At 43.3% G+C, this 144,179-nt stretch overlaps 5 protein-coding genes across 7 annotated transcripts in view; 3 read left to right on the top strand and 2 right to left on the bottom strand.

Annotated features, from left to right (window-relative positions):
* Nucleotides 1–1,976, bottom strand: part of nek12 (NIMA-related kinase 12) — a 13,407-nt gene extending 11,431 nt beyond the window's left edge. Inside the window, exon 1 of the mRNA XM_060926729.1 lies at nucleotides 1,929–1,976. Coding sequence (XP_060782712.1) covers nucleotides 1,929–1,976 — 48 coding nt within the window. The remainder of the gene's footprint in view (nucleotides 1–1,928) is intronic.
* Nucleotides 1,977–22,976: 21,000 nt separating this feature from the next.
* On the top strand, nucleotides 22,977–47,910 carry pin4 (protein (peptidylprolyl cis/trans isomerase) NIMA-interacting, 4 (parvulin)). Its single transcript, XM_060926981.1, has 4 exons — nucleotides 22,977–23,084; nucleotides 31,690–31,757; nucleotides 41,678–41,797; nucleotides 47,643–47,910. Exons 1-4 carry the CDS (start codon nucleotides 23,048–23,050, stop codon nucleotides 47,799–47,801), a joined length of 384 nt encoding a protein of 127 aa, XP_060782964.1. The 5' UTR covers nucleotides 22,977–23,047; the 3' UTR covers nucleotides 47,802–47,910.
* Nucleotides 47,911–55,166: 7,256 nt separating this feature from the next.
* On the top strand, nucleotides 55,167–74,722 carry acsl4a (acyl-CoA synthetase long chain family member 4a). Of its 3 annotated transcripts, XM_060927962.1 has the most exons (16): nucleotides 55,167–55,490; nucleotides 55,924–56,377; nucleotides 57,494–57,973; nucleotides 59,390–59,567; nucleotides 59,757–59,866; nucleotides 60,044–60,182; nucleotides 67,387–67,537; nucleotides 67,625–67,748; nucleotides 67,864–67,935; nucleotides 68,016–68,155; nucleotides 68,252–68,421; nucleotides 70,463–70,537; nucleotides 70,670–70,861; nucleotides 71,077–71,191; nucleotides 71,298–71,455; nucleotides 73,174–74,722. In XM_060927962.1, exons 3-16 carry the CDS (start codon nucleotides 57,629–57,631, stop codon nucleotides 73,329–73,331), a joined length of 2,127 nt encoding a protein of 708 aa, XP_060783945.1. In that variant the 5' UTR covers nucleotides 55,167–55,490; nucleotides 55,924–56,377; nucleotides 57,494–57,628; the 3' UTR covers nucleotides 73,332–74,722. The 3 variants fall into 3 exon arrangements, with proteins under 3 accessions (XP_060783945.1, XP_060783944.1, XP_060783946.1); XM_060927961.1 differs by lacking the exon at nucleotides 55,924–56,377; XM_060927963.1 differs by lacking the exon at nucleotides 55,167–55,490 and having other exon boundaries at nucleotides 55,520–56,377; nucleotides 57,518–57,973.
* Nucleotides 74,723–74,833: 111 nt separating this feature from the next.
* On the bottom strand, nucleotides 74,834–92,913 carry nxt2 (nuclear transport factor 2-like export factor 2). Its single transcript, XM_060927964.1, has 4 exons — nucleotides 92,689–92,913; nucleotides 92,512–92,598; nucleotides 78,800–78,944; nucleotides 74,834–75,090 (listed from the first exon to the last, which is right to left on the bottom strand). The coding sequence occupies exons 1-4, from the start codon at nucleotides 92,701–92,703 to the stop codon at nucleotides 74,906–74,908; spliced, it is 432 nt and encodes a 143-aa protein (XP_060783947.1). The 5' UTR covers nucleotides 92,704–92,913; the 3' UTR covers nucleotides 74,834–74,905.
* A 218-nt stretch (nucleotides 92,914–93,131) lies between these two features.
* psmd10 (proteasome 26S subunit, non-ATPase 10) lies at nucleotides 93,132–120,261 on the top strand. Its single transcript, XM_060926980.1, has 5 exons — nucleotides 93,132–93,286; nucleotides 93,405–93,503; nucleotides 93,606–93,752; nucleotides 119,213–119,379; nucleotides 119,487–120,261. Exons 1-5 carry the CDS (start codon nucleotides 93,173–93,175, stop codon nucleotides 119,638–119,640), a joined length of 681 nt encoding a protein of 226 aa, XP_060782963.1. The 5' UTR covers nucleotides 93,132–93,172; the 3' UTR covers nucleotides 119,641–120,261.
* Nucleotides 120,262–144,179: the final 23,918 nt, after the last annotated feature.

The following is a 144,179-nucleotide window of genomic DNA, read 5'->3' as shown; positions in this document are numbered from 1 at the left end:
TCGACTCGGGGGCGGACAGGAACCTGATCTGCTCCACCACTGCCAAGCGTCTGGGAATCCTGCTACTTGCTCTCGACATCCCTCTCACTGTCCTGACACTCAATGGCACTGGCTTGACCAGCATTATCCACTTTACCGCCCCGCTCACCCTAAGGATTTCCAGTAACCACTCAGAAACCATCCAGCTTCACGTCATGAACAACCCCCATGTACCCATCGTCCTAGGATTGCCATGGTTAACGCAGCACAACCCCCACCTTAACTGGGCTGACAATACCATCCTAGGCTGGAGCCAGTCCTGCCTAGCTTCCTGTCTGAACTTCACTCTGCCTCCCGCCAAACCACCGCAGCCTTCAGCCATCGAGTTCCCCGACCTCTCTCATGTGCCTTTGGAATATCTGGATGTCAAACTCATTTTCAGCAAGACCCGAGCAGTGTCCCTCCCTCCTCACAGACCCTATGACTGTGGAGCTGACCACCTACCTGGAACAGCACCACCCAAAGGACGACTCTACTCTCTCTCTCCCATCGAAAGGCAAGCCATGGAGAAGTACAGCTCCGAATCTTTGGTAGCTGGGATCATTCGCCCTTCCTCCTCCACAGCAGGGGTGGGATTCTTCTTTGTGGAAAAAAAGGACAAGCCGCTCCGCCCCTCCATTGACTATTGGGGTCTCAATGCCGTCACGGTCAAGTACCGCTACCCACTACCACTCATGACCACGGCCTTTGGATTACTCCAGGGAGCCAAGGTATTCACCAAGCTAGATCTACGCAATGCATACCATCTCGTCAGGACCAGGGAGGGGGACGAGTGGAAGACGGCCTTTAACACCACCACTGGTTACTATGAGTACCTCGTGGTCCCTTTCGGCCTGACCAACGTGCCTGCAGTCTTCCAGGCACTCATTAATGACGTCTTAAGGGACTTCCTAAACATCTTCATTTTTGTGTACCTGGATGACATCCTGATCTTCTTCCGCTCCCTGGAGGAACATCGGGGTCATGTCTGGCAGGTCCTCCAGTGCCTGCTAGAGAACAAGTTGTTTGTCAAGGCGGAAAAGAGCAAGTTCCACCAAGGCTCTGTCTTGTTCCTGGGGTTCATCATCTCTCCAGCAAAGATCCAAATGGACCCCCTCAAGCTGGAGGCAGTCGCTGACTGGCCAACCCCGTTTTCGAGACGAGAGCTCCAGCGCTTCCTGGGGTTCGCCAACTTCTACAGGCGCTTCATGCGCGACTTCAGCACAGTGGCTGGACCTCTCTCAGCCCTGACCTCGACCAAGACCAAGTTCAAGTGGGGGGAGGAAGCAGATAAAGCCTTTTCCAGTCTCAAGCGCAGGTTTACCACAGCACCCATTCTCACCATAACCGATTCCACCAAGCAGTTTATCGTTGAGGTCGACGCCTCCGAGTCAGGGGTCAGAGCCATCCTATCCCAGAGGGCCAACAACAACAAGGTCCACCCATGCTCCTTCTTCTCCCACCGGCTATCCCCAGCCGAACAGAACTACAACATCGGTGACCGAGAACTACTGGCCGTGAAACTAGCCTTGGAGGAGTGGAGGCACTGGCTCGAGGGGTCTGATCTCCCTTTCCTAGTCTGGACTGACCATAAAAACCTGGAGTACCTCAAGTCCACCAAACGTCTCAATTCCCGTCAAGCCCATTGGTCTCTCTTTTTCTCCCGGTTCAACTTCAAGCTCTCCTACCGCCCAAGCTCCAAGAACGACAAACTGCACGCCCTGTCCAGGATGTTCTCTCCCCACCAAGAGGAGTCCAAGCCACCTGAGACCATCCTTCCTCCACACTGCCCGGTGAGAACCGCTATTCTAGAGGTTGAGACGCTCATGCAGAAGGCCCTGGAGCAGGACCCTGGTGAAGGTAACTCCAACAACAGTCCTCATAACCATCTGTTTGTTCCCTGTCCTGTGCGAACTCAGGTGCTGCAGTGGGGTCATGGCTCCAAGCTGGCCTGCCATCCGGGAGCCGCCCGAACCCTGGCTCTCATCCAGCAGTGCTTTTGGTGGCCATCCATTAAGGAGGACGTCCAGGAGTTTGTGGCAGCCTGCGACACATGCTCCCGGAACAAGACAGCCAATCGACCCCCTGCCGGCTTACTAAGACCCCTTCCAACTCCGCATTGACCTTGGTCTCACATCGCCCTGGACTTCATCACAGGACTCCCCAACTCAGGTGGCAACACATGCATCCTCACTGTTATTGACCGTTTTTCTAAGACCGTCTATTTAATTCCTCTTCCCAAGCTCCCCTCAGCCAAAGAGACCGCAGAACTACTCGGCCACCACGTTTTCCGCCTACATGGTCTGCCTACTGACATTGTTTCTGACCAGGGTCCTCAGTTCACTGCACAGTTCTGGAGAGCCTTCTGCAAACTTATCGGAGCCACCTGTAGTCTCTCCTCAGGCTTCCACCCACAGACCAACGGCCAAGCAGAATGGGCGAACCAGGCTTTGGAGGTTGCGCTCAGGTGCATGGCGTCCAGGGGTGCCAGTTCTTGGAGCAAGTACCTACTCTGGATCTAATATACACATAACACTCTCCCTTCCTCTGCCACAGGTCTCTCTCCATTCCAGTGCTCACTAGGTTACCAACCACCACTTCCCCAACCAAGAGGAGGAGGTCGCCGTACCCTCAGCCCAGCTCTTTATACACCACTGCAGGAGGACATGGGCATTGGCCCGGAGAAGACTCATTCGCTCCGCACTCGCATCCAAGAGGCAGGCCGACAAACATCACTCCAAGGCACCCACCTACCGAGTAGTTCAACGAGTTATGCTCTCCACGTGCCACCTGCCACTTAGGACCGTCTCTCGCAAGCTAGCACCCAGGTTCCTTGGACCCTTCCTCATCAAGAAGGTAATCAGCCCATGTTCTGTTAGACTGGTATTACCACTCACTATGCGACGTGTTCACCCTACCTTTCATGTATTCCAGCTTAAACCTCTGGTCTCTAGTTCTTTGTGTGTGTGTGTGTGTATATATATATATGTATGTATATTCACAGAATTGCTTGAAAGTTTGTGAACCCTTTAGAATTTTCTATATTTCTGCAGAAATATGACCTAAAACATCATCAGATTTTCACACAAGTCCTAAAAGTAGATAAAGATAACCCAGTTAAACAAATGAGAAAAAAATGTGATGAGTCATGGAATCCACGGACACATGTTGGCCGAAACAAATCTGAGAAAATCGCAAAAGAAGCATTTTTTTCGAAAAAAAAAAGCTTCTTTTGCGATTTTCTCGGATTCGTTTCGGCCGACATGTGTCCGTGGATTCCAAGACTCATCACAAATATTATACTTGGTCATTTATTTATTGAGGAAAATGATCCAATATTACAGATCTGTGAGTGGCAAAAATATGTGAACCTCTAGGATTAGCAGTTAATTTGAAGGTGAAATTAGAGTCAGGTGTTTACAATCCATGGGATGACAATCAGGTGTGAGTGGGCACCCTGTTTTATTTAAAGAACAGGGATCTATCAAAGTCTGATCTTCACAACACATGTTTGTGGAAGTGTATCATGGCACGAACAAAGGAGATTTCTAAGGACCTCAGAAAGTGTTGTTGATGCTCATCAGGCTGGAAAAGGTTACAAAACCATCTCTAAAGAGTTTGGACTCTACCAATCCACAGTCAGACAGACTGTGTACAAATGGAGGAAATTCACAAAGGAGATTTCTGAGGACCTCAGAAAGTGTTGTTGATGCTCATCAGGCTGGAAAAGGTTACAAAACCATCTCTAAAGAGTTTGGACTCTACCAATCCACAGTCAGACAGACTGTGTACAAATGGAGGAAATTCAAGACCATTGTTACCCTCCCCAGGAGTGGTCGACCAACAAAGATCACTCCAAGAGCAAGGCGTGTAATAGTCAGCGAGGTCAGAAAGGATCCCAGGGTAATTTCTAAGCAAGTGAAGGCCTCCCTCACATTGGCTAAGGTTAATGTTCATGAGTCCACCATTAGGAGAACACTGAACAACAATGGTGTGCATGGCAGGATTGCAAAGAGAGAGCCACTGCTCTCCAAAAAGAATGTCGCTGCTCATCTCCAGTTTGCTAAAGATCGCATGGACAAGCCAGAAGGCTATTGGAAAAATATTTTGTGGACGGATGAGACCAAAATAAAACTTTTTGGTTTAAATGAGAAGTGATATGTTTGGAGAAAGGAAAACACTGCATTCCAGCATAAGAACCTTATCCCATCTGTGAAACATGGTGGTGGTAGTATCATAGTTCGGGCCTGTTTTGCTGCATCTGGGCCAGGACGGCTTGCCATCATTGATGGAACAATGAATTCTGAATTACACCAGTGAATTCTAAAGGAAAATGTCAGGACATCTGTCCATGAACTGAATCTCAAGAGAAAGTGGGTCATGCAGCAAGACAATGACCTTAAGCACACAAGTCGTTCTACCAAAGAATGGTTAAAGAAGAATAAAGTTAATGTTTTGGAATGGCCAAGTCAAAGTCCTGACCTTAATCCAATCGAAATGTTGTGGAAGGACCTGAAGCGAGCAGTTCATGTGTGGAAACCCATCAACATCCCAGAGTTGAAGCTGTTCTGTACGGAGGAATGGGCTAAAATTCCTCCAAGCCGGCGTGCAGGACTGATCAACAGTTACCGGAAACGTTTAGCTGCAGTTATTGCTGCACAAGGGGGTCACACCAGATACTGAAAGCAAAGGTTCACATACTTTTGCCACTCATGGATATGTAATATTGGATCATTTTCCTCAATAAATAAATGACCAAGTATAATATTTTGTCTCATTTGTTTAACTGGGTTCTCTTTATCTACTTTTAGAACTTGTGTGAAAATCTGATGATGTTATAGGTCATTGTAAAGTTCCCTACGTGTGGGTGGAGTACAGAGGATGGCAGGACAGAGATCAGGGTAAATAGCGGCTTTATTGCCAAACTTTTCAGTCTAACAATCTATATACTTTTCATACACACAGAGACACACACGCACTAGCGTCTCGTTCAGCGATCAGCTCTAACTCTGCTCTCAGCTCTCCCTCTTAAATCAGGTGCGGTCACTGGAAAGACACACAAACACAGGTTAATTGCTCTCAGGTGTAGTGATTCTGCCACTTACCTTCCCTGACTCCGCCCTCCTGTCACAGACCGGCGCTTGACCACGCCCCCACTGCCACATACCCCCACCGCCCGACTCAGGCCGGGCGGCTGTCCGGCCTGCGGCCGACTCCCCCCCCCCTTGATGGGAGAGGAAGTCCGCCACGACCATCTGCACCCCCGGCCTGTGGACCACCTTGAAATTAAAGGGTTGGAGCGCCAGATACCAACGGGTGATCCGCGCGTTGGCATCTTTCATGCGGTGGAGCCACTGGAGGGGCGCGTGGTCCGAACAGAGGGTGAAAGGGCGCCCCAGCAGGTAGTACCGGAGGGCGAGGACCACCCACTTGATGGCCAGACACTCTTTCTCTATGGTGCTGTAGCGCCCCTCACGCACTGACAGCTTCCTGCTGATATACAGGACAGGGCGGTCCTTCCCCTCCACCTCCTGGGACAAAACCGCCCCCAGCCCTCTGTCCGACACATCGGTCTGCAATATAAAGGGGAGAGAAAAGTCAGGGGAGTGTAAAAGTGGCCCCCCACACAGTGCAGCCTTTACCTCAGAAAAAGCCCACTGGCATTGCTCCGTCCACTGGACTGGATCTGGTGCCCCCTTTTTAGTGAGATCAGTCAGCGGGCTGGTGACGTCCGAATAATTAGGTATAAACCTACGATAATAGCCAGCCAGCCCCAGGAACTGTCTCACCCCCTTTTTGGTCTTGGGCCTCGGGCAGGCCGCAATTGCTGCGGTCTTGTTAATTTGGGGACGCACCTGCCCATTGCCCAAGTGGAAGCCCAGATACCGTACTTCCACCCGCCAAATCGCACACTTCTTTGGGTTGGCTGTGAGCCCCGCTCGCCTCAGCGACCTAAGGATGGCCCTTAGGTGTTCAAGGTGCCTTGGCCAGTCATTACTATATATGATTATGTTGTTGAGATAGGCGGCCGCATAGGTGGCGTGGGGGCAGAGGACCCTGTCCATCAGCCGCTGAAACGTAGCGGGTGCCCCAAACAGCCCAAACGGAAGTGTGACGAATTGGTGTAATCCAAACGGTGTGGAAAAGGCCATTTTTTCTCGGGATAGTGGAGTCAAGGGGATCTGCCAATATCCCTTCGTCAAATCCAGTGTCGAATAAAAGCGAGCCGTGCCTAGTCGATCGAGCAACTCATCAATACGAGGCACTGGGTACACGTCGAATTTAGACACCGCGTTGACTTTTCTATAGTCCACACAGAACCGGACCGACCCGACGGCCTTGGGTACCAAGACCACCGGGCTGCTCCAGTCACTGTGGGACTCCTCGACGATGCCCATTTCGAGCATGGTCTGAAGTTCTTCCCGAACCACCTTTTTTTTGTGTTCAGGTAGCCTGTAACTACCATCCCCGGGGGCATCTCTATGTGGTGCTCTATGAGGTTAGTGCGACCAGGCAGGGGCGAGAACACATCCGAAAACTCGGTCTGCAACTGGGCGACCTCCGTGAGTTGGGTCGAGGAGAGGTGGTCTCCACAGGGGACCGGAGAGGTATGTGATGCCAATGTCCCTTTTTGAACCTCTGGCCATGGGTGCAGATAGAGGGGGGGACGGGGGGGATTCGTCCCACCCAGATTTAAATTCGCCTCGTTTGGTCCCCCCCACTTATAGGGAGGAAAAAACGTCTATGCTGTCTTTCTTTGCATAAGGCAAACCTCACGGAAAAATCAAAAGACTAATTACTAGGGCTGCACAATTAATTGAATTTAATCGAAAATCGCGATTTTGGCTGCCACGATTAAATTAAATGAAAATCGCGATTTATTTCCATTTAAAATGCGAGCTCTGCTGCATATCTGATCAAGCACTTTTTGACCAGTACTCCGCCAAACCATTAGGGGGCGAACCGACGCATGTAAGATTTCATTACTCTGCCTAAATAAGCAAGCAAGCCAAGTGCGCAGAGCTTCAGTGCAGTGGTATCTTCAAGGGGTGATAGCGTGAGAGTAGGTAACAGATTGAGGTGAGAGAGAAAAGCTAACTATGTCGGAACAACAGACTATTTAGCACTGGAGGCAATGTTGTGACCTGCCTTCGCTCATGTTTAAAGCCAGAGCATGTTGATAGGCTGGTCTTTCTAGCTAAAAACTTGTAGGCCTCAGTATAATGCTATGTAATTGTTGCAATTGAGTTTTCAGTTCCTTCATCCTTTGGTAATTTCTTGGATAAATTTCATTTATTTGTCATTTGGAAATCAGAATTTTTCTTTTAAATTTCATTCTGCACTGAAAGCTGTTCATATTGTTTGTTTGAATATCTCATCTCATTATCTCTAGCTGCTTTATCCTTCTACAGGGTCGCAGGAGCTGTCTACAGGGTCGTAGTCAGCTGGAGCCTATCCCAGCTGACTACGGGCGAAAGGCGGGGTACACCCTGGACAAGTCGCCAGGTCATCACAGGGCTGACACATAGACACAGACAACCATTCACACTCACACCTACGCTCAATTTAGAGTCACCAGTTAACCTAACCTGCATGTCTTTGGACTGTGGGGGAAACCGGAGCACCCGGAGGAAACCCACGCGGACATGGGGAGAACATGCAGACTCCGCACAGAAAGGCCCTCGCCGGCCCCGGGGCTCGAACCCAGGACCTTCTTGCTGTGAGGCGACAGTGCTAACCACTACACCACCGTGCCGCCCCTTGTTTGAATATAGTGAAATAAAATTTAAGTGATTTCCCTAACATCAAGAATAATTGTGATTAATAATCGTGATTACAATTTTGATCAAGATAATCGTGATTATCATTTTTCCATAATCGTGCAGCCCTACTAATTACCATTCGGTTTATTGAGGTGCACAGCAGTACATACATAGTTGCAACAACTCACATAAAACAAAACAAAGACTGATATTTGGTTGGTTGAGCTGCACAGACTGCACAGGTTGCGAGCTCGATTGCTATGGTTACCCACAACAAGTTTGACAGGCATATCGGGGACAGCTCCTAGTTCAGGACCCCAACACGGCATGATGAAAGGTGCCAAACCGAAAAGGCAGAAAACGATTGCATCGTTTTTTCAAAAAACAACGACTGTAAGTAAACTGTGCCTTACTTTATCATATCACCTTGCAATTTTTTGATAGTCTGTTCAAAGTAATGTCATAGTGAAAGTAAAATCGTATGGAGTAGAGATGCCTTTCTGGTAGCCTCCTTCTTTCGGTGGTAGCCTGTAGATACAGTGCTCAGAAGGCAGTTTTAAGGGCATCAGAGTATATTCCTCGCACAACACATGTTGGGGGTGGGGTTGGGGTTGGTTTGCTGGCAGCTTTGTCCCCCCCAGTTCAAAAAACGTATCTGCGCCCCTGCCTCCGGCCCCAGCTCTGCCTTCTCCGTAACCACCGACACCAACGCCACGGGGACCTCCTCATTCCAGAGTTTGAGCAGGTTGAGGTGGTAAATCTGTAGCGCCCCACCCCTGTCCGTTCGCCTCACCTCATAGTCGACGTCCCCGACTCGCCGTGTGACCTCAAAGGGTCCTTGCCACTTGGCGATCAATTTAGAGCTCGACGTGGGCAACAGTACGAGTACCTTATCTCCCGGTGTGAACTCCCTAAGGCACGTACCCTTGTTGTACAGGCGGGCTTGCCGTTCTTGGGCCTGCCGCAAATTCTCCTGGGTTAAGTGGGTGAGCGTGTGGAGTTTTGTGCGCAGGTCCATAACGTATTGAATTTCGTTCTTACTTTGTGAAGGTCCCTCCTCCCAATTTTCCCGCAGCACGTCTAGAATGCCATGCGGCTTACGCCCATACAATAATTCAAACGGGGAGAATCCCGTGGAGGCTTGGGGGACCTCTTGCACTGAGAACAACAAGGGCTCGAGCCACTTATCCCAATTATGTGCGTCCTCACTTACGAATTTTTTAATGATATTTTTGAGGGTGTGATTGAACCATTCTACTAAACCGTCCGTTTGTGGGTGATACACGCTGGTGCGGATCGGCTTAATTCCCAATAACCCATACAGTTCGCGCAGTATCCGTGACATAAATGTAGTGCCTTGATCAGTCAGAATCTCTTTCGGGATTCCAACTCGGGAGATGACGCGGAAGAGTGCCTCCGCAATACTGCGTGCTGAGATATTGCGCAGAGGCACTGCTTCCGGGTATCGCGTTGCATAGTCCACCAGGACTAATATAAAGCGGTACCCTCGTGCTGACCGATCTAATGGCCCGACGAGATCCATCCCAATTCTTTCGAATGGGGTCTCGATTAAAGGTAGAGGGCGCAAAGGCACTTTTGGAATGGCCGCTGGATTTACTAATTGGCATTCGCGGCACGCCGTACACCACCTACGGACATCGCCGCGAATCCCCGGCCAATAGAATCGGGCCATTATTCGGGCTAGTGTCTTATCCTGCCCTAAGTGTCCAGCCATGGGATTAAAGTGAGCCGCCTGGAATACCAATTCCCGGCGGATCTTTGGAATTAAAATCTGCGTGACTCGCTCTTTCGTCTGAGTGTCCTGCGTCACTCGGTATAATCTATCCTTCATAACAGAGAAATAGGGGAAGGACGGGGTGGCGTTCGGCAGGAGCGTTTGACCATCGATTACTCTCACTTGGTCAAACGCATGTCGCAGAGTCTCGTCTCGCGATTGTTCTAATGGGAAATCCGCGAGGGATTCCCCAATAGAGAGAGGAGGAGCCGGCGGCTCCTCACTCTGACGCAGAGATGACGTAGACGGCTCGGCGACAGCTGTTCCCGCCAAAGCGACCCCGGGACCTCCCCCTGTCAAATGGCAGGACCCACTCTTTACTAAGCGTGTCATTAACCCCCGAAATCCCGGCCAATCAGTCCCCAAAATCAAAGAGTGGGTAAGGCGGGGATTAACCGCCGCCTTCACTATAAATTTTTCCCCTCTGAAGAAAATGTGGACTGACGCCAAAGGGTAGCTGTGAACATCCCCGTGCACACACAACACCTTCACTCCCTGTGCTTCCCCCAATGCCTCGTTTTGCACCAGGCTTTGGCGAATTGAGGTCTGATTGCAACCCAAATCCACCAACGCCTGATATGTAGCCCCTTGGATACTCACCGGTATGCGATATGCTCCGGCCCGATCGAGGGCGGCCTCTGGCGCGTCGGGGATCCGAACCACCACGCCCACTTCCATTGCTGTGCACTGTTGTTGAAGGTGGCCCGGCTCCCCGCAACGCCAGCAAACCGGCCCGGGCTTTCCCTCTGCACTGGTGTTCTGGGGCTCACTCACCTGAGGGGGGGGAGAGACAGACACAGAAGGGAGAAACGGGAGGGCACCGCGGATGCGGCGGGCCGGCTGGGGTGGAGCCGGCCCCTGTCTCCGTGGTGGGGGAATGGGGCAAGGACGGGACACAGAAGGGGGGGAGAGAGAGAGAGAAGAGGAGAGAAAGGTCGACGTTGTCTGCTGTCCTGCCGCCGGAACAGCCGCCAAATGATCCTCCGCCAGCTTGACTGCCTGATCCAGCGACGCCGGGCGGTTGCACTGGACCCACTCCGCGGTTCCTGCTGGTAAGCGGGCGATGAATTGTTCCAGCACCACCTGGTCGATGATCCCCTCGGCGTCGCGGTCGTTGGCCCTCAGCCACCGCCAGCAGGCGTCCCGGAGCTGCTGGCCGAACGCGAACAGCCAGCCGACTTCCTCCAATCGCAGAGCGCGGAAGCGCTGGTGCTGTTGCTCCGGCGTGCGCCCCACGCACTGGAGGATGGCCCGGCGGAGGTCCGTGTAGGCCAGCCGGCGTTCGGCGGGGAGCTGTAGCGCGGCCAGCTGTGCCTCTCCCGTTAGGAGGGGGAGGAGGCACGCCGCGCGCTGCTCCATCGGCCACCCCGAGGCTTCTGCGACCTGTTCAAACAGCGTGATGAACGCCTCGGGGTCGTCCTGCAGGCCCATCTTGGTGACGGTGAGGGGAGACAGGCCCGCGGCCGGAGCGCTGGTGGACCCCGCCGATGCGAGGAGGTGCCGGAACATCTCGCGGTCTTCCTGCTGGGCCAGCACCAGGGCTTCGAAGCGCCGCTCTTGTTCCTTCCGGAGTGTGATGAGCACCTGGTGATGGCTTTGTTGGGCTGTGGCGAGGGCGTGGACCAGTTCGGCGAACGGGGAGGATTCCATGGGGCTGCTTGGTTGGTGCTCCACTCTGGATCCCGGGTTTCGGCACCACTGTAAAGTTCCCTACGTGTGGGTGGAGCACAGAGGACGGCAGGACAGAGATCGGAGTAAATAGCGGCTTTATTGCCAAACTTTTCAGTCTAACAATCTGTATACTTTTCATACACACAGAGACACACACGCACTAGCGTCTCGTTCAGCGATCAGCTCTCCTCTGCTCTCAGCTCTCCCTCTTAAATCGGGCGCGGTCACTGGGAAGACACACAAACACAGGTTAATTGCTCTCAGGTGTAGTGATTCTGCCACTTACCTTCCCTGACTCCGCCCTCCTGTCACAGACCGGCGCTTGACCACGCCCCCGCTGCCACAGTCATATTTAAGGGTTCACAAACTTTCAAGCACCACTGTGTGTGTGTGTGTATTTCACATTCATGAGTGTGTTAGCTACCGTATGTGAATGTTGGATGATGATTTCAGAAGATGACTTGTCTGTGTGTGACAGAGTAATGTAAATGAGTGATGAAGCATTCAATCACTGGTTTAGACTACACTACTTTATGAAAGAAGAGAGACGTTATGTCCTGTACCATTACATCACCTGTCAGGATCATAATCATGTGAAAGAAGAAGCGGAGAACAAAATGTGCGTGTGAAGAAGATAAATCTCAAGGATTTAACTCACAAAAACAAGTAGCAATCAGAAGAGCCTGTTCCAGTTTCAAGCATGTTGAACATATATTTCTCTCAGAGACAAAAGTCACAAATACAAATCAGGCAATCAATATAAAAATAGCTACATGCCTTAAAATGCTCATTCAGTTTTATGGCAAAAACTAGTTATCATGTTACCTGCCTGAAAGAAGTGTATTTTGTCCCCCCACAGTGAGGAAGATGGTTTAAAAAGTAATAAATAAATAAATACATATTCACTCCAAGGATTTCAGTTCTACTGTGCCACCCTAACATCCTAATTTTTTTTCTTGTCTCCTTATTACTAATCTAAATCAAATGTTAAAGATTGATCGACTTGCCACATTGAATTAATTAATTAATTAATTAATCATTTTCTATCCCACTTATCCACTGCAGGTCATGGGTGAGCTGTTAGCTTTTTCAGCAGGACATTCTCGGAACATTTGTTGAACATTGAAACATTCTGAGAACAGGTCATACAGTGGTGCTTGAAAGTTTGTGAACCCTTTAGAATTTTCTATATTTCTGCATAAATATGACCTAAAACATCATCAGAGTTTCACACAAGTCCTAAAAGTAGATAAAGAGAACCCAGTTAAACAAATGAGACAAGAATATTATACTTGCTCATTTATTTATTGAGGAAAATGATCCAATATTACATATCTGTGAGTGGCAAAAGTATGTGAACCTCTAAGATGAGCAGTTAATTTGAAGGTGAAATTAGAGTCAGGTGTTTTCAATCAGTGGAATGACAATCAGGTGTGAGTGGGCACCCTGTTTTATTTAAAGAACAGGGATCTATCAAAGTCTGATCTTCACAACACATGTTTGTGGAAGTGTGTCATGGCATGAACAAAGGAGATTTCTGAGGACCTCAGAAAAAGCGTTGTTGATGCTCATCAGGCTGGAAAAGGTTACAAAACCATCTCTAAAGAGTTTGGACTCCACCAATCCACAGTCAGACAGACTGGGTACGAATGGAGGAAATTCAAGACCATTGTTACCCTCCCCAGGAGTGGTCGACCAACAAAGATCACTCCAAGAGCAAGGCGTATAATAGTCAGTGATGTCACAAAGGACCCCAGGGTAACTTCTAAGCAACTGAAGGCTTCTCTCACATTGGCTAATGTTAATGTTCATGAGTCCACCATTAGGAGAACACTGAACAACAATGGTGTGCATGGCAGGGTTGCAAGAAGAAAACCACTGCTCTCCAAAAAGAACATTGCTGCTCATCTGCAGTTTGCTAAAGATCACGTGGACAAGCCAGAAGGCTATTGGAAAAATGTTTTGTGGACAGATGAGACCAAAATAGAACTTTTTGGTTTAAATGAGAAGCATTATGTTTGGAGAAAAGAAAACACTGCATTCCAGCATAAGAACCTTATCCCATCTGTGAAACATGGTGGTGGTAGTATCATGGTTTGGGCCTGTTTTGCTGCATCTGGGCCAGGACGGCTTGCCATCATTGATGGAACAATGAATTCTGAATTATACCAGCGAATTCAAAAGGAAAATGTCAGGACATCTGTCCATGAACTGAATCTCAAGAGAAGGTGGGTCATGCAGCAAGACAACGACCCTAAGCACACAAGTTGTTCTACCAAAGAATGGTTAAAGAAGAATAAAGTTAATGTTTTGGAATGGCCAAGTCAACGTCCTGACCTTAATCCAATCGAAATGTTGTGGAAGGACCTGAAGCAAGCAGTTCATGTGAAGAAACCCACCAACATCCCCGAGTTGAAGCTGTTCTGTATGGAGGAATGGGCTAAAATTCCTCCAAGCCAGTGTGCAGGACTGATCAACAGTTACCGCAAATGTTTAGTTGCAGTTATTGCTGCACAAGGGGGTCACACCAGATACTGAAAGCAAAGGTTCACATACTTTTGCCACTCACAGATATGTAATACTGGATCATTTTCCTCAAGAAATAAATGACCAAGTATAATATTTTTGTCTCATTTGTTTAACTGGGTTCTCTTTATCTACTTTTAGGACTTGTGTGAAAATCTGATTGTTTTAGGTCCTATTTATGCAGAAATATAGAAAATTCTAAAAGGTTCACAAACTTTCAAGCACCACTGTATATGGTTCCCATATTATTTTCCAGGAAAGTTTTGCTTGACAAAAATTTTGTCATGCATTTTGGTTCAGAGAGTGTTATCTGTAACCTTTCTATAACTTACAATGATCTTGTGGTAATCCATGATGGTTCTGAGAAAGTTTGCAGAATGTTCTGCTAACCGTTAATAAGTAGAACCTCTTGTGAACACTGAGGTTATGTTCAGAGAATGCTCTCATAATGTTAGCATGATTGTGTATTCTGCAGTTCCAACAATTAACAATCATGTCCATAATACAGTATATTTATTCTTTTGCATTCCCTTTTCATGTGCAAAATATTTCAAACTGCTACAAATCTACTGTGATTTCCATGTAAATATTAATATAAATTTGCCATCTGAACCAAGAAGTTTGTACATAAAAATAGTGTAAGGGCACCCTTTGAGAACTTGAAATGCCGGGCTCAGACTACACAAATTCAGTACAATTTTGACAAGACTTTAAATCGAACTAATATGAACATCATGAGCAAAAAACAGGCCTTGTAAAGAAAGAAAGCACAACTTTATTCATCACACACTTGTGAAATTTCCTCTCTGCATTTAACCCATCTGAAGCAGTGAACACACACACATCCAGAGCAGTGGGCAGCCATGCTAACAGTACCCAGGGAGCAGTTGGGAGTTAGGTGCTTTGCTCAAGGGCACCTCAGCCCAAGGCCGTCCCATATTAACCTAACCACATGTTTTTGAACTGTGGGGGAACCCAGAGCAAACCCACGCAGACACAGGGAGAACATGCAAACTCAACACAGAAAGGCCCTCGCCAGCCGCTGGGTTCAAACCCAGAACCTACTTGCTGTGAGGCGACCGTGCTAACTACTACACCACCATGTCTCCCAAGTGTAGTGTGACATAATCAATGAACAGCAATGTGACGTTTGGGAAACCCCATGACACCCCAGCGAAAAGTCTAGCATGTCAGAATTTTTTACATTTTCTCACAAAGTTTGACATCTATGATGTGTTGCTTGATAGCCATGATTGACAATTTCCCGACCCTTCTCCCCAGCAAAATGTAAGAACATGAATGATGTCTGGTCAAGGTCAAACTTCTAGTGTTGCCAGTCTCCCAACCAAGATATGGCAAAAATTTGTGACCTAATCTGACATAGTGACCATTGTGAAAGACAAACATATTGTGTAGTCTGATACCGGAATAAGAGAACATTATTGGAACATTAGGGCAGCACGGTGGTGTAGTGGTTAGCACTGTTGCCTCACAGCAAGAAGATTCTGGGTTTGAACCCAGTGGCTGAAGAGGGCCTTTCAGTGTGGAGTTTGCATGTTCTCTGTGTGGGTTTCTTCTGGGTGCTCCAGTTTCCCCCAAAGGCATGCAGGTTAAGTTTATTTGTATGGCACTTTTAACAATAAACATTGCTGCAAAGCAGCTTTACAGAATTTGAATGACTCAAAACATGAGCTAATTTTATACCTAATCTATCCCCAATGAGCAAGCCTGTGGCGACGGTGGCAAGGAAGAACTCCCTCAGACGACATGAGGAAGAAACCTCGAGAGGAACCAGACTCAAAAGGGAACCCATCCTCATTTGTGCAACAACAGACATGACTATAACATTAGCAGTTTTAACATGAAGTCAGTTTTGTTGATGTTATAACTCTTCATTGATGGAAACTTGAGTGCAAAACTGTTCATGACAGCTGCAGTCCTAAAGTTAGCAAGTCAACTGTAGTCCTCGTCTATAAAAGCATTACTGTAAGTGTCCAGAGCATCTTCCAAGTGTGACTTTCAACTGTCCATATGGGGCCGTTCTCCACAGGAGTGATGTGATGAGACTCCAACCAGACATAGGGCATCAGGATGGATCAGGCAGGTCCGAGGAGCAGAAGAGGTCAGCATCTCGATCTCAGGATTGACATGTAACTCAGAGGGACAGATTTGGGGGGGGGAGAGAGAGAGAGAGAGAAAACACAGGTTGTTAGGTTGTTAAGAAAAGGCTCTGCCCTCTGATGTAGCCTTCACTATACGAGGTACTAGCAGATAGCCTGCACCTTTTGATCCAAGTAGGCGTGGCAAATCATAAAGGACCAGAAGTTCGCTCAGGTACTGTGGTGCGAGACCATTCAGTGCTTTAAAGGTCAAAAGTAGTTTTTATAATCAATACGAAATTTGATTGGGAGCCAATGCAGTGTGGATAAGACAGGGGTGATGTGGTCATATTTTCTAGTTCTAATAAGGACTCTTGCTGCTGCATTTTGAACTAACTGGAGCTTGTTTATGCACTTATTGGAACATCCAGACAGTAAGGCATTACAGTAATCTAATCTGGAGGTAACAAAAGCATGAACTAGTTTTTCTGCGTCGTGTAGTGACATTAAATTTCTTATCTTAGCAATATTTCTGAGATGAAAGAAAGGTATCTGGGTAATGTTATCAATGTGAGTTTCGAATGAAAGACTGGGGCTAATAATCACCCCGAGGTCTTTTACTGCTGCATGTGAAGAAACAGAAAGGCCATCCAGAATTACTATGTAATCAGAAAACTTACTTCTAGCTGCATGTGGTCCTAGTACAAGTACTTCAGTCTTGTCAGAGTTAAGCAGAAGGAAGTTAATAAGCATCCAGTGTCTAATGTCCTTCACATATTCCTCAATTCTATTAAGCTGGTGTCTCTCATCAGGTTTTGCAGAAACATACAACTGTATGTCATCAGCATAACAGTGGAAACTAATACAATGTTTACGAATAATATCACCCAGAGGTAACATATATAAAGAAAAAAGCAGTGAACCCAAGACAGAACCTTGTGGAACACCAAACTTTACCTCAGTATGTCTAGAAAAATCACCATTTACATCAACATACTGATCGCGATCAGTTAAATAAGACCTGAGCCAGGAGAGGGCCATTCCCTTAACTCCCACAACATTTTCTAGTCTATCCAGAAGAATGGAATGATCAATGGTATCAAATGCTGCACTAAGGTCAAGCAACACAAGCAGCGAGACACAGCCCTGATCAGACGCCAACAGTAGGTCGTTTACTACTTTAACCAGAGCTGTCTCTGTGCTATGATGAGGTCTAAATCCTGACTGATACATTTCATGGATGTTATTCCTATGTAAATATGAGCATAACTGCTGTGCCACAGCTTTTTCAAGGATCTTGGAGATAAAGGGGAGGTTTGATATTGGCCTATAATTGGACAGCTGACAGGGATCAAGGTCAGATTTTTTAATCAGGGGTTTGATAACTGCTAGTTTAAAGAATTTGGGTACATAGCCAATCGTAAGAGAAGAATTTATTATTTTTAGAAGCGGTTAAATTACTTCAGGTATTATCTGTTTGAATAGACGTCTAGGTAAGGGATCTAGTACACAAGTTGAGGCTTTTGATGCGGAGATTAATGAAAGTAGTTAAATTTCTCTAAGGGGAGTAAAACATTCTAATTGCTGATCTGATACAGTTATATTGTTAACTACAGGGTCACTTACATTCTCTGACCTTAAATTAGTAGTTTGAATTTTTTGTCGGATATTCTCAATTTTGTCATTAAAAAAATTCATGAAGTCGTTGCTACTACATACCGTACTGCAGGTGTGCGTGTGTCTATAGTGGACTTATTTCTGGTTAATTTTGCTGCAGTATTAAATAGGAATCTAGGATTATTTTTGTTATCTTCTATTAAGGGAGGAGAGATATGTTGATCTAGCAGCACTAAGAGCTTTTCTATACATCAGGAAGCTCTCCTTCCACGCTAATTTGAATGCTACCAATTTTGTTTGATGCCATTTACATTCCAATTTTCTAGTGGTCTGTTTTAAAGTGCGAGTGTCATCATTATACCAAGGTGCTAATTTTTTCTCTCTAATCATTTTCCTTTTAAGAGGAGCTACATTATCTAAAGTATAGCGGAATGTTGACTCTAAGCATTCAGTTGCCTGATCAAGTTCTGCAGGGGCTGACAGTGACCCAATCAAAGTTGATAACTCTGGGAGATCATTTATAAAGCTCTGTGCAGTAGTTGACATGAATGTACGTTTAATACAGTAGCGTGGTGAGGTGCATATATTATTACTCAGACATATTTTGAATGAGATGAGATAATGATCTGAGATAACTTCAGATTGTGGAAGTATGACTATATTTTCTACGTTTAACCCGAATGTTAGTATTAGATCGAGGGTGTGACCACCATTATGGGTCGGTCCTATGACATTCTGATTAACCCCTACTGAATCTAAAATGGACACAAACGCTGTTTTCAAAGGGTCTTCTGGGTTATCAAAGTGAATATTAAAATCTCCGACAACTAAAGCTTTGTCTAAGGAAATAACCAGGTCTGAGATAAAATCTGCAAATTCAGAAAGAAACTCAGAATATGGCCCCAGGGGCCTGTAAACAACAAGCAATGGAATTAACTGGGTAGACCTATTTTTCGAGGCTACATACATTATATGAGTATGAAGAACTTCAAATGTATTAAATTTATAACCAGGTTTGTGTGTTACACCTAGACAATCATTATAAATAACCGCGACACCTCCTCCTCTGCCAGTTAGACAAGGCTGGTGTATGTAGCTGTATCCAGGAAGACGAGCTTCATTTAATGCTATATATTCATTTAGCTTAATCCATGTTTCTGTTAAACACAGTACATTAAACTCCTGATCAGTAATAAGTTCATTAACCATTAGCGCTTTAGATGTAAGAGATCTAATATTTAATAGCCCCACCTTTAGATCAAAGGTGCTGGCAGCAGCTGTACAGTCAGTATGATCTAATTTTATATTGATTAGGTTACTGGAACAAACTCTCTGAGTATTTCTACTTTTTTGTTGAGCTCGGGGAACAGACACAGTCTCGATGTAGTGGACCCTGAGTGACGACTCTGTGCAGCTAGCAGACAGTTGGTTTAGCCTGTTCATCTACTCCCTGGCCTTGGCTCTGGATTGTTAGAAATTAACTAGGCCTGTTCTGTGACTATGACCTATGCTGCAAGAAATGAGAGCAGCACCTTCCTGAGTGGGATGGATACCGTCCTGCCCTAACAGGCCAGCAGTGCCCTCAAAATTAGCCCAATTATGTATAAAGCCCACACTGTTTTCAGAGCATCACCTGGACAACCAGCAGTTCAGCAACCATAACCTGCTGTAAGCTACATCGCCACGCTGCATTGGGATGGGGCCAGAGCATACTACAGCATCGGACATCGCCGTCGCTAATTTAAACACCTCTACAAAGTTACTCTTAGTAACCTCAGACTGATGAAGGCATATATCATTAGCTCCTACATGGATAACTATCTTTGAGAACCTGTCCAGGCACCCTGGCTCCTGGTATACACCTGACTAAAGCTGCTGGTGCCCCTAAAGGCTGAGCTAATTTCACATGCCATATGATAGAGTCCCCTATAACCAGAGCTCTTTCAGGTTTCTCAGTGGGTGCATCACTAAGGAGAGCAAACCTGTTCGACACATGAAGTGGAGAGGATTGGTGCTCCTGTGGGCGAGCCTCAGCGGTAGCTTTGGCTCTATGCTTATGCCGCCAAGTCGTCACCCATTCACCCCGCTATAAGGGCTCTAATGCCGGAGTTGGGGGATTACTAACTCCACCTAGGGCGTCTAGACTAGGGATGTTAACCGATGACCGTTTGACCAATGGTTGACCGAATCAACGTCAACCGGTTAATTTTTTTTTGGTTGTCGGTTAAAAAAAAAAATCAATCGTTTTGAAGCTGCCGATTTTGGAGCAGAGAACCTGGAATTCTGTGTTGTAAACGCTTGGGGCATGCCATGCGGTGTAAGGACGACAGCTGACAAATCAGAAACACCCATTCAGTCATGTCCCGCCCTCCCGCCCCAGTTGAAGACAGCTGCCACTCGGTGAAAGAAAAGTCTCAGTGTTGGATTACATTTTACTACGATGTTAACCAGGTACGTAACATCAAGGAAATTCTTGACTATCAAAGAAACAAAAACATGGCGCATGAATGAAGTCGATGGTTGATTGCTCTGGTGAATATTAATGTCAACGTAATAATAATACACAAGATCTGAACTAAAACCTGGTTACTCACTGATGTTACTTAGCATCAGACAGTTGCTACAGTATATTAGCTTAGCGGCTAATCAGCTCAGCTCCAGCTATCCCATTCCCAATGGCTGTGCACAATTAGCAGCCATGTAACCGTAATATCAGTAGCTGGAAAACAATTGCAGTATGAGGTCTCTGTGGCTCACTTCGAAGAAAAGTGCCTAGTCCGTAGCAGTATGCAATATCAACACACAGCCTACTGCAGTTAACTGTAAACACCAGGGGCTGTATTGCTAAAACGTCCTATCTTCAATGAAAAGTTAAGATGGGACAAGTGTATGATAGGATTGTTTTCAATAGGCTACTCAATGCAAGCACCGGTAGTGACTGAGCTAAAGCTTGCCACTTAGAAAATGACGGCAATTTATTGAGAACATGTTCACACTGATATTTTTAATGCCAAGTTGCAACTTAACAAAAGCGCGTGCCCCTTGCTGACACGGCCATTTGTCCTCTGCTCCAATACAAACCCCTCGACATCAGTGCCGCGTTTGACTAAATGTTTCACGCTGTAGAAAAGGTAATGTGAGTGGAGGGCAGTGACTAGGACTGAATTTGCGGATGCTCGCGGTTAGATTTTAGGGATCAAAGTCGGCACGCCTTTTGGCGGATGCCGCCTTTTTCACGGCTGAATTGTGCAGATCCGTTTTTTTTTTTAGGGGGGGCATTGAAGTGTCTGAATAATTTCATCAAAGTAAATTCTGTATTAATATTACTTTTAATACAGTATGAGAAGAAAACAGTAAATCAGTAAGCTGCACAGTATGAGAAGAAAACAGTAAATCAGAAAGCTGCGCACATTTGTGCGGAAGCTGCGCAAATGTGCGCAGCTTTCTGATTTACTGTTTTCTTCTCATACTTATACTTCCTATGTTTCATGGACTGTAACGGCATTTGCTCATTTAGTAATTTTAATACAGAATTTACTTTGATGAAATTATTCAGACACTCCAACGCCCCCCCCCCCAAAAAAAATGGATCTGCACGATTCAGCCGTGAAAAAGGCGCCATCCGCCAAAAGGCACGTCATTTGCATCCCTGAGAATAGATTCTAATAATTCCAATTCTAGAATTTTAAACTCATAGGTTAACTGACTTTAACCGGCTAATGAGGCTCGGTGGTCGGTCAAGATTTTTTTTAGTTTTCGCCATCCCTAGTCCAGACTTTCCCCTACAGAAACTACACTGTTCTCATTCCCACTGGCCTTCTCTAAAGCCTGGATACGCACTTCTAAAACTATAATCTTCTCCGTCAGGGAGCAAACCAATCTGCACTTATCACAAATAAAGCTATCGCTAGCGACAGAGGAAGAATGACTAAACATCCTGCACTCAGCACACTGAACAGGCTGAAGGTGTGCCATGATGAAAGTATTCACGTACCTTAATCGAAGATCTGTTGATATTAAAGCATAATAATAATAATAATAATAATAAAGGTTAGGCTAACTGGTGGCTCTAATTGACCGTAGGTGTGAATGCGAGTGTGAATGGTTGTCTGTGTCTATGTGTCAGCCCTGCGATGACCTGGTGACTTGTCAAGTCAAGTCAAGTCAAGTTTATTTGTATAGTGCTTTTACCAATAAACATTGTTGCAAAGCAGCTTTACAGAATTTGAACGACTTAAAATATGAGCTAATTTTATCTCTAATCTATCCCCAATGAGCAAGCCTGTGGCGACGGTGGCAAGGAAAAACTCCCTCAGACGACATGAGGAAGGAACCTTGAGAGGAACCAGACTCAAAAGGGAACCCATCCCCATCCGGGCAACAACAGACAACATGACTATAACATTAACAGTCCTAACAAAGTCAGCTTCGTTGATGCTATAAACCCCCCACCGACGGAAACCTGAGCGCAAAACTGTTCACGACAACTGCAGTCCCCAGCCACAAAAGCACCACTGCAAGAGTCCAGAGCGTCCTCCAGGCGTGACTCCCAGGGTGAAGCCCACCTCTCACCCATAGTCATCTGGGATAGGCTCCAGCTTGCCTACAACCCACCGACTAGTGGCCTAGTGGTAGCGTGTCCGCCTCTCGATCGGGAGATCGTGAGTTCTATTCACGGTCGGGTCATACCAAAGACCATCATAAAAATGGTACCTACTACCATCTGGCAAGGCATGCTGCAATACAGATGTGCATGGGGAGTTAAACTCTCGTGGTTACCAGAGGAATAGTCCCCCACTGTAACCCTAGCTATGTAATAGGCGAGAGGCCAAGGGCTACGGAGATCGGCGCCGCCCGATGCACCATTATATAGAGTTGGGCCTGGTTAGTACTTGAGTGGGAGACTGCCTAGGAATACCAGGTACTGTAAAGCGTGGGAAGGACTTTAACTTTGCCTACAACCCTGTGCAGGATAAGCAGTTACAGATGATGGATGGATATTGGAACATTAATGAAATGTTCTTTTGTAATTACAAAAATAGTACCAATTTGGTTTGGTATGAAACCATGAAAGAACGTTACAGGAACATTCTGAGAATGTTATTTATGGTTACATAACATCGTAGGCCTACCCAAAAGCAACCTTTAGCTAAGGTTCATTGTTGGTTGTCATAATACCATCTTAATTTCCCCAGAAAGTTCTGGGTAAAACACTTGTTAACCAAAATAGAAAGTTCCCAGAATGTCATGAAATGGTTCCCAAAAAATAACTGAAAGCGAACTAAATGCTAACCTTAAGGAAAGTTTGCTGGAGAGTTAGTATCTAAAACTCTATTTTATGTAATCCTGCTTTTTTATTTTAATTACTGATGCTGCTAATAGTCTTTTAAGCGATGTCTCCTGAAAGATGTTTAAGAAAAATAAAAATTAAAGTAGCAAAAACTGGTTGTATAGCAGGAACGATTCAGCTGCATTTGGCAACCCGGTTAAGGCTGGTGCTGAGGCGTGATCCGTGTGGTGGTGCAGGGAGAAGTGTTAGCTAACTGCTAATAATAAATATGCCACCTAAAGGAAAGGGTGGTAAGGGGGCAAAAGGTAGGATAAGTCTTATGATCACAGCGTGTCTTTAAAAGTTATTAGCAACGAATTATCACTTTACAAACTCTCAGAAGCTAAATGCCTTCAGAAACTGTTGATAAATAGCTAGCAGGCTATTTCACTAGCTAGCTAAATCCATTCAGAAACTGTTGATAAGTAGCTAGCAGGCTATTTCACTAGCTAGCTAAATCCATTCAGAAACTGTTGATAAGTAGCTAGCAGGCTATTTCACTAGCTCGCTAAATCCATTCAGAAACTGTTGATAAGTAGCTAGCAGGCTAGTTCACTAGCTAGCTAAATCCATTCAGAAACTGTTGATAAATAGCTAGCAGGCTAGTTCACTAGCTAGCTAAATCCATTTAGAAACTGTTGATAAATAGCTAGCAGGCTATTTCACTAGCTAGCTAAATCCATTCAGAAACTGTTGATAAGTAGCTAGCAGGCTAGTGAACTAGCGAGCTAAATCCATTCAGAAACTGTTGATAAGTAGCTAGCAGGTTAGTTCACTAGCTCGCTAAATCCATTCAGAAACTGTTGATAAATACCTAGCAGGCTATTTCACTAGCTAGCTAAATCCATTCAGAAACTGTTGATAAGTAGCTAGCAGGCTAGTGAACTAGCGAGCTAAATCCATTCAGAAACTGTTGATAAGTAGCTAGCAGGCTAGTTCACTAGCTAGCTAAATCCATTCAGAAACTGTTGATAAATATCTAGCAGGCTAGTGAACTAGCTAGCTAAATCCATTCATAAACTGTTGATAAATAGCTAGCAGGCTAGTTCACTAGCTAGCTAAATCCATTCAGAAACTGTTGATAAATAGCTAGCAGGCTAGTTCGCTAGCAGGCTAGTTCGCTAGCTAGCTAAATCCATTCAGAAACTGTTGATAAATAGCTAGCAGGCTAGTTTACTACCTAGCTAAATCCATTCATAAACTGTTGATAAATAGCTAGCAGGCTAGTTCACTAGCTAGCTAAATCCATTCAGAAACTGTTGATAAATAGCTAGCAGGCTAGTTCGCTAGCTAGCTAAATCCATTCAGAAACTGTTGATAAGTAGCTAGCAGGCTAGTTCACTAGCTAGCTAAATCCATTCAGAAACTGTTGATAAATATCTAGCAGGCTAGTGAACTAGCTAGCTAAATCCATTCATAAACTGTTGATAAATAGCTAGCAGGCTAGTTCACTAGCTAGCTAAATCCATTCAGAAACTGTTGATAAATAGCTAGCAGGCTAGTTCGCTAGCAGGCTAGTTCGCTAGCTAGCTAAATCCATTCAGAAACTGTTGATAAATAGCTAGCAGGCTAGTTTACTACCTAGCTAAATCCATTCATAAACTGTTGATAAATAGCTAGCAGGCTAGTTCACTAGCTAGCTAAATCCATTCAGAAACTGTTGATAAATAGCTAGCAGGCTAGTTCGCTAGCTAGCTAAATCCATTCAGAAACTGTTGATAAATAGCTAGCAGGCTAGTTCGCTAGCAGGCTAGTTCACTAGCTAGCTAAATCCATTCAGAAACTGTTGATAAATAGCTAGCAGGTTAGTTCACTAGGTCGCTAAATCCATTCATAAACTGTTGATAAAATAGCTAGCAGGCTAGTGAACTAGCTAGCTAAATCCATTCATAAACTGTTGATAAATAGCTAGCAGGCTAGTTCACTAGCTAGCTAAATCCATTCAGAAACTGTTGATAAATAGCTAGCAGGCTAGTTCACTAGCTAGCTAAATCCATTCATAAACTGTTGATAAATAGCTAGCAGGCTAGTTCACTAGCTAGCTAAATCCATTCAGAAACTGTTGATAAGTAGCTAGCAGGCTAGTGAACTAGCTAGCTAAATCCATTCAGAAACTGTTGATAAGTAGCTAGCAGGCTAGTTCACTAGCTAGCTAAATCCATTCAGAAACTGTTGATAAATATTTAGCAGGCTAGTGAACTAGCTAGCTAAATCCATTCAGAAACTGTTGATAAATATCTAGCAGGCTAGTTCACTAGCTAGCTAAATCCATTCATAAACTGTTGATAAATAGCTAGCAGGCTAGTTCACTAGCTAGCTAAATCCATTCAGAAACTGTTGATAAATAGCTAGCAGGCTATTTCACTAGCTCGCTAAATCCATTCAGAAACTGTTGATAAGTAGCTAGCAGGCTAGTTCACTAGCTAGCTAAATCCATTCAGAAACTGTTGATAAGTAGCTAGCAGGCTATTTCACTAGCTCGCTAAATCCATTCAGAAACTGTTGATAAGTAGCTAGCAGGCTAGTTCACTAGCTAGCTAAATCCATTCAGAAACTGTTGATAAATAGCTAGCAGGCTAGTTCACTAGCTAGCTAAATCCATTTAGAAACTGTTGATAAATAGCTAGCAGGCTATTTCACTAGCTAGCTAAATCCATTCAGAAACTGTTGATAAGTAGCTAGCAGGCTAGTGAACTAGCGAGCTAAATCCATTCAGAAACTGTTGATAAGTAGCTAGCAGGTTAGTTCACTAGCTCGCTAAATCCATTCAGAAACTGTTGATAAATACCTAGCAGGCTATTTCACTAGCTAGCTAAATCCATTCAGAAACTGTTGATAAGTAGCTAGCAGGCTAGTGAACTAGCGAGCTAAATCCATTCAGAAACTGTTGATAAGTAGCTAGCAGGCTAGTTCACTAGCTAGCTAAATCCATTCAGAAACTGTTGATAAATATCTAGCAGGCTAGTGAACTAGCTAGCTAAATCCATTCATAAACTGTTGATAAATAGCTAGCAGGCTAGTTCACTAGCTAGCTAAATCCATTCAGAAACTGTTGATAAATAGCTAGCAGGCTAGTTCGCTAGCAGGCTAGTTCGCTAGCTAGCTAAATCCATTCAGAAACTGTTGATAAATAGCTAGCAGGCTAGTTTACTACCTAGCTAAATCCATTCATAAACTGTTGATAAATAGCTAGCAGGCTAGTTCACTAGCTAGCTAAATCCATTCAGAAACTGTTGATAAATAGCTAGCAGGCTAGTTCGCTAGCTAGCTAAATCCATTCAGAAACTGTTGATAAATAGCTAGCAGGCTAGTTCGCTAGCAGGCTAGTTCACTAGCTAGCTAAATCCATTCAGAAACTGTTGATAAATAGCTAGCAGGTTAGTTCACTAGGTCGCTAAATCCATTCATAAACTGTTGATAAAATAGCTAGCAGGCTAGTGAACTAGCTAGCTAAATCCATTCATAAACTGTTGATAAATAGCTAGCAGGCTAGTTCACTAGCTAGCTAAATCCATTCAGAAACTGTTGATAAATAGCTAGCAGGCTAGTTCACTAGCTAGCTAAATCCATTCATAAACTGTTGATAAATAGCTAGCAGGCTAGTTCACTAGCTAGCTAAATCCATTCAGAAACTGTTGATAAGTAGCTAGCAGGCTAGTGAACTAGCTAGCTAAATCCATTCAGAAACTGTTGATAAGTAGCTAGCAGGCTAGTTCACTAGCTAGCTAAATCCATTCAGAAACTGTTGATAAATATTTAGCAGGCTAGTGAACTAGCTAGCTAAATCCATTCAGAAACTGTTGATAAATATCTAGCAGGCTAGTTCACTAGCTAGCTAAATCCATTCATAAACTGTTGATAAATAGCTAGCAGGCTAGTTCACTAGCTAGCTAAATCCATTCAGAAACTGTTGATAAATAGCTAGCAGGCTAGTTCGCTAGCAGGCTAGTTTGCTAGCTAGCTAAATCCATTCAGAAACTGTTGATAAATAGCTAGCAGGCTAGTGAACTAGCAGGCTAGTTCACTAGCTCGCTAAATCCATTCAGAAACTGTTGATAAAATAGCTAGCAGGCTAGTGAACTAGCTAGCTAAATCCATTCATAAACTGTTGATAAATAGCTAGCAGGCTAGTTCACTAGCTAGCTAAATCCATTCAGAAACTGTTGATAAGTAGCTAGCAGGCTATTTCACTAGCTAGCTAAATCCATTCAGAAACTGTTGATAAGTAGCTAGCAGGCTAGTTCACTAGCTAGCTAAATCCATTCAGAAACTGTTGATAAATAGCTAGCAGGCTAGTTCACTAGCTCGCTAAATCCATTCAGAAACTGTTGATAAATACCTAGCAGGCTATTTCACTAGCTAGCTAAATCCATTCAGAAACTGTTGATAAGTAGCTAGCAGGCTAGTGAACTAGCGAGCTAAATCCATTCAGAAACTGTTGATAAGTAGCTAGCAGGCTAGTTCACTAGCTAGCTAAATCCATTCAGAAACTGTTGATAAATATCTAGCAGGCTAGTGAACTAGCTAGCTAAATCCATTCATAAACTGTTGATAAATAGCTAGCAGGCTAGTTCACTAGCTAGCTAAATCCATTCAGAAACTGTTGATAAATAGCTAGCAGGCTAGTTCGCTAGCAGGCTAGTTCGCTAGCTAGCTAAATCCATTCAGAAACTGTTGATAAATAGCTAGCAGGCTAGTTTACTACCTAGCTAAATCCATTCATAAACTGTTGATAAATAGCTAGCAGGCTAGTTCACTAGCTAGCTAAATCCATTCAGAAACTGTTGATAAATAGCTAGCAGGCTAGTTCGCTAGCAGGCTAGTTCGCTAGCTAGCTAAATCCATTCAGAAACTGTTGATAAATAGCTAGCAGGCTAGTTTACTACCTAGCTAAATCCATTCATAAACTGTTGATAAATAGCTAGCAGGCTAGTTCACTAGCTAGCTAAATCCATTCAGAAACTGTTGATAAATAGCTAGCAGGCTAGTTCACTAGCTAGCTAAATCCATTCATAAACTGTTGATAAGTAGCTAGCAGGTTAGTGAACTAGCTAGCTAAATCCATTCAGAAACTGTTGATAAGTAGCTAGCAGGCTAGTGAACTAGCTAGCTAAATCCATTCAGAAACTGTTGATAAATAGCTAGCAGGCTAATTTACTAGCTAGCTAAATCCATTCAGAAACTGTTGATAAGTAGCTAGCAGGCTAGTTCACTAGCTAGCTAAATCCATTCAGAAACTGTTGATAAATAGCTAGCAGGTTAGTTCACTAGCGAGCTAAATCCATTCAGAAACTGTTCATAAATAGCTAGCAGGCTAGTTCACTAACTCGCTAAATCCATTCAGAAACTGTTGATAAGTAGCTAGCAGGCTCGTGAACTAGCTAGCTAAATCCATTCAGAAACTGTTGATAAGTAGCTAGCAGGCTTGTGAACTAGCTAGCTAAAGCCATTCAGAAACTGTTGATAAGTAGCTAGCAGGCTAGTTCACTAGCTAGCTAAATCCATTCAGAAACTGTTGATAAGTAGCTAGCAGGCTAGTTCACTAGCTAGCTAAATCCATTCAGAAACTGTTGATAAATAGCTAGCAGGTTAGTTCACTAGCTCGCTAAATCCATTCAGAAACTGTTGATAAATAGCTAGCAGGTTAGTTCACTAGTGAGCTAAATCCATTCAGAAACTGTTCATAAATAGCTAGCAGGCTAGTTCACTAACTCGCTAAATCCATTCAGAAACTGTTGATAAGTAGCTAGCAGGCTCGTGAACTAGCTAGCTAAATCCATTCAGAAACTGTTGATAAGTAGCTAGCAGGCTTGTGAACTAGCTAGCTAAAGCCATTCAGAAACTGTTGATAAGTAGCTAGCAGGCTAGTTCACTAGCTAGCTAAATCCATTCAGAAACTGTTGATAAATAGCGAGCAGGCTAGTTTACTACCTAGCTAAATCCATTCAGAAACTGTTGATAAGTAGCTAGCAGGCTAGTTCACTAGCTAGCTAAATCCATTCAGAAACTGTTGATAAATAGCTAGCAGGTTAGTTCACTAGGTCGCTAAATCCATTCATAAACTGTTGATAAATAGCTAGCAGGCTAGTTCACTAGCTAGCTAAATCCATTCAAAAACTGTTGATAAATATCTAGCAGGCTAGTTCACTAGCTAGCTAAATCCATTCAGAAACTGTTGATAAATAGCTAGCAGGCTAGTTTACTAGCTAGCTAAATCCATTCAGAAACTGTTGATAAGTAGCTAGCAGGCTAATTCACTAGCTAGCTAAATCCATTCAGAAACTGTTGATAAATAGCTAGCAGGCTAGTTCACTAGCTAGCTAAATCCATTCAGAAACTGTTGATAAATAGCTAGCAGGCTAGTTCACTAGCGAGCTAAATCCATTCAGAAACTGTTAAGTAGCTAGCAGGCTAGTTCACTAGCGAGCTAAATCCATTCAGAAACTGTTGATAAATAGCTAGCAGGCTATTTCACTAGCTAGCTAAATCCATTCAGAAACTGTTGATAAGTAGCTAGCAGGCTAGTTCGCGCACTAAATCCATTCAGAAACTGTTGATAAATAGCTAGCAGGCTAGTTCACTAGCTAGCTAAATCCATTCAGGAACTGTTGATAAGTAGCTAGCAGGCTAGTTCACTAGCTAGCTAAATCCATTCAGAAACTGTTGATAAATAGCTAGCAGGCTAGTTCACTAGCGAGCTAAATCCATTCAGAAACTGTTGATAAGTAGCTAGCAGGCTCGTGAACTAGCTAGCTAAATCCATTCAGAAACTGTTGATAAGTAGCTAGCAGGCTTGTGAACTAGCTAGCTAAAGCCATTCAGAAACTGTTGATAAATAGCTAGCAGGCTATTTCACTAGCTAGCTAAATCCATTCAGGAACTGTTGATAAGTAGCTAGCAGGCTAGTTCACTAGCTAGCTAAATCCATTCAGGAACTGTTGATAAATAGCTAGCAGGTTAGTTCACTAGGTCGCTAAATCCATTCATAAACTGTTGATAAATAGCTAGCAGGCTAGTTCACTAGCTAGCTAAATCCATTCAAAAACTGTTGATAAATATCTAGCAGGCTAGTTCACTAGCTAGCTAAATCCATTCAGAAACTGTTGATAAATAGCTAGCAGGCTAGTTTACTAGCTAGCTAAATCCATTCAGAAACTGTTGATAAGTAGCTAGCAGGCTAATTCACTAGCTAGCTAAATCCATTCAGAAACTGTTGATAAATAGCTAGCAGGCTAGTTCACTAGCTAGCTAAATCCATTCAGAAACTGTTGATAAATAGCTAGCAGGCTAGTTCACTAGCGAGCTAAATCCATTCAGAAACTGTTAAGTAGCTAGCAGGCTAGTTCACTAGCGAGCTAAATCCATTCAGAAACTGTTGATAAATAGCTAGCAGGCTATTTCACTAGCTAGCTAAATCCATTCAGAAACTGTTGATAAGTAGCTAGCAGGCTAGTTCGCGCACTAAATCCATTCAGAAACTGTTGATAAATAGCTAGCAGGCTAGTTCACTAGCTAGCTAAATCCATTCAGGAACTGTTGATAAGTAGCTAGCAGGCTAGTTCACTAGCTAGCTAAATCCATTCAGAAACTGTTGATAAATAGCTAGCAGGCTAGTTCACTAGCGAGCTAAATCCATTCAGAAACTGTTGATAAGTAGCTAGCAGGCTCGTGAACTAGCTAGCTAAATCCATTCAGAAACTGTTGATAAGTAGCTAGCAGGCTTGTGAACTAGCTAGCTAAAGCCATTCAGAAACTGTTGATAAATAGCTAGCAGGCTATTTCACTAGCTAGCTAAATCCATTCAGGAACTGTTGATAAGTAGCGAGCAGGCTAGTTCACTAGCTAGCTAAATCCATTCAGAAACTGTTGATAAATAGCGAGCAGGCTAGTTCACTAGCTAGCTAAATCCATTCAGAAACTGTTGATAAGTAGCTAGCAGGCTAGTTCACTAGCGAGCTAAATCCATTCAGAAACTGTTGATAAATAGCTAGCAGGCTAGTTCACTAGCTAGCTAAATCCATTCAGAAACTGTTGATAAATATCTAGCAGGCTAGTGAACTAGCTAGCTAAATCCATTCATAAACTGTTGATAAATAGCTAGCAGGCTAGTTCACTAGCGAGCTAAATCCATTCAGAAACTGTTGATAAATAGCAAGCAGGCTAGTTCGCGCACTAAATCCATTCAGAAACTCTTGATAAATAGCAAGCAGGCTAGTTCGCGCACTAAATCCATTCAGAAACTCTTGATAAATAGCGAGCAGGCTAGTTCGTGCGCTAAATCCATTCAGAAACTCTTGATAAATAGCAAGCACGCTAGTTCAGTAGCCAAATGCAGCTGAATCGTTCCTGCTATACAACCAGTTTTTGCTACTCTAATTTTTTTTTTCTTAAACATCTTTCAGGAGACATCGCTTAAAAGACTATTAGCAGCATCAGTAATTAAAATAAAAAAGCAGGATTACATAGAGTTTTAGATACTAACTCTCCAGCAAACTTTCCTTAATGTTAATGTTTTCTCCTTCAATTATTTTTGGTAACCATTTCATGACCTTCTAGGAACTTTCTATTTTGGTTAACAAGTGTTTTACCCAGAACAACAGTTTCTGAATGGATTTAGCTTCTGAGAGTTTGTAGCTCTGTCATCAGATTAGCTGGCTAGCTAAGAGTAGCACTGAGTGTTTTGTATTTGCTATATGGGAACTAGTTAGCTAATTAAAGTTATATAGCTGTGACTTGTGGGTGGTTGATGCAACATTATAAACCACCCCCTTACAGAGAGCGAGCTATTTGAGTTGAGCAGGCAGCCAGCAAGCAAACCATTTTAAGATGATTAAACCTAATTTGTGTGTAAAGTGTGTGCTGTGTGAACAGGTGGTGCCTCGGACAGTGGAAGTGGTGACAAGAAGGAGAAAGCTCAGAAAGGAGGCACTGCAGTAAAGGTGACTGAAACTACACTCACTGGCCAATTTATCTACCACAGTACATGTGCACTGGGGGAAGTGTAGGTCTCCTGTCCCTGACTGTGTCCTGTCCATCAATAAAAACAGAGCGCCACTACCAAGGTAGTAAGGTAGTGTTTGCAGACATCCCAACCTGACAAAATTCAGTTCAGGGAGGTCCCCAATATTTTTTTTTTTTGGGCGGGGGAACAAATACATTGCATGGGGGTACTCCCACAGAAAATTTTGGATTTGGTTGATGTGATTTCCTCCATTCTGGTGGATTTTGGGGTGACCTTTTGGAGATGAACAATACCTGAATTCACGCAGTTCACTCAGAGTCATAGCTGACACCCTGACTTGGGGACTTAGCTGCTCCCAACCCCTAAACTATGATAACTACAATGTGCCATATTGTATAAGCTCCTTACTGATTGAATCTGGACACCCCGCCCCCATAAATTAGAGGGAGAAACGCTAGGAAGATGGCGACCGGTTCATCTCTTCTCCTCTCCACTGCTTTGGCCAAACAGTGCCCGCAGAGGCGGGAGAAAACATGCCTCACATGCTGTCGCCGTCACCTTGCAAGTGCTTGCACACACATATGAACTGCCAGAGGGCACGCACGTACACTTGTTTTTTTTTTTTTTTCTTAAACTGGAAATGCACGTTGTGAAATTGGCCGCATCCCAAATTGCACTCTACCCTACTCAGTAGTGTGCCACACTGCCACCACACCACAGGCTGCGTGGGCCTGCTATTGTGACGTACACAAGTTTGTATCTGGTCGATAGATTCAGGATGAAGCTTGCTTGCTTGCTGTAGATTCCGTGAGATTGTATGTAATTTGCGGGCATCAAAGAGCTGCTATCAATATGCAGGAGACTCCCAGGAACTTCCGGGAGACTTGGGATGTCTGTGTTTGGTGCCAGTCTGAGTGGTGTGTAAAGAAGAAAATTGTCCAGCAAACAGCAGCTCTGTAGTCAGATTCTCATTTGTACTTGGACCTGATCGCTTCAGACCTTGGGGTGGGTTCCCCAAAAGCATCATAGCACAAATCTCATCGTTAAATGGTAGCGCGAGCATCACAATGAACACTGTTTCTCCTAGTTAAAGAGGAACTGAAGGCAAATTTTATTATTATCAAAATTCTATTTCTCATTTTATAAAATGTAGGAATGCATTCCTGACAGCTATTTTGTCACTGCTGTAGTAAGTTATGAGTGTTTTGAAATATGCTATGTTAGATTAGATTAGATAAAACTTTATTGATCCCTTTGGGAGGGTTCCCTCAGGGAAATTAAGATTCCAGCAGCATCATTACAGATAAACAGAGAAAAGAAATAGAGAGAAATTTCTAGATAAATTAAGTATTTACATATACAAATATATAAAAAGAATAAGATATAGGGAAGAGAGGAAGGGGGGAGAAGTGGGGTTAGGGTAAGTGTGTGTGTGTGTGTGTGTGTGTGGGGGGGGGGGAGCAGGAAAGATATTGCACATTATATTGCACATTGTCCGGTATTGCTTATTGTTAGGCTAGGCTACTGCTCCTTCCCGTCCTCTGTCCTCCTGTTACCCCTCCTCCCCCCCAGAGAGGAGTTGTACAGTCTGATGGCGTGAGGGGCAAAGGAGTTTTTGAGTCTGTTCGTCCTGCACTTGGGAAGGAGCATTCTGTCACTGAACAGGCTCCTCTGGTTGCTGATGACGGTGTGCAGAGGGTGACTGGCATCGTCCATGATGTTCAATAGTTTGTCCATAGACCTCTTCTCTGCCACCGTCACCAGAGTCTCCAGCTTCATGCTGACCACAGAGCCGGCCCGCCTGATCATGTACAACCCCGATTCCAAAAAAGTTGGGACAAAGTACAAATTGTAAATAAAAACGGAATGCAATAATTTACAAATCTCAAAAACTGATATTGTATTCACAATAGAACATAGACAACATATCAAATGTTGAAAGTGAGACATTTTGAAATTTCATGCCAAATATTGGCTCATTTGAAATTTCATGACAGCAACACATCTCAAAAAAGTTGGGACAGGGGCAATAAGAGGCTGGAAAAGTTAAAGGTACAAAAAAGGAACAGCTGGAGGACCAAATTGCAACTCATTAGGTCAATTGGCAATAGGCCATTAACATGACTGGTTATAAAAAGAGCATCTTGGAGTGGCAGCGGCTCTCAGAAGTAAAGATGGGAAGAGGATCACCAATCCCCCTAATTCTGCACCGACAAATAGTGGAGCAATATCAGAAAGGAGTTCGACAGTGTAAAATTGCAAAGAGTTTGAACATATCATCATCTACAGTGCATAATATCATCAAAAGATTCAGAGAATCTGGAAGAATCTCTGTGCGTAAGGGTCAAGGCCGGAAAACCATACTGGGTGCCCGTGATCTTCGGGCCCTTAGACGCCACTGCATCACATACAGGCATGCTTCTGTATTGGAAATCACAAAATGGGCTCAGGAATATTTCCAGAGAACATTATCTGTGAACACAATTCACCGTGCCATCCGCCGTTGCCAGCTAAAACTCTATAGTTCAAAGAAGAAGCCGTATCTAAACACGATCCAGAAGTGCAGACGTCTTCTCTGGGCCAAGGCTCATTTAAAATGGACTGTGGCAAAGTGGAAAACTGTTCTGTGGTCAGACGAATCAAAATTTGAAGGTCTTTATGGAAATCAGGGACGCCGTGTCATTCGGACTAAAGAGGAGAAGGACGACCCAAGTTGTTATCAGCGCTCAGTTCAGAAGCCTGCATCTCTGATGGTATGGGGTTGCATTAGTGCATGTGGCATGGGCAGCTTACACATCTGGAAAGACACCATCAATGCTGAAAGGTATATCCAGGTTCTAGAGCAACATATGCTCCCATCCAGACGACGTCTCTTTCAGGGAAGACCTTGCATTTTCCAACATGACAATGCCAAAACACATACTGCATCAATTACAGCATCATGGCTGCGTAGAAGAAGGGTCCGGGTACTGAACTGGCCAGCCTGCAGTCCAGATCTTTCACCCATAGAAAACATTTGGCGCATCATAAAATGGAAGATATGACAAAAAAGACCTAAGACAGTTGAGCAACTAGAATCCTACATTAGACAAGAATGGGTTAGCATTCCTATCCCTAAACTTGAGCAACTTGTCTCCTCAGTCCCCAGACGTTTACAGACTGTTGCCAAGAGAAAAGGGGATGTCTCACAGTGGTAAACATGGCCTTGTCCCAACTTTTTTGAGATGTGTTGTTGTCATGAAATTTAAAATCACCTAATTTTTCTCTTTAAATGATACATTTTCTCAGTTTAAACATTTCATATGCCATCTATGTTCTATTCTGAATAAAATATGGAATTTGAAACTTCCACATCATTGCATTCTGCTTTTATTTACAATTTGTACTTTGTCCCAACTTTTTTGGAATCGGGGTTGTATCAGTCCATATGTCAAAGCAATGGCCGTAAACGAGATTCGCTGAGACCTGTGCGAGACTTCATAGGACGGAAGTAAAACGTACAGCGGAAATCAAAGTGACCAACATCTGCCAATGTTGTCAAAAGACGCACACGCCCTCCTTCGAATGCTGACGTAATCAAGCTGGAGGGAAGTTTTCCCTGTGTCCGAAATCGCTCCCTACTCACTATAAAGAGCACTATATAGTGAGGATTATATGGGAAATGCGCTCAGTATGATCTGTATTTATCACAAAAATACATGCATGTATTTTATTTTGAAAACCCACCAGCTGCCTGACCTGGCACGTTTTAATTGTGCGACAGTAATGACGTAAATACCAGCACGACGGACTAGTCCTTATCTTGTCGTCTTTCCAACCCTTCTCAATTGGTTTGAAGTCGTATGGAATAATCTCCATGTCACGTACGCGAGGGAGGCGGATGTATGTGCAGAAGTATACAGTTTAATAAAGTGCAGAATATATATACACAGGCAAGCAATTCAAAACGGCAGGTTAGATCAAAAACAAGAATACAGGCAAAAGGGTCGGTCGAGGCACAAACAGTACATCAAATACATTCATGTTTGAAGTCTTGCACAAGTCTCGTGAAGATCGCGCAGATAAGCGACGCCTGCCGTGGACCATACGAATTACATTCAACATGGCTAAAAACCAAAAAGGCCGATAAGTGTAATATAATATGCCAATACGAGTCACGATATAAGGTTAATAAAACCGAAAACGTAATTGAATAACACGTTAATTAAGAAATAAAGCAAGTTTAAAAATGACTTCAGTTCCCCTTTAAGAGGCTTTTGGGAAACCCATCTCTGATCACTTCAGACCTGATCACCCAGGATGCATGTTAATGCCAGGTGTGAACAGGGCCTCTAATACAAATGCACAAAAGTGTAAGAATTTTACAGTGGCCACTGGAAATACACAGTGCTTAAAATTCCCATGAAATCAAAATTCACTGGGTTACTGGGTGCTGCAGATGCCCCCCAAAAAATTATATATATGAGGCAGTGTGTGTGTGTTTTATAAAGGAGTGAGTGAGTTTATTGCGAGCAAATGAAGCAAACGAGTGAGATATTTTCAACACAAGAAGATAAACTTCATATCTTTGTGCTACCGTGTAATGTTCTTTATATTATATGGACACATCCACAAAAAATATGCAAGTTAATCAAAAGAATTTTAATTTTGAACCAGTTCACTGTTTTCACAACGCGTGTCTGGTCAGCGGGAAAACACTGGGAATGACGTCATCGGAGTGAAATATCGGGAATTATTATACATACAGGCAACTTTTTCAATGGAATAAAAATATGTTCTATTCCCTTCTAGCAGGTTTCATTCATTTGGTGTGATGGCATGCAATATTGTTAGCATATCACTTATCCTACATGTCACTCAAGCCAATGGAGAATGAGCATTGAATATGCTTTACTATATTGCATGGTTGTCAAAACATGACGTCACATGTCGAAGCTGATGCAAATATTCACTGAGAGAGTTTTCTGCTGCACTGCTTCTGTGCATTTTTTTTTCTAGGAAAAGGGAAAGAGAAAGATGCATTGAACACCTGAAAGGCTACCAAAACTTTATTAGATAGTATTCTTCACACATATTTACAAGCAGTGGTGAACCGTTACTATTAAAGCAGGGACTTCAGCTCAGTCAAAACTTAGCCAGACACACCAAAAAAGTAACAGGGCAAGGGATTAGCAGTAGGGTGCCAGGTAGCTCCGTTGTGTGGAGTTGTCAATGTTGATTTTAAAAGAAATGAAGTAAATTACACAGGGAAATGAACACTTAAGTCTGAGTGAAAACTACTGTGGCGAGTGTGCGTGGAAGAAGGATCTGTAGACAGAAATCTTATGGCCCTTTTCCACTACCCTTTTTCAGCTCACTTCAGCTCGCTTCAGCTCACTTCAGCCCGACACGGCTCGCGTTTCGACTACCAAAAACCAGCACGACTCAGCTTGCTTCAGCCCTGCTTAGCCCCTAAAACTCGCACCGTTTTGGAGTGGGGCTGAAGCAAGCCAAACCGAGCCGAGCAGGGCTAAGGGCGTGAGCAGACACTCCCCTGTGCACTGATTGGTGAGGAGGAGTGTCCTCACATGCCCACACACGCCCCGCGAGCACGCTGGGATCTGTAAACACCGCAAACCCGGAAGAAGAAGAATTACGAATTACGAGAATTTCTGAAGCCTTATGCGCCTCGCCTCATCTATACGCTCTTGCCAGTATCTGTTGGCGTTGTCGGTGACAACAAGCCACAGCACCAAGACCAGCAACACTAACGACTCCATGTCCTCCATGTTTATTGTTTACTCTCTGGGTCGTGAGACTACCGCTTAAAAGGTCACTGATGTCACTGTTTGCGCTGCTTAACGACATCACCTGACGTCCACCCACTTTCGCTAACTCCACCCAATGTGTCCACCCACTTCCAGCCAGCACGGTTCAGCGCGGTTGTAGTCGAAATGCAACTCCAACAGCCCCGCTCAGCCCGACTCAGCACGGCACGGCTCAGCCCGACTCAGCCGCATTTGTAGTGGAAAAGCGGCATTAGTTTCTCGGTTGCTAGCCTGTGCTGCTTGCTCTCGATAACACGGGCTTGACTGCTTTATTAGCATTCACTGACACTACTGATGAACGCTATACCGGCTGGAAGGTTACTTCACTGCCACGCTGACGGCACTGACTTGCGGTTAAGCTCGCGCTGGCCTTCGAGTAGGCCTAGGGCGATACATTTTTGATCCGTCCCACTATAACTCAAAATCTGATTGGTTAATTCATCTGTCACTTCCTACATAAACATACACTGCCATGGCCTTCTGTCCCGGCAATGAAGTCCTAACCAATGAGTGAGCCAGCTCTAAACTCTTCTCAGCTTTGAGACAAAAAAAAAACTCATTGGATAACTCTATTTTAATGTTTTCAGGACAGTAACCCTTTCATTTCTGAAGCAAATTTGATAGAAAATGAGGCCAAATTAGGAGAGAATAATTATAATGAAATTATGAAAGCACTGAAAAAAATTCAATATAACATATGAAATGCTGATATGTTTGGGCCTTCTTTGAAGACCTAGAAAGCCCTGATGGTTTCCCTCTGTTTACAAGAGAAAAACATACCAACAGACATCGAAAACTGGAAAAGAGAGTGTATAATAATAATGATGATGATAATGATCATAAAATTGGCTGGCTTTTTTCATGGTATATCAGATATATTCCATTCAGCTAGCATTATATTGAACTCGTCTTGGACTCATTCAGTATCATGCGAGCTGAATGGAATATATCTGATATAGCACTCAACACCAGCCAATATTATTTAAATATGTCACTCAGATCTGTGATGTATTTCAAATGAAAAGTGAGTTTTTCACCACGAGAAGATAATCTTCAAGCCAACATGTGATTTTCTTTGCATTATATAGACACATTCACAAACAAAAGTATGCAAGTAAGTCAAAACAATTCATCAGTATACTCACGAGCGAAAATATGTTACTCAATGTCCCGGATGTAGTTCGTATGAAAAATATGAGTGGTGTATCTCCTGGCAAAACACTTGTCTATATAATAATTTTTTTTTACACGGTGCGGTTTCCCTCAAATCCCGCACTCTGATTGGCTGGCGAGCGGGTCCGTATCCTACGATACGGACCCCGGTTACGGACCTCTGGCGACTCGCTCGTTCACAACAACAACAAACATAGCAGCATTTTTTGTCAACATTTATCTTTTTTTTTTAATAAGATTTATTTATAAGATTATCAAAAATCTTATAAAATTTTGCCAGTATTTCTCAGGAGAATAGCATTAATTTTACAGCACGGATAGCGATAACGACAGTCTTCACAGCGAAAGTGAGTTTTACTACCCTGAGGAAGAAGAAATAAAATAAAACATTTCAGGAGAAAGCTAAAACCCTCTAACTGTTGCTAACGCCGAGCAAAAACATGGCTGAATCCTCAATGACTCAATTTTATATAAATAGGGGACTACATAGGTGGCAAAATGTAGTTTTTTTTTTTTTTTTTCCTGCCATGGAAGTGCACTTGTATACCGAGGAGGAAGCCATTTGCGTTACAGCCGTGAATGAGGATTCAAAATGGCGGCTCGGCTCGGTTTTCCCTTTCGGGCGCTCTCGGTTTCTGTTAGAATTTGGTAAAGAAAAAAATAAATATATTATTTACCAGCTTAAGGTCGGTCCGTATGGTGAAATACCGTGACCTCGGCCTTGAATACTGACCTCGGCCCAGAGGGCCTCGGTCAGTACTTTCAAGACCTCGGTCACGGTATTTCACGATACGGACCTCCCAGCTAGTAAATAACATTTATTTTTTTCGCGGTCCAAACCCTGCGCTCTGATTGGCTGGCGAGCGGGTCCGTATCCCACGTTACGGACCTCTGGCGACTCGCTCGTTCACAACAAGATGAAACATAGTAGCATTTTTTTATCAACATTTATCTTGTTTGAGATTTATTTATAAGATTATCAAAAATCTTATAAATTTTTGCCAGCATTTCTCAGGAGAATAGCATTAATTTTACAGCATGGATAGTGATAACGACAGTGTTCACAGCGAAAGCGAGTTTTACTCCCCTGAGGAAGAAGAAATAAAACATTTCAGGAGAAAGCTAAAACCCTGTAATTTGCTAACACCGAGCAAAAACATGGCTGAATCCTGAATGACTCCTATTTGTATAAATAGGGGACTACATAGGCGGCAAAATGTAGTTTTTTTTCCTGCCATGGAAGTGCACTTGTATACCGAGGAGAAAGCCATTTGCATTACAGCCGTGAATGAGGATTCAAAATAGCATTAATTTTACAGCATGGACAGCGATAATGACAGTGTTCACAGCGAAAGCCAGTTTTACTACCCTGAGGAAGACAAAATAATAAAATAAAACATTTCAGGAGAAAGCTAAAAACCTGTAACTTGCTAACGCCAAGCAAAAACATGGCTGAATCCTGAATGACTCCTATTTGTATAAATAGGGGACTACATCGGCGGCAAAATGTAGTTTTGTTTTGTTTTTTTTTCCTGCCATGGAAGTGCACTTGTATACCGAGTAGAAGGCAATTTGCATTACAGCCGTGAAGGTCGGTGTAATTTGTATTACAGTTTAAGGTCGGTCTGTTTGGTGAAATACCGTGACCTCGGCCTTGAATACTGACCTCAGCCCAGAGGGCCTCGGTCAGTACTTTCAAGACCTCGGTCACGGTATTTCACGATACGGACCTCCCAGCTGGTAAATAATATATATTTCGGGGAAAACGGTGATTTATGATGCTTTCAAGTCTTCTCAGAAGTGCAGACATGTTCGAGGTGCTGATTACAATGTGGTGTGTGTTCAAGTGGTTTTTGTCGGACAAAAATGGACTTCTTGGAACTAATTTTTGTATTATGAGTGACGAAGTTTATTTTGCCTTGCTGAAAGAAAAAGACCTGAACAGTTAACATGTAAAATTACCACTTTAATCTGACCATCTGCTGTAGATGTTACATTCATATTGGAGGTCAGCATGATTTAATTATTTGTTTATTTTTAAAAAACTGATCTGCCTCCAACTCAAAGTTGTGTCTCATGGAAAAATGAGTTTGAGTTGTAATTATGGCATTGTGATTGTGTTCATGTCCATTGGCCTTGTGATTTGCAGCATTTCCAAGACTTGAAGGCAGCATCATACTGTACAGATCTAATCAGCATCCAGTCAAATTCTCTCTCAAACACATTCATCCTGCCTTGTAAACAAATTGTGACCATTACTCAACAATAGCACTTTGTTCGCATCAGATGCTGATTGTTTATGTGCTGCTTCCCGCATGATGATTATCTTCCAAACCATGCCTTGTGTGATGAAAGGATAGTTGGTGTGTTTTCTGTGCTCATTCCTCATCATCACGTACTGTAATGATGTAAGACAGACTGTTAAATATACAGCTTTAATGTACATTTTTGATAATCCGCTGTTGAGTCTGGTTAGGTTCAGCAGGAGGTGTCGGATATCTTGAATGTTATTTGTTGCTGTGGAAATCAGCCAAGCCTGAGAAACACTTTCTCTGACTTCCTGTTTTAAAAGGAAATACATCTCCTATCTCTCATGCCATCTTGCGGGCACTTTTGCAACTCTACAGTGCCTGATACACTTGTGCAATTACGACACACACTTGTTTGTGTTACCGCTGAGCTGAGAATGCTTCACATTTGATCAGTGGTGCTCATATGGTGGTGCCTTTCCAAGAATAGATGGAGGCAACAGGAGACTTGCTAATTGCGCATATAAACAGTATCTGTATACCTAACTAAAAAGTGCACCTGTATGTTCGGTGATTTAATGCTTTAATTCATCTGGTATCTGGAAGTATGCTGATCAGTAAAATGGAAGATGAAATTTGATGTGGCTTTTTCATTTTGAACCTTCCAGGTGCGTCATATTCTGTGTGAGAAACATGGAAAATGCATGGAGGCGATGGAGAAGCTGAAGTCTGGAGTGCGCTTTAGTGAAGTGGCATCACAGTACAGTGAAGACAAAGCTAGACAAGGGGTAAGGCTCACAAATTGCGTCCTAGCCCTGATCGTGACATCACTGCTCTAGGTAGATATGTACCAGGTATCCATAGCAAATGTATTGCAACACAGTTAAGTGCTTTTCCACTTGGATTTATGTGTAATGATCACAAGTCAGTCCTTCCTCTGATAAGTCCTTGATTATACATGCAGTCCATGACCTGGAAATCCATCAAAATCATTTTAACAGTGCGTTCTTAATGCATTTCAGACCATCAAACAATAAATAATAAAAAAAAAAGAGTAAATTGCGCGATTGGACAACTGTAGTAATAAATATTATTTCAAGAACTGCTCAACTATGCCAAGAGAAATGAGTCCATCGTTACTTTACTTTAAGATATGAAGTGTATTTCAATGAATAAAAATAAAGAAAAACCATTAAGTTGGGTGTGCCCAGACGTTTGACTGGTACTGTAAATTATTTGTAATTAAATTTGGCCTTGATTCAGAATCAGAATTTATCGTCATTGTATGGAGTATAACGAAATTAAAAGCCTAGCCTTAAAGTGCAAGGACCACAGAAAATAAAACATAGACCAGAACAACATACATTTAAAAAGTTACATAAGTGGATATTGGGCGGCACGGTGGTGTAGTGGGTAGCGCTGTCGTCTCACAGCAAGAAGGTCCGGGTTCGAGCCCCGTGGCCGGCGAGGGCCTTTCTGTGCGGAGTTTGCATGTTCTCCCCGTGTCCGCGTGGGTTTCCTCCGGGTGCTCCGGTTTCCCCCACAGTCCAAAGACATGCAGGTTAGGTTAACTGGTGACTCTAAATTGACCGTAGGTGTGAATGTGAGTGTGAATGGTTGTCTGTGTCTATTGCCGCTTTTCCACTACAAACGCGGCTGAGCCGTGCCGTGCCGAGTCGAGCTGAGTCGAGCTGAGCGGGGCTGTTGGAGTTGCATTTCGACTACAACCGCACTGAACCGTGCTGGCTGGAAGTGGGTGGACACATTGGGTGGAGTTAGCGAAAGTGGGTGGACGTCAGGTGATGTCGTTAAGCAGCGCAAACAGTGACATCAGTGACAGTGGCGGAACAAGTCAGAGCCGGGCCGGGGGCGGGGCAAATGACCGGGCCCTTTATTAAAGCTTATCATAACATCATTTTAGGCTACAAAATGTCCGCAACTGCGGTGTTTACCAATTTCAACACTACCGGGTGCAACTATGTTATTTAGTACATCTAGTCCTTCAAACGAACATGTAACTCAGAAACAAAAAACATTAGGATACTGTACATGGCTCATAATAAAACATCAATAGCCTATACTGCGCACATTATTTGAAGGGCATACGAATGAGCGCTCAGAGGTTGCAACGGTGACAGGAAGAGTCAGAAATAAAAGGAGGGCGGTGCAAACCTCACTGAATGCACTGTGTTTACCAATTTCAACACTACGGGGTGCAACTATGTTATTTTGTACATTAAGTCCTTCAAACGAACATGTAACTCAGAAACAAAAAAAACATTCGGCGACATACTGTACATGGCTCATAATAAAACATCAATAGCCTACTGCGCGCATTATTTGAAGGGCATACGACGAGCCTTGCGCTCCGCGAACTCGTCCACGATGCTCTGTATGTCACTGATTCAGTGAGCTTTTAAGCGGTAGTCTCACGACCCGAATAGTAAACAATAAACATGGAGGACATGGAGTCGTTAGTGTTGCTGGTCTTGGTGCTGTGGCTTGTTGTCACCGACAACGCCAACAGATGCTGGCAAGAGCGTATAGATGAGGCGAGGCGCATAAGGCTTCAGAAATTCTCGTAATTCATAATTATTCTCCTTCCGGGTTTGCGGTGTTTACAGATCCCAGCGTGCTCGCGGGGCGTGTGTGGGCATGTGAGGACACGCCTCCTCACCAATCAGTGCACAGGGGAGTGTCTGCTCACGCCCCCAGCCTCAGTCGGCACGGTTTGGCTCGCTTCAGCCCCACTCCAAAACGGTGCGAGTTTTAGGGGCTAAGCAGGGCTGAAACGAGCTGAGTCGTGCTGGTTTTTGGTAGTCGAAACGCGAGCCGTGTCGGGCTGAAGTGAGCTGAAGCGAGCTGAAGTGAGCTGAAAAAGGGTAGTGGAAAAGGGCCATAAGTGTCAGCCCTGTGATGACCTGGCGACTTGTCCAGGGTGTACCCCGCCTTTCACCCGTAGTCAGCTGGGATAGGCTCCAGCTTGCCTGCGACCCTGTAGAACAGGATAAGCGGCTACAGATAATGAGATGAGATGAGATTTTATTTCTGTCCTTTGAAGTCTCACCAGGTCTCAGCGAATCTCGTTTACGGCCATTGCTTTGACATATGGACTGATGTATTACATAGCATATTTCAAATACTTGTAACTTGCTATAGCAGTGACAAAATAGCTGTCAGGAATGCATTCCTATATTTAATAAAATGAGAGAAATAGAATTTTGATGATGAAAAATTTGCCTTCAGTTCCCCTTTAAGTCTGCTAGTCCTGGACTTGATGCACCTGTAGCGCCTCCCAGAGGGCAGTAAGTCAAACAGATGGTGGCTCAGATGAGAACTGTCTTTGACAATGTTTCTCACTCTGGTGAGGCAGCGAGAGTTGTACTGTAGATGTCATCCAGGGTGGGGAGAGGGTGACCAACAATTTTCTGCCCTGTCTTAACCACTCTCTGCAGCCTCTTCCTGTTTGCTTCAGTGCCGCTAGCGTACCATACAGAGATGCAGTACGTCAGCAGGGTCTGTAGAAGGTCTCCAGCAGCTTACCGAGCATCCTCAGGAAGTTTAGCCGCTGCTGGTCCTTCTTGATGACTGCCATGGTGTTTGCAGATCAGGAGAGGTTCGCAGAGATGAGGGTGCCGAGATACCTGAAGGTGTGGACCCTCTTTACACAGTCGCCATTGATATAGAGAGGGTTGAGGTCAGCCCTGTTCTTCCTGAAATCGACGATGATTTCTTTAGATTTTGTGGTATTCAGTAACAGGTTATTTGCTGAGCACCACTCTGTCAGCTTCAGGATCTCATTCCTGTAGTTCACCTCTTCACCTCCTGAGATCAGCCCAACCACAGTGGTGTCGTTGGAAAATTTAATAATGGTGTTTCCAGGATAGGCAGGGGTGCAGTCGTGTGTGGAAAGAGATCAATGGCAATCTGACTCTGGTGGGGTTTACATTAGACCGTATCAGCGGATCATCAGATTAACGTTTTTAAAACGATTAGCGTGCACACAGCAACGCCAATACACGATTCGCGTGCACGCAGCAACGCCAATACACGGATACGCTTGGCTCCGCAGGCATCCTGCGCTCCAAATCACTCCGCCCTGAACAGCGAGTGCCCTCTGGAGGGTGTGCACTCCGGCCCTGCGCAGCTCACAGAGCGCGCGAGTGAAGCACACGAGCAGTGATTCAGGACTGAGCCACTGTGTGTGAGATCCTAGTGCATATCGGGCATACCACTTGCAAGTGGAAGGATGGCAAGCCTAAAGACAATCATAACTACACAATGGGCAGTATTTGCATCAGTATTTGCAGTATTTTCATACTTTTATACTCTTTAATGAAAGGTGATACAAGGCGGAAGTCCGCGCCGTTTTTCAGCAGTCGCGTCACATGACCAACGCCAGCGAATCAGGAAGGTGGATGTCACAGTGACGTTGTCCAATGACGACGCCAGCTAGAGCTCAGCACAGCGTATCCGTGTATCTCAATGTTTGCACAGCACCGGATCAGACACGATCTGGATTGAATACGTGGACCCTGGCGGATTCCCGTTTCCCGGCGTTTCCAGGCGTTTTAATGTAAACGGACAGTGCATCCGCGAAGAAAACGAGACAGATACGGTCTAATGTAAACTTGGCCTCGCTGTCCTCCTGTGAGTCACCGAAAACAGCTGGGTCCTGGCGTACACCCAGCCGTCTGGGAAGAGTGTCCAAGACCGCCTTGTAGATGTTTGACAAATGATGTCTTAGAACATTGTCATTCCCTACATTTCTGGTCTATCCGAGAAACTCAGGAGGATCTTCTACAAACACAACATTCCGGTACATTTCAGACCCAGTAACACCCTGAAGCAGAAACTGGTCCACCCTAAGGACAGAATACCCAGACACAAACAGGACAACGTAGTTTATGCAATTCAGTGCAGTGATGATTGCACGGATTCGTATATTGGGGAGACGAAACAACCGCTATACAGGCGCTTGGCCCAACACAGGAGAGCCAGTTCCTCAGGCCAGGACTCGGCTGTCTACATTCATCTTAACAACAAAGGACACTCATTTCAGGATTGTGACGTATGCATTTTAGCCAGAGAGGATCGTTGGTATGAGCGAGGAGTTAAAGAAGCCATTTTTGTCAACCTGGAACGGCCATCACTGAACAGAGGTGGGTGTCTAATGGCCCTTTTCCACTACCCTTTTTCAGCTCACTTCAGCTCGCTTCAGCTCACTTCAGCCCGACACGGCTCGCGTTTCGACTACCAAAAATGAGCACGACTCAGCTCGCTTCAGCCCTGCTTAGCCCCTAAAACTCGCACCGTTTTGGAGTGGGGCTGAAGCAAGCCAAAGCGAGCCGAGTGAGGCTGGGGGCGTGAGCAGACACTCCCCTGTGCACTGATTGGTGAGGAGGAGTGTCCTCACATGCCCACACACGCCCCGCGAGCGCGCTGGGATCTGTAAACACCGCAAACCCGGAAGGAGAATAATTACGAATTACGAGAATTTCTGAAGCCTTATGCGCCTCGCCTCATCTATACGCTCTTGCCAGTATCTGTCCGCGTTGTCGGTGACAACAAGCCACAGCACCAAGACCAGCAACACTAACGACTCCATGTCCTCCATGTTTATTGTTTACTCTCCGGGTCGTGAGACTACCGCTTAAAAGATCACTGATGTCACTGTTTGCGCTGCTTAACGACATCACGTGACGTCCACCCACTTTCGCTAACTCCACCCAATGTGTCCACCCACTTCCAGCCAGCACGGTTCAGCGCGGTTGTAGTCGAAATGCAACTCCAACAGCCCCGCTCAGCCCGACTCAGCATGGCACGCACGGCTCAGCCCGACTCAGCCGCGTTTGTAGTGGAAAAGCGGCAAAAGACATCATTTGTCAAACATCTACAAGGCGGTCTTGGACACTCTTCCCAGACGGCTGGGTGTACGCCAGGATCCAGCTGTTTTCGGGGACTCACAGGAGGACAGAGAGAGTCATTGCCATTGATCACCCTAACGGACAATCCTTTGATCACCCTAATGACTCGCCGTTCACACCCAGCCTCCAGTGACCCACACCAACATGATGCCTCAATGACACCTTAGATGAGCTGGTCATCAGAATTCTGATTCTGATCCAGGAGAAGATAAATATCTGATACTCCCCATTAGTCAGACAGAACTGAGGAAGCCTTTTGGACGAGAGGTGAAACGTTTTCAAGAATTTTCAAGCAAGTCCAGTTGCCCATTTCTACCACCCACAGACTAGAGTAGGGGGCTCAGCACGCAGCCCTGGGGAGAACCGGTGCTGAGTGTGTGGGAGGAGGCCGAGTTTCACTGTCTGGGGGCGATTTGTCAGGAAGTCCTTTATCCAGGAACAGGTCAGTGAGGGAAGGTCTAAATCCAGCAGCTTGATGATGGTGTTAAAACTCAAGACAGATACAGCGAAGTGTTTCACACATTGCATGTTGCATGGTTACTTTTTTTGTTGTTTTTTTTTTTTTTTTGGTCACATCACATGTAACAGTTTCTCTCAGTTGTTGCGGTTTGAAAGATCAGTGGCAAACGGTCACTGTAGAATTTTTAAAATTAGAGAAAGGGTGACATTGAAAACAGCTTTATGAACTTTGTTTTACCTTTGACAGGGTGACCTGGGCTGGATGACTCGAGGATCAATGGTGGGACCGTTTCAGGAAGCTGCATTTGCACTTCCTGTCAGCACAATGGATAAGCCTGTATACACTGATCCCCCAGTGAAGACAAAGTTTGGCTACCATATAATCATGGTTGAAGGCAAAAAGTGACGACGATGATGATGAGTAGACCACATGGCTCATTGTGTTTTTCTTTTTCATGTTTTTTTTTAAAATGATGTAAATATCAGTTAATAAAAATAAAACTGAAAAAGTCAAATGTTTTTAGTGGATCTTAGTTTTCTCTCACACATATATGGACCTACTCAAAAATGTGTGCGTATCAGTGGTGCCCTGCTACTGTATAAACTGGTGTCCTAGTGAGGGTGTGTTCTGCCTTGTGCCCAGTGGTTCCAGGATAGGCTCCAGATCTGGAACCACCCACCTGATCAGGATCAAGTGGTTACTGAAGATGACTGGCTTGATGAATTATGTATAGCGTTCACCCTGGTTACATGAAGGTGATCTGCCAGTCTTGAGTCAGCCATGGTGGCATCTAGGATTTCATGAAACAATGACCTCCACACACACACACACACAACACCAAGATACACTTCAGTAATGTTTTTCAGGGTGGTGTAGTGGTTAGCACTGTCACCTCACAGAAAGAGGGTTCTGGGTTTGAGCCCACGTTTTTGTGACATTTATTTACATAATGTATAATCTTACCTTTTTTGTTCCAGTTTCACAGAGACACCGGTCATGTCCACTATTTTATTAATCGGTACTTACATTAGTCATCCCGCCTTTATAGATGAACCTGTCCCGTCACGTATGATAAATAAAGTTAGAAGAAAAACAAAATATATTGTTTAGTTGTTTTATTGTCACCATATAACTTTAACTATTTATTCATCTATTTTACAATTTCTTGCCTCTTCCCCTATCTCTTCATTTCTTCAGCTGACATTGTATACATTTCAAGTTCTTTATCTTTTTTGATCTGTGCTTCTGTTTTATGACCCACGTTTTCACAATCGGTGTGAAACCACATTTTACATTCATCCATTCATTATCTGTAGCCGCTACAGGGTCGCGGGCAAGCTGGAGCCTATCCCAGCTGACTATGGGTGAGAGGCAGGGTACACCCTGGACAAGTCGCCAGGTCATCGCAGGGCTGACACACAGAGACAAACAACCATTCACACTCACATTCACACCTACGGTCAATTTAGAGTCACCAGTTAACCTAACCTGCATGTCTTTGGACTGTGGGGGAAACCGGAGCACCCGGAGGAAACCCACGCGGACACGGGGAGAACATGCAAACTCCACACAGAAAGGGCTCAAACCCAGGATGTTCTCGCTGTGAGGTGACAGTGCTAACCACTCCACCACCATGCTGCCCCCATTTTACATTCCATGCTGCCCCCATTTTACATTCCATCCATCCATCCATTATCTATAGCCACTTATCCTGTCCTACAGGGTCGCAGGCAAGCTGGAGCCTATCCCAGCTGACTATGGGCGAGAGGCGGGGTACACCCTGGACAAGTCGCCAGGTCATCACAGGGCTGACACATAGACACAGACAACCATTTACACTCACATTCACACCTACGCTCAATTTAGAGTCACCAGTTAACCTAACCTGCATGTCTTTGGACTGTGGGGGAAACCAGAGCACCCGGAGGAAACCCACGCGGACACGGGGAGAACATGCAAGCTCCACACAGAAAGGGTTCGAACCCAGGACCTTCTTGCTGTGAGGTGACGGTGCTAACCACTACACCACTGTGCTGCCCCCATTTTACATTCATTGCACATAAAATACAAATCTGAATCTTCTGCTAACTTACAAATACAGTAAAGCCTTTCTACATGAATGGTTCTATATCAGTTTTCTCAACAAATTTATCCACCACACAGAATTTCTTTGTGATGTCACACCGAGGTATATTCCGTGATTGGAGTTCCGGGCTTTTAGATCAATTTCGATTGAAAATATCGTGAATATAACGTTAATACAATGTGACGGGATATAATACTGGATAATCAAAGAATGCATGACAGTGATACGTGTGGGTACAAGATGTTAAGCATGAAACCCCTGAATATTTAGAAAACGTAACGTTATTGGGGCGGCACGGCCACCTCACAGCAAGAAGGTTCTGGGTTTGAGGCCGGCGGGGGCCTTTCTCTGCGGAGTTTGCATGTTCTACCCATGTCTGTGTGGGTTTCCTCTGGGTGCTCTGGTTTCCCACAAAGACATGCAGTTAGGTTAATATGAGGTGCCCTTGAGTGAGGCACCTACAGTGCTCAGCGTAAATGAGTACACCCCCTTTGAAAAGTAACATTTTAAACAATATCTCAATGAACACAAACAATTTCCAAAATGTTGACAAGACAAAGTTTAATATAACATCTGTTTAACTTATAACGTGAAAGTAAGGTTAATAATATAAACTTAGATTACACATTTTTTCAGTTTTACTCAAATTAGGGTGGTGCAAAAATGAGTACACCCCACAACAAAAACTACTACATCTAGTACTTTGTATGGCCTCCATGATTTTTAATGACAGCACCAAGTCTTCTAGGCGAGGAATGAACAAGTTGGCGACATTTTGCAACATCAATCCTTTTCCATTCTTCAACAATGACCTCTTTTACATACAAAGTACTAGATGCAGTAGTTTTTGTTGTGGGGTGTACTCATTTACGCTGAACACTGTAACTCCCAACTGCTCCCCGGGCGCTGATAGCATGGCTGTCCACTGCTCTGGGTATGTGTGTGTGTTCAGTGCTTCAGTTGGGTTAAATGCAGAGTGGAATTTCACAAGTATGTGATGAATAAAGTTGTGCTTTCTTTTTCTTATTGTAACGTAACATACCGTACCGTCCCGGTTCATAGTTTCCATACCAGGTTATGGGAAACACCTGCAGTTCTGTTAACTGGTGACTCTAAATTGTCCATAGGTGTGAATGGTTGAGAGGAGAAAACCTCTATAATAATAATAATAATAATAACTAGAAAAACACTCGGAGAGCGCAGACCTCCGCCAAGAATCCTTTAAAAAAATCCGGGATCCAGAAGGTGATCCGGATCACCGCCAAAATTTAATGGATTGTTACTTGTGCCCAGTCACACCTCTGGAAAAAACTTCAGAGCAATCCGTTCATTACTTTTTCTGTAATGTTGCTAACAGACAAACCAACAAACAAACCAACGCTACCGAAAACATAACCTCCTTGGCGGAGGTAATAACTAGCGGCCTTGATGGGCCCTCGCACGTGTGGTTCCGCAACCCAGGACATTCCGCCACCCAACAAAACAGTCATATTTCATATATTCATCAAATGTTCAAAGGTGATGCGCATGTTGCAAATGCCATGACTGCTTGACGGATGAGAGATAGACAGGCAAAGACTGTAAGTGTGTGTGTTAGGGTGCATCAGTTGCCCCCTAAAAATGAAAAGTTCCTCCGATCATGATGCATTTTTATTTATATGTTCCTTTTGGTAAGAAAACACACTGGGTAAAATATTTTGACAAAATTCAAAAGTTTAATGGTGGCACCAGGAGCTCAAAGTTATGCAAAAAGCTGCTATTTTATGAATTTTATGACAAAATTTCGATCACTTTTCATGAAACATTATGGCACCTTATAGAGTATACCAAATATCTTAGATACACATGTTTAGTACATATTCTAAATATATTATCAAACACAGTTTGAGTTTTAGCTGTTCATTGAATCATTGTTCAACTACTTTTAAACAGTACAAATGTATTATGAATCACATTAATGCTTCTCAATCCCTTGCAAAGGTTCTTAGCATGATCTCTGGCTCACAAGAAATCAATAAATGGAGTCCAACATTGTGGTTCAAACCTTACGCGAAAACATAAAATAAGCGTTTTTTGGCAAAAAATGAACCTCATGGTGCCACCATTAGACTTTTGAATGTGGTCAAAAAATTTTACAGGATGTCAACTCATCTCATCTCATTATCTTTAGCCGCTTTATCCTGTTCTACAGGGTCGCGGGCAAGCTGGAGCCTATCCCAGCTGACTACGGGCGAAAGGCGGGGTACACCCTGGACAAGTCGCCAGGTCATCACAGGGCTGACACATAGACACAGACAACCATTCACACTCACATTCACACCTACGGTCAATTTAGAGTCACCAGTTAACCTAACCTGCATGTCTTTGGACTGTGGGGGAAACCGGAGCACCCGGAGGAAACCCACGCGGACAACATGCAAACTCCACACAGAAAGGCCCTCGCCGGCCACGGGGCTCAAACCCGGACCTTCTTGCTGTGAGGTGACAGCACTACCCACTACACCACCGTGCCGCCAGGATGTCTTTATTGGTGAAAAGGAACACCCAAACAAAAATGCATCAGATTTTATGAAAGTGAGGGCAACTGATGCACCTTAGTGTGTGTGTGTTTCCGTGGTGTGAAAATGTACATTTATATATGTACAAAACTATACATGTGTTTCTTCCTTATCTCTATCTCACGCTGTAATCTTAAGAAATCTTAGCTTTCCTGTGTGTGTGTGTGTGTGTGTGTGTGTGTGTGTGTGTGTGCATGCAGAGTTTTCATATGTCTGCAACAAAATGCACAATGATGGCAGGTCACTATTATTGTGTGTGTGTGTGAGTGTGTCTGTTGCTAGGACACCTATCATGATTCATGTCATTTTTGTACTGATCTAAGGGTTCTGAGTAAGATTCTAGCCATAAGTTCTAAAGAGTTTTGTTTCCGTTAGGGGGCGCTATGAAGTCCCAGGGCCAGTCTGTGGCTGAGAAGCGGTTCCAATGACTGATGTGTGTATCAAATTTCATGAGTTTTCATGCATGGGAAATGCCTCAAAATAGGCCAAACACGACAGAAAAATAAGAATCATAATAATCCTTCGAAAAAGAATAATAATAATAATAATAATAAATACAGAAGCCGAGAGAGGCCCTTCATATAATACTTTTTTTTATTCACCTTGTTATCCCGAGATAACGACATAATTAATTCAGGATCTCGAGAAAACAACACAACTAATTCGAGATCTCGAGAAAACAAAACTGTTATTCCGTGATCTCGAGTAAACAGCTGAGAAATGGTTCATTCAGGTGCGCCAAGAGACTTGTGATATGCTGACTTTGGGGCTATTTCTCATTCTGTATAGACGCAACTTTGGTCATTAGAATGTCTGGAATAATCGATCACCTAATAAGGCAATATTTTGATCAGGGGTTGACACAGGGAGAGATTGCATTAAGTCTTTTAATAAGGGATAATTTCAAAATTAGTCCGCGGCACCTCCGCAGAAGACTGGCCCGGCTTCGTCTCAGCTCTGCTAGAAATCTCAGCTGTTTTCTCGAGATCATGAAATAATTGTTTTGTTTTTTCGAGATCACGGAATAATTGTCTTGTTTTCTCGAGATCTCGAATTAGTTGTGTTGTTCTCTCGACATCCTGAATTAATTATGTCGTTATCTCGGGATAACGGTTTTGTTTTCTCGAGATCTCGAATTAGTTGTGTTGTTTTCTCGACATCCTGAATTAATTATGTCGTTATCTCGGGATAACGGTTTTGTTTTCTCGAGATCTCGAATTAGTTGTGTTGTTCTCTCGACATCCTGAATTAAATATGTCGTTATCTCGGGATAACGGTTTTGTTTTCTCGAGATCTCGAATTAGTTGTGTTGTTTTCTCGACATCCTGAATTAATTATGTCGTTATCTCGGGATAACGGTTTTGTTTTCTCGAGATCTCGAATTAGTTGTGTTGTTTTCTCGACATCCTGAATTAATTATGTCGTTATCTCGGGATAACGGTTTTGTTTTCTCAAGATCTCGAATTAGTTGTGTTGTTTTCTCGACACCCTGAATTAATTATGTCGTTATCTCGGGATAACGGTTTTGTTTTCTCGAGATCTCGAATTAGTTGTGTTGTTTTCTCGACATCCTGAATTAATTATGTCGTTATCTCGGGATAACGGTTTTGTTTTCTCGAGATCTCGAATTAGTTGTGTTGTTTTCTCGACATCCTGAATTAATTATGTCGTTATCTCGGAATAACGGTTTTGTTTTCTCGAGATCTCGAATTAGTTGTGTTGTTTTCTCGACATCCTGAATTAATTATGTCGTTATCTCGGGATAACGGTTTTGTTTTCTCGAGATCTCGAATTAGTTGTGTTGTTCTCTCGACATCCTGAATTAATTATGTCGTTATCTCGGGATAACGGTTTTGTTTTCTCGAGATCTCGAATTAGTTGTGTTGTTCTCTCGACATCCTGAATTAATTATGTTGTTATCTCGGGATAACGGTTTTGTTTTCTCGAGATCTCGAATTAGTTGTGTTGTTTTCTCGACATCCTGAATTAATTATGTCGTTATCTCGGGATAACGGTTTTGTTTTCTCGAGATCTCGAATTAGTTGTGTTGTTCTCTCGACATCCTGAATTAATTATGTCGTTATCTCGGGATAACGGTTTTGTTTTCTCGAGATCTCGAATTAGTTGTGTTGTTTTCTCGACATCCTGAATTAATTATGTCGTTATCTCGGAATAACGGTTTTGTTTTCTCGAGATCTCGAATTAGTTGTGTTGTTTTCTCGACATCCTGAATTAATTATGTTGTTATCTCGGGATAACGGTTTTGTTTTCTCGAGATCTCGAATTAGTTGTGTTGTTTTCTCGACATCCTGAATTAATTATGTCGTTATCTCGGGATAACGGTTTTGTTTTCTCGAGATCTCGAATTAGTTGTGTTGTTTTCTCGACATCCTGAATTAATTATGTCCTTATCTCGGAATAACGGTTTTGTTTTCTCGAGATCTCGAATTAGTTGTGTTGTTCTCTCGACATCCTGAATTAATTATGTCGTTATCTCGGGATAACGGTTTTGTTTTCTCGAGATCTCGAATTAGTTGTGTTGTTTTCTCGACATCCTGAATTAATTATGTCGTTATCTCGGGATAACGGTTTTGTTTTCTCGAGATCTCGAATTAGTTGTGTTGTTTTCTCGACATCCTGAATTAATTATGTCGTTATCTCGGGATAACGGTTTTGTTTTCTCGAGATCTCGAATTAGTTGTGTTGTTCTCTCGACATCCTGAATTAATTATGTCGTTATCTCGGGATAACGGTTTTGTTTTCTCGAGATCTCGAATTAGTTGTGTTGTTTTCTCGACATCCTGAATTAATTATGTCGTTATCTCGGGATAACGGTTTTGTTTTCTCGAGATCTCGAATTAGTTGTGTTGTTCTCTCGACATCCTGAATTAATTATGTCGTTATCTCGGGATAACGGTTTTGTTTTCTCGAGATCTCGAATTAGTTGTGTTGTTTTCTCGACATCCTGAATTAATTATGTCGTTATCTCGGAATAACGGTTTTGTTTTCTCGAGATCTCGAATTAGTTGTGTTGTTTTCTCGACATCCTGAATTAATTATGTCGTTATCTCGGGAGAACAAGGTGAATAAAAAAAGGATCATATGAAGGGCCTCTCGCGGCTTCCGTATTAATAATAATACAGTTGATAGAAGACAATGGGAAACCACTACTGTAATTCTTCCCTTGGACCTTTGATGGCTATCAAGCAGAACAATAAAGAAGAAGAATGTTTTTAAAGTCATAAAATTAATCAGAAATGCGTCAATAAAACAGCCGCATTTAAAGCAAAGGGGGGAATAAATGAGCAAGGATAGGCTGAGCTGCACGACGCCTTTCTGATTGGCTGAAAAATATGGAGTCAGATGACGTCAGACTTCCGGGTTTGGGGTAGAACGTTGCGAGGTCACTCTCGGTCATTGGCAGAAGCGAGGCGGCTGAACCGGTGGAAGGTAAGGTGATTCAGAGAGCTCTTTCAGTTATCACTAAAGGATATGCTTATTTAGCAAGAATAATCTTAATAACAGTCATTAAACATGGTAATATAACAACCTGAACCTTTATTTGTCTCAAATGTTGAAGCGGCTTTGCCTTTGTGTTCTTCTTCTGTGTGGATGAGGAAATTAACCTTATACATGTTGTATATTCATGCTAGCTAGCTAGTAATGTTATTTACCGGCTAAAATATAATGTTGAAAAACCTGAGATCTGGAAAACACTTTTTTTTTTAGTTATTTGAGTGAGACAGTAAGAGCAGTGATGAATGATGTGGTTTCTTCACTCTGAGAGGCAGGAATGAGAAACGCTTGGCACGCATGTGATGCTGGTGGTGGTGCTTGTCTGTGAAACAGATCCATGCTGAAACACACTGTTCATTGGTTCTAGTTCTAGAAGTCTTCATGTTTCACTTCTCTGCTGGCTGAGAGAGACACCTCACCTTACCACACCTCACTACAGACATCACTGAGTCATAACGGAAATCATTTGCTGCATATCCTGCATTTTGGGTGTAATCATGACTCTTCAACAGAAAGTCCATGTGACTTCATGATTTGGATTTGTTCCACTCTTTGAAAGTCCATTCATCATATGATGGTTTTTTTTTTCGTCCTTGAATTGTACCAATATATTACTGATACCAGATATCTTGGATGAATGAGATGGCTTGCAAATGATAAACCTTATTAACCTACAGTAAGGAGAATAGGATCCAAGTTCGAGTCTGTAAATCCGGATGACGGTGTCTGCAGCGTATTGGTGGATGTGGTCAGTGTGGGGTGAGCTCAGGAGTGTCACATCATTGGCTCTCAAGCTCACACTTCCTCACTGGTCTGAGCAGGTGAAACGGGGTTAAACATTCACAAGATCGCATACATATGTCCAGTTCTTCCTTCAGTGTTTTATTTTTTGGAACGCGTTTGGTAGATTGTGCATTTTTTTTGGTCTTTGCTTAATTTTTTTTCTTTCGTCCGTTACTCATTTGATGTGCGTAAAGATATGTCTTGGATACATTACGGTGCAGCTTTTTGTAACGGTATGTATGTAAATGGTCTCTGATTGATTGATTAAATTATTTATTGTAGTTTAGAAGGACATTTTATCATGTTTAGGAAGATTGAATGTAGTGATGGATAGCCATTGGGGTTTTTGATGTAAGATAAGATAAGTGCTAGGTGGAAACCAAACGCCGCAAGAAACATTTGGAAAAGGTAAGAACGGACAGAAGAAAATGTAGTTTCATGTGCCTCTTGGATATTAAAAAAAAAAAAAAAAAGACATGGGCCTTTTGGATGGATTGCACTGTCTGAAATAACCATAAAATGTCATCAAAATTTAGAGAAGAATTAAAGTATAGCTAGGTCGATTGATGGATAGATGCATCGAATATTTTAGTGATCCCTAAGGGAAATTGTTTTTAAATTACAACTGGAAAAGGCAAAGATATTTTTTTCCCCTTCTTCTTGGATCATTCTTGATGCATATTCATTTTGTGTACCTACTGGAAAGTGTGAATGTGTTGGTGAATTGTTTAGCCAAGCTTTGTGAAATGCGTTGGCATTGTTGTATGCAAAAAATATGAAAATGATCTTTGTCGGTTTGTGCCACTGCTGTATGCATTTCTTGTAGCTCTGTCACAAACTCTCTCTCTCTCTCTCTCTCTCTCTCCTCTCTCTGGAAAAGCATTTTTGAGTAAACAAGAACAGTATCTAAATATTTTTTCAGAATTAACATGAAAAGGTTGAATTATTAATCTTGTGCAATCACAAGAACTCCATGCATTGGTAGAGAAAAATGTGTCCATAGGTTTTTTTTTTTTTTAAATTGCATGCACTTTTTTTTTTTTTTAAATTGAGAGAGAACAAAAGTAAACAACCTTATCAGATCACGGACAACTTGTTCTAAGGTTATGATGGTCTGCATTTATTTGCCTTCTTTCTGACCTGTCTTTTTTCAGGTCATATTTTTGGGGGAAAAAAAGGAGGAAGAAGTGAGGCTTTGCAACTACACAACCGCACGACTCGTTTAGTAGCAGCATACTGAAGGGATCTTTGTCAGATTTGGCCACTTCAGTATCTAAACCCCCACAACGATGAAAATGGACCTTAGCAATATTCTCCTGCTCCCAGTCCACATGCTGGTATGGGTGTACTCGGTGGTGAGCTTCGTACCCTGGTACTTCCTAACAGGGGCCCAGGAGAAGAAAGCCAAAGCCAAACGAATCAAAGCCAAATCCATCAAGGGTCAAATAGAGGGACCTTATCGCTCCGTAGACCACTTTGACTCCTTGGCCCTGATGGACTTTGATGAAAAAGATACACTGGACAAACTGTTTGATCGAGCGGTGCAGCGCTTTAACAAGTTGCACTGCCTGGGAGTGCGAACGGTTCTGAGTGAAGAGAATGAAACTCAGCCTGGAGGCAAGGTTTTCAAAAAGGTACATGTTTAGACACACACATGCATTATCTTGGTGACCTCTACAGGTAACAGCCCTGAACTGTCTTTCAGAAATGCTCCAGCTACCTGAACAGTGGTTATCAGTAGAGATAGAAATAACGACACTGAGACTAAAACCTTGAGTACGTACTGATAAAGATGCCTGTCTGAGATTTATTTCATGAAGCTTTAAAATGATATTTTGGAAGTACATTTGGAACCAGAGCCACCCAAAAACAAGCTGGCTCTCCTAGTGATGTCAGACTCTGATGATGAGACACTGGCCATAGACCAGACTTTAGACAGGTATAGGGCACAGCCCAGTGTCTGCGTAGAGGCATGTCCACTACAGTGCACAAAGATGCATTGCAACACCTGCCTCAACAGCGCCATGTGAGAGACCGTGTTCCTTGGCAGGCCACATCTGAAAATGTCAACAAGCTAGTCTGCCTGAGCAACTGGGTAAAAGAAAAGTAGACTTTATGAAGCAGTTGGCTGGAGTCAAGTCTCAAACATTCACACTGTTTCACGTCATCTCACTCAGTTAAGGATTGAAAAGGGACTGTTCACTTTGTCTCTTCAGAGACCCCATGAATTAATTACTAGCATTCATTTGGGTGAGCGTGACTTTAGAATAGAAATCTTTATTGTCATTGTAACATGTACAACGAAATTAAATTAAAGTGCAGATCTTAATCAGTGCAACATAAAAGGAGAGTCAGTTGGTCGGGTTCAATGCCCGAACTGATAATCACATCGGTTTTTCATTGGCTAATCAGATACAAGATACGCCACCAAGGGGTTAGGTACTTTGCTCAAGGGCACTTAAGCCAGTCCTGCTGGTCCGGGGAATCGAACCAGCAACCTTTTGGTCCCAAAGCTGTTTCTCTAACCATTAGGCCATGGGGAAAAGTTTTATAAAAATATATACAAAAAAATAAATAAATAAAAAAAATACAGCCACACAATACAAAACATCTAGACGCTTGCAGCATTCAGTGTGCTGACAGCTACTGGGAAGAAGCTGTTTCTCAGTCTGTTTGCCCTTGTTTTAAGTGTTCTGTTATCTGCCTGATGGCAGCAGTTCATACAGTTTATGACCTGGATGTGATGAGTCTTGCAGAATGTGTTGAGCTTTCCTGAGGCAGCAGGAACTGTGTAGTTCTTCCAATGGGGCGAGAGGGCAGCCTACTATTTTCTGGGCGTCCTTTATGATCCCCTGGAGCACCTTCCTAAATTTATTTACAAATAATTTACAGGCAACCTCTTTACATTCACTTTGTAGCTGTTATTCTTTTTTTTTTTGAGGGGGGGCATTAACCTGACACCTATCCTGGGTATCAGATCAGTGCCATCTCTAGTTTTCAGGTGTCGTTGGCTCAGAAAAAAAAATTTTTTTTGTTTTTTAAACTTCTAGCTGATCTTGGGGGATTACAAATGGATGACATATCAGGAGATGGATGTTGAAGTGACTCTCTTGGGCAGTGGCTTGGCAGCACTGGGCCAGCAACCAAAAAACACCATTGCTATATTCTGTGAGACACGTGCTGAGTGGATGATCACAGCTCAGGCCTGCTTCAGACGCAATTTCCCATGTAAGGAGCAAGTTTGTTCTCTCTCCTGAAAAGTTTGCAATAAATGTTGACGTGAGTAAAAAAAAATACAGTGCAAGTAATGGCCAGAAAGAGGAAGACAGTCCTGTTACTGACTGAACTGTCTTTGTTTGGAACACTGCACTTTATTTATTCAAAAATGATTAACATCCTGATCATGCTTTGTTACAGTGGTCACGTTTTACGCCACTCTTGGAGAAGACGCTGTGGCCTTTGGACTAAATGAGTGTGGTGTGACTCACTTGGTCACTAGTATGGAGCTTCTGGAAACCAAGTTAAAGGTGAATTATTCTCTTGTCTGTCTGATTACTGTCTCGTGCACAGATATTCCACATACACAACTCCTTTTTTTTTTTTTTTGCACAAATTAGTTCTGGATGATGTCTTGATGTGATGTTAACCCTTTTTATATTTACAGTACAGCAAAACATGCTATATGATGTTTTATTATTATGTAGGGTGTCCTGCCTCAAATTCCCAACCTGAGGCACATTATTTACGTGGACAACAAGAGCCTCAGTACTGCAGGCTATCCAGAGAGCATTCAGATTCACAGCATGCAGTCTGTAAAGGAGCTGGGAGCAAAGCCCGAAAACTGTAAGTGCAATTTGGGCAATAAAGCAGCTACTTTAAGTATAGATTTGATGCATCAAATCTCGCATCATGTTCTCAGACATGTCGGTGTTTTTTATTTAAAAAAACGTTAATCTCTGTGCGTGATACTTTTTTGCCGTATTGCAAATCAAGCGCTATAGTCTCAGATCACACTTTTTATGGAGGGTAGTAACATCTTAGCTAGGGATGCATCATTTTGTTACTTGTAGATACCAATTACATGGCATTACAGGCATTTAGTAGACGCTTTTATCCAGAGTGACGTACAACACACCCAGAGCAGCCTGGGGAGCAGTAGGGGGTTAGGTGCCTTGCTCAAGGGCACTGCAGCCATTCCTGCTAGTCCAGGAAATCGAACTGGCAACCTTTTGGCCTCGAAGCTGCTTCTCTTACCATTAGACCATGGCACCGATACTGAAACGACTAACCATGAATTGCACTTTTGCTGAGGAGGAAAGTGTAGACTCTGGTGAGAGCATGTGTCTCGATGCTTGCAGAAATGAAGTGCACTGTGCTCACTCATTCCTTTGTGTTTGTGCAAGTCACGGCATGCTGTGTTCATTTCGAATGACCATACACGCAAACACTGTGTGCTCAGCTACCCTCGTGCTCTCTTAGTAAATATACTGTTTAAATGCCATGTGTTGTGTGGGGTTTTTTTTTTTTTTTGGTAAATATTTATTCACCAAAATGCTGGTGTGCGGTATTACATTACCCATGATCCATCAATGAGAATCTTTGCTGCTATAACCATGGAAACACTAATTATACAGTGTCTTACTTCATTTCTCTCGGACATGGAAGAAGAAAAATCTATCCACAGGAGAGGAAGTCGCTTCAGATCAGCGGTCTAGTGTGTTGTCTGAGGAAAAAGTCTCTGCTGGCAAAAATAGGTTAAACGTGTGTTCATTTTATAAAGTAAAAATCCGAGTCCAATTCATAAGGTTAATATAACGCAGTCACTACGTTTACATGCACATGGAGAGAATCGAATTTCTGCCGTTGCTCGACTGAAATCGAAGTTCAAAATGCCATGTATATACCTTAATTTGGCTGAAATTGAACCGAACTTGATTTCTCGGAATCGAGCTACACGACCTAGTTTATGCGATTTCTGCCGAGCTACTTTGTGCATGTATACCCTATCGAGCTAGTTGTCGAGCTAGTTCCGGAAGTGACGAGTGACGAGACCACAAGCGGGAAACACAACAGCCTCGGTCGGCATGACAACAGTAGTAGCGAGCAGCAGAAGAGGTCAGGAGGAATAAACGAAGAAGAGAAAATGGCGATGTAGAGCTCTCTGAAGTGTGGGTGGAGCACAGAGGACGGCAGGACAAAGCTTCTGGTACTAATAGACTTTTTATTGTCAGACTTTTCAGTTTAACAGCCTACTTTTATTCTTGAGAGAAAAACACACACGCACGCGCGCGCGCGCTGTGTTCTAGTCCCGGGATGAGCTTTCCCCTCTGCTCTCCCTCTGCCTCCTTAAATAGGGCGCGGTTACTGGGAAGACACACACAGGTTAATTCTGCCACTCACCTTCCCTGGCTCCGCCCTCCTGTCACAGACCGGTGCTTGACCACGCCCCCACTGCCACAGGCAAGCAGAAACGTGCACTTCTGGAGCAATGAGGAGACAGAGTTCATGCTCATTCAGCTTAAGGAGTTGAATATATTAAAATTCATGGACGGGAGAAAAACGCGCAATGGAGAACACGGAACTGATAACTTTGTTTACACTCTTGAATAGCTCTTCTTCATGACGACAACCGAAAGTGTACCAACACAATGGGGCGTGTTGCGCCACCTGTGGCTCGGGTGCACAATGCACCTCACACAATAGCCCGATTTCATTGTGTGCATGTACGATTGGATTTCTCTGGCACCCTGCTGGGACCTTCAGCTCGATTACCGACAGCAGCTCGATTTGGATATCTGTGAAGATACTCAGTCATCCAGGTACATAGTAATCTGTGGTTGGTAGAAGAGAGCAACTGGACTTGCTTGAAAAGTCTTGAAGACGTTTCGCCTCTCGTCCGAAAGGCATCATCAGTTCTGTCTGTCTAATAGGGAGTATCAAGTATTTATCCTCTCATGGATCATAATAGAATCCAAATCATTTGGATTTGGATTCTATTATGATCCATGAGAGGATAAATACTTGATACTCCCTATTAGACAGACAGAACTGATGATGCCTTTCGGACGAGAGGCGAAACGTCTTCAAGACTTTTCAAGCAAGTCCAGTTGCTCGATTTGGATGTGCATGTAAACGTAGTCAGTGTTCCCGAAAAACTTTCCTTAACATCAGTCATATTGTCTGACGTTAGGCAGATCTATGTCAGACATTTTCAGACCTTGTCAGACAATTTTAGCTTTGTGTGAAATGAATGAAAACAAGCAAGAAAATCAAGGACTATTATTTATTCCACAATGTCCTATTCGACAATGTCCTTTCCAGCACATTGAAACGATCTGTTACTGATATTTTTTGTATCAGTTTATCATTGAACACATCAAAGCTCATTTCTGAATTTCTCAAGCAGACGGTTGTTAGTTTCCTCATCCTGCTCATCAAAGCTCTCATAGCCTGCGTCAAGATCAGAATCCTGCTCATAACACTTGTCCATCTGAGGAACAGGTTCTTCAACATCTCCATCAGAACCAGCCACAGCTTCATTTTCAACATCAACAATCTCACACACGTGAACATCTTGCTGCTGGTTCCTGCTAGTCTTGACAGCACGATCAGTAGTCACAAAACATGAGCTTTTTACCGTAATCGTAACGAAGCCAAGGCCTCCTAACTCGCCATGCCTCTTGAAAACGATGACATGGCTGCTTCCCCCCTTCTTCAGAATTGACAGATGTTTTCCTTTTGAAAGCAACTTGCGGTTTGACGGTGTCCGATTTTGCATTTTTTCCAAAAAACCAATGCATGCTTTTACCGGCCGCATTCAGCATGGACATTTTGACAGCGAGCAACCAAAGGAGGTAGTAAGGCGACTTTTGATTGGATAAAGGGAGAGGCCTCAATAGACAGACCAATCGGAGCCATCCATACAGTGACAAGGTAAACAAATATGGCGCGAATGCATTCGGACAGCATATCGATCGATAACGTATCTTCTCAATGAACTAAGTAGGTCGCTGTGAGAGAACTCTGTGCACCGTTGATGTGTATTTAAGGTATGCAAAACCGCGTAGGGACATCGATGCATAGAGTATTAGAACTTTGTTTATTAAGTTGCGATAAATACGATATTTGTTTTTTGTTTTTTTTTTGTTTCCCCCCCCCCCCCCCCCCGGATAAATTCAGGCACGTTTTAGATTTGGATGTTTATATTAGTAATTACAATAGCTATCGGTCAGGTTGACTGACGTTTGTTAATTACGTAGGACAACTGAATTTTTCGTCTGTCATGACCGGTGTCCGACGATATTTCGAGAACACTGATAACTGATCCCAAACAGTGACCTTTATTTTAAATGTTGGAAATGTATTTTCCTTCTCGGCGTTCAATTACTAATGCTTACTCAGGGTTCTATAAATCTATGTGATCACTGCTCACATAGTCAAATTCTCTCCATACACTCTTGATCACTATGATACAAGACAAAGAATTATCACCATTTCAGCCAAACTGGAATTGGATTTGGGATGACATTCCAGACTTTGTTAGGGCATCTCATCTTAGTTTTGATGATTTCGGAATTGAAATGAGAATGTCTGTCTTAATTTGCAGGGGGGGAACCAATAGCAGGAACAAAGTAACATCAGCTACAAAGCGAATGTAAAGATCTTGCCTGTAAATTGTTGGAAAAGTAACGCAAATGAATGCATGGTATCTTTTGAAGAGACAAAGTGAACAGTCCCTGTTCCTATTTTTAATGGAGCGAGATTACTACGTTTGTGACTTGACTCCAGTCATCCGCTTCATAAAGTCTACTTTTCTCTTAACCAGTTGCTCAGGCAGACTAGTTTGTTGACGTTTTCAGATAATAGAGCCGATGTTATCTTCTGCACAATGTGGCCTGCTAAGGAACACTGCCTCTCACATGGCAGGCCACATTGTGCAGAAGACTGTGTCAACTCCGTAATCTGAAGAAAAGTAGACTTTATGAAGCGGTTGCTCAGGCAGACTAGTTTGACGTTTTCAGATGATGGAGCTGACCCCTTCTGCACAATGTGGCCTGCCAAGGAACACAGTCTCTCATTTGGCACTGTTGAGGCAGGCATTGAAAAGTACCTTTGTGCAATATGGGCCAGCTTACCATGGAAACCTGCATGTGCTGACCATCATCATAGTGGACATGCCTCTATGCTGACACTAGGCTGTGCCCTATACTTGTCTAAAGTCTGGTCTATGGACAGTGCCTCATCATCAGAGTCTGACTCTGACCTCCTCAGTAGGAGGACCATCTTCTTTTTTGGTGGCCCTGGTTCCATTTCCTCTCTGGAGGGCTGTGATGCAAATCCTTTGTTCTTCAGCATCTCACTCAGCTTTTGCCACACCTCTTCCCTCTCTCCTCTGGGCAGGCACCTGAATCTTGGATCTAGAGCTGTTGCTATTTTTAGTCATGATAGGTTTATGTTCTTCTCTTGTCTATTGAGGTTCTCTGTGAATGCAGCCTTGAAGCGCACTACATAGGTTAGGTAGGGTCAACATGTGAGACCTCCACTGTATGTAAGAGGTGGCAGAGTGCAGGCAGCACAACAGAGCAGGAAACATTTATCACCACCCAGAAGCTCAGTGACATACCTACAGCCACAAGTCCCACAGAATCAATGGCTATACTTTTCATTAACACCCATCTAGGGGGGAAAAAAAGCTAATTATTTCTAAAATACAAAATAACAAGGAGACTATCTGATTGTATTTGTCAGAAAATAAAATTGGAGAGGAAAGTCACCTTCGATGCATGGCTTCAGCAGTGCTTCCAACTTTGCCAGCCTGTTGTATTCAGCTGAGGTTCGCATGGCTACGTTGTGCTTCTGCTGTGCCAGCGTTGCCATCAGCAGGTCTTTGTCTTAGATGTGCTTTATCATTCGAAGAGTTGAATTCCAGCGCATAGGTACTTCATGGACGAGTGACTCCTCTTCTTGGCTATGAGAGGCTTGCTGAAGTTACAGCTTTGCTGGACTATGTTTGAAATGTCTGACTAGTTTACGGCACTTGGCTAAAGCACTGACGAACCCGCTGTCAGGGAGTGCCACTGTAATTGCCCTGATGTATGATGTTCGTCCTTTGGTTGTCAAAGATGACCATGATTTCAATTTGGTGGGTGGCAGCTAAGGTCGGGAGGTGACTGATGAGGCCAATCCGGGCTTTGAAGGTATGCCCACATGTCGACCTTCCATGTGCCAAGGTTGAGTACCATCACTATCTTTTTGTTGTATTTCAACCGGTGAGTGAGATTCCCGCTAGCCACAGTGTGTTGACCAGGGTGAGGTGAAGCAGGCTATGTTTTTGGGTCACCTTTTCTAGCCCCTTCATCCATAGAGGTGAGCAGAGCAAATCCTAAACAGGGCTGCTCAGACATCCAGGGGGCCGCCGAACTACGCTGCTGCTTCGTTCCAGCAGGGAGCGACCCTATGCCCTGGGCTGCCTGTGTGCAGGTTCATGACTACAGCTTCCAGTGTTTCCAGACCTGCTGCTTTGCCACTTGCCTATCACCACAGGACTTGAATTTGAAGTCAGGACTTGCATGTGACTTGGATTAGAGCGAGGGAGAGTTGCGCAGCTGTCAGCCTCACTCTCTCGTCCCGAACTAACTGGGTCCAGGGGCAAGACAGAATCAAGATGGCTGGAGCTAGCTCGGGATGCGGTGGATGGCCAACAGTATTCTACGTGTTGCACTGTGCCCTGATCGTGCTCCACAAACGCTTTGCTGGACGGTCTTCCTGCCTGTTGAACCACCAGGCAGGTGGTCTCCTCCGCGCAGTCTGCCGAATCCAGTCTCCAGCTGTAACCCTGACCAGGGAAAGCGAGGGGTTGCTAGTGCTTGCTCAAGGCACTACCCCAGATTAGTGGAGGGAAGGAGACACCTTACTACTCCATTGCATGGCAGTCAAGGATGGCACATGCCCACTATCCTCTGTATAATGTGCACTACACGGGGCATATGCTCGAATGGTAGGTTCCTTGCAGCCGCAACCCTATTTCGAGCACTATCGGTTCCTATGATGGTGACCTTGTTTGTTATATCCCAGTCCATAGCAACTTCAGCGTCGGTAAAATGCCTTTCATCTGTTCTCAACACACCTGAAGGAATCGCATGTAGTTGCTACTTGTTATTGATTAGGTGTACTGTTTATACCAAGGTAGTTATGGTTGGTTATTGATGTCCAGTGATCTCCAGTCAGTTTAATTTATGTAGACCATGCCATCTGCTCCACTTTTTGTCTTTTCACTGGCATACAATTCATGAATTCTTGTGACCGTTCCCCTCAAAGGTGGCTTGTATGATGTATTGCCTGAGAGGATCTGGATAATTTCTTGAAGCCCCTGGCCTTCAACAATGTTGATGAGCTGACAGTGTATGGCATTTTAACGATTTTGCATTGGCTAATTTAGCTGTTTGTCACTTTGTTGATAGACCTGCCCTAGCAGCACTCTGGTAATGCAGTTTGACGAACATAGCTAACGTTAGATCCTGTCTTGGTGCTAGTATCTCTGCTAACATCTGCAAAGATGTGCTTTGCCTGAAGATGGTATTTCAGATTTGTACTTTGTGGGAAAGACAGCTCATGACTGCAATATGTGTAAACAGCTCTGGCTTTATCTAAACTTCTATCTGGAAGCTTTTTAAAACACAACTTGCTGTTCAACACACAAGGGGATATTGCCTCAGTTGTCGTGGTATCTGCATAAAGAGTCCGCATTGGAATTATGGGAGGATGTTGGGGTCAAACGCATTAAAGTTTTCAGATTAATCGTGAGCGTTAACATGAAAAGCACTTAAATAAAATTTTATATTAGTTGTACAAGTCATGCACTTTCACTCAAGATTTCAGGATAAATGATTTGACATAGCTGTTGTATTTCCTTGAATTAATCTTAAGACCCTTTGCTGCATGTTTTGTAGTAATTTGTCTTTAAGCTAGTTTATATCCACCCCCTTACTGTCATGCTGAGGGGAAAAGAAGAAAACAAAAATCAAACAATGCTGGTTTTATGTTGCAGTGAACAGGGAGATAGTCAAACCTGTCCCGTCAGACATGGCTGTCATCATGTACACCAGTGGCTCCACAGGACGACCCAAAGGAGTCATGATTTTCCATAGCAATCTCATTGCTGGCATGACCGGCCAGTGTGAGAGGATCCCAGGCCTAGGGTGAGTAGAATGTACCCTATATAGCCTTGTATGTACTTCTGCCAAGTCAGTACGGTTTAGTTTGAACATGACTTTGTGTTTTGATAGCTCCAAGGACACGTACATAGCTTATTTGCCCCTGGCTCATGTGCTGGAGATGAGTGCAGAGATCTCATGCGTAGCCTACGGCTGCAGGATCGGTTACTCCTCCCCACAGACGCTCTCTGATCAGGTAACGCAGCCTCAAAATAAAGAACTAGGCTTTAACCTGCAATTAAAAAATTACTTTGAAGAAAAGATGTAATAAAATAACTATTTTAAAAATGGCTTTTTTTTCTTTTCTGTAGTCTACAAAAATTAAAAAGGGCAGCAAGGGCGACTGCACTGTCCTAAAGCCGACACTGATGGCAGCTGTACCAGTAAGTCCTACCAGATTTTGTAATTACTGCATCAGTTTAACTTTTGTCATCGTCGTTAATGTAATCCATTACATTACTAGGAAATAATGGACCGTATCAAGAAAAATGTCATGAGCAAAGTCCAGGAGATGAACGTTGTGCAGAGGACCTTGTTCAATCTGGCCTACAACTACAAGCTGGAGCAGCTCAAGAATGGCTATGATGCTCCCCTTTGCAATATGTAAGAGCTCGTACATGTTTGTGTGACACTGTAGGAAATGTCTCCATGTTGATTCCAATTCATAGTGATTCTATACATGTCCGTGTGTGTGTGTAGACTCTTTAAGAAGGTGAGGGCTCTGTTGGGAGGGCATGTGCGGATGATGCTGTCAGGAGGAGCTCCTCTCTCCTGTTCCACACAGCGCTTCATGAACATCTGTTTCTGCTGCCCTGTGGGTCAGGGTTACGGCCTCACCGAGACCTGTGGAGCAGGCACAATCTCTGAGGGTGAGAAAATATTGACAGTCACTCCCCCCCCATACTTTCCCAACTTTTTTCTGATTCAGGGTTGTCTCTTTTTATATATTTCATAACTTGGACTCAGTTTTGAGTAGTACATTCCGAGGAAAAACAAAATGTCTGGGGGGAATTGATTTTTTAAACGTTATGCTGAATTCATAATACATAATTTTAGCACCAATTTTCTTGTCTCGGCCTACTTTTGAGCATCTAGAAATTCACCCCATCCCCCACCACCCAAATACCTTAAATGGTTGTTTAAATGGAATGCCCAAAATAATAACGAACGTGATTCCTGGCGGGCAGCACGGTGGTGTAGTAGTTAGCGCTGTCGCCTCACAGCAAGAGGGTCCGGGTTCGAGCCCCGTGGCCAACTATGGCCTTTGTGTGGAGTTTGCATGCTCTCTGGGTGCTCCGGTTTCCCCCACAGTCCAAAGACATGCAGGTTAGGTTAACTGGTGACTCTAAATTGACCGTAGGTGTGAATGTGAGTGTGAATGGTTATCTATGGCTACATCCACACAACGGCAACGAGATTTTTTTTTTTTTTTTTTTTTAAATATCGCGTCCACATGGGCAACGGATCAGTTAAATTTCAGGTCCATATGGCAACACAACGCTTGCTGAAAACGATGCAATACACATGCCACACCTCTAGGTGCGCTGTAAGACGGTCCCATCGGAGACACCAGAACAATAGAAGTAGACGCATGCGCATAACTGCGCATGCGCACAGTGACTATCCCTGTCACTGTCACACGCGCACACACTTTCTCACTCCCTATCCTATGGATATAGTCCCTTTAAATCACGTGCTCGTTTTTTGAATGGAGACGCGGAAAGAGGAATGAACGGGGGTAGATGGAAGCCGGTACGCCAACATTCTGAGATCCTCCAGAATTCTTTAATGGTCCGGGATAAATTGAATGCTACACGTTGATGGATTACTTTATTCTTCTACGCCCTTTTTGAGGAATGTATTGTTGGACTTAAACCAACATCTGAAGAGGTGCGATCGCTCCTTTTCTTTCCCTATTTTTGCTGGCGGGATTGACTCTGCCCTAAGGGCTATTTTTCTCTCTCTCTCTCTCACTTTGCACCATTACACAATAAATATTCACAGTGAAAATATTTTGTAAGCGCGTTTCATGAACCAAGTTATAGGATTTGTTGACAACTCGCATCGAGTTCGTTACACTTCTACCCGGCGTGAAGCACATGTGGTTGTGACGTCATCGTAAACAAATCCATTCTACTCATCCAGACGACTTCGCAACGGCTCCGTTGCCAGATTTTTCCACTCTGGAACCCCCAAAACGCCGGTGCTGTGTGGACGCCAGGCCAAAACGATAAACAATTTTATCAGATTCACCTGAATCTGTTGCCGTGTGGACAGGGCCTATGTGTCACTCCTGTGATGACCTGGCGACTTGTCCAGGGTGTACCCCACCTTTCGCCCATAGTCAGCTGGGATAGGCTCCAGCTTGCCTGCGACCCTGTAGAACAGGATAAAGCGGCTAGAGATAATGAGATGAGAATTATTTGCATTGTATGTCCTGCTCTTTTTGCATAACAGATAATCCGTGCCACCTACTGTACGTCTCCTCCCCCAATACTTCCCCTCTTATTTCTCCTTGTTCTTGTTTTTTTACAAAATGGTACGGAAACTACCACCACAGCCAGTTGCTCATGCTGCATATTGACAGAGTTACATGACACACAGCACTCATGCTCAATTTTTTTTTTTTTTTCATGCTTCATATCTCACCATTGTGTACTGTACACATCACTACACTGATAGCAAATGATAACTGTCATGTCATGTGAGCAGTACAGCAGTTCTGAGATTTTGAAAGTTGTGTAATGTCTGCTAAGGATCAGTTTGAATGAAAGATTTGCTCCCCTCTGTGCTTGCACCTCAGAATAATGTACTTTCTTAAGGAAAGGTGTAACCCATGTGCCTGACAGCTCTTCTCCAAAGGTTTATTTTTTTAATCAATCTAATTTCTTTGTTTCTCTTGGCTTGCAGTGACGGACTACAGCACAGGAAGAGTCGGGGCTCCTCTTATTTGCTGTGAAGTTAAAGTCCGAAATTGGGCAGAAGGTCAGTGGATGAAGCCTCCAATGGGTTTTGGAGAGTGTGGAAAATTCAGAACTGACAAAAATGTTCTTGAGAGTCTGAAAGTAAAATGTGGTTTTGTTTCGTTCCCCCCCCCCCTCGTGCTCTCTCTCCCAGGTGGCTATACAAAGCTGGACAAGCCTCATCCACGAGGAGAAATTATAATTGGAGGTCCAAACGTGACCATGGGCTACTACAAGTGTGAAAACGCAACCAGTGAGGATTTCTTTGTGGATGAAAATGGACAGCGTTGGTTCTGCACTGGAGATATCGGAGAGATTCACCCTGATGGCTGTCTGCAGATTGTGGGTATGTGTCTACACTGGCCTTTCTAAAGGATAAAGGCTCATTTGTCAAGAAATGCAAATGGTTGCTCATTAGTAACGGTGGTAGTGCTAATATCTAGCCCATTAGACAAGTGTTAACTGTCTTTAAACGCTATTGATTATTAGCATTTTTCAATGAAGCCTCTTTTCTTTTCTGGTGACCATTTCCATGATCATTTCTGTACCTCTAATAATTAGATCGTAAGAAGGACCTTGTGAAACTGCAAGCTGGAGAGTATGTGTCTTTGGGCAAAGTTGAGTCAGCACTGAAGAACTGCTCCCTCATTGACAACATCTGTGCATACGCCAACAGGTGGGTTAGCTAAACATCTGCTTAAGCGATGTGAAAAACCCGAGCTGTTCAGTTTGCAATAGCAGAGCCGCAGTTTACAGGCTGCTCTTCTCTCTTTGCTCTCCAGTGACCAGAACTATGTGATCAGCTTCGTTGTACCAAACCAAAAGAAACTGACTGCTCTGGCTCAACAGAAGGGAATCAGTGGCACCTGGAAGGACATCTGCAACCATCCACTTATGGAGATGGAAGTCTTGAGGGAAATTAAAGAAGTCGCCACTTCAAGTATTTATTATTATTATTATTATTATTATTATTGTGCCTGCAGGTACTATCATATCAGTTTTCTGATTAATTCAAAGAATCATATCACCCTGTACAATGTGTCCCAGAAATAACAGTGTAAAAATGAACAATTTTCAGAAATGCAGCATGCCTCGCTCTTATTATATTATTATTTTATTTATTTTTTGTGCCATTAATAGTAGAGACTCGTCTTAGTTCCATCTTGAAATTCCGATATGCTTTAATAGAAATAATTATGTGGCCATGTACCTTTTACAATGGAGACCCCGAACTGTTGAGCAAATGAAATCGTACATCAGGCAAGAATGGGACAACATTTCTCTTTCAAAACTACAGCAATTGGTCTCCTTAGTTCCCAAACATTTAGGCCCTGTCCACACGGCAACGGATTCAGGTGAATCTGATAAAATTGTTTATCGTTTCGGCCTGGCGTCCACACGACACCGGCGTTTTGGGTGCCCCAAAACGAAGTCTTTTGAGAACGGGTTCCAGAGTGGAAAAATCTGGCAACGGCGCTGTTGCGAAGTCGTCTGGATGAGTAGAACGGATTTGTTTACGATGAGGTCACAACCACATGACTGTCAGTGCTTCACGCCGGGTAGAAGTGTAACGAACTCGATGCGAGTTGTCAACAAATCCTATAACTTGGTTCATGAAATGCGCTTACAAAATATTTTCACTGTGAATATTTATTGTGTAATGGTGCAAAGTGAGAGAGTGAGTGAGTGAGAGAATAGCCCTTAGGGCAGAGTCTTTAGTCCAAACACTGCGGAAGTACTGAGTATAACCATAACCGCGCACCGCCCGTGCGCTTTCCAAAAACAATCCCGCCAGCAAAAATAGGAAAAAAAAAAAAGAGCGATCTCACCTCTTCAGATGTTGGTTTAAGTCCGACAATACATTCCTCAAAAAGGGCGTAGAAGAACAAAGTAATCCATCAACGTGTAGCATTCAATTTATCCCGGACCATTAAAGAATTCTGGAGGATATCAGAATGTTGGCGTACCGGCTTCCATCTACCCCCATTCATTCCTCTGTCCGCGTCTTTCGTTTTACGCTACTGATTAATAATCAAAACTTTATGTGGCTGATGCTACAGAAGAAGGGGTTTATGCGCATGCGTCTACTTCTATTGTTCTGGTGTCTCCGATGGGACCGTCTTACAGCGCACGTAGAGGTGTGGCATGTGTATTGCATCGTTTTCAGCAAGCGTTGCGTTGCCATATGTACCTGATATTTTACTGATCCGTTGCCCATGTGGACGCGATATTTAAAAAAAAAAAAAAATCTCGTTGTCATGTGGATGTAGCCTAACTCTTATTCCCAGGGGTGATAGCGTTCCGGCGCGTTGCGCCGGATTTCCGGCGCGCCGTGGCTGGGGAAAAAAAAAAAATCTAGTTCGCCCATTGTCCTGTGTCATTCTGAGATGCGCAGATAGACAGTAAAGGGAATTCGGAATTCCCTTTACTGTCTATCTGCGCATCTCAGAATGACACAGGACAATGGGCGAACTAGATTTTTTTTTTTTTTTCCCCCAGCCACGGCGCGCCGGAAATCCGGCGCGGCGCGCCGGAACGCTATCACCCCTGTATTCCTGAAACAGTCTGTAGAGTTTCTTCTGCTGTTTCTTCCTTTCCACTTATGCTATTATTCATGTTGATGTTCTGTCATGTTTTGTGTGGTTTTTTTTTTTTTAGTTAAACTGCAGCGCTTTGAGATCCCAGTAAAAGTTCACCTGAGCCCAGAACCATGGACTCCTGAAACCGGTTTAGTCACAGATGCATTTAAACTGAAGAGGAAGGAGCTGAAGAACCACTTTCTCCACGACATTGAGCGAATGTACGGTCGCAAATAAAACCAGCCAAATACTATAAACCGACATCACTCTGTTGCCATATGGCTTATGGTACACATGTATATCTGTTTAGAAACATTTTGCTGTAATTACACATCATCACATAATGTGACACACACACCCCTGCGTTCTGAGAATCTTCTGTGACGTCCTGTTAACAAACTGTCGGTCATAATACTGTGGATAATATCAGTGGGTTTGTACAAGTTTGCCAGAGCTCTAGTCTCTCTGCTGTAGAATAGTTCATTTAATAGCTGTATGGCATGAAACTCAGTTAAAAGGACAATATTTGAACTCGAGCAACAAAACTGCTTCATTTTTACTTAAAACTGACTCATGCAAGATTCTCGACTGTATAATTGCTTTTAGAATGCCATCATCTTCAGCTATGTATTTTTGTAAAAAGTTTGTATTTTCATCTTTCTAATACACTTGTGTAAAGAATCTGAAAGCGAAAACCAGTCATTAGATACAAGACGAGGTTGTCTCACTACAGAGCAGCTGTACTGTACTTCCTTTCTGAAGTTAGCAGCGTACGTGGTCTTTGTGCCTTCTGAGCAGACTTTTTCGATAGGAGTGAGCTCCTGCTAGGAACTACGCACAATCACTGCTGGTGTATACAATACTACTCAAAAGGATTTACAGTGGCTCCGTAACTGATCAATGATCTTTCTTTACGTGACTTTGTGTGTGTACTGAAGTGGTTTTTCCAAGTGTTACTCTAATTAATTTATTGAATGACCTTGTACTTCTGGAAAGACTCAGGACTCTAGTTGTAGCTGGTGTTTATGAAGGGAAACCCTTTGAATCATGTCGGATATGTAAAAGCAACAATGCTGAGGCTGATGAAACATGATCAGTTCCTACTGCAGTCTGTAGAACATGACAATGTTTAGTGACTAGAAGTTACAGCTGGCATCTGTCTTTGGAAATATTTTTGCATTTGTTTGTTTTGCCAGTTTAGTGTACTTTTTTTTTGCACTATAACTTATTTTTGAGTTGCTGCTTCTGAAAATGTGGAATTTTCAGCTGAAGCTTGGAGTCAGGATGATAATCTCTACCAAATATTTAGTTACTGGGGAGAAATGTATTGTTCATTTGCACTGTTTTATTTAAATTAAGTGTTTTGAAGGAGTTATGCCATTATTTAAAAGCAGTCACTGTACCAACGAAGACCTTGAAATGGATTGGGATTATGCCATTTTGAAGGGATATGATATTAAAAATCAAGACTTCATTCTATTTTTCCATAATGCCTCAGGGTCCCTGTAATGGACCATTTGAAACGTGAACATTCGAGGATTTCATGCATTTGCTTACTCATTTATTCAGTTGTGAACAGCATTCTGTATGTAATATACATTGTGCAAATTAAATCATTTTCTACAGGAGTACATATTGTCCACTGTGTGACTTTGTAGCATATTTTTTTTTTCCATTTACAAACACTTTTTTAAAAAAAAAAAATTACACTAGCCATGAAAGTAACAGTCACTCAGATCTTACACAAGGGCCATTTTATTAAAACAAGCACTTTACATTTACACAGGACGTATAAATCGGGAAGCCGTGATTTAGCTTGCCCAATCTTGGAAGCGAAAACAGTCACTTGCGATTTTCCACACGGGCTGATCGCTGTTTGGAGATGCCTGAGCTGTTAACAAGAAATTCTGGTTAAAATATCTCTGTTTGTTTCCGTCGAACTTGACTGTACCCGCAGTGACCACCAGCAACGTTGTCTGGCCTTGAGTCGCTTGTTCTGAAATATGAAAAAATAAAACACACTGGTGAAACAAATTATTCATGAACTATACGCAATGATACAGGCATAATTGTTGAAATGGAATTTTACACTCCTTTTGAGCAGACCTAAAAGCTACTTGTCACTTTAATAGGAACACCTGCTCATCCCTGTAAAGGGCCCCATACACGTTCAAAAAAGTCGTCAAAATTTTGATGTAAAATGTCCACACACGATTCAATGTTTTTTCTCTCAAAAATTCAGTATTGTCAAAAACTTTGACATGGATGCAGCAGTGGCCGTAGCACTTGTGTTCGCTTTGGACAATGAACCGCCTCGGCATCGACGGAAATGGTCAAAAGACTGGTTTTTGAAACGGCGAACGTACGGTCACGTCAACCTCCTCAGAGAACTTCGTCTCAAAGAACCAGAGGACTTCCGTAATTTCCTTAGGATGGATGCCCCATCCTTCGATGAATTATTGGACCTTGTCAAGCCATTGATATTGAAAGAAGACACTGTGATGCGTTCATCTATACCACCAAGTGAACGCTTGTCCATCACACTGAGGTACCTAGCATCTGGAAATTCTTTTGAAGACTTGAAATTCCTGACTGCAACGTCTCCGCAAGCAATTGGAAAGATAAAAGCCCCCCCACACGCATCAATAATTTGACGACTCTTCAAAAAATATCAAAGTGATTTGATATGTCAAAATTTGGGTTCAAAATTTTGACATCAAATTTTTGACATCAAAACACCCTACACACGATCAAACTTTGTATCAAAATTTTGATACAAAATTGACAACTTTTTTGAACGTGTATGGGGCCCTTAAGTTTGTGATTAGCCAATCATGTGGGAAGAAAGCGCTGGAGGTGGATCGGCCACGTGCTTCGGCAAGGCGCCACAATTACCAAAATCACTCTGCACTGGAAGGGAAGAGGAAAGTGCAGACGTCCCAAGACCATGTGGAGGAGTGTAGAGATGGAATTGAAGATGGGTTACACCTGGGCCAGCGTACAACGAGTGGCCAAAGATAGCCAGAGATGGAGTAGTCTAGTTGCTGCCCTACGCAGCACCGGGTGGAACAGGATTAAGTACGTAACCAACCATGCGGGAGCAGTGCAATGCATGAAATCGTGTAGATACAGGGCAAGAGTTCATCCAAAACTGAACATGACCAGGTGGGTACAGTGCAGGAGTACAAGCATTCCTATTAAAATGAATGCGAGTGTATTCCTCAAGAATAGAACATCTGATTTCCACCTGACATTGCAGTACGACATGGTCACAATTATCTGTTCTCTGGATTACGAGCCGTGCCTGTTTCCATCTGATCATGTAGGAGGAAGTGAAATTTTTTTCCACGTGACACTAGCGTTGGCAATAAAAACTAACAGTAGCAGCAAGGGGTGAGCTTTGAGCTCCGATTTACATTTTACTCTGCAATTATTTTGCTGTGAAAAGGTAAAAAGCAGCCGTGCAAACTCAGCTAAGGGAATTGTCATCAGACACTACTGTGCCATACCGTCCAAGAGAAAAAGTGATTTTCAGCTAGGGTTTTTATAAATACGATGTCCAATTCAAGTCACAACCACAGTCGGGTCTGTAAGTATTTGGACAGTGACGAGTGTGATTTTTGAAAATCTTAAAATGGCCAATTACTTTTGAGCCTGTGAAAATCAAGAGACCGTATATAAAAAAAAAAAAAAATTTTGTTAAACCCCTTGAATTAAAGCTGAAAGGCTACACTTCTATCACACCTTGATTGCTTCATTTCAAATCTACTGTAGTGGTGCACAGAGGCAAAATTACAAAAATTGTGTCACTGTACAAACACTTATGAGCCCGACTGTATGTTTGACCTAGCCTAGTAAACTAGACCCACCCGCCTAGCGGCCAAAAATATTTTTGCCTACGAGTGGGTCTAGCCTCGCACCATATAAACAAAAACACCCCGGGCATCAAATCGTGCCCGCCAATCACAACGCAAGGTTTTTGTTTGGATTCTTTGGGCGGGCTTTTGCAGGAGTGACGACAAAGCTGCGCGACGCTGGAGAAAGCACAACAGGAAAGATGGCTACGGCTAGTGAACAGCGCTCGTTTGACTCTGCTTTGGAATCAGTTTTAGAAGAATGAGACTTGGAGTTTTCGTTGAAACATGAGCAGGAAGAGGCTCTCCGCTCATTCCTTTTCAAGAAGGACGTTTTCGCTGTTTTGCCGACCGGCTATGGCAAATGTCTGATCTACCAGCTGGCTCCGCTCGTAGCCAAAAGGATGGGGCTAGTTTGTGCAGTACGAAGAATTAATAAACAGCTTTGAAACATTACTTTTTGATTGTTTCTTGTTTTCCCGTTATTTTAAATTTAAGGGAAATTATTTCACCAAACACCACTAAATAAAAACTCTCAAAAACAGTTTAAGCAAACCCTTGAAAAACACTTGAAAAAAATAAGTGTATGTTAAGTATGTGGTACAGACTCCAAACTTGTGGTCATTATCTCCAAACTAATTAATATCTAGAACCTGTTTATTAATTAATACGCATTTTGAAAAATTATTTATTTCAAGGTCTCCCCCACTGCGCGCTCTGACTACGTCACAGTCAGGCCAAGTTTACATTAGACCGTATCTGTCTCGTTTTCTTCGCGGATGCACTGTCCGTTTACATTAAAATGCCTGGAAACGCCGGGAAACGGGAATCCGCCAGGGTCCACGTATTCAATCCAGATCGTGTCTGGTCCGGTGCTGTGTAAACATTGAGAATACGCGGATACGCTGTGCTGAGCTCTAGCTGGCGTCATCATTGGACAACGTCACTGTGACATCCACCTTCCTGATTCGCTGGCGTTGGTCATGTGACGCGACTGCTGAAAAACGGCGCGGACTTCCGCCTTGTATCACCTTTCATTAAAGAGTATAAAAGTATGAAAATACTGCAAATACTGATGCAAATACTGCCCATTGTGTAGTTATGATGGTCTTTAGGCTTGCCATCCTTCCACTTGCAAGTAGTAATTGACTTGCGCACAGCGGCTCAGTCCCGAATCACTGCTCGTGCACTACACTCGCGCGCTCAGTGAGCTGCGCAGGGCCGGAGTGCGCACCCTCCAGAGGGCACTCGCTGTTCAGGGCGGAGTGATTTGGAGCGCAGCCGCTGAGGAGGAAGCGATGAGCCGCACTGACACAGTTCAACTTACGTGCCGAATTAGTCATGTGATTAGCGTATCCGTGTATTGGCGTTGCTGTGTGCACGCGAATCGTTTTTAAAAACGTTAATCTGATGATCCGCTGATACGGTGTAATGTAAACTCCACCTCACTGTTGCGCTGATTGGTCAGAGCGTTGGCCTATACGCACAGAGACAGTTTGAAAGACAGCGGTTTGTTCCTCCCACCCCCGTCGGAAATGTCTACGGATCGAGGCCAGACTAAATATTCACATTTAGTCTGGCTTGCCAGGCTATGTTTGACCAATACATTGTCTGCATTATTTCTAGCTCCACCCACACAACCCAGTTTGTATTTAATATATTAGTTTGATACCTGGCCAAAAGGCAACTGAATTTAACACAAGTACTTATTTACAGTATAGGTCACTAGGTAACAGAAATAAAGACCAGATACGTGATAACAGATTTGTGATGCTGGGTAGAGGCCGCTAAAATCAGTGCAGGCTGAAAGTAAGCTGCCCTGTAATGATGCCACACACACAATGCACCTACCATGGACAGGCTGGCAGTCGAGCGTGTGGACCTGAAATTCACTTGAGGGAAGAGATTCAAAAAATTCTCCAAGCGCATCCTGTCCCGAAACGTTAGTCCCGTTCCACACCAGTGTGGCTTTATCCAGGTAAAGTCTCGTCAGGTTCTGAAACAGGCATAAAGCATTGCATCATAAACACTTAGACACTTTATTAGGAGCATCCATACACCTGCTGTTTTATGCAGTTATCTAATCAGCCAATCCCTTAACAACAGCACAATGCATCAAATTATGCAGATACAAATCAAGAGCTTCAGTTAATGTGCACTTCAGAGATCAGAATGGGAAAAATCGTAATCCCTGTGACTACCACTATGGCATGGGTGTTGGTGCCAGATGGACTGGTTTGAGTATTTCAGAAACTGCTGATCTCCTGGGGTTTTCACACACACAACAGTCTCTAGAGTTTACACAGAATGGTGCAAAAAAAAAAAAAACATTGAGTGAGTGACAGTTCTGTGGGCGGAAACAAACACCTTGTTGATAAAGAGAGGTCAGAGGAAAATGGCCAGGGGTGGGTTTCCCAAAAGCCTCTTAACGCTAAGAGCATCTTAACTGGGAGAGTGTGTGTTCATTGTGATGTTCGCGCGACCATTTAACGATGACTTTTGTGCTACGATGCTTTTGGGAAACCCACCCCAGATTGGTTCGAGCTGCCAGGAAGGATATAGCAACTCTTCACGATCATGGTGAGCAGAAAAGCATCTCAGCACGCAACAGCAGAAGAGCACATTGGGTTCCACTCCTGCCAGCCAAGAACAGGAATCTTAGAATCAAGAACAAGTTCCTATTCAAGTGGCTGATGAGCAGATACGAGACTAAGGACAAGCCACATTACATTTGTCACTGTGAGTCACAGGGTATGAGCCCCCTGACTTTTTCAAAAATACATTTCCATCTGTTACCGTCTCTCTGTTCCTTTAATAACAATAATAATAATAATAATAATAATAATAATAATTCCTTACGATAGTGGTTCTCAGCCATTTTCTGTTCTACTGCGACTCCACAAATATTTCACAATCACCTCCCTCTGTGCTCCCCTTAAAATTATAGTAGATCCCAACTATGTTCATCCCAACCTACAAGCAGAAATTAAAATCTGCAAAATCTGTAGTGAAAACTGAAGAAATGGATCAGCGAGGCAAAACATGAACTGCAAGACTGTTTGGACTGTATTGATTGGAGTGTTTCTGAAGCTGCAACTGACAACTTGGATGAACTGAGACACTCTGACATCCTGTATCAGCTTTTGTGAAGACGTGTGTGTACCAACCAAGACGTACTGCACTTACATTAATAAACCATGGTTCACATCCAGACTAAGGCAACTCCAACAGGCCAAGAAGAATGCTTACAGAAGTGGGGACAGGGTCCTGTACAAGCAGGCCAGAAAACACACTGACTAAGGCCCTGTCCACACGGCAACGGATTCAGGTGACTCCGATACAATTGCTTATCGTTTAGGCCTGGCGTCCACACGGCACCGGCGTTTTGGGTGCCCAAAACGCAATCTTTTTGAGAACGGGTTCCAGAGTGGAAAGATCTGGCAACGTTGCCGTTGTGAAGTCGTCTGGATGAGTAGAACGGATTTGTTTACGATGACGTCACAACCACATGACTGAGTGCTTCACGCCGGGTAGAAGTGTAACGAACTCTATGCGAGTTGTCAACAAATCCTATAACTTGGTTCATGAAACGCGCTTACAAAATATTTTCACTGTGAATATTTATTGTGTAATGGTGCAAAGTGAGAGAGAGAGAGACTCTGCCCTTAGGGCAGAGTCAATCCCGCCAGCAAAAATAGGGAAAAAAAAAAAAGGAGCGATCTCACCTCTTCAGATGTGGGTTTAAGTCCTACAATACATTCCTCAAAAAGGGCGTAGAAGAACAAATTAATCCATCAACGTGTATCATTCAATTTATTCCGGACCATTAAAGACGCCGCCTTCCGCGTAGAATCATAAGTCATCCTCGCCGCCATATTGGATAGGTCAAAGAGGAGAATAAAGATTCATGTGCTGCGTTTAACTGTACCAACAGGTTTACCGTCCAAACGAGATCATATGGGATTACCTTTCACAGGTGAGAAACAACAAATTAATCCATCAATGTGTATTATTCAATTTATTCCGGACAATTAAAGACGCCGCCTTCCGTGTAGAATCATACGTCATCCTCGCCGCCATTTTGGATAGGTCAAAGCGGAGAATAAAGATTAGCTGCGTTTAACTGTACCAACAGGTTTGCCATCCAAACGAGATCACATGGGATTACCTTTCACAGGTGAGACTGGAAAAATACTTTTCATTGTATTTGGTCATTATAATGTAATTTTACACACAGATTTTCCTGACTTTGTGGCTAATATGAAGTCTCGCGCATAATAGTTTATGCGCATGCGTCCTTACTTCTTCTATTGTTCTGGTGTCTCCGAAGGGACCGTCTTACAGCGCCCCTAGAGGTGTGGCATGTGTATTGCATCGTTTTCAGCAAGCGTTGCATTGCCATATGGACCTGATATTTTACTGATTGCTGCCCATTTGGACGCGATATATTTTTAAATAACATCTCGTTGCCGTTGTCGTGTGGATGTAGCCTAAGGAAATCAGAGTAGCAAAAAGAAGTTACAGTGAAAAGCTGAAAAACAGGTGTTCAATCAACGACCCTGCGTCAGTATGGAGAGGCCTGTAAGACATCAACTACAGGAGACCATCCCCCTCGCTGAAGAAAACAAAAACCTAGCTGATGACCTGAATGCCTTCTACTGCAGGTTTGAGGAGAACACATCAACACCCCTCACCCATCCCAGCCCATCAATAATAAACAGCCCTCATCACACCCTAGGCAACCCCCCCAACCCCTCCCCTGATGCTAAAGGCCAATTTATGCTGACAACCCAGTCCTCGCAGATGGCGTCGCATATGGCGTCTGCGTAGCCCCCCCCTTCGCAGACGCTCTGCGCGCACCTCCCAAAAATTGTGACCACCGCAGAAGCCTCGCAGACAAGAGGGCTCTGATTGGTCCACTCTACATCCACTGTACACGCACTTCCGCTTCCCTACTTTCCTGGTTTGGTTTGTTTTCACTACCGCCATTTTTAAAAACACGAGCGAAGATGGAGCAGCACGAAGAGCGGTTGATCGAGGAAGTGAGGAAGTACGTACATCTATACGACTCCAGTTCTAGTCATTATAAGTAACCGGAGGATAAACACTCCACTAACCACACCCACCAACTACTCCTAGCGATTTCGCGACTTCGCGCCCCCTTGCATTGTGGCGGTGAATAACATCGCACACGCCTATTACTCCCCGCTCAACGATAAATTACAACTGTCTGCGAAAAGCTATCTGCGAAAGCCTTGTCGCAAGAGCATGCAGAGGCCCTAAGGCTGCACTTGGTGTGTGAAGAGGATGCGAGACGGCTCTTCCAGAGTCAGAAAATCAGGAAAGCACCAGGCCAAGATGGAGTCTCCCCCTCCTGTCTTAAAGCCTGTGCTGACCAACTGGCTCCACTCTTTACACAGATCTTCAACAGATCCCTTGAGCTGGATCAAGTCCTCTCTTGCTTCAAGTGCTCCACCATCATTCCAGTCCCCAAGAAACGCTCCATCACAGGACTAAATGACTACAGGCCGGTCGCTCTGACGTCTGTGGTCATGAAGTCCTTTGAACAACTAGTGTTGGCCCACCTGAAGAGCATTGCAGGTCACCTGCTAGACCCCCTGCAGTTTGCTTACAGGGCAAACAGGTCAGTGGATGATGCAGTCAATATGCATGATGCTACATCTCGACTGCCCAGGGGCCTACGCAAGAATCTTGTTCATGGACTTCAGCTCAGTGTTCAACACCATAATTCTAGAAATCCTCTCCTCCAAACTGTCCCAACTAAATATGTTTCACCTGTCAGTGGATCACCAGCTTTCTGACAGGCAGTGAACAGCAAGTAAGGCTGGGGGCAGTCACTTCTGGCATGCGGTCAATCAGCACTGGTGCTCCTCAGGGATGTGTCCTCTCCCCACTGCTCTTTTCCCCTTTACACCAACGACTGCAAAACTCATGAAATTTGCAGATGATATTATGGTCATAGGCCTCATCCAAGATGGTGACGAGTCTGCATACAGGCAGGAGGTCGAACGGTTGGTGCTCTGGTGCAGTCAGAGCAACTTGGAGCTAAACACGCTCAAAACAGTGGCTTTCAGGAGACACCCCTCTGCAATGCTCCCCCTCACAATATCCAGCAGCCCTGTATCAACTGTGGAGACCTTCAAGTTCCTGGGAACTACCATCTCACAAGACTTGAAGTGGGAATCCAACATCAACTCCATCCTTAAAAAAGCCCAGCAGAGGATGTACTTTCTGCAGCAACTCAAGAAGTATGGTCTGTCACAGGAGCTGCTGAAACAATTCTACACTGCTGTCAATGAATCCGTTCTGTGCACATCCATCAGAGTCTGGTTCAGTGCAGCTACAAAACAGGACAGGAACAGACTGCAGCAAACAGTAAGATCAGCAGAAAGGATCATCAGTGATCCCCTGCCCAGCCTCCAGGATTTGTACATTTCACAAACCAGGAAGCAGGCAGAGATGATCATTAAGGACTCGTCACATCCTGGACACAATCTATTCCAACTCCTCCCCTCCTGCAGGCACTATAGAGCACTGTGAACCAGAACCACCAGACATAAGAGCAGCTCCTTTCCCTGTGCCATCAACGTCATAGATATCTGATCTGAACCATCCTTGCCATTATACTATTGTACCGGATAAAGCGGCTAGAGATGAGATGAGACGAGACGAGACCACTTGCACCTCCTGTAACATACTCATTCTACAGGGGCGCCATTGAGAGTGTCCTCACTGGCTGCATCACTGCGTAGTACAGAGGCTGCAGTGCCTCCTGCCGGAAGACTCTGCAACGCATAGTGAACACGGCCAGCAAGATCATCGGTACCCCTCATCCCTCCCTTACAGACATCTATCACTCCCGTCTCACCTGCAGAGCCATCAGCATCGCTGGTGACACCTCCCACCCTTCAGATTCACTCTTCAGCCTCCTACCCTCAGGGAAAAGGTACTGGAGCCTCCGGGCCCGCCCCACAAGACTGCTAAACAGCTTCACCCACCAGGCTGTCAGGATGCTGAACTCTGTCCACTACCTACCCTCTACCCCTGGTCTGTAACACATTCATTCACACAAGAAAACTACCTCATCCATTTGCAGATCACACCACAAACATTAGCATTATTGCTGTATCTGCTGCTATTGCTTATTTGCACTACTGTTCATATACACCTCATAAGCTGCTCTTCTAGCACCTTCTCCGTTATTGTACTGTATTGCACTACTGCTATTTTCATCTCATCTCATTATCTCTAGCCGCTTTATCCTGTTCTACAGGGTCGCAGGCAAGCTGGAGCCTATCCCAGCTGACTACGGGCGAAAGGCGGGGTACACCCTGGACAAGTCGCCAAGTCATCACAGGGCCTACTGCTATTTTATACATTGATTTTAGAGTGTATTTTTTTATCTATATTTATATATATTGTTTTTCTTAATTTATATATATTATCTATAAATATTGATATTGTTTTCTTAAATTTTTTTTGTGTGTAATGAGCAATTCCAGCGTTATGGACGTGACACTTGAACTCAAAATGGCAACAAATGACCCAGTGCATGTTTTATTGTCTCCCAGTATTTAAACAGGTGTTGCATATTTTAAGGCTGTACCATACTGGAGAAGTGATAGAACAAGAACAATTCCCATAGTACATCTAGGGCATGCCAGAAAATGCCAATAAAAGATGCGTTATGGATGTGACAGAAAAAGTATCACTTTTCTTGGGTGATTGTACATTTTTATCAAACTCTGTGAAATTGTAAACCTAATGTCGAAATGGAGATATCCATTTGATAGAGGGGTCCAAGGTGAATATTAAAAAATCTTTGTTTAAAATATTTTGTATTTCATGCAGAGTTTCGGAAGGAAAAGTCAGCGTTATGGATGTGACGAAATTCCGTTATGGATGTGACGCGTCTGAAATAGACATGGCATATGTTTAGAAAATCAGCAATTTAACCACCATAACCCTTTGAAAAACTCTCTAAATATCAGCTAAAACTATCAAAGTTCTTAAATAATATTTAGGATGGCTATTGTTTTGCTGTTTTGTGGATTTTAGCATACATTTCTGTGGCTTGTGGCAATAATATAGAATTGTATATGATCAAAGTTGATTTTAGCTTGGGGTTTACATTATAAGAAAGAAAGACTGACAGTGACATATTAGGTTGGTTACAAATTGGTTCAACTTATTCACATCTGTAAAATACAGGCCTAGGTGATCTCTCTGGGAGTGGTTTTGATGTATTACATGTTGCTTTATTTTTGCATGGTGAGGTTGACATTTACATGGAATTGCCCTAATCTTTATCTGTTTTTTTACAAGTAAGGTGAGAGAAAAATGGCATTTCGATTCTCCTATGTGTCCTGGATATATAGTGAATTGACAAAGAATCTTTGAATACTCGTTTGCAGAACTTCACTGCACTTGGTGTACACTGACTATCATGTTTTGTTTTTTATATTGTGTATTGTCTGTAAAGATCCTGCATATTGTGTACTGTTTATATTGTTGATAGCATACATATTTATAATGCATACTGTAGATTAGATACTGCATATTACTGATATAAATATTTTTATGCATACTGTATTATAGATACATACTATTTATTATAATGTTTATTTTATATACAGGGTGTTTCAAAAAATTTGATATTATTTGAGATGTAAATATCCCAGAAACTACATAGTCTTGGCAAATGAAAGTGAACAGGCTTAATATTGAGCAAAATAAAATTTATTCCTCAAAATTTGAATGAGAAATTCAAAAGGTATGTGGATTCCACGAACGAATTCACAAATTTTCAATATGTGCGTCTAACCCTAACCCAGCCTTCCTCTTTGAACTTTTTGTGCCATGTCCAAATCTGAATTGCAGTTGGTGCATTTTTAGAGAATTCTCTCATAAATGCACGCTGCATAGTCTTTTCGAGCGTACTCTAACACACAAAACGCCTTTTCTTTTCTATACCGAAAAAGATAAAAACAAAAAACATTAAACATAAAATTGACCTGTTTCCACACATGCGGTTAAAATTTGAGGTCAACTGAATGAGAATTGGCAAAGTTATTAGACTGTGAAATTATATCACATTTTTTGAAATACCCTGTATGTATGTCTATATATATATATATATATATATATATATATATATATATATATATATATAAAAATAGATATTTTAGACATTGCTTATAATAAATGTATTGTATGTTATTGTAGATTGTATATTTATTTATAGTGTATGATGTCGATTGTCCATGTTGTCCACTACATAATACTTCTATATTACAGATACAGAATTTACAGATATTCACACACACACACACACACACATACACACACACACACACACACACACACACACACACCTTCCCCCTGTATCGCTGCTGGAACCAAATTCCTTGCGTGTGTCAATATACATATAAATGGCCAATAAACATGATACATATTCTGCTTCTGATTCATTAATCTCAGTTTCTCCAAGGAGCAGACACAGAAAACCTGCACTGAAAGCCCACGGGCTGTGTGATCCGTTACTGTTTTAAACAGTTTACACTGTGCTCTGATCTCGTCCATCACCGAGTATGTTCAGCGTTTCCCCTAACATTAAACGGGACCCTGCCACCCCCACACACGCATTTTAAAGTCCTGAAAAAAAAAGGAAAAAAACAAACAAACAGACAGGAGTATAGTTCTGTTGTAAAAATTGTTCTAATTATTGTTCTAAAATAAATGTGAAGACTTAAATATGACTCCTTTAACTGTTTGTTCAGGTCCAAATGCTCTGTAATAGGTGCCATGGGGAGGGGTCCTGCAGGTGACCATCCTCATCCAACACCCCCCAAACCAATAAACTTAAGGGAAACACTGATGTTGATAAAATTATCATACACAATGGTCAGGAAATGCACAGTAGCAATCTGACCAGAATTAAACAAAAATAACTACCTAGTTTTGACTAAGCAGCACTGTACACTATAAGAAAGGACAATAATTAGGGAATTTAATTGTTTTGTTTCCTATGTTTATGGGTTTTTTTTATTACAGTGGGGCAAAAAAGTATTTAGTCAGTCACAAATTGTGCAAGTTCTCCCACTTAAAAAGATGAGAGAGGCCTGTAATTTTCATCATAGGTATACTTCAACTATGAGAGACAAAATGAGGAAAAAAAATCCAGAAAATCACATTGTCTGATTTTTAAAGAATTTATTTGCAAATTATGGTGGAAAATAAGTATTTGGTCAATAACAAAAGTTCATCTCAATACTTTGTTATATACCCTTTGTTGGCAATGACAGAGGTCAAACGTTTTCTGTAAGTCTTCACAAGGTTTGCACACACTGTTGCTGGTATTTTGGCCCATTCCTCCATGCAGATCTCCTCTAGAGCAGTGATGTTTTGGGGCTGTCGCTGGGTAACACGGACTTTCAACTCCCTCCAAAGATTTTCTGTGGGGTTGAGATCTGGAGACTGGCTAGGCCACTCCAGGACCTTGAAATGCTTCTTAGGAAGCCACTCCTTCGTTGCCCGGGCGGCACGTTTGGGATCATTGTCATGCTGAAAGACCCAGCCACGTTTCAGCTTCAATGCCCTTGCTGATGGAAGGAGGTTTTCACTCAAAATCTCACGATACATGGCCCCATTCATTCTTTCCTTTACACAGATCAGTCGTCCTGGTCCCTTTGCAGAAAAACAGCCCCAAAGCATGATGTTTCCACCCCCATGCTTCACAGTAGGTATGTTGTTCTTTGGATGCAACTCAGCATTCTTTCTCCTCCAAACACGACAAGTTGAGTTTTTACCAAAAAGTTCTATTTTGGTTTCATCTGACCATATGACATTCTCCCAATCCTCTTCTGGATCACCCAAATGCTCTCTCGCAAACTTCAGACGGGCCTGGACATGTACTGGCTTAAGCAGGGAGACACGTCTGGCACTGCAGGATTTGAGTCCCTGGTGGCGTAGTGTGTTACTGATGGTAGCCTTTGTTACTTTGGTCCCAGCTCTCTGCAGGTCATTCACTAGGTCCCCCCGTGTGGTTCTGGGATTTTTGCTCACCGTTCTTGTGATCATTTTGACCCCACGGGGTGAGATCTTGCATGGAGCCCCAGATCGAGGGAGATTATCAGTGGTCTTGTATGTCTTCCATTTTCTAATAATTGCTCCCACAGTTGATTTCTTCACACCAAGCTGCTTACCTATTGCAGATTCAGTCTTCCCAGCCTGGTGCAGGTCTACAATTTTGTTTCTGGTGTCCTTTGACAGCTCTTTGGTCTTGGCCATAGTGGAGTTTGGAGTGTGACTGTTTGAGGTTGTGGACAGGTGTCTTTTATACTGATAACGAGTTCAAACAGGTGCCATTAATACAGGTAACGAGTGGAGGACAGAGGAGCCTCTTAAAGGTCCCATGGCATGGTGGTTTGTTGATGCTTTAAACGGGCTCGTGGAGGTTTCCGGATGTTATAACCACAGCCTTTCTCGAAATGAACCCTCGGCATGTAGATATAGCCTCCTGGGAGAAAGCCCCATTTCAGCGCTTTTCCCAGTGCGTCATTTTGCTAATGAGAAGCAGGAGGCGGGGAAGGGTAGAGGGTGGGGGCGGGTCTTATCATTAATATTCATGACATGTAAACGTGTTACCTCTGATTGGCTAACAGCACTGTGACGCTACCTCCAGTGGGTCAGAACAAGCGGATGTGGGTGTCTTACTATGGCGAGAGAGAAGGAACAAACCGCGAAGGGAAAAATACCGCGCGCTGACGTCATTAAGGTGCGACGCGAGGAAATAAAATAAATTCAACAAATGTTTGGGCTTTTACTGAACAAACAAACAAATAAAATGAACGAGTGACTTAAAAGAATGTGGGTGTCTTTGTAAAAACTGTTTTGATTGGCTATTATAACAGAGCATGCTGCATGCTTTTTGGTTTTGTAGCGCAGAGTACCTGGCTAACTGCAGGAAGCGGTTAGCTGCACAGCTAATGTAGCCATTGCAAGGCTAACGTGGCACTGATTTTAAAACACGGCAAAACATAAGCTCATAAGTTACAGTCAATTTCCAGACTAAACTCAGTTTAACAGAGCATGCTGCATCCTTTTTGGTTTTGTAGCGCAGAGTACCTGGCTAACTGCAGGAAGCGGTTAGCTGCACAGCTAATGTAGCCATTGCAAGGCTAACGTGGCACCGATTTTAAAACACGGCAAAACGACTTAACAGTTATACACTTACTTGTTCAGTGTTTGTGGCTGATGCAGCAGGGATGCTTGGTACGGACCCAGGCTTCAGTGACAGTTGATGTGCAAAACCTGCCCTGTACTGTCCCAAGTTGTGGAAACATTCCTCAGGAAAATGCTTCCGACAAACATACACCGTCTTAGGTAGACTCGACGGCGTATTATTGGAGTAAATAAAATTAAGCCACTGCGTCTTCAGGGGCTCTCCCGTCAGCAGTAAAAACAGACTCCTTTCTGTTGTCACATCCATGTACAGCGCAACTTCCATGTTTGGTGGCAACTTTTGAGCTGGGCGGGCAATCCATACAGTGGGTGGGAATCCAGAGGGGGGGCGTGGGGATCATCTCCCTTGCTGACGTAGGCAAGGGAAGAGTTTATCAACGCGCCGTTTTGACGCGCCATTCTCAAATGTTGGGCATAGTTTGGTTTACACATTATGAAATTTCTAGCCACTGGGGTGATTTAAGAAGGTCAGAGGAACTCATTTTAACGTTAAAAAACCTCAGAAAGTGAAAATTTCATGCCATGGGACCTTTAAAGAAGTTGTTACAGGTCTGTGAGAGCCAGAAATCTTGCTTGTTTGTAGGTGACCAAATACTTATTTTACCACGGAATTTACCAATTAATTCATTAAAAGTCCTACAATGTGATTTCCTGGATTCTTTCCCCCATTCTGTCTCTCATAGTTGAAGTGTACCTATGATGAAAATTACAGGCCTCTCTCATCTTTTTAAGTGGGAGAACTTCCACAATTGGTGGCTGACTAAATACTTTTTTGCCCCACTGTATATCTACAAGGACGGGCGGCACGGTGGTGTAGTGGTTAGCGCTGTCGCCTCACAGCAAGAAGGTCTGGGTTCGAGCCCCGTGGCCAGTGAGGGCCTTTCTGTGCAGAGTTTGCATGTTCTCCCCGTGTCCGCGTGGGTTTCCTCCGGGTGCTCCGGTTTCCCCCACAGTCCAAAAGACATGCAGGTTAGGTTAACTGGTGACTCTAAATTGACCGTAGGTGTGAATGTGAGTGTGAATGGTTGTCTGTGTCTATGTGTCAGCCCTGTGACCTGGCGACTTGTCCAGGGTGTACCCCGTCTTTCGCCCGTAGTCAGCTGGGATAGGCTCCAGCTTGCCAACGACCCTGTAGAACAGGATAAAGCGGCTAGAGATAATGAGATGAGATCTACAAGGATGTACAAAGAGACCTTTAGATAAAAATGTCGTCATAAACTTTGACTTTTAAAAACAAAAAACAGAATACATGTACATCAATGAGAATGGGGATGAAAGTGTAGTGAAGATGCAAGGAGTAGACGTAAAGAAAAGTTGGTGAATTCAAGTACCTGGGGTCAACTGTGCAGGAAAATGGGGGCTGCGATAGTGAGGTGAGAAAGCGAGAGCAGGCAGGGTGGAGCAGTTGGAGAAGGATTTTGAGAGTCATTTGTGATAGGAAAGTCCCAGCAAAAGTGAAAGGTAAGATGCACAAGACAGTAGTGAGACCAGCTGTGATGTCTGGATTGGAGACAGTATCCTTAGGTACCCAGGGATGTTAAAGTGCATATTCTGGACCAATTTCTTTTTTTTTTTAACATATGAAAGTATGTCCCTTTACACACTCATCCAGAAGGGTAATTTTGCACAAGGCCATCTGTCTACAGCAGAAAAAAAAACAAAAAACGCGTCTGGAAAAATCCCAAGGGAGTCTGGAGCCAGATGCGTGACATTACCTGCGGAAGCACCAGCAGGCTGCGCGAGCTTGCACAGTTTCAGTGCACAGCCTGTGTAGACCAAGCGCTCCCATTTCTCTCTCATTGTCCAGTCTTTTGGAAAACGATGAATACTAATCCCATCATGATTGGTGTTGCTACACCCTCCTACGATACATCTGTTAACCATTTTAATAATTACGTGATAACATTGAAGAAATTTGCAGAAAACCACCAGGTCGTTTTCTCATAAACAAACCAGCGCTGACGTAGGATTCAGAGGGAGGCGTCCCGCACGCGACGTCACGAAAATCAATGTTTCCCAGGAAATCCAAATGCCAAGTTTTTTCAGAGGCGGACCAATTCACCTCAAATGGCTTGATTTCAACTGAATTTTTCTGGTATTGCGCAAAGTAAAAAAAAAATTGCACAAAATGCAAAATGTGACAGACATTTGACCAAAGTTTAATATAAAATAGGAGAATTACATTGGTCTTGCTCCTGAATTTACCCGTGATATGCACTTTAAAGGAACAGTCCACCGTACTTCCATAATGAAATATGCTCTTATCTGAATTGAGACGAGCTGCTCCGTACCTCTCCGAGCTTTGCGCGACCTCCCAGTCAGTCAGACGCGCTGTCACTCCTGTTAGCAATGTAGCTAGGCTCAGCATGGCCAATGGTATTTTTTGGGGCTGTAGTTAGATGCGACCAAACTCTTCCACGTTTTTCCTGTTTACATAGGTTTATATGAGCAGTGACATGAAACAAGTTCAGTTACACAAATTGAAACGTAGCGATTTTCTATGCTATGGAAAGTGCGCACTATAATGACAGGCGTACTAACACCTTCTGCGCGCTTCAGCAACGCATTGATATCTGAGCTCCACATCAATGCGCTGCCGAAGCGCGCAGAAGGTGTTAGTACGCCTGTCATTATAGTGCGCACTTTCCATAGCATAGAAAATCGCCACGTTTCAATTTGTGTAACTGAACTTGTTTCATGTCACTGGTCATATAAACCTATGTAAACAGGAAAAACGCGGAAGAGTTTGGTCGCATCTAACTACAGCCCCAAAAAATACCATTGGCCATGCTGAGCCTAGCTACATTGCTAACAGGAGTGACAGCACGTCTGACTGCGTCTGACTGACTGGGAGGTCGCGCAAAGCTCGGAGAGGTACGGAGCAGCTCGTCTCAATTCAGGTAAGAGCATATTTCATTATGGAAGTACGGTGGACTGTTCCTTTAAGCTAAGAGAGATGAGACTGAGATGGTATGGGCACATCCTGAGAAGAGATGCAGAGCATGTTGGAAGGAGAATGTTGAGGATGGAGCTGCCAGGCACACGAAAACGAGGAAGGCCAAAGAGGAGATACATGGATGTGGTGAGAGAGGACATGAAAGTGGCAGGTGCGGAAGACAGGGAGCAATGGAGACCCCTAATCTGGAGCAGCCAGAAGAAGAAGATGATGATGATGATGATGACGACATATGGGGTTGTTTTTCTTGTTTCAGACTAGGTCATGGCTTGTACCACTGACAATCACCCTAATCCTCGTCTACGATTGAGTTTAATAGGATTTAAATATGAATTATACTCACTCGTCTTTTTTTGTCCATGCAGTCATAGTAAATGTTGACAAACTCCTCAGAGTATCTGCACGACTGATCCACATGAGTCCTGAAGTCCTGTTCATTGGGGAAATATCAGTTTAGTATAAAAACAGACGTTATCAGTTTCCTAGTTAGTAGCACTTGAGAGGAAAAGGATAAACTTACAATAGTTGAAGCCATACTGATGAAATTAACGCCGTTAACTTCTCTTTGTGTGTTTGGTTTCTTAAAATGTACCTACTTAAATAAATTCAGCAAAGCTAGTAAGCCCAGAAATCCAGTTTTAACCAGTTACACACAATTATTTCAATATTTTTTACTGTACCAACAAACACAACGCTGAGTTAAAAAAAAAAATCTCTCAACCGTGTGTTCCTGTAAACGTTGTCCGTACAGTCCTACTCCAGATATTTTAGTTCCCACTTGTCTTCGCTATATTATAGACAATTATAGACAATTATTTATTTGTTTTTTAAATACATTCACCGATTATGACATTGTATATTTAACGTCAAAATATAACATGAAAATATCATATTTCTACCGTTTAACACAACTTTTATTTTGAAATCTTGATCGTTTCCCTGCCGGATACTTTTGAGTGTAACGACGCTGTATACATTACGGATTATATTTGTGGGAAGTTGTTATGGAGAGCTCTGTGTCCAATTTAGAAATCTGTAATTTAGCCTACACGGGCAAATTTGATCAACTTAAACAATGTATTTTGTCTGACAGACGTTTGGCGGCGAAAACAGATCAGGTAAGGGATGCTAATGAAGAATTCCTTAAAGGTTTATTTAGCTAGTCCTACCTGTGAAGCTCATATTAGCTAGTGTGCAGTAATTATTGACAAAGTGTGATTGCTTTCTTTCTGACAGGACCACAGGACTGCTTTGCACTGGGCGTGTTCAGCTGGACATGCACATATTGTACAGTTTCTTTTGGATCTTAGAGTTGAGGTGGATATTAAGGATGATGTGAGTCAGCATCTTTTTCCCAGCTGCATGGTCCTGTCATCACTGCGGTGTGTCTGTTTGAATTATTCACCATGTTGATTGTTTGTTTGACACCATTTCCAGGCGTCTTGGACTCCTCTGCATATTGCAGCTTCTGCAGGAAGAGAAGAAATTGTTCGATCTCTAATAGGCAGAGGAGCACAACTGAATTCAGTCAACCAAAATGGTTGCACCCCATTACATTATGCAGCATCAAAGGACAGATATGAGGTATGTTCACAAATTTCAGTCGTCCCTCACTCTCTCTCTCTCTCTCTCTCTCTCTCTCTCTATATATATATATATATATATATATATATATATATATATGGGGCGGCACGGTGGTGTAGTGGTTAGCGCTGTCGCCTCACAGCAAGAAGGTCCTGGGTTCGAGCCCCGGGGCCGGCGAGGGCCCTCCTGTGTGGAGTTTGCATGTTCTCCCCATGTCCGCGTGGGTTTCCTCCGGGTGCTCCGGTTTCCCCCACAGTCCAAAGACATGCAGGTTAGGTTAACTGGTGACTCTAAATTGACCGTAGGTGTGAATGTCTGTGTCTATGTGTCAGCCCTATGATGACTTGGCGACTTGTCCAGGGTGTACCCCGCCTTTCGCCCGTAGTCAGCTGGGATAGGCTCCAGCTTGCCTGCGACCCTGCAGAAGGATAAAGCGGCTAGAGATAATGAGATGAGACACCATTTCCAGGCGTCTTGGACTCCTCTGCATATTGCAGCTTCTGCAGGAAGAGAAGAAATTGTTCGATCTCTAATAGGCAGAGGAGCACAACTGAATTCAGTCAACCAAAATGGTTGCACCCCATTACATTATGCAGCATCAAAGGACAGATATGAGGTATGTTCACAAATTTCAGTCGTCCCTCACTCTCTCTCTCTCTCTCTATATATATATATATATATATATATATATATATATATATATATATATATATGGGGCGGCATGGTGGTGTAGTGGTTAGCGCTGTCACCTCACAGCAAGAAGGTCCGGGTTCGAGCCCCGGGGCCGGCGAGGGCCCTCCTGTGTGGAGTTTGCATGTTCTCCCTGTGTCCGCGTGGGTTTCCTCCGGGTGCTCCGGTTTCCCCCACAGTCCAAAGACATGCAGGTTAGGTTAACTGGTGACTCTAAATTGACCGTAGGTGTGAATGTGGGTGTGAATGGTTGTCTGTGTCTATGTGTCAGCCCTGTGATGACCTGACGACTTGTCCAGGGTGTACCCCGCCTTTCGCCCGTAGTCAGCTGGGATAGGCTCCAGCTCGCCTGCGACCCTGTAGAACAGGATAAAGCGGCTAGAGATAATGAGAGAGAGAGAGAGTACTTCATCTACTTCAACAATGTTACACAAAGATCGATCCATAACAGTTGTAAATGTCACTTAATTCCACAGCTTGTCGATAATGGTGGACACCGGTGAAAATGACCACTATTATCGACACATCATGTTACTTCTCAAACGCACGTTTAGATACAAAATGGTGACTGTCAAATGAAAGAGTAAGAACCAAAGTAGGTTTCGACAAGGAAATCATGAAATCTCAGTGAATTTGATAAGTAAAAACATGTCCATGATCTTTCCACCATGTTTACCTGCGATGATGACGTCTGGGTTTTCCTCAAATTGCAGATCATGCTAAAAAAAAAATTCCATCTCGGGTAACGAGCTATGTCATCAAAGGGCAAGGGGGGTCTTCTGGTTGATTGATTAACCAATAATAACTGTTGCAACTGAAACTCACCTTTTGTAAAATTGGTTTTATTGATAAATATGAAAAAGTGTCTAATTATGGACTGTCGATAATTGTAGCCGCTCTACATTTTAAATACAATCGCAAATTTCTCTGGAGTTTTCAGGCTTAGCTAATCTCATCGTATTCTCTTTAACCAACTCATTTCTTTGTTGTTCATGAAGCATTTGCTTCTCTTTGTTAACATTTTTTTTCTTGAAAGCGGGGAGACGGTAATACCTTTTTATCTATTTCTGTATTTGAACAACCAAAAACAGCGCAAAATTGAACCATATTGCAGACAGATTAAGCCTTGCTTACACGAAAGACGGTGTCTGACCCCCAGGTGTAATTATCATGTGATGTGTGACATCATGTGCAAGGGATCTGTTCGGGCAGTGGGCATGGGTATCATTAAGAAATGAAGTAGGGGTGGAGCAATGTATGTGATACCCGGGCCCGGTGCAGCAGGGGAGAGTGTGGAAGGGGGCATCCCCCTCTCGCTGGGGGTCTTAGGGGCTTCCCCTAGAAAATTTTCAATTTTTAGATGCTATCTGGTGCATTCTAGGCCCCATTTTCACAGCTATTAATGACCATTTTTTTATTGCTATTTTATGGGTGTTTATCAGTTTGTGCATGAAACTGAGTGTATAGCATAACATAATCCAAAATAATAACATGCTAGTGTAATTAATAGCCTATACATGCAGTTGGAATGTCAGCCAATAAAACATGAATTATTTATTAAACCTGTGTTGTTGAAATCAATATTATTAATATTAAACTAACCTGCAGAGAGGGAAAAAAGGCCTAATTATATATATTTATTAAGAAGAAATAGAATGCCACATCACTGAAGCATAGTCCATATACATATCAAACCTGAAAACTAGAAGTAGCATGATTAAAGCAGGGAATGCTGTTCAGGGAACAGGATACATATAGCAGTTACTGCAGCTGTTATCTATTCACCATGACTACTGACTGACTAGTCTTAAAAAATAAAACCTGACAACTGACTAGCGAAAAAGAAGCACTTAATAAGGAGACACAAATAGATGTCCATTCCCACCACCAGGAGACTTGTAATCCAGTTTTGAACTACAAGTACAGTGGTGCTTGAAAGTTTGTGAACCCTTTAGAATTTTCTATATTTCTGCATAAATATGACCCAAAACAACATCAAAGTTTCACAAAAGTCCTGAAAGTAGATAAAGAGAACCCAGTTAAACAAATGAGACAAAAATATTATACTTGGTCATTTGTTTATTTAGGAAAATGATCCAATATTACATATCTGTGAGTGGCAAAAGTATGTGAACCTCTAGGATTAGCAGTTAATTTGAAGGTGAAATTCGAGTCAGGTGTTTTCAATCAATGGGATGACAATCAGGTGTGAGTGGGCACCCTGTTTTATTTAAAGAACAGGGATCTATCAAAGTCTGATCTTCACAACACATGTTTGTGGAAGTGTATCATGGCACGAACAAAGGAGATTTCTGAGGACCTCAGAAAAAGCACTGTTGATGCTCATCAGGCTGGAAAAGGTTACAAAACCATCTCTAAAGAGTTTGGACTCCACCAATCCACAGTCAGACAGATTGTGTACAAATGGAGGAAATTCAAGACCATTGTTACCCTCCCCAGGAGTGGTCGACCAACAAAGATCACTCCAAGAGCAAGGCGTGTAATAGTCGGCGAGGTCACAAAGGACCCCAGGGTAACTTCTAAGCAACTGAAGGCCTCTCTCACATCGGCTAATGTTAATGAGTCCACCATCAGGAGAACACTGAACAACAATGGTGTGCATGGCAGGGTTGCAAAGAGAGAGCCACTGCTCTCCAAAAAGAACATTGCTGCTCATCTGCAGTTTGCTAAAGATCACGTGGACAAGCCAGAAGGCTATTGGAAAAATGTTTTGTGGACGGATGAGACCAAAATAGAACTTTTTGGTTTAAATGAGAAGCGTTATGTTTAGAGAAGGGAAAAACACTGCATTCCAGCATAAGAACCTTATCCCATCTGTGAAACATGGTGGTGGTAGTATCATGGTTTGGGCCTGTTTTGCTGCATCTGGGCCAGGACGGCTTGCCATCATTGATGGAACAATGAATTCTGAATTATACCAGCAAATTCTAAAGGAAATGTCAGGACATCTGTCCATGAACTGAATCTCAAGAGAAGGTGGGTCATGCAGCAAGACAACGACCCTAAGCACACAAGTCGTTCTACCAAAGAATGGTTAAAGAAGAATAAAGTTAATGTTTTGGAATGGCCAAGTCAAAGTCCTGACCTTAATCCAATCGAAATGTTGTGGAAGGACCTGAAGTGAGCAGTTCATGTGAGGAAACCCACCAACATCCCAGAGTTGAAGCTGTTCTGTATGGAGGAATGGGTTAAAATTCCTCTAAGCCGGTGTGCAGGACTGATCAACAGTTACTGGGAATGTTTAGTTGCAGTTATTGCTGCACAAGGGGGTCATACCAGATACTGAAAGCAAAGGTTCACTTACTTTTGCCACTCACAGATATGTAATATTGGATCATTTTCCTCAATAAATAAATGACCAAGTATAATATTTTTGTCTCATTTGTTTAACTGGGTTCTCTTGATCTACTTTTAGGATGTGTGTGAAAATCCGATATTGTTTTAGGTCATATTTACGCAGAAATATAGAAAATTCTAAAGGGTTCACAAACTTTTAGCCACCACTGTATCCTAATTTTCATTGACCTTAACCTAGCAACACTGCCAACAGTACTGTAGTGAACAACAACATCCAGCATGGTCACTGTATCCTGACAGTCTGTCTCCCAAATTATACTGGAAAAGAAGTGTCTTCGCATTTTTTCATTTTTAAATTAACTTGGGCCTATTAGATAAGAGATCTTATTTATCCATCCATTATCTGTAACTGCTTATTCTTCTTTCATAAGAATAGTTTTGTTTACTGAGCTCTCCTCATTTGGGCACCTTTCTTGCCAAACTTGGAAAGAATCTGGACAAGGTTGGCTGGTCCTTTTGCCTTTTCTTTGGTACTTCTCAGGGCTTTCCCCAGAAAGAAACATCAGAGCGGTGTTACTGATGTGGAGCCCAGCCCATAAAGGTTGGCTGCTAGGGGGGGTCCAGGGGCATGGTTCCCTGGAAAATTTTGAAATTAAAGATTTCAAATGGTGTATTCTGGTGGCATCTAGGGCTGATTTAGGTACAATTCAACATTATTAAATTTGCTGTTTTTTACTTTGTCAAATATGAAAAGGGAAAAAATTTTAAAGGGCAAAATTCAATTTGAAATGAACACACTGGAAACAGTCAATTCAGAGAAATATTGAATTTTATTGCGCAACAAAAGCCTGCAGTATAGTGCCAGGAACAGAATCAAGGTCAAATTGCGCAACAGCGCCATCTAGCAACCAGCACCGAGAACATGGTTTTATGTCTGGTTGTGAATGGCAATCAGTGCACACAGCGAAACCCTTTTTTCACTTCTGGGTTGAATACCAGGATAGTCTAGACTTTTATATATTACAGTATCTTCCTATTTCTATAGTTATTAATTACTTTCAGAAGGGAATACGAGATATTTAGGTGCGGAAAGTACTCTGCATTGTTCAATTTATGGTATTGATTGATTTTTTTTTTTGTTTTTTTGTGCAAGTGACAGCATGGCGCTGACATTGCACAGTATCTGTGCTTTGGGGAAAGTCCTGCTTCTGGAGCCAAAGTGACATTCAGTCCATAATTAGGTAAAATATTAAGTTTCACATTCTGTGTGTAATTTAGAACGGTAAGACAACCAATAAACAAGATAATAAACTGAGCTATAAATTTCATGACCGCCACTGCCACAGGCTCTTGCTGCATGTAGTAAACAATATTGCTAAGTGCATTTTAAAGTATTAAAGTGCATTGTTGAATGAAAACCACACCGTGTAATAATACTATAATCTGTTTATCCAGCACAAAGTGGGCGTTTGTCCTCACTGTTCTGTGTAGCGTTAGCACAGTTAGTTCAGTATGGCACAAAGCTGGGTCGCTCTGGGTTTCTCATAATACACCAGTTTGTTCTGGTAAACTGATTCTCTGTGCTCTGGAGAATATATTTAAACCCCAGCCAAGTAATTAGGGCCCAAGTTGTTTTTGACTTTTTTTTTTCTTCTTCTTCTTATTATTATTATTATTAGGGCCCGAGCATCGAGGTGCAGGGCTATGGCCTGCACTGTAGGTGCAAAGCCCTATTGTCGTCATCGTCATCTTCTTCTTCTTCTTCTTATTATTATTATTATTAGGGCCTGAGCACCAAGGTGCAGGTAGGTGCAAAGCCCTATTGTTTTCAGCACGTTTCATCTATCTATCTATCTATCTGTCTGTCTGTCTGTCTGTCTGTCTATGTCTGTGGAAGAACTCGTTTTTGAGGCACTTGCGATGCTTGAAAACTCACAAATTTTGGCACACTCATCAAATGTGTGTAAAATCACAAAATTACACTGAGCAAGGGACTGGGTGTGGTCCCGGAGCTCTATAGCACCCCCGAGAACAAGCTCTGGTTGAGATGAAGTTGCTCAGATCAGCACGAAATTTTGTGTGATTTGATACTCATGTGATACAGGACAAAGTTCACTTAGTTGTATTTGACTCTGCCCAACAGGAAGTCAGCCATGTTGGATGGAATGTGGGATTTTGAAATTTTCCCATGCTGTTTTGAGGGGCTTACGATGGCTTAAAAACTCATGCAATTTTGCACATACCTTTGTCCTATGATACAATTTGAGGTGATATGGGAAATTAGTCTAGTCTTCATTAACTTCATAGTGCCACCTAGTTCAAAAATACAGATTTGACACCTTGTACATACTCAAACTCATGAAATTTGGTACACACGTCAGTCATGTACACTGAAACTCATCCATAGGGGCTTGATCTCAGGTGTGTCTGGGGGACTCCATAGTGCCCCCATATGTCATGGAGACTCCTGCCCAGTATAGAGTGCTTCGAGGTCAGCGCGAACCCAGCAGCGGCCATATTGGAAGTCAAAGGTCGCTGTGTCAGTGCATTGTTGTTGTTCAGCGAAGCAAAAAGGGGTGACAATGCCAAATACGTGCGTCATTGTTGGCTGTAGTAGCCGGGGGAAAAGGGTGGCAAAAGCTTCCACAGACTCCCTAAAGTCGTGACTAACCAGGGAATTGCAGCACAGGAGAAAAGCGAGCGGAGGAGACGACAGTGGCTGGCTGCCATTAACCGCTCAAATTTAGGACAACTTGACTGTATCCGGATTTGTTCTGATCACTTTGTGACAGGTAGGTTAAATTGTCTTGAATTTCATAGTTACTAAAATAAATGTGATACAAACTATTATCTTTTCTATGTACTTTCAGCAATGATTAATGGATATATTTGTCACATTAGGTAGCTTATGTCTACTGCAGTGCATTGTTACATCAAATGACATTTAAGATCTAGGCCTAGTAATGTTTATGTACACATGCTGTTAGTACAAGTTACATACTAGGCCTACATTTTATTCACTGACTAAAATAATTGATAATAATTATAATAGTTATAACACCGACACATCGCGGACCCAACCGGACACAAATCTATCGTATGCTTCCATACGCTTGTAGTTCTGGAAATCCTTTAGTTCACAAAATGGACTTGGGTGAAACACTAGATAGTTCACAAGATGGATGTATGTCACATGCGGCAACAAGCTGGGGTCAGCTTTCCATTCCTTCTCACTAACAGTGTATGGATCTACATTCCCAATGAAACGTACCTTCTCAGCATAACGCTCCCGTGCCTGCTTATCCAAACTATCACAGTAGTGCTCCATCACTTCAGATGTCTAAATTCTTAAAAAATCCAAGCTTCTAAGCCCTCTAACGCGGAAAGGAACGGTGAATGTGTACTCCAGGGGTCACCAAACTACGGCCCGCGGGCCAGATCCGGCCCGCCACCCCCCTTTGACCGGCCCCCCAGCCCCTCTGCCCCCCATCACTTGAACCGGCCCTATGAGGCAATCCCCAAAAGTGGTCATGGCCTATTTTTTTTAAATTGCTTTTTGGCAAATAATAACATGTCTGCATCTTGTATTTTGTTGATTTTATCAATTAAAATTGATATTTAGTTATAAAATGAACTTCATATTTTCCGAATTTTCGTCATATGCTCGCGATCAAGCAGTGACAGGCAGCGCACGCGCAGAGAACTGTCCGTGTTCAGGACAGCAAAATGGCGAGCGGTCAGCGAAAAGCTGACACAGTGCAGAGTTTTTAAAGAACAGTGGACCACCGATTATTTTTTCGTTCAGTGTAAGGACCGTGCGTGCAGTTTGTCTTGTATGTAAAGAAAGTGTGCCCGTTTTCAAAGAATATAATCTGCGTCGTCACTATGAAACCCGCCACAAAGCAGGGTTCGAATTATAAATTTGACCCTATGGGGGTCTCTATTTAAAAAAAAAAAAGCAATGCATACTCGCTCTCCTGGACCAGCGCACTTTTGCGCACTGCAGTGCACAGCTTTCACACACAGGCGCGCGCATGCACGCACGCACGCACGCACACACACACACACACGGTGTTGCATATATATATATATATATATTAGTTAAACAAATTATATATATTGTGTATATATATATAATTATATATATTGTTAAACAAAGGAAGATCGTTGTGAGCTAGAGGACAAGTCTTCTTCGGACTTAACTTCACATTCGATTTCGCAGGCTGCAAATTTCAGTTTGCGCGCATAGTGGTGTGGTGGTGAAGTACAGCCGTACATGTTGCGGTTTAATAACACGTTCAATACAAAGTTATGGCTGCATGGTGATCGGAAATGAAATTAGTTTTATTTATATTTATATGGTGATATAGGCTATTCAAGCTTATTATGGTGATATATGACGTATTTGAGAGACTTCCACAGAAAATTAAGTTTGCTTCTTTCATGGGAGCCTGAGGGAATGGGAGCTCAGCTCCTATTGGCTCCCACGTAATTCGAACTATGCCACAAAGAGTATGCTAGTTTGCGAGGGCAAACAAGAGAAGACAGGATTCGGAGGATGAAATGCGGACTGGCTGCACAACAGAATGTATTCCTTCACCAAACCCAGATCAACCAGGCTGCTGTCCGAGCTAGCTATAAGGCAGCTCACCTACTAGCTACCCATGGAAAGCCGTTTACTGATGGGGACTTTGTTAAAGTACGCATGCTTGCTGTGGCCGAGGAGGTGTGTCCCGACAAGAAGGATGCGCTCAACGCGGTGAGTCTCTCCGCACCTACTATGACCAGGCGAACCGAAGATTTGGGGGACAACGTGTATGACCAGCTGAATGAGAGAGCATCAGAATTCGAGTTTTTTGCTTTGGCCATGGATGAGAGCAATGACGTGCAGGACACAGCACAACTGCTGTGATCTATTGATCTATTGCTCATATTATAATTTCACTGTTTTTTAAAATGTATTTATTTTATAGGCCTATTTATTTGACCTTTATTAAGTGCTGCATACAATTATTATTAATATTATTAATGATATCAGCAGGCCTACCTACAATTTATAATTTTCCATTCACCTTTGCCAGTGTCAATCACCTCAACTAGGCAGATGTTTCTTACCTTGACAGCTTTGATATTATTTTTATTAGAAAATAAATAAATGGAATATCAGTGGTATTTCAAATTAAAACAAAGTGTGAAGACTCGATTACTACTTTTGCAAACCACTAGTAAAGATAAACAAATATGTACCGGGAATCAAGTGTTGATATAGTAGTATGGATATAGTAGTGGGGATATAGTAGTGGGGATATAGTAGTGTGGATGGCCGTGCCAGGCTAGTAATCTCTACTACACAATGAGGCCTGCTGGTGGTCATATTTGTCTGGGTTATACAATTCTATGTGATATAGCTGACCCGACCCCGGCCCCCATCACAGTCAGGAACGACAATGTGGCCCCCAGAGAAAAAAGTTTGGTGACCCCTGGTGTACTCTATGATGTGTACTCTGTGAGCGCTCTGGAGCGAGTGACTTCCAAGATGGCCGTGCAGACCGCAGTGTTACTATTTTTAGCATCATCTCGGAGCACTCTATATAGTTTCACCTATCCATGTCAAATTTGGTAGGTGTGTGGAGTGCCCCAAGATGAACAAGACTGCCTATACATTGCATCAGCCATACTGAACAGGAAGTGAGATTTTTGGTTTTGTGCGTTTTGACATGTTACGTTTTAACGAACTCCTCCTAGGCAGTTTGTTGGATCCATGCCATATTTGGTATATGTCATGTCAAGATGTTACTGATGTTAAATTGTGAAGGGATTTGCGATATGTCACAAGATGTTGTTGAAATGGTGAACCAATAAATGTATACATTACGCCACGTAAACAGGAAATGAGTCATAAATTCACCATGCATTGCCTGATATGGCTCAAACTTCACAGGTTATAGGATATCATGGTTCTGAAGATATTCATATGCCCAAAGACACCCTCTGGTATAGCGCCACCATTTAGACATGGACAGTAATGACTCCATTGCCAAAACATGTGTTACATTTTGATGTACTCTTCCTAGGTGGTTTGTTGGATTCATGCCATATTTGGTATACGTCCTGTCAAGATGTTGCTGATTTTAAATTGCGAAGGGATTGGGCCGTATTGTTTTTGGCATGTTTATTGTTATGTTTATTATTATTATTATTATTATTATTATTATTATTATTATTACAGAGTTGAGACCTTGGAAATATTTGAAAACTCAATAAATTTCATACACTCATGAAAATGGGGCAAAAGTTTATTATTATTAGGTTATTTGCCTTGGGTGAGGCTAGAAGACACCATAGTGCCCCCTAAAATGTTAGATTCAAATTTATATACAGTAGTACTTGAAAGTTTGTGAACCCTTTAGAATTTTCTGTATTTCTGCATAAATATGACCTAAAACATCATTAGATTTTCACACAAGTCCTAAAAGTAGATAAAGAGAACCCAGTTAAACAAATGAGACAAAAAAAATTATGCTTGGTCATTTATTTATTGAGGAAAATGATCCAATATTACATATCTGTGAGTGGCAAAAGTAAGTGAACCTTTGCTTTCAGTATCTGGTGTGACCCCCTTGTGCAGCAATAACTGCAACTAAACATTTCCGGTAACTGTTGATCAGTCCTGCACACCGGCTTGGAGGAATTTTAGCCCATTCCTCCATACAGAACAGCTTCAACTCTGGGATGTTGGTGGGTTTCCTCACATGAACTGCTCGCTTCAGGTCCTTCCACAATATTTCGATTGGATTAAGGTCAGGACTTTGACTTGGCCATTCCAAAACATTAACTTTATTCTTCTTTAACCATTCTTTGGTAGAACGACTTGTGTGCTTAGGGTCATTTGTCTTGCTGCATGACCCACCTTCTCTTGAGATTCAGTTCATAGACAGATGTCCTGACATTTCCTTTAGAATTTGCTGGTATAATTCAGAATTCATTGTTCCATCAATGATGGCAAGCCATCCTGGCCCAGATGCAGCAAAACTGGCCCAGATGCAGCAAAACAGGCCCAAATCACGATACTACCACCACCATGTTTCATAGATGGGATAAGGTTCTTATGCTGGAATGCAGTGTTTTTCTTTTCTCTAAACATAACGCTTCTCATTTAAACCAAAAAGTTCTATTTTGGTCTCATCCGTCCACAAAACATTTTTCCAATAGCCTTCTGGCTTGTCCGCATGATCTTTAGCAAACTGCAGACGAGCAGCAGTGTTCTTTCTGGAGAGCAGTGGCTTTCTCTTTGCAACCCTGCCATGCACACCATTGCTGTTCAGTGTTCTCCTGATGGTGGACTCATTAACATTAGCCAATGTGAGAGAAGCTTTCAGTTGCTTAGAAGTTACCCTGGGGTCCTTTGTGACCTCGCCGACTATTACATGCCTTGTTCTTGGAGTGATCTTTGTTGGTCGACCACTCCTGGGGACGGTGACAATGGTCTTGAATTTCCTTCATTTGTACACAATCTGTCTGACTGTGGATTGGTGGAGTCCAAACTCTTTTTAGAGATGGTTTTGTAACCTTTTCCAGCCTGATGAGCATCAACAACGCTTTTTCTGAGGTCCTCAGAAATCTCCTTTGTTCGTGCCGTGATACATTTCCACAAACGTGTTGTGAAGCTCAGACTTTGATAGATCCCTGTTCTTTAAATAAAACAGGGTTAGTCCGGGAGCCATGGGGTCGGACCCGGAATTTTTGGTTAAAGTTTTTTTTTTTGCTTTATCTTATAGATTTGAGGTAGCTCTTCAAGATTTAAGAGGGTGCCTGGTGATATCCCTTGGGCAATTTAATATATTAACCCTTTAATGCCCTATATGCCCAAATAATGGAAGAAAATACAAAAAAAATAATATCAGTGTAAATACTGATATTAAATGCACCAAGTTGGCTGTATCTGATAGGTATTCACATTTTTCTCTATATTTGTCATTCAAATACATCAAATGTGGATTAATTAACCCTTTCATAACTTTTCCAAATTAGCGATTTTTATACAAGTATTACATAAACTCTACAGTTAATACAAAATAATGATCAATATCTATGTAAGAACTATACAGCATGCAAAAGAACTATATACAGCATGCACACACACACAAATGACCAATAACTATGTAAAAGAACTATATACAGCATGCATACACTCACACCAATGATCCACTATGTAAACGAACTATATACAGCATGTATACACTCACACCAGTGATCCACTATGTAAAAGAACTACAGCATGAAATAGAAATATATACAGCATGCATACACTCACACCAGTGATCCACTATGTAAAAGAACTATATACAGCATGCATATACACTCACACCAGTGATCCACTATGTAAAACTACAGTATGCAATATATCAAGCATGCAAAATGGCATATACAGCATGCGCACACACACACAAGAATAGCAAAAGATACTGATTTTCAATTAACCAAATTGGCTGTACAGTATTCACGCTTTACTGTCATTCAAATTAGTCAAACGTGTAATTGACCCTTTCATAAATTTGCAAAATTAACAATTTTGATACAAGAACTACAGTACATAAAGCATGTACGTGCATGCATGCATGCACACGCACACACATACACATGCACACACACTAATGAGCAATAATTATGTAAAATAATTACATACAGTATGCAAACACACACAAAACACAAAAACTATTTAAGGAAAGAACTAAGAGTTCAGATGAAAAAAAAAAACCCTCTAAACCCTTTGCCATTGCTTAGTGTCTGTAAAAATATGCTTATGTACTGGATGCCAGCTAGTACAGAGGAGAATGTTAAGTAAACCTTACTCCCCAACGTTTTAAAAGTCGTGCTAGTCAGTGGAAGAGCAGTGTGGTTTGGAGTGGGGGTGAATCGGGGACAATGCCCTGAATTTTACTAGGGAACCAGGAACATTACTATTTCAACAGTCAATATCGTAAAAATAAGCAATCTATTAGCTTAATGTATTAGCTTAAGAAAACCTTACTGCCCAACGTTTTAAAAGTCGTGCTAGTCAGTGGACTGGCTAGTGCACATGACTCTCAGTCCACAAGCAGTGTGGTTTGGAGTGGGGGTGAGGGTAAGGTTAACAGACTTTTGAGATGATAATCGGGGACAATGCCCTGAATTTTACTAGGGAACCAGGGACATTACTATTTCAACAGTCAATATCATTAAAATAAGCAATCTATTAGCTTAATGTATTAGCTTAAAAAAATCAGTGACTAGCATTTACTAGGTGAGAGTTGGGTGTGCTAGCCAGTGTTGTGAAACTATGGGTCTAGTTCACTGGTGAGCAGTGAGTACATGTCACTGCTCTTTCATGATTACAGTCAAATAGTTTCTCTGCTTAGCTTATGCGTGCTGTGATCTTTTGGGGGCAGTGTGATTGACAGAGTTAGCAAGATAGCTACACAAGTTGGCTTGAATTAGCTAATTGTGTCCCTCATATGCCCCTGCAGAAGTAAACACAAGGATGACAATGGAGTGTATGCCTAATAATTTAAGGCTCGCATTAACAACCAAAGTAATAGAGTAATAAAGGGCTTTTTGTTATAAGCCCTGCCCCCAATTGCATGGCCACACCCCCAACCATGGCTGGAACCCCACCCCCAGGCCTTAAACTCATCCTATTATGTTAACAAACACAAAAATAAGTATGATATATAGACTTTGGTGAACATAAAGTGAAGAATGTCAAAATGTCAGAATTTAGGCTATGACTGCAGCACATCCAACAATAAAGGGCCAATATCCGGAATTGACCAAGGGATATCACTGGGCACCCTCTCTTATCTTAATGAGTAGACCTTGGACAACAACAAACAGCAAAAAAAAAAAACTTTAACCGACGAAGCCAGGTTCAGCCAAATTTGGGCCTTTGGCTCCCGGACTAGTGCCCACTCACACCTGATTGTCATCCCATTGATTGAAAACACCTGACTCTGGGGCTTCCGGTTCAGCGAAATCTCGGATGGCTGCATAATCACAGTGCTCCCCGGCGGTTTTAACTTAATACCCCTGAACATAACAAAAGAGATATAAAAGTTGAGATTGTTGGACATGAGTAAGTCCAGGGGTTCGTCACGAAGCAAGAAACAACCTGGTGAAGACGACGACGGAAAAAACAAAGAAATGGCTGCTAGCCGAAGTAGCTCCCCACTCATGGAAGAAGAGGGTGCGCGAGCTAGCTTGCAAGGTATAATGAACGAACTAAGGGATTTTAGACGAGACAATAAACACCACCTAACGGAGATTAAACAAGAATTACGCCGAACGAATAATAGACTGGAAGAGGCAGAGGGGCAGATTGACGAAGTGGAAACCACACTGCTGGCAGCATCAACGTTGCTGAAAAAGGTAATGAAACGCCAGGCTAGCTTGGAAACCAAACTGACTGATCAGGAAGGTAGAGCACGTCGGGACAATATTAGAATCTACGGTATACCCGAAGGAGATGAGGGCGAAAATGTGATTGACTTTGTGCAGAATCTACTTAAAGTTTCACTAGATCTACCACCTGAAATGAACATTATAATTGAAAGAGCGCACAGAGCCCTTGCTGCTACACCAACCAACCCTGCCCCTGACCCAAAGCCGCCCCGCTCGATCGTTGCCAAGTTTGCCAGCTACGCAGTAAAGGAGGAGGTGATCCATAGAGCATGGCAGAAAAAACAAATCTTCCACAACACAACCCGCTACTATGTGGATCACGATTACCCAGCCGCAATTCTGAAGAGACGCAAGGAATATGCGGAAGCAAAAAAGGTGCTGAAAGCGAAAAACAAAATTCCGTACGCCTTATCCAGCAAAGCTACGTGTGTACTACGCCCCAAACGATACGTGTGTGTACCAGACGGCGGCAGAAGCAACGCAGGATATGTCTAGAAGAGGTCTCCCGGTCTCCATCATACGTGCTCAACCCGACCCAGACAGCAGAGAGCTCCAGCTACTATCCTCATGGACAAGTGTTCATGGCCGAAAAGGAGCCTCACTCTCAAGACTTCAAGAGGAAGACTGACAATTGATTTCAACATTTAATTCGCCAGAAACAGTCGTCAAAATGGACAATATTTTAAGATAAGTCAAGGGCTAAGTGAGTTTATTTTCTATGGTATTTGCTATGGTTGTAATTCTGTAGATAATACCTACTCTGATTTTAAGTTTCTTGTTTTAATTGATATTGAATTGTTTAATTAGACCGGGTCACAGTAGTTTATGTTAATGGCCATATGGGCTGCACAGCCATCTCAAGGGGCCCTCCTTGCTGATAGCAAAAGAGGCTTTTCCCTTTCAGGGTGTGTTGATACCACCACAACCCCCTTAAAGGCTCATTCTGAAGGAGCCTCACATTTGGAAGCTAAATCATTACTTTCAGATGCTTTCACAATAGGTTTGTTCCACTTTTATCTCTCCACGTTCAGGAGAGTATTTTGTGAGGAGTGTACCCTATACACCTCTTTTGCTCTTTATTTTTCTTTCAGTTCTTTAGCAACCAGAAGGTTATTTTTGTATCTAAATTCCTACATGAGACCATGGCTAATTTCACTTCAAATTTAAAAATAATTTCTTTTAATGTCAATGGGGTTCTTAACCCAATTAAGAGGAGTAAGATTTTAAGTAAAATGAAAAAAGAAAATGCACAAGTAGTGTACCTACAAGAGACGCACCTTAATTCTGCAGAGCATGAAAAACTGAAAAGAATGGGATTTTCTAAAGTTTACTATTCATCCTACAAATCAGGTCACAGGCGAGGAGTAGCTATCCTGATTTCTCACAAGGTTCATTTTGAAAAAGTTAAAGAATTAAAAGACAAGGAAGGCAGATATATCTTAGTTTCAGGGAAGATAGAGGGAGTGGAAATAACACTATTGAATGTATATATTCCCCCAGGTAGCGATTTTTCCTTTTACAGAAGCATATTTGACTTAATGACAGCAGGGTCTGGTATTGTTATTTGCGGAGGGGACTGGAATATACACCTTAATCCCAAACTTGACCGTTCTAAACCATCTAGTCCAACTCCAATACATAAAAAGCTGAAAGCTCTCTTGTCTGACCTGGGAGTAATAGATCTTTGGAGGGATTTTAATCCAACTAGTCACAACTATACCCATTATTCCCACCCGCACGGATTGTACGCCAGGATTGACTATTTTCTCATCTCATCTCATTATCTCTAGCCGCTTTATCCTTCTACAGGGTCGCAGGCAAGCTGGAGCCTATCCCAGCTGACTACGGGCGAAAGGCGGGGTACACCCTGGACAAGTCGCCAGGTCATCACAGGGCTGACACATAGACACAGACAACCATTCACACTCACACCTACGGTCAATTTAGAGTCACCAGTTAACCTAACCTGCATGTCTTTGGACTGTGGGGGAAACCGGAGCACCCGGAGGAAACCCACGCGGACACGGGGAGAACATGCAAACTCCACACAGAAAGGCCCTCGCCGGCCCCGGGGCTCGAACCCAGGACCTTCTTGCTGTGAGGCGACAGCGCTAACCACTACACCACCGTGCCGCCGGATTGACTATTTTTTTATTTTTAAAAGAGACCGCCACAGAATGCAAAAATGTGAAATAGGAAATATTGACCTGTCTGACCATGCCCATCTCATTTTATCACTGCAAATCTCTAACAACTGTAGGAACACACTATGGAGATTAAACACTGGTATATTAAACAATGAACAATTTAAACTGAATATGAAACAAGAAATAGTAAGAACTTTGGCAGAAAATGATAATGGAGATGTTGGTTTAGATATTCTATGGGATACATTGAAAGCTGTTTTGAGAGGGAGGATTATCTCATTTTGCTCATTTAAAAAGAAAGAGAGGCAGGCAATATTAACAGGACTGAATAGCAAGTTGGTAAAACTTGAAACAGAACACAAAAGAGACCCACAATCAGATTATCTCTTAAAACTGAAGGAAATCAGGAGGAAAATAGATGAAGTGTATTCAGAAGAGATACGAAAAAACTTGGTGTATACAAAGCAGAAATATTATGAAAATGGTCCTAGATTTGCAAAGCTCCTGGCAAGAAAACTACAGAAGCAACAGGCTGATAGAACAATTTATAAAATCAGGGATCCTGAATCTAAAGCCATAGTATACAAACAAAACGAGATACAAAAGTCATTTCAAACTTATTATAAGCAATTGTACACACAGCCGAACTTAGCAAACGAGAACCAAACATTTTTTGCAGTCGCTTAACTTGCCTACACTGTCCTCTAGTGACAACAGCAGATTAATGGCAGAAATAACTGAAGAAGAGCTGAATGAGGCGATTTCCAGAATGAAGAAATCGGCGGGCCCAGATGGGTTCCCCTCTGAGTGGTACAAGGCATTTAGGTCTGAACTGGTACCAAGTCTTCTTCGAACCTTTAATGCTGCTCTTAAAGAGGGAAACATCCCACCATCCTGGAAAGAAGCCACAATTTCAGTTATCCCAAAAGAAGGAAAAAATAGGTTAGAATGTGGATCATTCAGGCCAATTTCAGTTCTCAACACAGACTACAAATTATACACTTCAATTCTGGCAAAAAGACTTGAAAAGATTCTTCCACAAATTATACACACAGATCAAACGGGTTTCATTCTACAAAGACAAACTCATGATAATATCAGACGAACATTACATATATTGAACCACATTCAAGAAAATAAATCAGAAGCTGTACTAGTTAGCCTGGACGCGCAACAAGCCTTTGACTCCGTAGGCTGGATTTTTTTGTATAAAGTCCTTGAGAGATTTGGTTTTCATAAAAAGTTTATAGAGGTAATTAGCAATTTATACACTAATCCATGTGCAAGGGTGAAAATAAATGGATACTTGACTGATAGGATCAATTTAGAACGAGGTACAAGGCAAGGATGTGGACTGTCCCCACTACTTTTTGCAATTTACATAGAACCCCTTCCCCAGTGGTTAAGACAGTCTGAATGCATTAAAGGAATATCAATAAATGGAGATCAACATAAGGTTGTGTTGTATGCAGACGATGTACTTCTTTGTTTAGAAGAACCCACTAACTCACTTCCTGAACTATTTAAACTTCTAGATACCTTTGGAAAATATTCAGGATACAAGCTTAATATTCTTAAAACACAAATTCTTACATTTAATTATATCCCTCCAAGACAAATTAAAGACACATTCTCACTGAGATGGGATCAGACAACATTGAAATATCTGGGAGTGCTGATATCTAAAGATATGTCATTACTTGCTAAAATCAATTATGATCCTCTGGTGTCTAGGATAAAATCTGACATACAGAGATGGAACACTAATCCATTCCTGAGTCTTATTCAAAGGGTTGAATCTGTGAAAATGAACATTCTCCCAAGGCTTCTGTTTCTGTTTCAATCCCTGCCTGTAGAGATTTCTGCCAAACAATTTTCTGAATGGGATAAAATGATCTCTAGATTCATTTGGCAGGGTAAAAAAACAAGAGTTAGGTATAAAACCTTACAGCTGACAAAGAAAAAAGGAGGTTTGGCTGTGCCGAACTTGAAACAATACTTCCTCTCCTCTCAGATTAAAGTTCTTCTGACTCTGTGTAACCAACACTATTTTGCTAGATGGAAGGACATAGAATCCTCATTGATAAAGAACCCCCCCATAGATTCAGTACTAGGTAATTCAGACTTGAAAAAGTTCATAAATACGATCAAAAACCCATGGATAAAATTTCAACTTAAAATATGGAACTGTGTAAAAGAGGACTATCACTTGCATGAAAAACTTAGGATACTCAGATGGTGTGCTTTTGACCCAAATTTTAAACCAAACAAACTAGATGATAGATTCAGGATGTGGATAACCCATGGTATAACAACATTCTACTCTATAATGGAAAAAGGGACTCTGAAAGATTTTCAAACACTGCAAGAAAAACACGGCCTAGGAAGACAAGACTTCTACAGATACCTACAGTTACGCCATTATTTTGATCAAGACATTAAAAAACATATAGATACTGATGATCCAGTAATCAAGGTTGTTCTAGTAGGAGCCTACTTCCCCTTGAACAAAGGTCTCATATCAAAACTATACCAAGCTTTTATGTCTAAACAAACTGACTCTACAGAATATATTAAGAATAAATGGGAAGTAGAAAGTGGCCGGGTGATGTCAGAGGAAGAATGGTTTAATTGTTGTGAATTCCAATGGAAATGTACCAATTCTTATACCTGGAGAGAGTTTGGATGGAAATGTTTGGTTAGATTTATCACCCCAAAACAGAAAACACACATCTCATCAGGGAATGCTACTTGTTGGAGACTATGCGGAAATCAGGAGGCCAATCATTGGCATATATTTTGGGATTGCCCAGTAATCAGACAGTTCTGGTCAAAGATACACGAACAGATGGAAAACATATTTGATCTAACCATACCTTTTGAATTCAACATCTTTGTGTTAGGAGATACTGCTTTTCACACAGACCAAGAAATACATCTTAACAGATATTTGTTTGGTATTCTGATATCTGCTGGCAGAAAATCTATTACAAGACACTGGTTGCAATCAGACACACCCACAACAGCAGAATGGACTGATATAATCAACGATATATACTTGATGGAGAAAATCACTTTTTCACACCGATTACTAATGAAGAAATTTGTGAAATTATGGACTGAATGGATATCCCAAAGAGAGAATGAATAAGCACTACTTGTTTTTATCTATGTCTATTTGTGTATATTTGTAAATGTAAATGTCTGGTCTCTGTAATGATTCTTTTGTTTGTTTGTTTTTGTTCGTTTTTCTTCATTGTTCAATAAAAACTAAATTAAAAAAAAAAAAAAGAAAACACCTGACTCTAATTTCACCTTCAAATTAACTGCTAATCCTAGAGGTTCACATACTTTTGCCACTCACAGATTATGTAATATTGGATAATTTTCCTCAATAAATAAATGAGCGAGTATAATTTTTTTGTCTCATTTGTTTAACTTCATCTACTTTTAGGACTTGTGTGAAAATCAGATGTTTTAGGTCATATTTATGCAGAAATATAGAAAACTCTAAAGGGTTCACAAACTTTCAAGCACCACTGTAGCTTTGGATGCCACATTGAGACTCCTGCCTGGTATACAGTTTCACCTATCCGTGTCAAATTTGGTACGTGTGTGGAGTGCCCCTAGACAAACAAAATTGTCTATGCATTGCTTCAGCCATACTGAACAGGAAGTGAGATATTTTTGGTTTTGTGTGTTTTGACACGTGTTACATTTTTAACAAACTCCTCCTAGGCGGTTTGTTTGATCCATGCCATATTTGGTACACGTCATGGCAAGATGTTGCTGATTTTAAGTTGTGAAGGGATTTGTGATGTCTCACAAGATGTTGAAATGGTGAAGCAATAAATTTGTTATGCCACACGAACAGGAAGCATGTCAAAAATTCACCATGCATTGCTTGATATAGCTAAAAATTCACAGGGTATAGGATACAATGGTTCTGATGATATCTACTTGCCCAATTTGACCCTCTGGTATAGCACCACCATTTGGACCTGGACAGTAATGATTCCATTGCCTAAAAACTTTGGCTCATAAAATTTGGTACTCCCATCAGTCCTGGCCACCGCTACTCAGGGATAGAGGCTTGACCCCAGGTGTGTCCATTGGACTCCATAGCGCCCCCACGTCATTGAGACTTCTGCCCGGTATATAGTTTCACCTATCATTGTCAAAATTGGTAGGTGTATGGGTGATAACAATTAAGATGAACAAAACTGAAATGGATTTGTGATATCTTGCATGATGTTGAAACAGCGAACCAATAAATTTGTATGTTTCGCCATGCAAACAGGAAGTGTGTCATAAATTCAACATGCATTGCCTGATAGAGCTAAAACCTCACAGGTTATACATCAGGGTTCTGATGATATCCCCATGCCCAAAGTGAGCCTCCCGTGTAGCGCCATTTGGACCTGGACAGTAATGATTCCATTGCTGAAAAACTGACTTGAAATTTGGTACACGCATCAGTCCTGGCCACTGCTACTCAGGGATAGAGGCTTGGCCCTGGGTACAATGCCCTATTGTTTTCGCCGTGTTCTCATGCACGAGGGCCCTTTATCGCCACTAGCGGCTATATTTCACTTTATTTTCTGTCCTCTGTCTACCAAATGCTGGCGTGGTCTATTGCGTGCGAGCTCCTCATTAGCAAAACTTCATTTTGAACTGTAATGAATCAAAAGCAAGCTTTCTGGCACCCCAACGTTGCCGTGACAAGCAGCTGATCAATGTCGAGCTTTCATACAGTGTAGCTGACATGATTTGAAGGTCAAGGCCATAAAGCTGCTACGAGTACACAAACACAGTAAAAAGTGTAAAAGAACATAAAAATAACTACTGATAACCATAAGAAAGAAAAGGTCTTGGAAAATAGGAAATCCACTAGCATTGTTGGTTGAGGAACTTTGAAAAGTAACTGGCGCCAAGCTGATCACAGCTGGATTTTGTGCCAGGTGCTGGCCATTAATGAAACCCCTGAGTGGGCATGTGCCATCCTTGACTGCCATGCAATGGAGTATTAAGGCATCTCCTTCCCTCTACTAGCCTGGGGTGGTGCCTTGAGCAAGTACTAGTAACCCCTCGCTCCTCCTGGTCAGGGTTACGACCGAAGACTGGACTCAGCAGACTGCGTGGAGGAATCCACCACCTGGTGGTTGAACAGGCAGGAAGGCCACCCAGCAAAGTGTTTGTGGAGCACGATCAGGGCATAGTGCAACACGTTGAACACTGTTGGCCGTCCACTGCATTCTGGCCTAGCTCCAGCCGTCTTGAGTCTGTCTTGCCCCTGGACCTAATTAGGTCAGGCCAAGAGAGGGGGGCTGACTGCTGCACAGCTCTCCCTTGCTCTAATCCAAGTCACGACTTCAAATTCAAGTCCTGTGGTGATGGGCAAGTGCTGAAGCAGCAGGTGCGGAAACACTGGAAGCTGTAGTCACAAACCTGCACACAGGCAGCCCAGGGCATAGGGTTGCTCTCTGCTGGAACAAAGCAGCAGCAGAGTTCGGCAGCCCCTTGGGTGTCTGAGCAGCCCTGTTTAGAATTCCACAATTCCAAGGCATCCACAAATGCAAGTTAAAACCGTATATAAACAATATCCAGAAACCCCGCTGCCTACTCTGGGCCTGAGCTCTTTTACGATGGACTGAGGTGAAGTGGAAAACTGTCCTGTGTAGTGCTGTCAAAGTTAACGCGATAATAACGCGTTAACGGGATCTCAGTTTAACTCGATTAAAAAAAATAGTGCTGTTAACGCAAATTCTAATTTGGCCCTGCGAGTCACCCGTAGTTCCTGTTGAGGCTTGTCGCGCGCTGCTTCAATAAGAGTACGTGTGAGTGATGGAGAAAGGCATAAACATCCTCGCCGCCATATTGGATGGGGCAAAGTGGAGATTCTTCAACCGTCTAATAAAGATGCCTCATTCCTGTGCTGCGTTTAACTGTACCAACAGGTTTACTGTCCAAACGAGATCACATGGGATTACCTTTCACAGGTGAGACTGGAAAAGTACTTTTCAATACTGTTCCTTCAGTCTTCAGTTTCCCAGCTCATCTCCACCGGGGAGGTGTAGAGTTATAAGCAGTGAGAATTAGATAATACAGTGCCACACTATGATGAACGTTTTTGAACGTATGATGAATGTTTTTATTTTTGTTATCTGTTTTTTTCTTCTTTTATGGCAAATACTTCTCTTCAAAAGAAACTAATGAAGAGTAAAATAAAACAGTTTTTTATTTTCACAATGATATGCACTTTATTTTTCATCCCTTGGTTTTCTCATCTAATATGGAAGTTATGGATGTCAGTGGCTGTGACAAGACGTGTTATGCTCTGCAATAAAAAAAAACATTGGTACAAAGCAAGCCCATTCACTTTTTTATGCTGATAAGAGAATTACACTGGTTTATCATGTGACAAAAATGTGCAATTAAATTGCGATTAATCGCGAGTTAACTATGACAGTCGCGACATAAGTTATTTGCTGTCATGGTTTGAATTTTCATTGCTGTGCAAATGTTAAATTTACATTAGCTGCAGGCCTTCTACATCTTCCCCTCCCTCTCTCGACCTAAAGCAGTGGATGAATGCTTATGTATTAAAACTTAATACCTGGAAAATGGATCTTCTACTGATTGGTTCCAAACTAATTACCTCTTCCAATAGTAGTCTTAATCTGGTCATTGATGGTACTGTCATTAAATCTTCACCCACTGTACATAACCTCGGTGTTATCTTTGATTCTGCCCTCTCTTATGAAAATCACAAACTCCCTGTCTAAAGCCTAGGTCACAACCGGACGTATGATTTTTTTTTTTGGCCGTGTGATTTTTGGCATTTCCCAAATCGCTGCGTTTTTTTTTTGTTCGTGGAGAAAGACGCACGTTGGCCGTAAGTTTGTCTTGCAACCTGAAAAAAACGTAAGCGCCTGTAGAGTTTGTTTGACATGACAAAGAACCTCTGCGGCCAGTCTTCGGCTCGAAAATCAGCACGTCACACGCGCAGCCTCTGTGCATTTCTTGCGTTTTTTGCACGTAGACCGGCCGTAGGAGCACGTACGGCCGGTTGTGACCGAGGCATAAGACAACCTTTTTTCACTGACACAACATTGCACGTCTCTGTCCTGCTCTCAGCACCAAGTCAAGTTTGTTTGTATAGCGCTTTTAGCAATAGACATTGTCCCAAAGCAGCTTTACAGAATCTGAATGACCCAAGACATGAGCCAATTTTATTCCTAATCTATCCCCAATGAGCAAGCCCGTGGCAAGGAAACCCCCTTCCCCCCCCAGACGACACGAGGAAGAAACCTCAAGAGGAACCAGACCCAAAAGGGATTCCCATCCTCACCTGGACAACATGACTATAACAGTTTTAACATGAAGTCAGTTTCGTTGATATTATAACTCTTCATTGATGGAAACTTGAGTGCAAAACTGTTCATGACAACCGCAGTCCTAAAGTTAGCAAGCCAAGTGTAGTCTTCAGCCACAAAAGCATTACTGTAAGTGTCCAGAGTGTCTTCCAAGTGTGACTTTCAACTGTCCATATGGGGCCGTTAAGGATGCCGAAACGCTCGTCCATGCTTTTATTGCATCATGATTAGATTATTGTAAATGCTTTGTTCGTTGGTCTTCCAGCCAAGTCCATTGCTCAGCTTCAATATATTCAAAACTCTGTAGCCAAAGTCCTCATCCATACTGAACGCTCGGTACATATCACCCCTGTCCTCCAGAACCTTCACTGGCTCCCTGTTCTATATCACATTCAGTATCAAATAATTCTGTTTACATTTAAAACACTCCAGGGCTATGCTCCTCATTATCTAATGGAATTACTTCAACAGTACTCTCCCATTCGCAGTCTCAGACCTTCATCTTTTGGTCTGTTGTCGGTCCCCAAATTTGAATTATCCACCAGAGCATTTAGGGTTGCAGCCTAGACTTCTAGACTTCTGTCCCTCAGAGCCTTTGTGATTGTACATTCTCATTATCTCTAGCCGCTTTATCCTGTTCTACAGGGTCGCAGGCAAGCTGGAGCCTATCCCAGCTGACTACGGGCGAAAGGCGAGGTACACCCTGGACAAGTCGCCAGGTCATCACAGGGCGTGATTGTACATCTCTCCCTAAATTAAAATTATTTCAAATCTTATCTCTTCTCTCTGCTATCCTTCTTTTCCTGATCATTGACTATTCAAACTTTTTCAATGTTTTGAACTCATCTGCTGTCTTGATGCTCATGTTAATTGTCCTTTTGTTGTTTCTCCTTTTCTGGTTTTCTTGTATGTTCTGTCTTCTTTTGGGTGATTTTTATTTCTCTTTCTGTTTTGCCATTTGGTAGGGCCATTACTCTAAAGCATCCTTGGGTCGGTGAAAAGTGCTATATAAATTAAACTACTTGTCACACTGCAAAAATTGTACAGGAGTGATTTGAGGAATATGACAGAGTTCAAAGTGTGGATTTAGCCTTCAAATTCCGCAAATCTCAATCCAATCAAGCATCTTTGAGATGTGCTGGATAAAGTCTGAGTCACAGAAACCCCACCTCGCAACTTGCAGGACTTAAAGGATCTGCTGCCAGCATCTTGGTGCTGGATACCACGGCACCTTCAGAGGTCTTGTTCAGTCTATGTGTCAAAAGATTAGAGCTGTTTTGGCAGCACAAGGGGGGACCTATACAATATTAGACAGGTGGTTTTAATGTTATAGCTGATCAGTGTATAATGCTCCTTTTTTACTGATGGATAGGAAAAAATGTGGCTGACACATGGTGCATATTAACACCTGGGCTACAGCTTGCACGCATATGGTAGGTGTAGTTGATAAAATGGCCAATGAGTGTAGTGATAACTGAGTTTTGTTCAACAGATAGCCCTGCTTTTGCTGGAAAATGGTGCTGACCCTAATGCCACAGATAAACTAAGATCCACACCTCTACACAGAGCCTCAGCAAAGGGGAACTATCGCCTGATCCAACTTCTCTTAAAACAGAGCGCTTCTACTAATATTCAGGACTCTGAGGGCAATACACCACTGTGAGTGTTGTCGCTTTTTTTTTGACACAAAAGATTTTAATGTACTTTATCACTTCCCCACCTGTGACAGAACTTCTGTACTAATGGTGTGTCTCTGTTTTTGCCAGCCATCTTGCATGTGATGAGGAGCGAGCAGAAGCTGCAAAGCTCTTAGTCGAACATGGTGCCAGCATTTACATTGAGAATAAGGAAGAAAAGACACCTTTACAGATTGCCAAAGGTGGACTTGGTAATGTTCTTCGGAGGATTGTCGAAGGCTGAAGTGATTATGAGAAGGTTTACGCATCAGCTACTTCAGGCTGGTCAGTTCTACAGACATGAGTTTCTGTCCCAGAAGATGGCCAACAAAATATTTTCATGAATTAAAAGAAAGAAACAAGAGCCAAGACGCGTGTGTGTGTGTGTGTGTGTGTAGCCTGAAAAGTACATGGTCAATGTTTGTGAAAGATTTTCTTCATCTTTGTATTGTGGTTTAATAAAACATTCACTTCTCTTCAAATAACATCTGACACATGGGATTTTAATCTGTCTTTTTGTTTTGTTTTATTTTTTAGGTGGCGCAAGTTTAACATTTTGAAATCTTATACATCATTAGTTTATAGATATTTAGTTCACAATTATGTTTCACAGGGAAATGATTAAATACAGCTTATATTGTTTGCTTTTCAGACATAACTATACAATATGCTATAGAACTTACAGATATGAAAAAATGCTTGCAATAAATATTTTAGGAAAAAAAATCCTCGAGCAATCACTTGATGCTTATTCATGAAAAATGTTTGCAGACTTGCTTTAGTAGACAGGTTTGTTGTCCAAAAAGAGGAATTTGAATTTGCACTGTTTGACCCAAGAGTTGTAATAAACCCAGTTGTGGCAGCAGGGGCGTGGCCAAGCGTCAGTTTGTGAATGGAGGGGGGGTCGGGGAAAGTGAGTGGCCAAGTCATTACACCTGATGTGTGTGTGAGTGAGTGAGAGAGAGTCTGCCCATGTTTACATTAGACCGTATCAGCGGATCATCAGATTAACGTTTTTAAAACGATTAGTGTGCACACAGCAACACCAATACACGATTTGCGTGCACACAGCAACACCAATACACGGATACGTTCGGCTCCGCAGGCATCCTGCGCTCCAAATCACTCCGCCCTGAACAGCGAGTGCCCTCTGGAGGGTGCGCACTCCGGCCCTGCGCAGCTCACAGAGCGCGCGAGTGAAGTGCACAACCAGTGATTCGGGACTGAGCCGCTGTGTGTGTGATCCCAGCGCATATCACTTACCACTTGCAAGTGGAAGGATGGCAAGCCTAAAGACAATCATAAGTACACAATGGGCAGTATTTGCATCAGTATTTGCAGTATTTTCATACTTTTATACTCTTTAATGAAAGGTGATACAAGGCGGAAGTCCGCGCCATTTTTCAGCAGTCGCGTCACATGACCAACGCCAGCGAATCAGGAAGGTGGATGTCACAGTGACGTTGTCCAATGACAACGCCAGCTAGAGCTCAGCACAGCGTATCCGCGTATCTCAATGTTTACACAGCACCGGAGCTGACACGATCTGGATTGAATACGTGGACCCTGGCGGATTCCCGTTTCCCACCTCTGTTTGGATCACGCGCCCCTCCAGTGGCTCCACTGCATGAAGGATGCCAATGCGCAGATCACCCGTTGGTACAGTATCTTGCCCTCCAGCCGTTTAAGTTCGAAGTGGTCCACAGGCCGGGGGCACAGATGGTGGTGGCAGACTTCCTGTCCTGTCCTGTCGGGGGGGTGGGGGGAGTCCACTGCAGGCCGGATGGCTCCCTGGCCTGAGTCGAGCAGCGGGGGCATGGCCAAGCATCAGTTTGTGAATGGAGGGTGGGGCTGGGGAAGGTGAGTGGCCAAGTCATTACACCTGATGTCAATTAATATATGTGTGTGTGTTGCAGTGATGGTGGAGCATTAAAGGAGTGGGAGAGCAGAGAAGAGGTCGCTCCTGACCAGAACACACGTGTGTGACTGTGTGTGAGTGAGCAAAGCTGAAAAGCTAAGAAAATAAGTAAAATTGTGTGTGTGTGAGAACATCAACTCTCGCCTGCTGTGCTTCTGTGCTCCACCCACATCAGGAATCTGTTACAATGGTGACACTTAACCAATAGTGATATTACGTAAACATTTATATATATGTTATTTACCAGCTGGGAGGTCCGTATTGTGAAATACCGTGACCGAGGTCTTGAAAGTACTGAGCGAGGCCCTCTGGGCCGAGGTCAGTATTCAAGGCTGAGGTCACGGTATTTCATGATACGGACCGACCTTAAGCTGGTAAATAATATATTTATTTTTTTCTTTACCAAATTCTAACAGAAACCAAGAGCACCCGAAAGGGAAAACCGAGCCGAGCCGCCATTTTGAATCCTCATTCATGGCTGTAATGCAAATGGCTTCCTCCTCGGTATACAAGTGCACTTCCATGGCAGGAAAAAAAAACTACATTTTGCCGCCAATGTAGTCCCCTATTTATACAAATAGGAGTCATTCAGAATTCAGCCATGTTTTTGCTCGGTGTTAGCAAATTACAGGTTTTAGCTTTCTCCTGAAATGTGTTTTTATTTCTTCTTCCTCAGGGTAGTAAAACTCGCTTTCACTGTGAAGACTGTCGTTATCGCTATCCATGCTGTAAAATTAATGCTGTTCTCCTGAGAAATGCTGGCAAAAATTTATAAGATTTTTGATAATCTTATTAAAAAAAACAGATAAATGTTGACAAATTCTACTATGTATGTTTGTTGTTGTTGTGAACGAGCGAGTCGCCAGAGGTCCGTAACTGGGGTCCATACCATAGGATACGGACCCGCTTGCCAGCCAATCAGAGTGCAGGATTTGGACTGCGAAAAAAATAATGTCATTCATGCAGATGGAGTGCAAGATTACTTTCTCTGGCATGAGCAATTGGAATTTGAGTGACTGAAACCAAGGGAGGATATGAAACGGCTGAGGATCTGAGCCAACTGAAAGCTAGGAGAAACATGATGCTGGTGTTAACCCACATACCTTGGAAAAAGGAAAAAACCAGATTTGAATCACCACTTTCTCCTTTGTTTTACCTTTAATTTGATACAGCAACTAACAATATTGAAGTTTAAAAAAAATGTGGTTGGGGGGACAAAGGAAAAAACTTCAGTAACCTGGCTGATGTCAGTGGGGTGCTGGCTTGATGTAATTATTGCAGGTAAGGGATATCCAACCAAATATGAAGTGTTATTTACTTTAATTTACCTTAAGACAACCTGTTTTGCTCAACTAAAAATCTGGTGGTCTGCCACCACAGGTGATATGTTTGTGACAGTTCATGTAGGTGGGTGGAGCACAGAAGGACGGCAGGCCAGAACTGAGTTCACAAAACTCTCTTTTATTCAGCTTTTCAGCTTTCATAAACACTCTCACACACGTACACACATCAGCCGTCTGGTTCGGGAGAAAGCTCCCTCTTCTCTCGCTCTGTCTCCTTAAATAGGGCGCGGTCACTGGGAAGACACACAAACACATTAATTAACGACAGGTGTAGTGATTCTGCCACTTACCTTCCCTGACTCCGCCCTCCTGTCACAGACCAATGCTTGACCACGCCCCCGCTGCCACATACCCCCACCGCCCGACTCAGACCCCCCCCCTTGACGGGAGAGGAAGTCCGCCATGACCATCTGCACCCCCGGCCTGTGGATCACCTTGAAGTTAAAGGGTTGGAGTGCCAGATACCAACGGGTGATCCGCGCGTTGGCATCCTTCATGCAGTGGAGCCACTGGAAGGGCGCGTGGTCCGAACAAAGGGTGAAAGGGCATCCCAGCAGGTAGTAATGGAGGGCGAGGACCGCCCACTTGATTGCTAGGCACTCTTTCTCAATGGTGCTGTAGCGCCCCTCACGCACCGACAGCTTGTGACTGATGTATAAGACGGGGTGGCGCTCGGCTGGAGCGTTTGACCATCGATTACTCTCACTTGGTCAAACGCATGCCGCAGAGTCTCGTCTCGTGACTGCTCTAATGGGAAATCCGCGAGGGATTCCCCAACAGAGAGAGGAGGGGCCGGCGGCTCCTCACTCTGACACGGAGATGATGTAGATGGTTCTGTGACAGCTGCTCCCGCCAAAGCGACACCGGGACCTCCCCCTGTTAAATGGCAGGACCCACTCTTCACTAAGTGTGTCATTAAATCCTGAAATCCTGGCCAATCAGTCCCCAAAATTATAGAGTGGGTAAGGCGAAGATTAACCGCCGCCTTCACTATAAATTTTTCCCCTCGGAAAAGAATGTGGACCGACACTAAAGGGTAGTTGTGAACATCCCCATGCACACACAACACCTTCACCAATTGTGCTCCCCCCAATGCCTCGTCTTGCACCAGGCTTTGGTGGATTGAGGTCTGATTACAGCCAGAATCCACCAACGCCTGATATGTATCCCCTTGGATACTCACTGGTATGCGATACACTCCGGCCCGATCGGGGGCAGCTCCTACCTTCCCTGACTCCGCCCTCCTGTCACAGACCGATGCTTGACCATGCCCCCGCTGCCACAATGTTCTAAATTGTTTAACACATCTCAATGTAAGTATCAGGAAGTGAAATCTGAAATTCTGATCAATGATCTCATTCATCTTTTGATCTCAAATTCAAATGTCTTCAGTGTCTAGCAAAACCAAAATAAATGGCTTTGCCTGTCCGATATTTCAGAGGGGATGAGGATGAAAATCAGGACCTCTTTGTCAGAGGACACGGTTCTCTCCTGCCCCTGATGGAGGAGCTTATACAGTCATATGAAAAAATAAGTACATCCCATGGAAATTGTGGACATTTCTTGATATATCACTCTCTTTGATACAGTGCCTCCAGATAAAGGTAAAAAAATATACATAAAATTGATATTTTGTAGTCATTTTCATAATTTAAATTTTTTTAAAAATCACTCAAAAAAAGGTAGGTACACCCTTACGTTTATCACATTTTCAAACCCATAAAATTAGAATCAGGTGTTCCAGATTTGGTGCTATTGATTAGGACCTCCTGCAGGTGGAGGTGCAGGTGGAACCCATGTTATTTAAACCTCACATCTAGGGTCTGGTGTTCTCTTTGCTATTGAAGTGTGTCGTGTCATAATGACAAGATCTAAAGAGCTTTCTAAGTACCTCAGGAAAAAAAGGTTCTGGATGCCAGTGAATTTAAAAGGGATTTAAAAAGATCTATAAATTATTAGAAATAAATCATTCCACTGTAAGGAACATCAACAAGTGGCGTAGATTTCAAACAACTGCCAATTTGTCCAGGGCTGGCTGCCCCCAGCAAATTCAGCCCAAGAGCAGACTGTTTGATGCTAAAAGAAGTCTGCAAGGACCCCCAAAATTTCATCACTGGATCTGCAGGTAACTCTTGCAATTGTTGGTGTGAAAGTGCATACGTCTACCATCAGAAAGAGATCGGATAAATTTGACCTGCATGGGAGGCGTGCCAGGAAAAAGCCTTTGCTGTCCAAAAGGAACGATAAAGCAAGACTACAGTTTGCCAATGAACATATAGGCAAAGACCAGGTCTTTTGGAATAATGTGCTCTGGACAGATGAATCAAAGGTAGAGTTGTTTGGCCACAGTAGGCCTCTGCATGCTCTTGCGACAAGGCTTTCGCAGATAGCTTTTTGCAGACAGTTGTAATTTATCGTTGAGCGGGGAGTAATAGGTGTGCGCGATGTTATTCACCGGCACAACACAAGGGGGCGCGAAGTCGCTAGGAGTAGTTGGTGGGTGTGGTTAGTGGAGTGTTTATCCTCCGGTTACTTATAATGACTAGAACTTTTTTTTTTTATAATGACTAGAACTGGAGTCGTATAGATGTACGTACTTCCTCAATCAACCGCTCTTCGTACTGCTCCATCTTCGCTCGTGTTTTTAAAAATGCCGGTCGTGAAAACAAACCAAACCGGGAAAGTAGGGAAGCGGAAGTGCGTGTACAGCGGATGTACAGTGGACCAATCAGAGCCCTCTAGTCTGCGACGCTGTCTGCGAGGCTTCTGCGGTGGTCACAATTTTTGGGAGGTGCGTGCAGAGCGTCTGCGAAGGTGGGGGGGGGCTACGCAGACACTGCGACGCTATCTGCGAGGACTGGGTTGTCAGCATAAATTGGCCTTTAAGAGTACATGTGTGGTGCGGAACAAAGATGGCTTTTCAGGTGAAGAACTCAAACTGTGAAGCATGGGGGTGGAAATGTTATGGTTGGTAGTTGCTTCGCTCCCTCTGGGCCTGAGAAGCTTGCATTCACTGATTCAGCTGTGAATTCTGAATCATATATCAAGGAGTGTTTGAAGATAATGTGAGGCCATCTGTTCAAAAGTTGACATTGAACCGGAGGTGGACCTTTCAACAAGATAATGATCCTAAGCACATGAGCAAATCCACCAAGCAGTGGCTCAAAAAGATGAAATGGAGGGTTATGGAATGGTCTGGTCAAAGCCCAGATTTGAACCCCATTGAAATGTTGTGGGGAGATTTGAAAAGGGCAGTACACGCAAGAAAACCCTCAAACATCTTGCAACTGAAGGAATTTTGCATGGAAGAGTGGTCAAAAATTTCAGTAAGTCGATGTCAGAGACTGTACAATTATACAAAATGCCTACAAGAAGTTATTTCTGTGAAAGTGGGCAATACTAGTTTCTGAAGCCAAGGGTGTATTTACTTTCTCCAGAGAAGAATATTATATCCATTGATACTGAAGTTGAATAAATGACTGAAAGGGCTAATTTTCCTTGTTTTGTTTAAGTAGATCACCTGTATTTGTCAGCACTGTATCAGAAGGGTGAAATGTTTGAGAAAAGTCTACAATTTCCATGGAATGTACTCATTTTTTCACGACTATAAATGATTGGTTAGATACAGCTTATATTTCCTTTTCAAACACAATTGTACAGTATGTTATACTAGAGCTTACAGATTTGAAAAAACACTTCTAATAAATATTTTACAAAAAAAAAATCCTCAAGCAATCACTTGATGCTTATTTGGGGAAAATGTTTGCAGACTTGATTTAGTAAACAGGTTTATTGTCCAAAAAGAGGAATTTGAACTCGCACTGTTGACTCAAGAGTTGCGATAAACCCAATCTACTGTTTTAATAGTGACACTTGACCTATAATGATAGGTCTTGTCCATGGGTGCAGATCCCGGGGGGGGACATGACCCCCCCCCCAATTTCTGAAAAACATGAATTGTCCCCCCCCCAATAAAAATTCCCTAAATTATTCAAAATTGTACAAACAAATGTATTTTCAGACAAATGATTCCCTGTGCAGTACTTTTTGAATGATGTGGCGAGCCTCTACGAAGTTGTGATTTATGGTTGCATGGTATGAGTTGCATACGGGCAAAAAAAATAAAATCACTTTTGTGCCCCCCCCCCCCCCCAAATCCTGACATTGGATCTGCACCCCTGGTCTTCTCTCAAAGCTTGCTCAAACAACTGAAATTATTTCTTTGTTCTAACAACAAAAATTCTTATTCTATGGAAATGCTCTTTTTAATTAGTTATCGTCTTACAAGAATATGCATCAAAGTTATTGACACCCCTAAGAATAAATAATTGCCAGTTGCTCTTTTATGTATATAAAAATCTATAGAATTTTTTTTTCATTCTCAGTCCCCAGGAACTCTTTTGCTCCCTTTAACCATGTAATATTTCTCATGGGTACATGTGTAAAATTCCTGTCATTCATTAGCATGAAAAAACACCAAAGAACTTTAACCAGAAAAGAGAGAAATGGTTGTTCATCCCCAAAAATCAGACAATGGATATTTTTTTAAAAAGCAGCTTTTGATCTCCAATCTGAATGTTACATTTAGCGTAAATATAGTATAAATCAATGCATATTTGCTAGCCAGCTAACTGATGGGATATAAAGTGAGTGTGGCTTTTTCAGTAGGGTGACCAGACATCCCCGTTCTCTGGGGACAGTCCCTGTTTTTGGTGGCCTGTCCCCAGCTGGAGCTGTCCCTGGAAATGTCCCCATTTTTAACCAAAAAACACCGAAAAAAAATCCCAGACCAAAACATCGACCGGATTTCAGCAGACGCCTCGTGTATTGTTTTGTGGGTCACATTAAGAGGGGCTCAGGCCAATAGCAGAGATGTTCTAGAACACCGGTGCAGATTTAAAGGGGGGGGTGCCCCTGTTCCAAAAAAAAAAGTTTTAGTATCCTTGACTTGCAAGTGATGTCAAAGCAAAATAAAAACCCGGATGTCAGCCATGTTGGTGGAGATACAAATGGAGGGTCAAGCCACATTCCATACAAAACATAGTCACGTGTGCGCAACTCTCTGTTTTTCCACTGCTTTAAGCATTCTTTTAGCTATGCCATATCTTTGTGCTATGTATAGTTGTGGTCACAACAGTACTCGTGACCGTGGCATGTTCTGATTTTTTAGAATTCCGTCCGTGATTCTGAAAGAGGGCGAGGAAACTCTGAGGCTTAGTACGGAGAGGAGAGGAGATGAGCATGGCTGAACAACATCGGCAGGGCTGATCTAACGGAGGCTAAAACCAAAACAGCTCGTGTTTTGCAGCAATCATTTTATCTCAGGTGAGATTCAAAAGATATCATATCATGGAAGAATTTTATTTCATGTTGCTAAAATTTTTTTGCTATGAAATGAGCGTTCTCTTGTCGTGGTTCACATGTGTATTACCATTTCGCTTCTAGGAGCACCAGCAAAATTATACTGTATGATAGAAACAATCCAGACTGGGCACCCACTCAGAAAATGGGTTATGTTTCATCCAAGGTCAGACTTGATTCTTCAGCAGCCAAACCAGATAGAACGCAATATCTAAGTACTTGATGGTCAGTAGAAGCGTCTTATCTTCAGAAAAGTCTGACTTTTTTAAAATAATATGGGTCAAAACCATACATATCTATCTTCACTTTGTATCGAATCTTTGCTCGACCGTTCAAATCATGTAATACTGAGAAAATTTAGCATTGTTTACAGACACACTTTCAGTGGCTGCCATCCTAGGTGTTTTGTATATCCACCATCATGTCAGATGCTCATGACGTAGCACATTTTGATCACGTGGTTACAAGTCATATATTGCAGATACCGTGATATGCCCACCATTTTTATTTAATTTTTTTTATTTTTAAATTCATAAGGCCCCCGTCACACTTATTCAGAATTAGCAGGAATCAAGCAGAACCAGCATTCTTACAGCTTTGTAAGAATGCCGTTCAAATACTTAGAATGTGCTTCGAACCCGCCTCGAATGATTCTTGCACATTCCGGGTATATTAGCTTTTGAATGCAGTTCAAATGTAGTTGGAACACAGTAGGAATACCTAGAATGCTGTTAGAATGCAGTAAGAATGTTAAGAATGCACTTCGAATGCTGTACAAGCGCGGTTCGATTGCTGCCCGAATACCACTCGAAGTCTGGTCGGAAGGTGCCTCGAATGCTGTACGAATTCACCTCAAATGCAGTCAGAACGCTCCTAGAATAGCCGCCGAATATGTTTTGAACGTCTAAGAATTCAGCTCGAATACTTAGAATGTACTTTGAATATCCCGGAACATGCAAAGAATTTTCATTCCGACGGCATTCCGGCACATTCGGGACATTCTGGCAGGATTTGAAGTGGTTTGCCATCTTGATTTTTCCCTCAAACGCAATCAGAATGTTTAGAATGCTGTATTAAATGCAGTTAGAATACACTTCGAATGTCGTTCGATATTTCTCCTCTTCGAATGCACCTCAAATGTTTTGAGCACGAGCAAAACATTCGGGCCGGCCACAAGAATTGGCCCGGGTGTTTGGAATGCACTCAGAATGCATTCAGAATTTTTAGAATGCACTTCGAATATCCCGGAATATACGAAGAATTTTCATTCCAATGGCATTCTGGCTCATTCCGCCTCTAAACAAAATAAACTGTTATGTGGGATTGAGCTGAAGTTTTTATGCTATAAATTTATATTTAATAGTAGGACATATACAGTAGGGGCGGCACGGTGGTGTAGTGGTTAGCGCTGTCGCCTCACAGCAAGAAGGTCCGGGTTCGAGCCCCGGGGCCGGCGAGGGCCTTTCTGTGTGGAGTTTGCACATTCTCTCCGTGTCCACGTGGGTTTCCTCCGGGTGCTCCGGTTTCCCCCGCAGTCCAAAGACATGCAGGTTAGGTTAACTGGTGACTTTAAATTGACCGTAGGTGTGAATGTGAGTGTGAATGGTTGTCTGTGTCTATGTGTCAGCCCTGTGATGACCTGGCGACTTGTCCAGGGTGTACCCCGCCTTTCGCCCGTAGTCAGCTGGGATAGGCTCCAGCTTGCCTGCGACCCTGTAGAACAGGATAAAGCGGCTACAGATAATGAGATGAGATGAGTAGGACATATAGTTTAGGTTTTTCGCTCGTGACACGAATGCAGTGAAAAGCAAGCTGGGCGAGTTCTGTTGGATTTTAACGGGGTGTGGGAACTTAGTGCATCAACATAACATGCTGTATTTCCAGACTGCGCTGTAGACTACATGTAAAGGATGTGCACCAACCTTTTATGTTTATGGTATCGTTAACACACATGCTCACAAGCCAGAATGATAAGATGCTGCAGCAGGTTTACTGCGTACACACGTGTTGGCCGTTTTGAAGTGAGCCTCACTTTGATTTTTACGACAGCAGCTGGATAGGTCTGTGAAAGATGTTGATTTTTGCAACGGCTCTGAAAAAATCTGCTTGAAATCCCCCAGGTCTTGGGAACTAAGACTTATTATAGGACTTGTTCACATGTAACTCACACAATCTTATAGTTATCTCAGTCTGTTAGACTCAGGAGCTCAGATTGCAGTTAGTGACTTTGTATTATAGACATGCAACTCTTGCAGTCTTTGTTTACAGTTATCTCGGTATTAAGCTCTGTTTTAAGTGGCCACTTACATTACCTCAATTTCCCTGGGTATATTCACTGTCTTACAGTCAAGCCGGAAAGTCTGCACACCCCTTTCACCATCTCCATGTTTTATTACGTTACAGACTTATTCTACAATAGATTGAGTTTATTTTTTTGCCTCAAACATCTACGCACAATCGCCGATAATTATGCAGTGAAAACAGGTTTTTAGAAATTGTGCAATTTTATTTTACTGACAAAAATAGGTTATTTATGGGTTACATATCTGTACACACCCTTAGCCTAATACTTGGTTGATGCACCTTTGGCAGCAATTACAGCTTCAAGGCATCTTGGAAAAGAAGCTATGAGCTTGGCACACTTGTTTCTGGACATTTTTGCCCATTCCTCTTGGCATATCCTTGCAAGCTCCGTCAGGTTGGATGGGGAGCATCAGTACACAGCCATTTTCAGCTCCTTCCACAGATGTTCAATTGGATTCAGGTCTGGGCTCTGGCTGGGCCACTCAAGGACATTCACAGACTTTCTCTGAAGCCACTCCTTCGTTCTCTGGGCTGTGTGCTTCGGGTCGTTGTCATGTTGGAAGGTAAACCTTCGCCCCAGTCTGAGGTCCAGAGCGCTCTGGAGCAGGTTTTCTTCAAGGATCTCGGTGTACTTAGCTGCATTCATCTTTCCCTCTATCAGGACTAGTCGCCCCGTTCCTGTTGCTGAAAAACATCCCCACATCATGATGCTGCCACCGCCATACTTCACTGTAGGGATGAGCGATGCCTGGTTTCCTCCAGACATGACGCTTGGTATTCAGGCTAAAAAGTTAAATTTTGGTTTCATCAGACCAGAGAATCTGGTTTCTCATGGTTTGAGAGTCCTCTAGGTGCCTTTTGGCAAACTCCAAGCGGGCGGTCATGTGCCTTTTACTAAGGAGTGGCTTCTGTCTGGCCACTCTACCATAAAGGCCTGATTTGTGGAGTGCTGCCTGGATGGTTGATCTTCTGAAAGGTTCTCCCATCTCCACAAGGATACGCTGGAGCTCTGTCAGAGTGACCATTGGGTTACTGTTCACCTCCCTGGCCAAGGCCCGTCTTCCCTGATCACTCAGTTTGGCCGGGCAGCCAGGTCTAAGAAGATTCTTGGTGGTTCCAAACTTTTTCCATTTATGAATGATGGTGGCCACTGTGCTCTTTGAGACCTGTAAAGCTGCAGCAATTTTTTTGTACCCTTCTCCAGACCTATGTCTTGACACAATCCTGTTTCTGAGGTCTGTAGATAATTCCTTTGACCCCATGGCTCGGAGTTTGCTCTGACATGCACTGTCAACTGTGGGACCTTATATAGGCAGGTGTTGGCAATCCCCAATCATGCCCAATCAATTGAATTTATCACAGGTGGATTCCAATTAAGTTGTAGATACATCTTAAGCAGTATCAGTGGAAACAAAATGCACCTCAGTTCACTTTTGGGTGTCATATCAAAGGGTGTGCACACTTGTGTACATATGATATTTTACATTTTGATTTTTAATAAATTAGCACAAATGTCTAAAAGCATGCTTTCACTTTGTCATTATAGGCTACTTTGTGTAGAATTTTGTGACAAAAAATGAACTCAATCTATTGTAGAATAAGTCTGTAACATAATAAAATGTGGAGAAGGTGAAGGGGTGTGCAGATTTTCCGGCTTGACTGTATATGTGCATTGAATGTCCTGAGCAGGAGCTCAGATTGCAGTTGCTGAAATAGTAATAATGTATTGATATAAGGTGTTTTGTGGTCCGTGTACTACACTGTAGTGTGTCATGTGGTAATGCATTATATGACAGTACAACTTTCATAAATATGACCATATATCAGTTGTAATTATGTTCTGTGCATAGACCTGTAACTCTGACAGTATCATTTTCAGTGACTAATAAAATGGTTTTGATAGTTCCTACTTTTAAAACATTTTTTGATATGGTCATTTTCTTTCAGAGACTTCATTTACAGCATGTCTCTGACAGCTCAAAATGCATCTCCGGGCATTTAAAAACTGACGCGCTTCCAGGGGCCTTTGGCGGCTCCCAGACACCTGACCTTACTGGGTTGACGCCCCCCCCTTCCCATTTTCCTGGATCCACCCCGAAACAACTCTGGTGATAGCCTTCCCAGTAGTTTGATTGGTGGAGCTGAGGAACAACATACATAAATATAAAATGTACAGGAATTACAGGGTATAGAATGGTATAATTATATGATAGATATTTATAGTATGTACAATGTGCAATTGGAATGAACTATAGTGCAATGGTATGATATATAAATATTTGCAGTATATACAAAACATGGTATGAATAAACAGTAGTGCAAATAGTGATAGTGAAGTCAGTTCAAGTCAATTCAGTTTGTTGGGGGAGGGGGAGTTGGTGAGTGTGTGTGTGGAGGGGGAGACCATGGGGGGGAGGGGGTCGGAGTTCAGCAGTGAGACAGCTGAAGGAAAAAAACTGTTCCTGAACCTGGTGGTTTTGGTCTGAAAGCTCCTGTAGCGCCTTCCAGAGGGCAGGAGAGTGAACAGTTTGTGTGCTGGATGGCAGGAGTCTTTGTTGACGTTTATGGCTCTCCTGAGACATCGCTTCCTGTAGACGTCCTTAATAGCAGGAAGTGAGACTCCCATGACACGCTGGGTGATCTTCACCACCCTCTGCAGTGCCTTCCGGTCCGAGACAGAGCAGTTCCCATACCAGACTGTAATACAGTTGGTTAGGATGCTCTCGATGGTACAGCGGTAGAAGTTCACCAGGATGTCTGAAGAGAGGTGGTTTTTCTTCAGAGTCCTCAAGAAAAAGAGACCCTGGCGAGCCTTCTTGACCAAGTTGGAGCAGTTGGTTGTCCAGGTTAGGTCCTGCGAGATGTGGATCCCCAGGAATTTGAAGCTGGTCACACACTCTGCACCATTGATGTGGATGTGTGTGTGTGTGTGTGTGTGTGTGTGTGTGTGTGTGTGTGTGTGTGTGTGTGTGTGTGTGTGTGTGTGTGTCAGTATTCCTCCTGAAGTCCACGATGAGCTCCTTGGTCTTATTGGTGTTGAGCAGCAAGTTGTTCTCGCTGTACCACACAGCTAGGTGGCCCACCTCCTCCCTGTAGGCTGACTCATCATTGTCCTTGATGAGGCCTATCACACTTTAAATGTGTAAGCTACATTTTGTGATGTTGTATATGACATAACATTGTACTGTACTGAGATGTAGAGGTTGACCTAACCAACCGTAGCCTACTGCAGCCAATGCTAGCAGGAGAAAGCTCAGTACAGCGCCAATCACTCAGCTGAAGTTGTTGCTAGATGTAGCATTGCTGTAACAGAAATCCAGCTGAGGTAAAATTGTAACAGTTCAACGGCATAAGCTAACTTGCACACAAATTGATGTGTTATCCCACAGAGTAGCTGGCTATGTAAAGCTGTAGGCTTGTGGTAATGTTACCAAAGCGTCAGTAATTTGTATAATTTGTTGTAACGTGTAGCGGACTACACATTTTGATTAAGGCTACTCATTTAGGCTCGGTCATCAATTCAGCTATGGCTACAATTTAGGCTATGGGAGATCAGGAATCCTTTGTATCCTTAATAATGTTACCAGACCTTGAAATTGCTTGGATTGACGTAAACTCATCTCATCTCATTATCTCTAGCTGCTTTATCCTGTTCTACAGGGTCGCAGGCAAGCTGGAGCCTATCCCAGCTGACTATGGGCGAAAGGCAGGGTACACCCTGGACAAGTCGCCAGGTCATCACAGGGCTGACACATAGACACAGACAACCATTCACACCTACAGTCAATTTAGAGCCACCAATTAGCCTAACCTGCATGCCCTTGGACTGTGGGGGAAACCGGAGCACCCGGAGGAAACCCATGCGGACACAGGGAGAACATGCAAACTCCACACAGAAAGGCCCTCGCTGGCTGCTGGGCTCGAACCCAGGACCTTCTTGCTGTGAGGCAACAGTGCTAACCATTACATCACTGTGCCGCCCCATAGTAAATAATTTATTTTTAAAACCAGGTGCTTTCATCGTAGTAAATAATATGTATAATTTTTTCTTTACAAAATTCTAACAAAATGAGGACACGTGAAAGGAAATCCGTATTTGGAACAAACCTGCTACAAACTTGTCAGAAGCCTATGAATCTGGAGAGAACCTTTGACATTTTCCTTTGATGACCAGCAGAAGCAGATTTATAGGCATCTAGACTTTTCAGGTTTTTGTGCCCGCTGAGTTGAGCCACATAATTCTCCGCAATCTCAGCGTCCATCAGACAGAAGATACAGGTTTTCCTGATGGAATGGTTGCTTACATTGCCTGGCAAACCTGCAGCTTTAGCAGCGTTCAGAATAAACTTCTCGATCACGTTTTTGCCCAGGGCTCCATTGCTGAACTAAATCTGCGAGTTTTCCTTTCTCTTATGGTTAATCACCAGAAAAACCAGGGATTCTGGATTCTTTGCTGCTTCTGGCTGGCGGCTGGCGAATGCTTTATAGATGTTAACTGGGCAGCGATGATTACCAGTTGCTTGGGCAGTGGGATAGAAGGCTCGCCGGGGTCCTTTGCCATGGCGTGTCTTACTTCCTCGCTCAGCTTGCCACACAAGGACTTCCCGTTTCATATATGAAACTAGACATAGACTAAACACTCATATATAATATACACGCACGCACACACACACACACACACACACACACACACACACACACACACACACACACACAAATTGGTTCAAATAACACACACACACAAATTGGTTCAAATAAACAAACAGTCAAGGGCACCTGAGGTATAGCAGGTAAACATGAAATAAGCAGTATAAACAAACTAGCAGCTGTTAAGATGAGGTAGTGCAGAATAGTGCAAATGAGTGAGGTAAAGTAAGATGTGCGGTCCCTGAGTTCAGTGTGTTAATGAACGATGAGATGTGTGTGTGTTTGGGGGGGGGGGGGGACTGTGAGGATGACATGTCAGATGCTGAAGGGGGGGCAGGGGTGTGTGCAAGCAGAATCTGTGGGGCAGAGGGGGGAGGAAGGGCAGAACAGGGAGGGAGTTGAGCCTCCTGACTGCCTGGTGAGAAAAACTGTTCTTGAGCCTGCTGGTTTTGGCCCGGAGACTCCACAGTCTCCTCCTCGATGGCAAGAGGCTGTGAAATGGGTGGATGGGGTCACCTGCAATCCTGATGGCTTTGCGGGTGAGGCGGGAGTTATAAATATCCATTAGAGAAGGGAGAGAGACACCAATGATCCTCTCAGCTGCTCTCACGATGCGCTGCAGAGTCTTGCAGCAGGACACGGTGCAGGTGCCGTACCACACGGTGATGCAGCTGGTCAGAATGTTCTCGATGGTGCCTCTGTAGAAAGTGTGCATGATGGGGGCCGGGGCTCTTGCTCTCCTCAGTTTGCGGAGGAGGTACAGACGCTGTTGGGCTTTTTTGGCCAGTGATGCGGTGTTGTTGCTCCAGGACAGGTCTTCAGAGATGTGCACACCCAGAAACTTGGTGCTACTCATCCTCTCCACTGCAGCACCGTCGATAGATAGTGGAGCATGCTGGGTGTGCTCTCTCCTGAAGTCCACAACAATCTCCTTCGTCTTCTCTACGTTCAGACGGAGATTGTTGTCCTTGCACCACATGGCCAAGCGGCTCACCTCACTCCTGTAGATTGTCTCATCGCCATTGTTGATGAGACCCACCACAGTAGTGTCATCCGCAAACTTCATCTCATCTCATCTCATCTCATCTCATCTCATCTCATCTCATTATCTCTAGCCGCTTTATCCTTCTACAGGGTCGCAGGCAAGCTGGAGCCTATCCCAGCTGACTATGGGCGAAAGGCGGGGTACACCCTGGACAAGTCGCCAGGTCATCACAGGGCTGACACATAGACACAGACAACCATTCACACCTACGGTCAATTTAGAGTCACCAGTTAACCTAACCTGCATGTCTTTGGACTGTGGGGGAAACTGGAGCACCCAGAGGAAACCCACGCGGACACGGGGAGAACATGCAAACTCCGCACAGAAAGGCCCTCGCCGGCCCCGGGGCTCGAACCCAGGACCTTCTTGCTGTGAGGCGACAGTGCTAACCACTACACCACCGTGCCGCCCCATCCGCAAACTTAATGAAGAGATTTGAGCTGGATGTTGGTGTGCAGTCGTGGGTCAGCAGAGTGAAAAGGAGGGGGCTTAGCACACATCCTTGGGGGGGGCCCCCGTGTTCAGTGTGATGGTGCTGGAGGAGTTGCTGCCGACCCGTACAGTCTGTGGTCTCCCTGTCAGGAAGTCCAGCAGCCAGTTGTACAGGGAGGTGTTGAGTCCCAGCTGGTCCAGTTTGTGAATGAGCTGCTGAGGAATGATTGTGTTGAATGCTGAGCTAAAGTCTATGAACAGCGTTCTGACATATGAGTCTTTTGTCTACAGGTGGGTGAGGGCTGAGTGGAGGGCAGTGGAGATGGCATCATCGGTCGAACGGTTGGACTGATATGCAAACTGGAAAGGGTCCAGGGCGGGGGGGAGGGCAGACTTGATATGCCGCATGACTAGCCGCTCGAAGCACTTCATGAGGATGGGAGTGAGTGCAACAGGGCGGTAGTCATTGAAGCAGGAGGGAGACAGCTTCTTTGGGACCGGGATGATGGTGGTGGTTTTGAGGCATGTGGGGACAACAGCCTGGCTCAATGAGATGTTGAAGATGTCTGTAAAGATATCTGTGAGCTCCTCGGCACAGTCTCTCAGGACACAACCAGGAATGTTATCAGGACCCGGGGCTTTTCGTGCATTTGTCGTCCTGAGAGCTCTCCTCATGCTGTCTGGGGACAGTGTCAACACCTGGTCGCCGGGAGGTGGTGGGGTCTTCTGTGCCGTGGTGCTGTTGTCTGCCTCAAAGTGAGCAAAGAAGTCGTTCAACTGATTCAGCAGAGACGTGGAGTTGTCACAGGTCTGCGGCGAGGGCTTGTAGTCTGTGATGGTCTGAATCCCCCGCCACAGGTTCCTGGTGTTTCTGCTGTCGTTGAAATGGTCAGCAATGTGCCTGGAATACTGTCTCTTGGCCACCCTGATGCCTCATGACAGATTGGCCCTAGCTGTCCTCAGGCCCACCTTGTCCCCAGCTCTGAAGGCGGAGTTCGAAGCCCACAGGAGCCTATGGACTTCCCCTGTCAGCCATGGCTTCTGATTGGCCCGAATGGAGATGGTTCTGGTGACCGTGACATCGTCCATGCACTTCCTCATGTAGGCAGTGACGGTCTCCGTGTACTCCTGAAGATCTGTGATGTTCCTGTAGGTGGCCGCCTGTCTGAACATGCTCCAGTCAGTGGTGGAAAAACAGTCCTGGAGTGTCTCTGAGGACCCCTCTGGCCACACACATATCTGTTTTGTAGCTGGTTTGGTGACTTTAACCAGTGGCCTGTATGCTGGCATTAGCATAACAGTGGAGTGATCTGAGGCCCCAAGGTGGGGGAGGAGTAGGGCTTTGTAGGCATCATTATGCATGGTGTAAACATTGTCCCAGAGTATTGTTTCCACGTGTGGGAAAGTTGATATGTCCATATAGTTTTGGAAACACGCTTTTGGGGTTTGCATGATTGAAATCCCCAGCCAGGATGAGGAAAGCATCTGGGTGGGCTGTCTGCTGCTCACTGATGTGCTGATAGAGTTCATTCAGTGCTTCACTTCTGTTATTGGAGCCGGGAGGGATGTATAATGCTACCAGCAATATGGCTGTAAATTCCCTCGGCAGGTAGAATGGCCGGCACTTAATAATCAAACTCCACCAGAGGTGAGCAGCATTTGCAGACCACAACAGCATCACAGCCCCAGGCATCACTGAGGTAAACACAGAGTCTTCCCCCCCTCAACTAGTGCTCTGTCTGACCGGTAGCATGTTAGCCAGGCTAGCTGAATGGCACAGTCTGGGACGCTGTCATTAAGCCATGTTTCCACAAACACAAGGACACAGCACTCACTCACAGACTTAAAAGATGAGCAGAGCAGGCGGACATAATCCAGCTTGTTGTCCAGCGAGCGTATGTTGGCCAGAGTGATGGTAGGGATAGCCGGCCGGTGAAGGCTAGCCGCTAGCCTAGCTCAGATACCTCCGCGCTTGCCTCTCTTCTGCTTCCGCATGTTCCGCCTGCGGCGCTTCCACTGCGGGCTGGATGCGGGAGTGGGGGTCGGTGGTTGAGCAGGGCTCCGGAGCAAACCGTAGCCGCATAGCACTTCCACGTCCGCTGGATTTATATCCGTGAATATAGTTCTGCGGATGTCGAACAGAAACTCACGGGAGTATGTGCGCCTTGAGACTGATGGACACGACAAAGACGAACAGATACACACTGTTAAAACACAAAAACACTGTTCTGTCGGGACAGAGAGAAGCCGCTGCGTGTGTGCACACCGCCATCTTGGTATCATGATTGCTTTAGGACTGAATTAAGTAAGGTTAATTAGAACTCCTGTATGCATGGCTCCATAGACGAGAGGTGGAATGGTTGGAAGGCTAAGTTCCTAAACGTAGCTAAAAACACTATTCCCAACAAGAACATTAAGGTTACAGCTGCACGTAAGCCCTGGGTCACCTCTGAGCTATTGGAGGCAATCGGACACAAAACTGAACTGTATAACACTTTTAAGTCATCTCCATCAAACGAAAACTGGAAAAGCTACGTTAAGGCCAAAAATCGCCTGACTAAAGACCTTCGCTAAGCTGAGGCCGAACACTACGCCACCGTAAGCGAGAGACTGAAATCCACTGAAGGTGCTCATCAGTTCTGGTCAGTACTCAAACAAACAACCGGGAAGGGTAAGACTGGTATCCCAGCACTCTCTGCTAACAGCTCAGTGGTGGCTAAGGACAAGGACAAGGCTGAACTGTTCAACACTATCTTTGTCAATGTCACAAGGGAAGCTACCCACCCTGACAGTATCAGACTTCCTATGTTTACCAACGAAGAACTCAATATAATTGTAGTATCAGTGGAGGAAGTCCAAGGTGTCCTACAAGGACTTCGTTCCAACAAGGCTCCTGGTCCTGACGGGATATCCAACAGATTGCTTAAGGAGGCAGCACCAGTCATCTGCACCTCCCTGTGTGATCTGTTCAACTTTTCACTCTCAACAGGCCAGTTCCCAGCAGAGTGGAAACAGTGCAATGTTTCACCAGTGTATAAGAAGGGTGATCGCACTGATCCCTCCAACTACAGGCCCATTGCCCTACTTCCTACAGTTCCCAAGGTCCTGGAGAGACTTGTTCATAATCATCTCTACACCTACCTTATGAACAACAACCTGATTAACATCAACCAGTCAGGCTTCAAGAAAGGGGACGGAACAGTACTGCAGCTTATACGGCTAGCAGATGAATGGGCTAAGTCCATTGATGATGATCCTAACATTTCCTGTACTGCTGCTGTATTTCTAGATGTTCGTCGAGCATTCGACACCATGTGGCATGATGGTCTCACCTATAAACTCTCCCGTTACGGAGTCAAGGGATCCCTTAACAAGTGGTTTGCAGATTATCTCACGGGCCGACAGCAACGAGTTGTGATTAATGGTGTAGCATCTTCTTGGGGGCGCACACAGGCAGGTGTACCACAAGGAAGTATTTTGGGACCACTACTATTCCTTGTGTTTATCAATGATATAAAAGACCTACCTTGTTCCTCCAACATCGACTGCTTCACTGACGACACGTCGCTATCCAAGTCTGGACCAACAGCCCAGGAAGTGGCCAACACAACAAACATCAACCTTCAGCTTGTTTCCACTTGGTTCTTTGACTGGGGCCTGCTGCTCCATCCGGACAAATGCAAGGTCCTGTGCATTAAGTCCCCTCAGAGTAAAGTACAGCTCCCCCCTATCTACATTGCAAGACAGATAGTCGAACAAGTGCTGTTCTATACCCACCTGGGCACCACCATCCACCAGACCTTACGTTGGGCTGAACACATCCAGACCATATCCAACAAGGCCAGGAGAACTCTGGGATTCCTGTGGAAACATCGAGGCAAGCTATCCCGGGAGGCAATAGAGATGGCGTACAACATAATGATTCGACCAAAATTGGAGTACGCTTCTGTACTGCTAGGGGACTTTGCTTCTTCATCCAGTAAGATGTTGGAGCGTGTCCACTACCAAGCTGCCTGCCTTGTCACCGGAGCCGCGAAACGTACACCCTAGAGCGTCGTTATGCAGGAGCTCGGATGGGACAGCCTATCAACCAGAAGACACTTCCACTCCATGGTTCTCATGTATAAACTGGTAAATGGCTTATTTCCCCTTCACCTCCAACCACTGATACCCATCACACGAGGAGAGCAAAGAGTCACACGTTTAGAGTTTCACAACTCTACGCACCTCCACTTACCTCGCTGTAGGACCCAGACATACAAGTCCAGCTTCATTCCTTACGCATCCCGACTTTGGAACGAACTGCCCCAGTCAGTAAAACAAGCCCGCAGCATAAGTGTGTTCAAGCAGAGACTGTCGAACTGGAATGCCTGATAGATATTTTAGACTATTGGAGATATTTTAGATTGTATTTAATGTTTATCTAGCATTTTTGGAGAATCCTGTGTATTAATGTTATGTCTATGACTTTGTGTGTGGGTCACAACGCCAGCATTAGCTGCCTGTGCCTTATGAGTATTGTATTGTCTTGCAAGCTTAATAAAAGAAAGAAAGATATGAAACGACTGAGGATCTGAGCCAAATGAAAGCTATGGGAAATGTGCCTTCATCGTCAATCAACATACCTTGAAAAAAGGAAGAAACCAGATTTTAATCACCACTTTCTCCTTTATGTTACCTTTAATGTGATACAGCAACCAACAGTATTTTAGTCAAAGAAAAAAATTGGGGTGGGGACTTCAGTAACCTGGTTGATGTCAGTGGCTGTGGCAGCGGGGACATGTCTATTAACCTGTGTCTCTGTGTGTCTTTCAGACAGTCAAGAACAAGAGAGAGAGAGAGAGAGAGAGAGAGAGAGAGTGAGCTGTGTTCCCCAACGCAAATGGTGTCTCTGTGTCTGTGTGTGGTTCAATATTTGTTGGAATGAGGGGGTCTCTGTGGCATTGGCATTGGTAGTTCCAGAGAAGGCGGAGCTGGGGCCGGAGATAAAAACAACCAAAACCACAACCTGAACCGCTCCAGTCCCTTGTGGAGACCACCTTTCACCGGCCTAACTCACAGAGGTAGCCATTTTCTGACGTGTTCTCACCCCTTTCCAACCACACCTACGTCATAGAACACCACACTGAAATGCCCCCAGGGTGGTGGTGTGATGATATCTACTTGCCCAATTTGACCCTCTGGTATAGCACCACCATTTGGACCTGGACAGTAATGATTCCATTGCCTAAAAACTTTGGCTCATAAAATTTGGTACTCCCATCAGTCCTGGCCACCGCTACTCAGGGATAGAGGCTTGACCCCAGGTGTGTCCATTGGACTCCATAGCGCCCCCACGTCATTGAGACTTCTGCCCGGTATATAGTTTCACCTATCATTGTCAAAATTGGTAGGTGTATGGGTGATAACAATTAAGATGAACAAAACTGAAATGGATTTGTGATATCTTGCATGATGTTGAAACAGCGAACCAATAAATTTGTATGTTTCGCCATGCAAACAGGAAGTGTGTCATAAATTCAACATGCATTGCCTGATAGAGCTAAAACCTCACAGGTTATACATCAGGGTTCTGATGATATCCCCATGCCCAAAGTGAGCCTCCCGTGTAGCGCCATTTGGACCTGGACAGTAATGATTCCATTGCTGAAAAACTGACTTGAAATTTGGTACACGCATCAGTCCTGGCCACTGCTACTCAGGGATAGAGGCTTGGCCCTGGGTACAATGCCCTATTGTTTTCGCCGTGTTCTCATGCACGAGGGCCCTTTATCGCCACTAGCGGCTATATTTCACTTTATTTTCTGTCCTCTGTCTACCAAATGCTGGCGTGGTCTATTGCGTGCGAGCTCCTCATTAGCAAAACTTCATTTTGAACTGTAATGAATCAAAAGCAAGCTTTCTGGCACCCCAACGTTGCCGTGACAAGCAGCTGATCAATGTCGAGCTTTCATACAGTGTAGCTGACATGATTTGAAGGTCAAGGCCATAAAGCTGCTACGAGTACACAAACACAGTAAAAAGTGTAAAAGAACATAAAAATAACTACTGATAACCATAAGAAAGAAAAGGTCTTGGAAAATAGGAAATCCACTAGCATTGTTGGTTGAGGAACTTTGAAAAGTAACTGGCGCCAAGCTGATCACAGCTGGATTTTGTGCCAGGTGCTGGCCATTAATGAAACCCCTGAGTGGGCATGTGCCATCCTTGACTGCCATGCAATGGAGTATTAAGGCATCTCCTTCCCTCTACTAGCCTGGGGTGGTGCCTTGAGCAAGTACTAGTAACCCCTCGCTCCTCCTGGTCAGGGTTACGACCGAAGACTGGACTCAGCAGACTGCGTGGAGGAATCCACCACCTGGTGGTTGAACAGGCAGGAAGGCCACCCAGCAAAGTGTTTGTGGAGCACGATCAGGGCATAGTGCAACACGTTGAACACTGTTGGCCGTCCACTGCATTCTGGCCTAGCTCCAGCCGTCTTGAGTCTGTCTTGCCCCTGGACCTAATTAGGTCAGGCCAAGAGAGGGGGGCTGACTGCTGCACAGCTCTCCCTTGCTCTAATCCAAGTCACGACTTCAAATTCAAGTCCTGTGGTGATGGGCAAGTGCTGAAGCAGCAGGTGCGGAAACACTGGAAGCTGTAGTCACAAACCTGCACACAGGCAGCCCAGGGCATAGGGTTGCTCTCTGCTGGAACAAAGCAGCAGCAGAGTTCGGCAGCCCCTTGGGTGTCTGAGCAGCCCTGTTTAGAATTCCACAATTCCAAGGCATCCACAAATGCAAGTTAAAACCGTATATAAACAATATCCAGAAACCCCGCTGCCTACTCTGGGCCTGAGCTCTTTTACGATGGACTGAGGTGAAATGGAAAACTGTCCTGTGTAGTGCTGTCAAAGTTAACGCGATAATAACGCGTTAACGGGATCTCAGTTTAACTCGATTAAAAAAAATAGTGCTGTTAACGCAAATTCTAATTTGGCCCTGCGAGTCACCCGTAGTTCCTGTTGAGGCTTGTCGCGCGCTGCTTCAATAAGAGTACGTGTGAGTGATGGAGAAAGGCATAAACATCCTCGCCGCCATATTGGATGGGGCAAAGTGGAGATTCTTCAACCGTCTAATAAAGATGCCTCATTCCTGTGCTGCGTTTAACTGTACCAACAGGTTTACTGTCCAAACGAGATCACATGGGATTACCTTTCACAGGTGAGACTGGAAAAGTACTTTTCAATACTGTTCCTTCAGTCTTCAGTTTCCCAGCTCATCTCCACCGGGGAGGTGTAGAGTTATAAGCAGTGAGAATTAGATAATACAGTGCCACACTATGATGAACGTTTTTGAACGTATGATGAATGTTTTTATTTTTGTTATCTGTTTTTTTCTTCTTTTATGGCAAATACTTCTCTTCAAAAGAAACTAATGAAGAGTAAAATAAAACAGTTTTTTATTTTCACAATGATATGCACTTTATTTTTCATCCCTTGGTTTTCTCATCTAATATGGAAGTTATGGATGTCAGTGGCTGTGACAAGACGTGTTATGCTCTGCAATAAAAAAAAACATTGGTACAAAGCAAGCCCATTCACTTTTTTATGCTGATAAGAGAATTACACTGGTTTATCATGTGACAAAAATGTGCAATTAAATTGCGATTAATCGCGAGTTAACTATGACAGTCGCGACATAAGTTATTTGCTGTCATGGTTTGAATTTTCATTGCTGTGCAAATGTTAAATT

The sequence above is a fragment of the Neoarius graeffei genome, chromosome 8, assembly GCF_027579695.1.
Source record: "Neoarius graeffei isolate fNeoGra1 chromosome 8, fNeoGra1.pri, whole genome shotgun sequence".
NCBI classification, from domain to species: domain Eukaryota; kingdom Metazoa; phylum Chordata; class Actinopteri; order Siluriformes; family Ariidae; genus Neoarius; species Neoarius graeffei.
Note: the sequence above shows the minus strand (reverse complement) of the source record. Positions and strands in the feature narration are given on the sequence as shown.

Coding starts and splice junctions, on each gene's coding strand:
- pin4 (XM_060926981.1), top strand. CDS start 23,048: ATGCCACCTAAAGGAAAGGGTGGTAAGGGGGCAAAAG. Junction 23,085..31,689: donor GGGTGGTAAGGGGGCAAAAG/GTAGGATAAGTC, acceptor CTGTGTGAACAG/GTGGTGCCTCGGACAGTGGA. Junction 41,798..47,642: donor AAGACAAAGCTAGACAAGGG/GTAAGGCTCACA, acceptor TACCTTTGACAG/GGTGACCTGGGCTGGATGAC.
- psmd10 (XM_060926980.1), top strand. CDS start 93,173: ATGGAGAGCTCTGTGTCCAATTTAGAAATCTGTAATTTAGCCTACACG. Junction 93,753..119,212: donor CATCAAAGGACAGATATGAG/GTATGTTCACAA, acceptor TTTGTTCAACAG/ATAGCCCTGCTTTTGCTGGA. Junction 119,380..119,486: donor TCTGAGGGCAATACACCACT/GTGAGTGTTGTC, acceptor TGTTTTTGCCAG/CCATCTTGCATGTGATGAGG.
- nxt2 (XM_060927964.1), bottom strand. Junction 78,945..92,511: donor GCATGGACAAAAAAAGACGA/GTGAGTATAATT, acceptor TGCCTGTTTCAG/AACCTGACGAGACTTTACCT. Junction 75,091..78,799: donor CGACTGCCAGCCTGTCCATG/GTAGGTGCATTG, acceptor TTCATATTTCAG/AACAAGCGACTCAAGGCCAG.
- acsl4a (XM_060927961.1), top strand. CDS start 57,629: ATGAAAATGGACCTTAGCAATATTCTCCTGCTCCCAGTCCACATGCTG. Junction 67,538..67,624: donor GAGAGGATCCCAGGCCTAGG/GTGAGTAGAATG, acceptor GTGTTTTGATAG/CTCCAAGGACACGTACATAG. Junction 70,862..71,076: donor TGGCTGTCTGCAGATTGTGG/GTATGTGTCTAC, acceptor TCTAATAATTAG/ATCGTAAGAAGGACCTTGTG.